The 144179-nt window shown below is 38.5% G+C and overlaps 5 protein-coding genes across 8 annotated transcripts; 2 read left to right on the top strand and 3 right to left on the bottom strand.

The window, feature by feature from the left end:
• Nucleotides 1-552: 552 nt before the first annotated feature.
• Nucleotides 553-6776, bottom strand: LOC115417041 (CD209 antigen-like protein E). Its single transcript, XM_030131014.1, has 6 exons — nucleotides 6639-6776; nucleotides 3553-3639; nucleotides 3159-3395; nucleotides 2909-3072; nucleotides 2720-2826; nucleotides 553-1460 (listed from the first exon to the last, which is right to left on the bottom strand). The coding sequence occupies exons 1-6, from the start codon at nucleotides 6706-6708 to the stop codon at nucleotides 1310-1312; spliced, it is 816 nt and encodes a 271-aa protein (XP_029986874.1). The 5' UTR covers nucleotides 6709-6776; the 3' UTR covers nucleotides 553-1309.
• A 14525-nt stretch (nucleotides 6777-21301) lies between these two features.
• On the top strand, nucleotides 21302-23796 carry LOC115426838 (C-type lectin domain family 4 member K-like). The gene is made up of 6 exons (XM_030145071.1): nucleotides 21302-21463; nucleotides 21937-22026; nucleotides 22629-22721; nucleotides 22841-22983; nucleotides 23068-23165; nucleotides 23373-23796. The coding sequence occupies exons 1-6, from the start codon at nucleotides 21352-21354 to the stop codon at nucleotides 23512-23514; spliced, it is 678 nt and encodes a 225-aa protein (XP_030000931.1). The 5' UTR covers nucleotides 21302-21351; the 3' UTR covers nucleotides 23515-23796.
• Nucleotides 23797-30352: 6556 nt separating this feature from the next.
• Nucleotides 30353-55749, top strand: LOC115424491 (centrosomal protein of 95 kDa). Of its 2 annotated transcripts, none has more exons than XM_030141805.1 (21): nucleotides 30353-30563; nucleotides 31963-32091; nucleotides 32990-33097; nucleotides 33321-33431; nucleotides 34260-34377; nucleotides 35206-35321; nucleotides 36289-36509; nucleotides 37833-37905; nucleotides 38124-38191; nucleotides 38661-38884; nucleotides 38977-39103; nucleotides 39458-39575; nucleotides 40751-40956; nucleotides 41288-41383; nucleotides 42149-42299; nucleotides 49977-50146; nucleotides 51696-51770; nucleotides 53254-53406; nucleotides 53619-53765; nucleotides 53876-53947; nucleotides 54698-55749. In XM_030141805.1, exons 1-21 carry the CDS (start codon nucleotides 30539-30541, stop codon nucleotides 54872-54874), a joined length of 2685 nt encoding a protein of 894 aa, XP_029997665.1. In that variant the 5' UTR covers nucleotides 30353-30538; the 3' UTR covers nucleotides 54875-55749. The 2 variants fall into 2 exon arrangements, with proteins under 2 accessions (XP_029997665.1, XP_029997657.1); XM_030141797.1 differs by having other exon boundaries at nucleotides 34257-34377.
• On the bottom strand, nucleotides 42677-47521 carry LOC115424503 (uncharacterized). 2 transcript variants are annotated; one of them, XM_030141818.1, is made up of 6 exons: nucleotides 47141-47519; nucleotides 46848-47027; nucleotides 45322-45370; nucleotides 45119-45145; nucleotides 44158-44209; nucleotides 42677-43954 (listed from the first exon to the last, which is right to left on the bottom strand). In XM_030141818.1, the coding sequence occupies exons 1-6, from the start codon at nucleotides 47195-47197 to the stop codon at nucleotides 43645-43647; spliced, it is 675 nt and encodes a 224-aa protein (XP_029997678.1). In that variant the 5' UTR covers nucleotides 47198-47519; the 3' UTR covers nucleotides 42677-43644. The 2 variants fall into 2 exon arrangements, with proteins under 2 accessions (XP_029997678.1, XP_029997685.1); XM_030141825.1 differs by lacking the exon at nucleotides 45119-45145 and having other exon boundaries at nucleotides 47141-47521.
• Nucleotides 55750-64476: 8727 nt separating the features above from the next.
• Nucleotides 64477-127831, bottom strand: LOC115426077 (E3 ubiquitin-protein ligase SMURF2-like). 2 transcript variants are annotated; one of them, XM_030144034.1, is made up of 21 exons: nucleotides 127389-127831; nucleotides 103178-103216; nucleotides 101306-101414; nucleotides 95322-95455; nucleotides 91830-91895; nucleotides 91318-91402; nucleotides 90798-90881; nucleotides 89279-89490; nucleotides 87206-87290; nucleotides 85081-85239; nucleotides 83995-84048; nucleotides 76053-76266; nucleotides 73457-73560; nucleotides 73264-73378; nucleotides 72699-72877; nucleotides 71943-72080; nucleotides 71255-71375; nucleotides 70965-71166; nucleotides 69559-69634; nucleotides 67845-67979; nucleotides 64477-66898 (listed from the first exon to the last, which is right to left on the bottom strand). In XM_030144034.1, exons 1-20 carry the CDS (start codon nucleotides 127438-127440, stop codon nucleotides 67880-67882), a joined length of 2328 nt encoding a protein of 775 aa, XP_029999894.1. In that variant the 5' UTR covers nucleotides 127441-127831; the 3' UTR covers nucleotides 64477-66898; nucleotides 67845-67879. The 2 variants fall into 2 exon arrangements, with proteins under 2 accessions (XP_029999894.1, XP_029999886.1); XM_030144026.1 differs by having other exon boundaries at nucleotides 64477-67979.
• Nucleotides 127832-144179: the final 16348 nt, after the last annotated feature.

Raw genomic sequence — 144179 nt, 5'->3', positions numbered from 1 at the left:
TAAAAAAGTAATTTTCGGGGGGGGGGGGGGCGGGGTTTGGACGAAAATTTCAAAAAAATTACACAGGAGTGCTTAGATTATCTTGTTGCATCAGAAAATCAGGGATAATGTGGTATTTGATACTAAGCCCCCCCTCCCCTCCCTCCGTTATATCCTCTGCATTTTTCAGTGAATAGCAAATATTTTACAACATTCAATTTACTTATTATGTAGATGATCATAAAAGTAAATCCAAAACAGAGAAAGTGAAGTAAAACCATAATCATAGTTAAATGGAAAAAACAAGCATCTACAACCACTGTTATTTATGAAACTGCTAAGGTTTTATTGAAGAGTCAATGCTGCAGAAGATGACAGTGTTTTCACATTTACAATAGAGTTTCTGATGGAACAAATGGGTTATAGGTGATTGTTGCTGAAAAGCTGACAAACTGCATATTAGCTGAAGTATTTACACGTATTGGTGGGAATAGTGGTTGAAAAGTTATTGAACATTTGAGATAACTCTTGCAAAAGAGATTTTTAATCTCAATTAATATTTTTTTGTCCTGGCTAAATAAAGGTTAAAAAAAAAAAAAAAGAAAGAAAGAAAGATGAATGAATACTTTTTGTCACCAGTGGCTGCTTCTATGTCTAGGAGGGTTAACCTCTAAATGTCCTCTATCATTTCAGATTTAGAGTTACGGTGGAGTTAAAAGTTCAGGTTACATTTGAGCCGTGTCTAAACTGATGTTTAGATGTGAAATACAGAAATTTGAGGATTTTCTCTTTCAAAAGAAGCCTGCAAATGAGGGTTCCCAGAAAGAGTAAATGTTAAAAGGTTAAACTGAACATGTGAACAGACTGCATTCAGATTTTATCTCACCTCAACTGGACTGGTTTAGCTCTTTTGAAAACGTTTCATCTCATCTGAGAGACTTCTTCAGTTCTTCTTCAGATAACAAACGACGACTGATACATTTTGTCAAAATGTTTCGTCTCTCATCCAAGAGACAAAATGTTTTCAAAAGAGCTAAAGCAGTCCAGTTGAACTGAGAAGAACTACCTCAAAGAACAATGACCTGGGCAAATGAGAACCTACACAGACATCTCACCGCAAGCACTTTGTCAATTTCACACACAGTTTGACATGTAACAAACTACAAAAACATCACAAAAATAGCACCAAGTATCTCAAAAGTAGCAGAGTACAGAATGTGGCACATCATATACTGATATTGAAATTGTTTCCAAACCTTGAGTTTTTTATCATTGGAAATTTTCCATTCCATGAAAAAACATCTTTTGCTTCATTAAATTGTAAATAACATCATTCAGCTTTTTCACACATCCAGCGGCGTGTGCTTTCACAGGGTGCGTCATTCCAGTTGGCGTACACGGGGTTGTGGTGATACATCTCCACACAGTCTTCAACTTTGGTGTTTGGACCTCCATCATCTGGTTGTCCTTCCTGCCAGAATCTGCAGGGTAGTAAGTACAGTGACAGAGTTAAAACATTTCCACAGCTCAAAATTCTGCCTTCAGACCCAAAAAGAGTGAACTAATGCTACAATATGCACATACAATTTCAACTCCAAAAAAAGCTGGGATTTTGTGTAAAATGTAAATAACAGAAGAATGGGAATCTCATAAAACTATATTTTATTCACAGTTTAACCCGTAAAGACCCAGTGTTACTTTTATGGCAGTTCCCAAATGAACGTTTAAATAGATTTCACTTTTCTTAAATGATTTATCACCGTTTATAATATTATTATCCTCTGTATTTTGCGTTTTTTTGTTTGTTTGTTTTTTCAGTGTAATCATGCATTTTCCTGTATTTAATTTACTGATCATGTAGGTCAGGGGTGTCAAACTCATTTTAGCTCAGGGGCCATGTTCAGTTAAATTGGATCTGCAGTGGGCCGGACCAGTAAAATAATAACATAATAATATATAAATAATGTCAACTCCAAACCTTTCTCTATGTTTCAGAGTGAAAAAAGTAAATTTACATTATGAAGAGGTTTGCATCTACAAACTATCCCTTCAAATGATGTGAATCACATGAACAAACTGAAAAAATAAGTGTAATTTTAACAATATTATGCCTCAGTTTGTCATTTACACATGTTCATTATAACTTACAGACCACAGTGGATCTACAAACACACAAATACATTTAACAACAGACAGAATATTATTAAAATTGTACTTACTTCTATTAAGACATTTCAGGTTGTTCATATTTGTTCAGGTTATTCACATTTTTTTATGAAATTATACTTTGTTTTAGTGTAAATACATGAAAATATTTACATTTACAAAGAGAAAAATTTGGAGTTGTCATTATTTATATGTTATTATGATAGTATTTTACTGAATCCCACCCACTTCAGATTGAATTGGTCTAAATGTGGAACCTGAACTCAAAGGATTGTTAATATCTTAGTGTAATTTTTGCATTTCACAAATTCATCCCAAGGGCCGGACTGGACCCTTTGGCAGGCCGGATTTGGCCCCCAGGCCACATGTTTGACACCTGTGATGTAGGTGTTCATTAAAGCACAGATTAAAGTTGAAAGTTATTATATCAGAAACAGAGAAAACACCACTTGTTTATTGAGTACAAATGACACTGACACAGGTGTACCTAATGAAGTGGCCAGTGTGTGTAATTCCTGAGTTAATTCTTCTTAAACATGAATGATTCAATATTTTTCTTTTGCTAGCTCCTTACGGTCTTGTCAGTGCGGAACCATCGACCCATTTGAAATCCCCATCTCTGCCATCCAGACCAATCCAGAACAAAAGCTCATGGTCCCCATCCAGACGGTACAAGGCTCTCTGGTGAGATAATACAGAACGTGAATCAGAATGACAGATCACAGGTGTACTCAAACAGAAACAAAGATTCAACATGCTGCACCTGTTCCTCTGTACTATTGATCACCACCAGGTCCGCGCCTTGTCTTTGACAGTAATTTCTGCTTTCCACCCATGTTTTCATCTCACTGGAGAGGAAGTAACATCTACCACCAATCTCCCTCCAGTCTGTCGGACAACCAGAACTATCCGTGGATGAACACTTATCTGGAAAACAATGGACATGAATATTTCTTATGAATTATCAATCAGGAACATCAGGGTCAGAGGTCATACTCATATATTCTTCTCACCCTTCAGCTCCTTTTGCAGCTTTTTGTTCTGCTCCAGCGCCATACTCAGCTGATTACTGAATATAGTAATTAGGTTTTGAAGTTGGTTTTTCTCTTTGGTCAAGGCGTTGAAACTTTCCTGTAATTTGTTGCAGTGATTTATCGTCTCACCACCAGTTTGCACCTCTGTCAGCTGGTTGTAGTCACTGGTATGAGTTATGTTGCAGTCTGAGTTTGTCCATTCCTTGCCATAATACACTGATAAAAAAAAAAAAAAATAGAACATGCACTACAGTTAATGTAGTTTTGGGCAGCAAATTGTAAAAACGGAAGAAATTGTCTATGCAACTGTGTTCACAAATGTTGCTACACCATGTCATGATATTCAAATCTATGGACAAGAACCGATACCCACATGTGAGACGGAGGGACACATTGAGAACGGCCTGTATGACACACAGCAGACCGAAGCTGAGGAAAAGCACCTGGCCCAGTCTTCTCTCTGAAAAACAACAGGAGGCTAAGTACTTTATAACATATCAAGTCATGTTATGATACTATTGTCCAAAAACTTTATTTTGCATCAAATTTCACAAAAAGACACTCTTGGTCGAACACAGGGTAATGCACAGCAGCACAAAAAAAATGTATAAGGGTCTAAACTAGGCCTGTAACGGTACACAAAATTTTCGGTTCAGTACGTTTTCGGTTTTGAAAGCCACGGTTCAGTTTTTTTCGGTTCGGTACGGTAAGAAAGAAAACCCCTCAAAATGTCTTTAATACATTTATGAATTTTTGAAAAATTTTTCCCCCAATTTTTGGACACAATAGAATATAGAAAAACAGGAATATAATTCTGCTGCTATAAATCAAATAGAAAATAAAACGAATTATTATTAATATTACTAAATGTATTTTAAACATTAGTGTTGCACTTTTCCCTGACATGTTGTTTTGAACAAACAAAAAAAATCTAATCACAGTTATGTCAGTTCACATTCTGCATAAAAATACCAAAAAAATTCCACATGAAGTGCAACATGAACAAGAGGACACACTGGTATTCGCTTTAAATAAACTGAAGAGCAACTTTGACAACAAAAAATTAACCAAAATCATTTATTTTAGGACAGAGAACAAACTGTTAAGGCCACTTTGTGTATGTGTGCGCGCGCGTGCAGGGTGTGATTTGTCGGGGGGATGTTTTTTTTTTGTTTTTTTTTTGGTCGGAGCCGGGGGGGGTCCATAACTCACGTAACTAACGCTGGCGTGAAACGAAACTGAAACTTTATATACTTTCAACATCCAACTCCAGGTTCTATTCCTCTGTTATACAGCGTGTGTGTGTGAGAGAGAGAGAGACAGAGCTAGTGTGTTTTAGAACTACCGTAGTTCATAGGCGGTAAACAACATCCGTCTTATTAACGTCTCTTTCCCCTCGTTGTTGTCTTTCACCGGGACCTGAACTGATCCCAAACGGGACTGTAATGATGGCGGAGGGTCTCCAGTCTCTTCCAGGTTCACATCATATTTGTTGTTGTTGTTGTTGTTGCTGGTTTTTTTTTACCTTATATCAGCAGCTATTTCATATTTCGGGTCAATGTGCGCGTCCTTCAATATGTCTGTGTGGAACTTGCGTGGATTTAAAGTTCCGAATCAAACAACATCTTTCGTTCCTTTTTCTTTTTCTCAACATACTGTGCCGTTTCGGTACAGCTGTGTACCGAACCGAACAGGTGTGTACCGAAACGGTTCGGTTCTGTACGTGTACCGTTACAGGCCTAGTCTAAACACAGTATTTGAAACCTCTCTGACAGGACATTTCAGAGACAATTTGACAGATTAGTGTTGCTAAATGACCCATATTTTTTACTTTTAAATTCATTTTTGCTTCAGTTGGACCACAAGGGATTATCCAAAACAAGGAGCTACTTTATATTGAAATAAATGTTGGAATGGCAATCAATTAAAGTTCGCTCTCTGACGGGACAGTACTGCGTTTTGACCCATAAATGAAATAAACTGTTCCTTTGTGGGCGACATGATGGTGCAGTGGATAGCACTGTCACATCACAGCAAGAAGGTCCTGGGTTCGATTTCAACACCAAGATCTTTCTGTGTGTGGAGTTTGTATGTTCTTCCCATGTTTGCATGGGTTCTCTCTAGGTAGTTCCACCTTTCCAAAGACATGCACTAATAGGTTTATTAGTCGAGCTAAAATTGCCCATAGGTGTGAATGTGAGTGATTGGTTGTTTGTCTCTATATGTCAGCCCTGCGATGAACTGGTGACTCAACCAGGGTGTACCCCACCTTCGCCCATAGCAGTGTTAAAATTTGTCACCCATTTTTTAATTTAGTGTCAAAGTTCCTCATTAGTCTCAGTCATATTTAATCATTCACATATCATTTTTTTGTTAGTCATGTTTTCATTCATTTTCCTCACAAGGGTCACTGGGGTCGTTGGAGCCTATCCCAGCTACTTATGGACATGTCACCAGTTCATCGCAGGGCTGACATATACGTATATATATTCACACATGGGTAATTTAGATTTACGAATTACCCCACAAACTACACACAACGTGCAACACGCAAACTCCACACAGAAAGGTCCCATCGATTGGTGTTGGAATCGAACCAAGGACCTTCTTGCTATAAGGCATGAGGGCTATCCACTGAACATAATGTCTAATTTGCAAGCAGTTTGTATTTGAGAGGTGATAATGAGTTCTCAGAAAATCAAATGTCTTAATGTCTTCTGTTCTCAAAAAGATCATATTGTTCTATTTATGCCGACTTGTAAAATTTAAACCCACATATTGTGATGAAAGTTCTGGATTATCTAATGTCATTGGAGTGAGTTACTTTTCAATATTTTACAAATTTTTCTCCATTCCCATCACTGAGATCATGTAGGAGACTGTCCTTAATAATAGACGGTAGTTCATTTGGGCATTTTCCTAACGAATTAGTTATGATGCCATTTGAAGGAAACAACACTTTCACATGATGGTAAAATGAGGCATGAGAACCTGTAGACTGTGAACATGAACTGAACCTACTAATGACAGATAAGGTCATGACTACAGATGCACAGTTGTCTCTTCCATTTTGAATGCTATTTTTTTTTGTACATTTTCCCACTTTATTACACAGTGATAGTGGTGCAAGAAAGGAAATATGAAGAAACAGAAAAGAACAACGACATACAGACAAAAAACCTCTGCAAGTAACCAAATCCGGAACTTGCTGCTTGGGAAACTAACTAAAAGCAATCATCTATTGGGTCATTTTTCAGGAAGTGGGTATTAAAAACCCACAAATCTAGTTTAATTTATGATCCACAACTTGATTTCTTACTCCATGGTTTTCTTGAAATAAAAAAGAAACAGAGACATACAGGCTTAGATTATTATAGACTAGATTATTGTACCAAATCCCAAAGTAAATGTGTGTTATTGGAGTGTACAAATATATAGTCAGGTGATTCATGGTCTCACCTGTTTGTTGTAAATTTCCACTGGTTTTCTGTTGATTCCTTGGAAAATCATTAACATAGTCCATCTCCATTTCTCTGTGTCCAAAGTCAGGGAAAGAAAACTAGTTTTGTGTTGTTTGTTGTGCGTGTGGTGGTCACGAATGAGGAGAAACAGAAGAGGCTGACAAAACTGTGGAAGGTACCGTGATGATGAAATGAAGTGTATGACGTAGTCTGTGTCGTGTGTGTGACTGAAAACGGAAACAAAACACAGGAAGATTCAAATATGTAAACAGTTCTTCAAATATTACTTTATTACTTACATTTACTTAAACCTTCAGTGTGTATTTGGTGTCGTTAGAGAAAAATTACCTGAAGATCTACCCTGTGACAGGTTTTGACAGTTCATCTGTGTTTTCTAAATAGTAGGAATGTTGAATACGTCAGCTGTGATTATAGATCGCTGTTCATATTCTAATGTGACTCTACTGCTTTACATGGTTGAACTTTTGCGCAGCAGCATATGAAACAGTGTCAGGTCCATCTGTATTTGAGTATAACTGGAATATACAGGTGTGTAATATAGCACAAAATACTTAAAGGAGTGATATTTTGCTTTTTTAAAAGGAATTATGCATTTTAAAACATTTCCCTGTGGTCTACATAAACTGTAAATCCTGTGCTTGGATCTGAATTCTTAATTAATTCAACTCCACAGGTCCATCTTCAACCTTATTTCTGAGTAATGACACTAGAAAGGTTGTTTTGAGCGCTGGCCCTTTATATGCAAATGAGTCACTTCACGCCCCACCCCCTCCAGGTTGCAACAACTGAACATTTTAGGTAATCGGCTCAAAGTTTGGACATATTTTCAGTATGGACTACAACCGCTGCTGCTGACAAACAATTTCGTCATACTCAGAGAAATGTTCATCAGAAGTCTGGACCTTATATGTGCAAATGTTGTGACGTAACTAGTTATAGACGCAACAAATTATTAAGGAATTAAATTCGGTTGTAGAAATTCACTCGATTTTTCCCAATTTAATATAAAAATAACTTTGAAGCGCCTGGAGGGTTCAAATTCAAACATATAGACAGTCAATGCACATTGTTTTGTATCAGACCACATCTACACTTAATCATCCTAAAAATGTGTATATCTGCATGCTTTTCATCTGGTTTCCCTCTTGATGTGATATTATTTGAGGATTTATATATATATGTATATATATATATATATATATATATATATATATATATATATATATATATATATATATATAAATATACTGAACATTATTAACCCTTTAGTCCCTGACGTGTCTGTGGTGAGCATTATTATGTATGATTTTTTTTTTTTTTTTTTTTTAATTTAACCCTTTGCTCAATAGGAAAAATTTCAAAACGTGCTGATAGAATAGGCCTTGTGCTTTCCATAGACATCTGAGCATGCTCCGTACATCCCCTGCTGCCTATATAAGGGAGGGCAAAACACAGAGCAGTGAATGAGACTAACTTGCTGTAAAAATAGATGGTCTGGGCTTTTCTTTTTTTACACTGTTGTCCTTATTGTTTTTGTTTTTACTGTTGTTTACAGTTTTGTCATGATTTTCCTTTATATTTTTTACAGTTTTTTTGGCTGAGTTTTGACCATGTAACTGTGTTTTGGAGTTTAACCAGGTGCCAAAAAGCAGCTGAAATGATTTAGGAACAAGAGAGCCCCAAAACAAAAACTACAGGACCATAATTCAAATACTCGTTGTTCAATGTGTTCCAGTTCATGTTAAACATTCTAGGTTTCCTATTGATGTACATTTCAATGAAACAAGTAGCTTGTTTCATTGAAATACTGTCTCAGGGGTTAAAGGTTTAATAAGTTTAATCCGCTCAAATGAAATAAAAAGAACGCTGACAGCAAGTTTAAACAGAAAAACAACTAATTATAGAAACAGAAACTTAAGGTCAGTTGCAAGTGTAACAACCCTTTTCCTGTTTATATCCTAGTTACATGAAGGTGCTTTCCATATTAAAAAAAAATGTGTGATGGTGTAATGGAAAATGTGTATTACTCCATATGTTAGTACTTTACCTCAGTGTTATGGAACTACTATACCTAGCTAGCTAGCTAGCTAGCTAGCTAGATAGCTAGCTAGATAGATAGATAGATAAGCACCCCCCGCGACCCTGGTAAGGATAAAGCGGGTTCAGAAGAGGAATGAATAAATGAAACAAAACACAAGTCACTTTGGTTCAGTGTTGATGGAAGTAATTATTCATAGAAATCTGATGTTTGGTTTTGAGCAGTGATGGTTTTTGAAACATTTTGAACCAAATGTTTATCTTAACCACTTCCATGCAGCTGCGTCATTTAGGTCAGATCAGTATAGGTCATCACTTAAAACAGACAGTGCTCCATTTCAGATGAAGAGTCTCTGATTAGCACCATGGCACAACATCCACATATCTATATTAATACAAAGAGACCCATGCGTATTCACAACCAAAGCCAGACAAAAGACCATGATTGGGTTTATGAGAATGTGCTGATCCGTACTATGGAGCCAAACATCCCCACAACTGCTGTCACAGGTACGAGTATGCACTCATTATTTATACGATACTTTACATTCACAATTTTGTTACTCCATATGTAGATAATACAGCAGATACACATTATAGAAATTGGTGTGTGAATTATTCTACTGATGCATTCTTACCTACATCTGAGATTGGTTGTTTTTGGGTTTCCTGCAATATGAGTAATAGAACTAGGAAGCCCTTAAACCCTCCAGGGTCTTTGATCATGCCGGTGTGATGAGATTTTCACAGCTCTATAACAAAAGAAAAACATAGTTCACCTGGAGCACACATGATTTTACAGTTTTTTGAACAGCTGACAAGATTAACCCTCCGGTATCCCGTCCAGCAAGGCCCTTACTAAGCACCGAGTGTGCCTTTTTGGCACACTTGTGGAATAATGTGGAAAAAAAAATTCATACAGTTTGTTTTTAATTCTTTTACACTTTTTTCCTATTTCATCAACTTGAGCTGTAAATAAAAATACCAAATACTCAATAATTGTCACATTTTTTAACCCTTTAAATGCCATGTTTGTAATGTAAACAAAGCATTTTTTTCAGATGTAAAAACACACAAAAAAAAATTTTTTTCAATATACTACATAAAACGTGGATCGCATATTATTTGATTTTTGCTGCCTGGCATATGTCAATGATTAACAGCAACATTGGTTAATTTGCATTATTATTTTTGGTGCTAGGTCAAATGTTCAAAAATACTAGCATCTGTCACCAAGTGTGCATAAAATGCACACCTATAAATCCAACTATTAAATATTATACATTGATTTATTTTTCTGCTCTAATTTGATTTTATTTTTGTAAATCAAGGTCAGCCCTAATCATACATATCAAATGGAAGAAATAGTGCGTTTTAGGCACACTTGGGAGACAGATGCTAGTCTGGTAATTTTCTTTTGTTTACAATGTGCAAATTTTAGTCGGTGGCCAGAGTTTTAAAGATCATGCAAAAATGAACAACTTTTGAATTCTAACCTTATTTAAATTGTGAAAAATAATATGAAGTTTTTTTAAAACAAAGTGCAAAGTGTGCCTAAAAGGCACGTCTGGATACCAGAGGGTTAAGAAGAAAAAAAAAAGACCTATGAATATAATATAAATAAATAACAGATTTTTCCTTTATATTTCATGTTTCACTCTTGAATGTTTCCACATGTATTTTCTGCACTTCATTTTTGTATTTTTCTGCTGTTAAAGTCATATCTTATCTTATCTTATCTTATCTTATCTCATTTTACTATATTTCAATTTTATCTTTATATGTTCATATGCAACCTTTTACTTTTCAAGTTCCAAAACTGTTCATTGAGCAAGTTTGTTTTTTACTTTTTTCACAGTCGCTAAGACACATTTTTCCAAAGCTGCACCCCTTTTCTCTAAACTGTAAACACAACACCCAGAATTCAAACTACATTCAAAAATCTGTCACTCTTCTTGCAAAAGCAAACAATTGCCTCAAAACTATTTTACTTGTACTCAAACGCAAACACTACTTTCAGATTACACACAACCAAGCAACATGTAAACACTACAGAGCAGTCATCACACACTACACAGCAAAATGGAAAACACTGCACAGTGCATGCACTACATAATGTAAATACATTTAGCATTTCTGAAAAGACCAAAGAAAGCTGTAAAAGAAAAGCACATTACTGTAAAACACTCAAAGCTCTTACCCATCTTCAAATCAAATTGGCAGTTTCATTCTGCCTCAGCATCATGTCTTTGTGCAGCATCTGTTCAGAGGACTTTCATCCATATCACAGACCAGGCCTTTCCAGGTAATGTGGTCAAAACCCCCTGGTGTTGGATCCAGCCTTAAGAACACTCCACACTTATGTCACCACAGACCATGTCCACTGGTTCAAATGGGTTTTCCCTGGAATACGGGTTCAGTCATAGACAGGCTCAGACTGGGTAATCGGGAGGACCGGGACAATTCCCGGTGGGCCGGTATAATATTTAGGCCACGAGGGCTGGAGTTCACTTTAAATGTATATGTGTATATGTGTATATATATATATATATATATATATATAGATAGATATATATATAGATATATAGATATAGATATACTGTATATATATATATATACATATATATATATATATATATATATATATATATACACAAACACACACACACATATATATTTGTTTATTTATTTATTTATTTATTTATTTTTTGGCGGGGGGTCAGTCATAGCACTGGGTTGATCACGTAAACTGCAACCGCTGTTCCTGGGCCGCCACCCCCTCTAGTAGCAAGCAGATGACACAGACGCACCGTGACCTGGCGTAACATGTCCTTGCATCCGGTTAGTAGCTCTATACTGTAGCTGTGGAGCATATATGATCTGTGCTCTGTAGGCTGTGGATGGTCAGCTGTGTTTGCTGTTTGAAACATGGATAACTAGAAGCACTCAGAGAGCGCAGACCTCCACCAAGGCTGATCAGTGGCCCCCCCTGTGGGCACCCCCACCCCCAATCACCACCAAAATTTAATCATTTCTTCCTTATCCCATTTCCAACAAACCCTGAAAATTTCATCCAAATCTGTCCTTAACTTTTTGAGTTATGTTGCACACTAACGGACAGACAAATAAACAGACAAACAAACAAACAAACCCTGGCAAAAACATAACCTCCTTGGCGGAGGTAATAAAAAGAGCAAGAGTGGTGTGGAGAAGCAAGAATTAAAAAGAGGAAAGCTCTGGAAGCAAACGCAGCCAAATGTGACAAAATCTGCAACTTTTTCACAAAAACGACCTCCGGTTGGAAACAGCTGATGAGGACGATGAACCGGGTAAACCACCTTTCAAGTTAGTTAATTATGGAGTCAGTGAATTGTGTGGCATTGTGGCGTGTAACATAACGTTATGCAATTTAAATAATAGTATGATGCGACGCCACATAACTGGGAAACTTTGTCTTGTAGCTCCTCAGAGTCAGAGAGCAGATCCAGCAGCAGACACCAGCCATGAGCCCACAAGTCCAGAGTGTGCAGGTAGGACTGCTCAGAGAGGGAAGAGGATTAGAAGAAATAGGCTCCAATGAAGAGTATGGTGTAGGCCTGTTCAGTATGAAAGGTGCTCTGAGATGCTCCAGGCTTCAGAACTACATGAATGAAACTGACACCAAGGCTTTGAAAATAGAAGATTTGTGCTGAGAATTCTGACCATTTTTAAACTGTGCTTTTGTGTCAGAAGCAGAGCCAGGAGCCAGTAGTGATGAGGGGATTGTTCCTGTCAGGATGGAAGGAAAAGGTGAGCTGTTGGAACAGACTGTGTGAACAAGCATTAGTTCCAGTGAAACCACTTTCTATGCCCAAACCATAGTACTGACCTATTTTATTTTTTATTATTAACAGTGAGACAGTAAATACACAAAGCCCACAACTGAAAGGCAATAGCATAAAGTAATATTAAATAAGCCTGCATATTTTGCCAATGTAAATATCTTAATTGGTTAAGTAAGTCCAAATGTCTGTAGATATTATTTTTCATTGTGATCCAGGTGCAGGCGAGTCTAGGAAAACTGGAGGAAGTGTGAAAGGGAGAGCAGAGTCTACTGATGACAGAGGAGCAGCTCAGCCCTGAACCACTAGGCACAAATGACACAGATGAAGAGAACATGTAAGGTTAGAATGACATGATTTTAATATTAACCCTTTCATGCACGAATTATGAGAACCTTAATCAAATTTTTTTTCCTGAGTGTTTTTATTCCTCTTTAGGCATGAAAAAAACAATGCAATTGAAAATTTTCTTCTGAAAAATAAATAAATAAAAAATAAATAAAAATAATTTAAAAAATTTAAAAAATACATTATTAATAATAATAATAATAATAATAATAATAATAATAATAATAATAATAATAATAATAATCTTATGAACCTATTTTTCATGAAGTTGCAAAAATGTCCACTCAGCTGGACACCACATGTTTAGTTTTTAACACACAGAAACATGTATTTACTGATAAATTGTGTGAAAACTATGGAGAGGGCTTGTGATTCTGGGAGTTTATGCTCAGGAGAGATCTACATAATGTTACCAATTCAAGTCAGAAAAGATATGTAGTGTCTGAAAACTTTAATAAAGATATGTGTAAAAAAAAAAACAACAAAAAAAACAAAAAAAAAGAACAACAAAATACATGAATATACAAGGGAACAGCTGTAGAAGAGCTGTCCACTGTAGTGACCAGTATGCATGAAAGGGTTAATTGGTCGTGATCTAAAGTGGGCCGGTCTGAGGTATGAAACTCCAGGGCTGAAAATGAGTCTCAGTCCGGCCCTAGTCATAGACCTTCCACTGCCATGCACAGAAACATTCTCCTATTGGGTTCAGGACAGGCCTGTATGGTATAAAGAAGGCCAAACATTTATGAAACTCTGGCTGATACTGAGCCACTACTGTATCTGAACATTGTCCCAAACCATAACATAGACCGAACCCTCTGCCTCTCATGTTGTTTCCATCTGCTGTTGGTGTCCGGTGCACTCTGAACTGGCTTATATTATGTGCAATTGGTTTGAAAATAGTGTGTTCAGTTTTGAGTGGTTGCGTGTACTTTTTGACAACTGTGCTGTATTTGTGTTTAACGTTTGCCTCCTGTTTTCACCATTTACAGCTCATGTGCACCATAGTGGGAAATGTGTGCAGCAGAGTTGTGCAAAAAGTGCACTGCAGGTGTGAAAATTGTGTCAAAGTATGAGGATCAGCTTAAGGCTGTGCCAAAAGTGTGTTTGATTTGAAAACTGCATCTAGGCCATTGAGAATTTGGTTCAGAGAATGAGGTTTAGTGTTTTAGCAACTGAGAACAACTGTACTGTAGCAAATTTAATTATACTATTCAGTGGTGTAGTAGTCCCTGGAGAAGTGGATATACTCTCAAATTTTGCCTTTTTTTTAAAATAGTCCAGAAAAACATCCTGTTTTAGAAACAGTGACATGTACGACTACTCTATAAGGTTTACCCAAAAATCCATCAGTAGTATTTGCTCACTGTTATAAAATGATCGTGATGTGATCAGGGGCAGTTTGTAGGTATTATTGGTCACACAAGCAGCTGCATGAATGCAAATGTATTCAACATGAGGCAAATATAGGATAATGTTAGCCTTTCATAATATTAGCCTTTCATAATGTTAGCCTTTCATAATGTTAGCCTTTCATAATGTTAGCCTTTCATAACGTTAGCCTTTCATAACATTAGCTTACTCACACAGTTTAACTATTGGTGACAACATCTCTTCTCTAAATGTGCAGTCATATGACCAGTAGTTTAAAACAGTGACTCATTCTGAAACCACCTAAAACTTACCCCAGAATTATGTGTTCCATGAAAGTAGGTTCTCTCAATATGTGTCACGCATGCAGTTTATTCTGCCTTTCTCATTCGCATTTCCAATAATCACGCACCTTTCAACAAGACATGCAGTGACCTGTCAATCAACTGGGGTGGCACCGGCACCTGAGGTGTCCAATCAGGTTCCAGAGGTGGACAGTGCTAGTTTGCAATATTTTCCTCTGTATGACCCACCCTACTTTGCCTCTGATTGGCTCATTAATCCTCATGCCTTATGTTAATCAATCTAATCAGTGACGGCAGTGAGTACTGGCCAATTAGAGGCAGAGTAGGGCGGGTCATGGCTTCACCATTCTAGGGGCAAAAACAGGACCAATGGCCCTGTAGTTTATCGGCCAAATTAAAAGCTTTGGGAAATGTATCCAGATGCAATTTATTATCACCCAGTTCTGTGTATTTATTCTATTACAGAAATAGCCCATGTTTTGATCATATTCCAATCAGATCTGTAAAAAAAATTCTAATTCCAACTTGATATCATTGATACTTACTGATTTATTGGATCAATCCACTTCCTATCTCTTATAATGGGAAAATTTTTCGAAGTCGCACCAAATCCAGAATCAGATCTGGATGGAAATAATTTCAATACCTTGTGTTGACATCATCATACAGAAGCTGTATACCAAGTTTGAAGTCAATCAGAACTGTAGTTTGAGAGAAGAAGACGATTGAAATTTTTTCCCCATAAGAGCCCATGTTAAATTTTGTGTAAGTTCCCGATCCAGAAGAAGATCCTGATCAGCATGTGGACATTATGTTTTGGTCATCTCCCCATCAGGGCTGGACCGTAGAAATTTCAACTTGATATCATTTATATTTACTGAGTTATTGCATCGATCCACTTCCTATCTCATATAATGGGGAAATTTTTCAAAGTCGCACCAAATCCAGAATCAGATCCAGATCCAAATAATTTCACTAACTTTTGTTGACATCATCATAAAGAAGCTGTATACCAAGTTTGAAGTCAATTGGAATTGTAGTTTCGGAGAAGAAGACGATTGAAATTTTTGTAACGGATGACAGACGTCGACAGATGACGACAAACGACAATGCCGGACGCCGCATGACGACAATAGCTTACGGCCTATCGGCTGATAAGCTAATGATAAAAAAAAAAAAAAAGAGCAATTTGACTGCAGATACTACTGAATGGTGTGCAAAAGGGGGATTTAGAAGTGGGCATACACAATGCTAATGGAAAAATAAGGAGGTATATCCTGTGGACTACACCACTGATACTAGTGTTTCTTATATAATAGTACGATTTTTTTCTCATTTGATGATTTTTATGTATTTTGGGGTCCAATATGTTAATAAAGTAGGTCAAATTGAAAAAAATAGAGACTGAAAAAAGATACTAAACATGGGTATAGTAAACATTTTTTACATGGTAAATAATGGAAAAAAATCAAAAGTTTTCAAAAACAGCTAAAACTGCCTCTTGTCTTTTCATCAGTGCAGCCATCTCCAAACTGTCCGACATCACTGGTCTCATGATCGTCCTCTGTATCTTTCCTTTAACTCTTGCAGATGCTCTTTTATCAAACATCACTCCTGATACTTTTCTCTCAATCCCACCTCCCCATTGCTCTGAACAGTTGACCCTAAATACTAACATTCTCCACCTTCTTCATCTTGACTCCTTGCATCCTCACTGTTTCTGTTTTCACTGACTCTGCTAATACAAATGGTTTCCTTGTAGCTTCTCGTGGTTCATATTCAAGGGGATCTTCATGCAAAGGAACCGCAATGTTCCTCAGTCTGCTGTGTCTTCTCCTCCTGGTTGCAATCATTGTTCTGGTTTTCCACAGTAAGTAATTTATCAACATGCTGCTGAAACACTAAGAAGGTGATGATTTTATAACATTTTAACCGTATTTTTTTTGTGTGTTTAAAGTAATTATCAAAGGAAACCTGGAGTTGGAAATGGAGAACTTCCTGTTACAGACCAGTTGTTGCAATCTGACTAAACAAAGACACAAGTTTCAGGCCCAGACCAACAATTTTATCAGTGACAGACAGCTAGAAAGCATCTATAACCAGACGACACCCAACAGAAACAGCAGCTACAGACCAAACGACCCGACCGAGGAGAACGATCCGCTGTAAAATGAGTTAAATCAGCGCAATCCACATGTTTTTAGGAAAAGACACAAGACTTTGTTCTAGGTTTGTGCTATCCTGAAGGTTCAATGTTTAAGATTTTGGGAGATTAAGGTGATGTATCTGCAGAAATGGAATAGAATATTTGTAACTATCTTTCTGTTTGTTTTATTGATGTTTTATTTGTAACATGAAATCACGTACCAGTGTTTTTACAGCAACTCAGAACAGACTTCTTCTCCTGAAAACTTTTGTCATACTCTCAGAATTTCGTGAATGTGTTTCAATGTTAACCATGAATTTACGCAATAAACATCTTGATAGCCTGTACCAATACTACCGAGCAACTTTCTGCTTTTTTACATGAAAAAATTGTCTTGAGCAAACAGCAACTTTTTTTTTTTTCAATTTATGTCCTTTGCAGTGGACAGTTTTGTTTTTTGTTTATTTTTTCATAGCTGGGTCTTAGGAGGTTAAAGTCTCCCCAGACACAATCTAATATTTTATACTTTCTCCATTAAAGACTATTACCTTTGCTTTCTCAAAAATGATGTTATGTCTATAGTCATATATTCTGAATGTTTGAATACAGAGAAATGTACATGTTTATTTTTGTGGTCAGAGGGAGGGTAAAGCTACGAACAGAGTGTCAGAGGGTAGAAGTGTCAGAAATGATGACAAGAAGGCAGATCATTTCATCATCATTGCTTTACTTCCTCTTTTTGATTCCAGTGTAAAAATCTAAGTAGAGCCTTAATATAATCTAAATGTGTCTCATGCATTTGTGTGTTCAGTCATATCCTCTGTAACATTTCACATCTCAACCTTATCTGTTGTAATATAAACCTTCTAAATAATAGAGTGGATTCTCAATTCTACTGTAATAATTCATCTTTTCATATGGTTACTGGTTACTTAAAATTATGGCAACAAAGTGTACTGTAATATTACTTAATATGATGTAAAGTTTAAAATATGTGTTTTAGAAAGGTTAAACAAATGTATTTATTGCAACCTAAATATTAAACATAACCTGACCAATTTTTCAGAGCAGAATAAAGTGCGCTAATACATAAAATAAGAGATTAAAAAAAATAAACAATTAACATTAAACAATTAATATAATGATCTCGAATCTAAAATCTCTGTCAATTATACACACCATGAATGGGAATAGTGGATATAAATGAGTGGACATGAATGAATAATAACTGCTGGATAATACAGAGTAGAATAAAGTGTAGATTGACAACAAACTAAAATTACATAAGAAAGATTAAAAAAAAAAAAAAAAAAGTAAAGATAAAGACCAAACAATAAACAAAGAATATAAATCTGAAATCAATTATTTATACAAACTTATATCAGCCAAGTTAGTACTGTAGTGCCTGTATTTATCCACCATAGTGGCAGTTTTTAAAGAAGTGGATCCTGATCATTGAAAACATTTGTGTCGGTGTCTAGTCCGCGGTCATTGAGTCATATATAAAAATAATGACACAGATGTAAGAATCAGATTCCTATTGTGTAAACATACCATGATGCGTCATTCAGGAGTCATAATGGTGAAGTCCTAATGATAATAAAGTATCTGTTGGAATTAATATGTTATGTGCATTTTTAACTGGTGTTTATATGGGAACCACGACTGAAGTATTAAAATCAGCCCTATGGTAGTAAATATTGAACTCTTTAATGCTTTTCCTGTTCACCACTGGGGCCCTGAAATAACACTGAGGATAGCATAAGGGTTTACTCACCAACTGTAAGACTTTCCTTTATCCTGAAAGGTGTTGCTGCTCATACAGCACAGTTAACTCTATGAAAACAGAGCTAAGTTTATTAACTCTACATGAAGGCAGGCAGAGTGGGTAGATGTGACACACTATTTATGGAGGCCCACTCCACTTAGCTTTCGGTTTAGTTTGTCTGGTTTGTACCACAGAGCCTGCACACATACACAGTAATAGGCCTTACAAATGTGAGGACTGTCATCAGTTCTGTCAGCTACTTTACTCATGGTGTTACAACGTAACTGACATTCTCCATGACACACCCCTCATGAGACTGTCCCCATGACAACAAAAAATGAGGCTGTGGGGTTAGCTCTGCCCACATCCCTCTTTAACACCGCAGAAACATAAAAACAACAACCAAATTAACACTTAATCAACTCAACTCTAGAAAATCAACACTACTTGATTTGCTGTGTAATTCTTCCTTCAAACACCTTGGTTTTTTTTTCATATTTTTTCATATCCATAAAACTGTTAATATCCTCTTTAACAATATTTAACCAAGTGGTTCACAACCTTTTTGGCTCATGACCCCATTTTAACATCACAAGTTCCTGGTGACTCCAGACATTCAAAACAGAGACTTTTTTTTTTAGCTAAAATTAATTTGTTTTTAATCATGTAATAGTTTGCTATATTATGCTGCAAATAAATGTTCATTTTAGACAACTTTTAGTCTATATAATGTATATTATTATGGACAGAGGCAGAAAAGCCAGGTGTAGATTACTGCACAAAGTGAGAATTTGATTTTCCTTGGTCAGGATATGTACAGTCAGTCCAGCTTGGATTTATAAGGCTGACAATTAATACTGAACAAACAAGAACTCAAACTATGAATTATGAAAGAGCTGCAGCATCTGAAACCGACCACAATGAACATTTGAAAGATAAACAGTACCACAGTGCTTCAGTTTCAGCTTCAGAGTTTGTCATGTCTGTTATGGATTGGGATTGTCCCTCTCAAATCACTATATATTTTGTATTAGTAAGTTTTTAAAATTATTTTTATCAAATACAAGAAATTTCAGGTGACCCCATCTGAATTCCAGGCAACCCGACATGGGGTCCCGGCCCCAAGGTTGAAAAACACTGGTTTAACCAAAGGTGTGTTCCTCCTTCCAACCAGAAATAGGGAGAAAATGACATTTTCTCTATGGGAGAGGATCTTTGTACACCAGCACAGTGTAAACAAGGACTATGTGTCATAACCTGCAGTAAACCATGCAAATTAGATTCATTTTGTGAATGTACTGTAAAGAATCCTCACAATATCTGTCTATCCCACACATCTTGGAGAATGTTCCATTTGGAAAAAGGTCTAACCAAGGTAAGAAGACCTCAGTACTGTAATAGCAGAAGATCCTCCAGAAAGGCCTGACTCAATGTGTGAGAAGCTCAAGTCAAAGCAACCACATCCTGTTCATCACCAATGAAAAACTGATTTTTTTTTTTGAAGTATTTTAAATGTTTGTTTGTTTGTTTGTTTTTTATTTAAAGATGAATTAATTTACCTAATTAGCTTTAAGCTTATTCTCTGCTTATGTTTTTCTGTTCTATAGTGTCATCGTCACAGTCTGTGTAGTTATCAGACAAGAAGAAATAAATCAATCAATAAATAAAACCTGAGCATACCATAAATCAATTTGAAAAGAAGATGTGGATGAATTAGATATTTTGACGTATATCACAGAAAGTGGTACAGTATATGTCAATATATAGATTATTTACTGTTAATGTGTCTTTTTTCCTATTCTCCATCTGGATAGGACAGACTGATCTGTGACAGAGGGAAAATGGAAGTAGGTGGATGGGAATCTGCCGACCATAAAACATTTATTACCCCACCCCTGAAGGGGAGGCAAAGGGTATTGTTTTTGGTTTGGTTTGGTTTGGTTTGGTTTGTTTGTTTCTTTGTTTGTCAACACTCTTTGACCCAGGATAGAGCTCATTACATTTTAGGAAAAGTAGGTCAAAGTTTACTTTTTTTTTTAAATGAATTTTTAAAATCTTTTTTTCCCCATTTACTTATAATGGGCAGAATTTGAAATGTCTGTAGCAGCAAAACTATTGGGTGAATTCATACCAAATTTGGTTTATAGATTCTTCTTCAAAAAAGCTGCTGATTTCTTTGAAATCTTCCCATTTACTTAAAATGGGCAAAATATGTGTGAGGAACGGGGTTGTTGTGCCTGGCACCACTTGTTTATTTGTTTGTTTGTTTATTTAACCAGGTAACTTGGTTGAGAAGCAGTTCTCATTTCCTGGCCAAGAAGCAACAGCCTGAGACAAATTACACCTAAAAACAATTATTGCAGAACAAAAAACACTAATAAAACAATTAAAAACCTGAAGACTGCTCTCACACATTATGTATATTATATAAAACAAAGAGAGCCATTAGCAATCACAAGCAAGTACACTGATCAGAAACTATAGTTTGTAATTATTTATTTCATTTCAAAGTTCATTTATTTGTTATAATGTTATTATACAGGTAGTTAGGAGTAGGATATCAACACAGCAAAATAAACCTCACAAAACAATATTTCAGATAAAATGTACTTCTTTATCCATGTTTTAAATGAAATCCTTTGGTGATCCAGTAGCCATTTGATTTCAAGTAAATTATCTTATTTGCAATTTATTTTCTGCATAAATAGCCATTGTATTAATCTACAAGAGACAAGTCTTTTTAACCAGTCTGACCATAATGCAACACATCTGAGCAATCCAGGAAGTTGTGTTCTTATATAAGGAAGAGTCATGAAAGCAGATGCTACTTTCAGATCAGTCGAGTGGTCAGAAAACCCTTCAGTAACTTCAACAATCCTCCATTGAGTGACAAAATGGTGAAATTTGATGACAGCGTGGGATATGAAAGCCAGGCATCTGTTTCAGGGAGGCGTGTTTGGATCAACAGATGCTCTGGTGGTGATGCGATTGGAAGAAATCCTACAGGTAAACATTATTTTAAAGTTCATTTTAATATGACAGCCAGGATAATGATTGCATGTAGACGTCTAATTTGTACTATTTTTTAATCTGTTGAATCTCCTCCTCACTTCCTTTTAGTGTGATTATGACACGCTCTGTCAATACATATCACATTTAGAAAAATATTCTGAAAACTGTGAGAAAGTAATAAGAAGAGGTACAGAATGCTGCTTTATGATTCTGTTCCTACTGCTCTGTTTCACTTATACTAATTTTCAAGATTTTATAACAAAAAAAAAAACAGATGTTTGAAAGGCTTTTAAACCCGAGGCTTGAAATTCATAATTACTGTAATACTCAATTTTAGTGAGAAAACACTGATCTAAAGAGATTCTATTTTTCCACAGAATCAGCATAATGGCAGTTTGACACTTTCCAGGATAAGCTTCTCATCTTCTTTAATAAATTGTTTTGTTGTTGTTTGTGTCTGAACTAAGGGATGAAATTCTTGAGGCTTTTCATTGTGAGCTTTGGACTCCTGTGTCTCCTTCAAGCTACTCTTAACATTACCCTGCGCCTTACTCTCAGTGAGTGATCATTCATTTTCTCTGAAATATCATGTGTCCACTAAAATATTATTGTATTTGGGTGGAATACTACAAGAATTTCTTGCACCACCACATGGTCAGTCATTAATGTATTTCAATAAATACAAGATAAATGCACAATGTAAAATAGTTCACGCCCTTAATTCAAGCAGACCCAGTGCTACTTTAGTGGCAGTTCCCAAATAAAATTTCTCTTTATTTAACCTTTCCTAAGTGATTTATCACCATTTATTATAATAGTACCCTCTGGATTTAGCATTTTTTTTCAGTGAAAATCAGGTATTTTCCAATATTTAATTTACGACCATGAAAAGACGATAAATTGCATTTTACACAAATTATTTACATATATTCATAGGATTAGTGGATCAACAGGTATTAAACAGTTTAGATCAGTAGATGGTTTAGGTCGACAGTGGCTGTTTGGGTCTTTATGGGTTAATATGAGTATTTTTATCCATTAGAAAGATAATATATCAGTATTGTTGAAATGAGGCAACTGCTCACATCTTCACTGACTCAAAGAGAAACATCTTTCTCCTTAATGTATGTGCTGATGTCTGACCTCTCTTAACTTACAGTAACAAAAAGGAATCTCACAGACAGCTGTGCAGCTGTGATCAAAAATTTGACTGATGAGAATGAGAAGTTGAAGAGGACACAGGATATTTTTGGTGAGGAAAAAATACAACAAAAGAGCAATTCTTATAAAAAAGCAATCTTTGCTGGGCTGTCCAAATTAGGATAGATTTATAGCAACAATAGTTAAAGACTTTATTCTTGCTTTCAACAGATGAATACATCAAGCAAGGATGGTTTTACTTCAGCAACCATCTCTATTACAAATCTGAAACAAAGAAATCTTGGCAAGAGAGCAGACAAGACTGTCTGCAGAGAGGTGCAGACCTGACGATCATCAGCAGCAGAGAAGAACAGGTATGTGTCTCCACATGACAGAAAATCGACATTCAAATCCATTATAACTGATTATGTTTCACCTTGTTTGCCTCTGAACACAAGGTATTTGTCAGAAACTTTCTGTCTGCGTGGATTGGACTGACTGACAATGAGACGGAAGGGATTTGGAAATGGGTGGATGGGACTCCACTGAACACAAGGTTCACACTTTGATTTATTCAGTAGTATTACAGATATATAATACAGTCAAAATGTGTCTGTCTGGCAGAAGCCACTGTCTATGATTTTTTTTTTTTTTAAATGCTATTTTTTATTCAGGGTAGACTGTGTGTGTTATTATGGTAGCATTCCACCCTGTTATTCTTCACTGACGTTACAATACATGAAACTTCTCCCTCTTATTCCAGCTACTGGCACGATAAGGAGCCCAATAATGCCAATAGCAACGAAAACTGTGGAGAAATAGGGTACCATGGAAAGTTAAACACCTGGAATGATAAGCCGTGTCATAGTGAAAACTATTGGATCTGTGAGAAGATGGTCATGTAATGACTGTATCCAAACACATCAGAGTGGTAAAACTGCAGGGAATGTGTGTTAATCTTGCTCAGTTAATTCATACTATAAATACACTGCATGGATATTCTGAAAAGGTATGAGTTTCACTGAGGATGTGGCTGAAATATTGTTATATAGTTATTCATTAAGATGTATCAGGGCCTATGCATGCTGTATTAGACATACTACAACTGCTAAAATCTATGTAGTTTGACTAAAACTTAGCAAATGGATAAGATAATCTGTTTTATAGTAATTAAAAAAAAAAAAAAAGCTTAAAAATAAGAAATAAAGGAAGTGGATCTCTAAAATGTCTAAAAAAAAATGTTGTTTCAGTAAAAATACTGACTTTCATTATGTTTATGTATATTTTTCATGTGGATGTATGGCTGTGATTTCCATTCAGTGTAACTTCTGCTGCTGCAGCTGTCTTGGACACTGTTGAAAAAAAGAGATTTTTAATCTCGATGAACTTTTTTTCCTGGTTAAATAAAGGTTAGAATAAAAAAAAAATAAATTGTGCAAACAAAATACTAACACCACTGAGCCATGACACTACAGCAGGTTGCTGTTCCCACAGGATTTTTACATTATCACATATTGTGTAACAGTTTTCTATCCTTCTGATAGCATAGCATATTAGCTCATTTCTTGCATGTAGCACACGTGTACAGAGACAGAAATAAATGGTCTGTAGAGAAATCCATGATACAGCGTGTCCATAAAGACTCTCTACAATTTAACAAATGTATTACAAAAGCAAATGAATGAACAAATCTGTGAAAAATATTACAAAATGAAAAGTAAATACTGAAGGTTTTCTTTGCCTCATTTAATACATTTTCTATATGGGCACCATTAGTTGTATGAAGCACATCAATGTGGTACTTCATTTCCTGCCATGTTGGCTGTAGTATAGCCTCATCGATAATGTCAATGGAATCTGTGATCTTTTACTTCAGGTCGTTGATGTCCTGTATCTTTGTTCAATACATAATATTGTTAACATAACCCCACAGACAGAAATCCAGGTTGAATGATATCTGGTGAATGAAATGAACAGGGAATTGGACCGTCCCTTCCAATCCACCAGTCTGGAAATGTGTGATTTCAGAACCCACCAACATGCAGTCCCTGATGTGGTGGTGCACCATCTACCTGGAAAATGATGGTTGGTTGAAGGTCATCCAGTTGTGGTGTCACATATTCAGTTGAAAGGTCAAGGTAAACATTTGCAGGAATTGATCTCTCATTGAAGAACAACGGACTAATTATTTGATCACATGATCTCACAATATGATTAAAAACTTTGAGAACCACTGAGTACATAGAACAAATCTGATGAACATATCTCATCAATTGCTTTTGTATTACATTTTTTAAATTGTATAGAGACTTTGTGGACACCCTGTATTTACAACATGAAGATCTATGTGCATTATATACTTACTATCTGGCAGTTAAAACTTGTAAAAAAATAAATAAATAAATTTTTAAAAAAGTATTTTGTTGACTCAGTATTAATATTATTCATTCTCTTTAACATTTGTGCTTCCTGATTGCAGAGATTACTGAGATCCAAAGAGATAAGAAACCTTTTTAAGTTTAAGATTTAGAATCATTACTATCAAGTTTTTAGATTATTTAACTGGAGAGACAGAGGTGTCAGGAGGGTTGCTTAATAAACACATAAAGTCTATGATGAAATGAGAGTTGTCTGGCAAAGAAAAAAGTGGCAAAGCGGAAATGAAGAGATGGGTGATAATGATAAGCATCTGCAAAAAAGATATGGTCTTTCTGTGTTTGTGCAGAGATATGAAGGAAAGAAGAAGTGACCAGATCAGTGCGGTCATCAGAAAACACTTTATTAACTTTAATCATCCTCCAGTAAGTGGAAAAATGGTGATGACATGAGATGACAAATGTGAATACTGCTTCGGGCTGGAGTGTTTCTATAAAAAGAGACTCATCTGATGAAGACAATGATATGACTGATGCAGAGAGGTCCTCTGGTTTAACACAGGTTATGGTTCAGTTTTAGCTGTAACATATGATTTTGCTTTTTTGTTAAATTCTGACAAACCCTATTTTACTTCTTTTGAAAAATTATTTAGTTTGATTATGAAGATTTTGGTGAGGAGATGTTACTTAGATTTGTGAGCAATATGTGAAAAAATAATATTACAAAAGCACCCTAACCCTAACTCTAACCCATTAAGAAGAGGCAGAGGAAATGAAACAGTGATTGACAGAAAGAAACAAAATAGGCTGAGTTATAAACAGACCTGATGCTCTGTTCTCAGTTTCCCTTCCTGAAAAAAAAACAAAGAAAAAGAATGTCATGGACAGGTTTTTTGCAATATGAGGAACAAAAACTTAACATCATCTACAGCAGAAGACCAGATATACACCAAGTATAGAAATAAACAGACATGACAAACTTGACATCTCGAAAGTAGAAAGTATATATTTTAATTTGTGTCTGAACAAAGGCAGAAAACTCTTAAGCTGTTGTGAAGTTAAGACTCCTGTAATTGTTGTAATGAAACTCACTTTTAACATAATTAATCACAAATTACCTGACAGATATAATGGCTATTTTTCCACTCATCACATACATGACAAATGGGTATTTTAAGACAATGACCCTTGTCCTTTGACACACATTTCCATTCTTTACTGTTGTGTTTGGGACATAGAGGCCATATATGGGTATGTGTGGATATGAAAATTCTGTCTATAAAACAAACACAATGAAATGAGTGTGCAGGTCCAGATGTAGAAACATACAGCATAAAAAGCATCAAAGAAAGAACCGGCTCAAGGTTTTTAATACAATTTTTAAAACAATTTATTTTCGTTTAGACATTCTAGTAGAAATAATAAATCTTTTTTTTTCTGACCCCCTCTCTGTTTTAATAATTATTTACTTTAAAAATTCATGACATTTATGGTAAGCATGCAGAGCAAAAACAACATTATCATATCACCTAGATCCATATCAAGAAGATCTAATTAATTAGTTAATATTGATTAATATCAAACAAACATCGACATTAAGCAGTTGGTGGTGTGGGAAAATTTCGATTTTTATCACAATCTAAAAATACATTAAGATCTTGGGCACTAGAGTTAAATTTCTCTATACTGACACATGGTTTTCTGAATGAAATATTGAATGAAAATTAATAATTGTCCATTATAAACATGCATAAAATTTTACCTGCACAACAAAATACTAAAAAAACCTCACAACTATTACAATAAAATGCCATATGTTCATGCTAAAAATGAGTACACTTAGAGCAGTGGTGTCAAGCATACAGCACATGGGCCAAAACTGACCCGCCAAAGGGTCCAGTCCCACCCATGGAATGAATTTGCAAAAGTGCAAAAACTACGTAGAACACATGGACAGTCAAGGCTGTCAGTGGGTTTAAAATTATTTTGATCATAGAGTTAAATATTTTTCATTGCCAGATGCCTGTTACTAAATGTTTTGTGCCTTTTTTTTTTTTTTTTAGATCCACTGTGATCTGTAAGTTGTAACGCACATGTATAAATGATAAGCTGAGGCATAATATTGTTAAAATTACACTTATCCTTCTTTAGAGATTTCAGTTTGTTCATTGTTGTTCATGTTATCCACATATTTTTATTAAAGGATAATTTGTACATGTAAGTGTTTTCATCACGTAATTTAACTTTTTTGCATTACAACAAGGAGACAAAGTTAGGGTTGTCATTATTTATAGGTTATTATGCTATTATTTTACTGGTCTGGACCACTTTTGGTGATTTGAGTATGTTTTAATGAAGACATACCAGCAACATACCAGCCTATTATTTGGGAGGTAGACTGGCTTTTAGTTTGATAAGTGATGTTGTCTGCAGGATTAAATAGATATTCTCTTCAGATCTGCAAATGTTACTGTAAAACACAAGTGCATTACATTAATACACTCAGTAAACCCTGTAGAATTAACATTTTTCTGCATCTAACCAAATGACAACCCACAGTAGATAAATAAATGCACATTTTATTTCCATCTGCTTTGGATTCTATTGCATTATTGGTTCATTTGCTTTGCGTTAGGAAGTACAAAGCAAATGAGCTTCTAGGTGAATAGAATACTTGACTAAAAAAAGATCTAAATATGTATAGAAATTAACTAGTGATCAATAGGCTACTTTAACATGTTTTTTTTTTCTTTTATGATGGAGAACATGTGCAAAAGTTAACCCATAGGGACCCAGTGTGACTTTTGGGGCAGGTCCCAAATGAATTTTCTTCTCTATTTAACCTTTCTTAAGTGATTTATCACAATTGATTATAATATTGTTGTTACACCCCCCCCAATATAAAGGTGTCCAGGAGAGGGAGGGGTGTCACACACCTCTTCAGTCTCCAAAAGCATACAACGAAAAAAAGTTTAAAATAAAGCCAGTTTATTCACGGCTGCTTTCTTTTAACAAAGTTTTTACAAAAAATGAAACAAAGTATTCCAGGTGAGTGCAGTTGGACAAGGTGGTACCAAAGTAAATCAAAAAACTCAGTAAAACAAAACCACTAACTGGTGACCCCTGCACTACCAAAAGAAACTGGTGGGACAAAAAAAACATCTACCTCCTCACTAGTCCCAAAATAAAAATACAGAGGGTGGCACCAACCAACTAATCTAGTGTATATAACATAAAACAAGACTTAGTGCAGTGTATAGGGTACCCCATCCTAACTAAACCCAACTCAACTCACCAAAGGAGAACACAGGTAGAACACAAAAGCAAAATGGCTCTGACCAAGCATGGCCAGACAAGAGCAGCCCCAGACAGAGAGGCAGGGGTGAATTTATAGGTGCTGTGGCTGATCAGGATTGGTCTGCTCCTCCTTCCTCCACCTGTGCCGGCCCCCTTCAGGTGCAGCCCTGGAGGAGGACCCAGAGTTATGGTCACAACCCGACAACCAGGCCATCCCTGACCTGAAAACAAAAGGGGAGGAGAAACACACACACACCTATCCATATACATGCCCTCAGGCATGTAACAATTGTCCTCTGAATTTTGCATTTTTTTCCATTGAAAATCATCTGTTTTCCTATGTTTAACTGAGTGATTATGAAGATGCTCATAAAAGGCTCAGAGTAAAGTCAAAGGTTATTGTATCAAAACAGGAAAAAACTGAAGAAAGGGTGACTTTTTCAGTAAACTATAGCATTAACTGGACGTAAACCAAGTGTGTCCATCCACTGTCACTGGCCAAATTCCATGGGTTTTACTAGTGAATCAGTGTTGTTGAAGATGTGTTTGAATGTTCACTATGGAGCCTCTGAACGTCCAAATGGGTCATATCAGATGACCATGAAAAGACGACAAACTGCATTTTACCCCAATTATTTATATTGATAAGATAAGTGAATCAACAGTTTAGATCTGTAGATGCTTTTGGTCAACAGTGGATGTTTGGGTCTTTATGGGTTAAATGTGTCTCAGTTACTTTAGTTATTTTTTATTTTGTATAAATAAAGAGCTAATCTAATCTATGTGTCATAAACACTCATTCTAACTTTAGTCCTCAAGACTCAACTGAAGACAATGGTAAGGGTTTGTTTGTTTGTTTGTTTGTTTGTTTGTTTGTTTGTTTGTTTGTTTGTTTGTTTGTTTTAACTAAAATGAGTTTGACACCCCCGAGGAGCAAAACTTGCTTGGTCATGCGCTTTTTGTTTATTATTATTATTATTATTATTATTATTATTATTATTATTATTATCATTAATAATAATAATAATAATAATAATAATAATAATAATAATAATAATAATAATTTTTATTATTTATTTATTTTGGGTCAAGTGCTTCTTATCAACTTGTTCTGTGTTCGTGTTTTGATTTGTCTGTTTGTTTTCATGCCTATACTTTTTATTGCTTCTGCTGTAATGCTTTTAATGTTTTATGTAAAGCGCTTCTTATCGACTGTGTTCTGTGTTTGTGTTTTGATTTTTTTTTTTTTTTTTTTTTGGTTTGTTTGTTTTTTAACTAAAATGAATTTGACTCCCCCGAGGAGCAAAACTTGCTTGGTCAAGTGCTTTTTATTTATTATTATTATTATTATTATTATTATTAGTAGTAGTAGTAGTAGTAGTAGTAGTAGTAGTAGTAGTAGTAGTAGTAGTTTATTTAATTGATTAGTTTAGTTATTTATTTATTTATTTTAGGTCAAGCGCTTCTTATCGACTGTGTTCTGTGTTCCTGTTTTGATTTGTTTGTTTGTTTGTTTTCATGCCTATACTTTTCATTGCTTCTGCTGTAATGCTTTTAATATTTTATGTAAAGCGCTTCTTATCGACTGTGTTCTGTGTTCGTGTTTTGATTTTTTTGTTTTGTTTTGTTTGTTTGTTTGTTTTTTAACTAAAATTAGTTTGACACCCCCGAGGAGCAAAACTTGCTTGGTCAAGCGCTTTTTGTTTATTATTATTATTATTATTATTATTATTATTATTATTATTACTATTATTATTATTATTATTATTATTATTGTTATTATTATTAATTATTTGTTTATTTTTTATTTTTTTATTTATTTTGAGTCAAGCGCTTCTTATCGACTGTGTTCTGTGTTCATGATATGATTTTTTTGTTTGTCTGTTTTTCTCATGCCTATACTTTGTATTGCTTCTGCTGTACTGCTTTTAATGTTTTATGTAAAGCACTTTGAATTGTCTTGTACATGAAATGTGCTATATTAATAAACCTGCCTTGCCTTCTCACATATGACCAGCAGGAGGCAGTGCGCATCTGTAGAAGAGCACTTCCGGAAACAAAGAACAACTGTAACGTCCAATCACGCAAGACTTCAATTTTAAATGAGAACGGACAGTTCCTTCTCCCTGTTACTGAGATCTACATCAGAACTGACCCCAGTACTTGGGTCAGGACTGGAGGTTCGGGTTTTGTAGGACTCTTTCACAGCCAGTCGGTTGATTTTGAGCCCCGGCAGCTTCTCGTTGACAGCTGTTTCATGGGAACCCAGGAGGGAGAGAGAGGTAAGACAGCCGACTCTGAGTGCTCCAGTGCGGGGAAGCTAACGACACGTAACGCTAACTTACAGTGTCGGTTTGACTATAGCTAACAGTGTCTTGCAGGATGTACTTATACTTTAGTGCCTTCACTGAAACTGACAAGACCTCACATAACTATGTAGTAATAGATAAACATGATTTAATTATCAGTTTTCACTGTTTGGTGTTTTTATCTTGTTCCTTGTAGCATACACAGCAAATTAGCAGTGTTAGCTAGCTATTGTACACTGCACTGGTGAAGTTTCTGTAAGTAAGTAATGTTTGAGGAAACTCATGACATTCATGTAATTGTTGTTGTCTTCCCAAATTCATACCGAAGCTACTTTTTCTTTACATACCATATGGTTGTCATTCACACAGTCTGTATTGTAATTTGTGCTGTTTATTGCTGTTTGTCATGGGTAGAAACTGGTCCCCGCTCTCTGACTTAAGTTTGCCGCGGATGATTAAATGACACTGGTCTACAAGTAAAATGCAGCTAGAATAAAAGTATGGACTCTTTACTAAGTATGAGTCATTAATAAAGATAAATTAAGTCAAAATGCTGGAAATTATAGGAATTAATGAGAGAATGGGTTTTACTCGTAAGGAATATTTGTCTCAGAGCTACCAAATCTATTTCAAAACACTGCCTGTACATTACAGCACATTCACTTTACAGGTTACTTCTAATGGAAGATGTTTAAATCTGTTGTGTAAATGTACAGAAACCAATAAACACGTAATAACTCTTAATAATGTACATTGAAAACATCAGCTAACCAGCACCTTTGTCATTTGTTTTCCAAATTATCATATTGAAGTATGTAAGTATAAGTATGTAATTGCTCGTTTATTATGAAGTGTTGCAGATAATGTCTAGCAAAGATCCTAAAATGTCATCCTCTCCTTCAAAATGAATTTAATATATTAACACTTGCCAGACATGACATAATTCTAATTTGCTTCATATTCACTGTACTCTTGTGAAAGGCTGGGCAACATGACAAAAATGTCTTAATGTCAGTCAACATTGATAATTATTCAAATATACACTATGGCAAATCCTTATTTCTCTGAGTTTAAGGCCAATTCTTTGGTCTGGGTGACAGGTGAAAAAAACAGATGGTTATTTAAGGTTTTACACTTGTTTTTTAAACATCAAAATTTGCACAGAAACAATTAAGTAAAACAACAAGTCACTGAAATGATTGTGTTCTAGCAGACAACTTAAACAAAATCAACCTTAAAGAAAAAATGGATACTGTGATAATGATAATTATCACAATATAAAAATATGTTGTGAAAATTACCATTAGGGTTTTACTGCCCAACCCTATTGTTGTGCAAGGTAAACGGTTACTTTTTTTTTTTTTTTTTAAAGATTGGGTCGATGTGGCAAATGATCTCCTCAGCAAGTGTCACGTAAACCTGAGGCTGAGGAAACTGACAGACTGCCATGCAAATGTTTTCATTGCTCTGTATGAGAACATCTTGGGAGAGAAGGTTCCAGGTAAGAAGCTATATATTTGCTAGAAGTCAAAGTGAGGGGACTGCAATGTCTAATTAATATTTAATGTTAACACATAATCTGCAACTTCTATGTTAAAGGTAAACTGTGTAACATTACCCACTTGTGTGACAGGAAAAACAATTAAATAGAGTAAGAAAACATGATATAACTCTGGGTGAAACCCTTAGAGGGTTTACTGTGGAAAGCAAACAGGCAGCAGGCTTGGAGCTGTCTGTGCTTTTCTACAGTAACACACTAACAGTGTGCAAAGAACAGAATGCATCACAGTGACTTAATTTTTATACTGTCCATCCTGCACATGTATGTGGTGTCACAGGCCAGAAATAAAAACACACTGTTCAATGCCCACACACCCTACAATGTCTCAAGCATAGCAAAACAAGAGGAAAGTTGAAAATAAAGGGATAGGTCACAGTCTCTGGTGGTAAATACACCACCACACACTGACGGATATATATATATATATATATATATATATATATATATATATATATATATATATATATATATATATATATATATAAAACAATTTTTTAAGAAAAATGTTGCATATTGTTGTTTTTTTTATTTTATGTATGTCATCAACTGAAGGCGCTGAAATAGCAAATAATTGTATTTAATCTGATCATGAGGCTACAAGTTCTGTGCTTAACACTATTAAGCTGATAAGTTTTACTTAAAAACATGAGGCTGTAAATGAGCTTAGTACGTTAGGAATGCATCCAAGTCCAGTAAATATCCTGTCACACGACAGGTAACGTTTAGTTCCCGCTTACTCTGTTACGGCTGTCCAAACAGCACATAATTGTATTGATGACTGTTTTTGTATGTGGTCTTATTCAAAGAGGATTTTCATATTTACGTAATATGTGTGTAGATTATATTGCAGCACCTTGCAGTCAAGAGGATGACATCCATAATGTCCAGTCTGTGATTGATTCACTGTCCCTGGATTACCTGCAGATCAGCCTCTCGCACATTACAGGTATAGAGAACATTTTTGCTTATTATAGTAATACTGATCAAATCTAATTTTGTTTGCATAGGAGGAAGCAAATCACTCCTTACTGCTTTTATTTACTGTTAGATGTGTAACAGTCATTTGGACTGACTGATGTTCAAAGTGAATAGGGTCAGCTTTTCATAAATCATTACAAATGCAGCAAGTAGCATTAATCATTGTATTGAATGTGGATCTGTGTTTGCAGGAGAAAATGTTGTCAGAGGAGACAAAGAGTCTATCAAAAACCTTGTGGAAATCTTTGATGGTTTGCTGGAATATCTCAATGAAGAGATAAGCGAGGAGTCACAGAATGGTGGTAGGTTGTCTGAAATGTATACACTTCAGAGATAAAGTGCATTATTGCACCATTTATTCTCACATTTTTCAAAACGTTTGGCATTATTTAGTTTTTTGTTGTACATAAACAAGAAATGGGGAAAAAGTAATTAAGAATGTTTATAGTATTATAATTGGTAATAGACTTGGCTTCTATATAATCATTAATACACTGTTCTCATTAAACAGAACAGTGGCCATGTAGTATCAGATGTTCTTAGTTGTCCTGATTGCTTGTGCTACTTCTTCTTTTTACTGAATGACACTAAAGTCTCAGATGAGGTGAGACTGTCTTTCTGCCTGCCTCTCAGCATGGACTGAGCATAAAGTTTTCCAAACCCAGCTGGTGCAGGGCTTGAACACGGAACAATCAGCTGTGCACACTTGGCAGGAGCTGAGCTTGGCTTTGTTTGACTGAATTGTCCTTCAGATCTGTGCCAAACAGTAATTAGTTGTTAATGACTGTGTCAGCACTTACCAATGATGTGAAGTTTGAAAAGGCCCATGAATGTCCTCAATTTGCGTTGGTTTTGAGTACAGGGAAATCTAATGATTTGAGTTCTTTGTACATGAATTGTTCTGTAATTTGAGCTGTTAGGACTCTTTGTTCAAGTCTCACAGTGGTAAGTTGCACTTCTTCAGGTTGTTGGTTGGGTTTAAGGTCACATGAGTTTGTTCCTCTTTTAAATTCCATCGAAGTCATAACTGTGTTGTAATCACATATAGTGTGTTCTGTTGTCTCTTCTATTTCCTCTTGTATGTTGTGTTTAGTCGTGTTAAGTGTTCTGTCTCTTTTTTTTCCCAAAAGAACTGAATGACAGTCTAAATGAGGACCTCCCTGGTGGAGAGAAAGACCCAACACATTGCAATGCAACAGAGCAGAAGGAGGCTAATCTGGATGGAGCCTCTTTGTCTTCCAGTGGAGAGTAAGCGCCTCCTCCTAGACACATCTATATCTGCAACACTAAAGCTCACACACTACATTGTACAGTTTGGCCTCTAGAGTCTTTTTCTCTAAGCAGAAGAGAGCTGGCTGATGATTGTCCAGAAACAGTTTTACATATGATTAGTGTTATATATTGAAATAAACCTACCTGTGTTGTTTTTTTCCAGACACAAGTCGTTTCATTATTATTTAAACTAACTACATTTTACATTCATTCAGCTGCATTATTTTTACCAACCCATCTTTGAAATGAGATATCCTTGTTTGCTCTTTTGATACTTGACAATGGATACCACCGTGGGAGAGAGCTCGCATCAGACTCGAAGTGAGACTGCCTCTACTACCTGCCTCTTGGTTTTTGATAAGTGAATGATGGAGTCAAAGCTTTGTGGGGGAAAAAATAAAAATCAATTATTTTGATGTGCAGCAAAACACTCCATGTAGGGATGTCTGCTGTCCATTACTGACTCTGAGTTTCCCTACTTGACTCTACATCCTGTTGACACAACAACCAGCCAGGTGACTTTAAGCACTACTGTGAATGTTTAAAGATTAAATAATAGAGTAGTGGTAGGTTTATCTGTGCTCTTACAAGTGAAGAAAAAAGTGTCTGTCAATTTTTGAAAGCAGCTGAGACATGTTTTTGCTTTTTAATGCATTTGGTCTTATGTCCACCTGACTTATTTGGATTTCCTTTTCACATTTTCAGTAGAACTATTAGTTTAATTCTGAGTATTTGAAGTCACAGTCAACATTCAGTGTTTTAATAATAAACATAGTAATAAATCACATTCTGCCTTATCATCAGGTCCACCATTCAGTCCAGTAAACATTCCCTCCATTCCTCAAATGCTGAAGAGGTGGGATCAACCAGTGAAATCGGTCTGGGAGTCTCTGCACGCACATTCACAGCCAAACAAGACGGTAAGACACAAACACAGCCCATCTGTACTGTTGTTTCGTAGCCTGTGTTCAGTAAAGGTGTGTCACATGTTCATGTCACATAAATGAAAAGTTTCTCAAATGGCTCATGTTTTTTATGTACAAAACATTTTAAAGGGCAACGTGTTTCATGCAGTGATTAAACATTATTGCAGTTGTCACAGTTACACAGCATTATGGACAGGACGGTTGTGACGCTCTTGTTATATTTGGCAGTAAATGGGTTATTTTTCCCACACATCTTCTAAACTCTTCTGTAGTACTCGCATCCCTATCATACAGAAGCTTTTATCTTTAAAGGTAAACATGGCAGATTTGACCTTTCTACCACTTCTGATATTTTTCTTAAAATAACAAATCGTAACCTGATGCAGAAATAATGGCAACATGACTCTGTTTTTGGAAGTCAACCCTTCTCAGTCAATCAAATTTTATTTATATAGTGCCACAGCATAACAAAAGTTATCTCATGACACTTAAAATTTAGAGCTGGTTGAAACCAAACCCTTAAGCCAGTCTTCTGTAGGTGCTTAACTAATGCTAGTAATGCTATAGTGTCAAACTTTGTACATTGTTTTAATGTATTACTGCCATTGTTTAAAGTTGTCTGTTAACCACCTAATACAGCTTAAACTCTAGAAAAAAATAATAATTGTCTATCCAAAGATTAAATATGCTAATATGTATTGATATTAATATTAATCTGGGATTGGCACTTTACATTCCACTTGTGAACATTTCAACCATCCCTCTAAATCTGTTTAAGTTTTAGACAGTGTAACATCATCACTCAGTAGTTGGTAGACAAGGCATACCAAAACTATTTCAATCATATCACAGTTTTCTCACATTTTCTCTCTTCATTATGTATATTTAAATTATGTAGGTTTTTACTTGTAGCGATAGAGTACTTTCAGTAAGTCCTGTATTTATTTATTTCTTCTTCTAGGACTGGCTCCAGTCTCAGATACGGTCACCACCTCGTGTCCTTTGGAGACTCAAGAGGCTCCACCGACTGAACTACTTCACTCAGCCATCGCTCTGCAGCCTCCCAACCAGAGCAATACTCCTCACAGGACGGACACAGACCCACCCTCACATCCCCATTCCACTGAAGCTGCTGGTCTCAGGCCTGAGTGCACAGAGGAAGCTGGGCCTGTCACTACAGAGGTATCCTTCTGATAGGATAAGGATTAGTCGTCACCGCTTATCAGTATATTTTCCTGGTATTTGCATGCCTTTGGAGGACATGCAAAGTATTTTTCTTACATTTAATGCAAAGAGAAGTACGACTGTAGTGTCAGCATTACATGTAGAAGGCTGTATTTCTCTTACACTGACACTTCCTGTTTTGATCATTCTGACAAGATTGGTTTTGCTGATTAAGCTGAACACATGCAAAAAAAAAGCACAGATAACCTGTTAAGTTAGTTAAGTAGCACAGTGAGTGGCTTTTAGGCAGGTAAACTGAAGTCTGTGTAGTAGCAGTGGATATTAATATATGTGGAATGATATTTGGTCCTGGGTAAGGGAACTGAGTGGTGCTAATCCTGCAAATTCCCTTTTTTCTTACCCAGAAAGTCCTACATGCATACAATTCTTTTATCTCCTCCTGTACAGTATTTGCTTAAATCAGGAGGGGCTGTTTTGACTTGCTGACACTACATAACACTTTGTTGGATTCTTTTCACTTGCAAGTCCTGACCTGCACAAGATCCTGGTGTTGGGTAGATACAAGCACAGACAGTTTAACCTGTGGCCTAATTCTATAACTGCAAAGACACAAAGGCAGCTGAACAGGTTCAGACTTTGACATTTTGGAGTAACTTGTAGGTACCACTGTTGATACTGGACAGCCCTGAAAAACATTGAGACACTGGTCCAAGTTTCCAGACCCCAACTCATTGAAAACCTCTGGAATGGGATCAAGATTGAGACGCATGGTTATTAGCTGTCAAGCTGAACTGCTTGTGTTTTTGTAACAGGAGAGGAATAAAGTATCTCATAAATGAATGCTGTGATTAAAAGGCAGGCTTTTTCCACTAAGTACATATTCTTAGACTCATCTTGGGTTAAAACACTAAAAATGACAACATAAAAATTAATATGAGCTTGTTTTCTTTGCATTGTCCTAGGTCCAAATATCCATTCATTTTTGTGATGTTTTTGATCTTTTTTGAGCAGCAAATAAATACTCTGTCAATACTTTATTTGGTCTGATGCAGAAATATTGTCAGTTGGTTCTAGAATAACATTAAATGTTCATCTTGTACAAACACATCATTAAAAATAGTAATATCACTGACCTCTTTTTAGGAATATGAACAAGTGCTCTATGATGTTTTCTGGTAAGCGTTGTGTCTAGTGGTTACTTTTCTCTCATAGAGGATTTATGGTGCTTCTTATGTTCAGTATTATACAATGCCTGTGTTGTCGATGTTCACAACTTTTGCTCATCCTCCTGGAAACTCTTTTCTCTCTCCTCCCTCACAGACATCTCAGAGAGTACCTGAGACAGTTGCTTCCAATGGGATACAGTCCCCTCCTCTTCTTTGCCAGTCACCTGGTGAGTTCAATGTTTACCTTCACAATATGTCAGGTGGTTTAATTGTTTAATATTTTTTAACTCTGCAGCACAGATCATACCATTCCTAAGAGCAATGTAGCATGTGTGTACACCATGAAACTGAGTATGCTGACTGAATGTTGAGGCTGGCAGGGAGTCTGGTTGCATATTGTACGGCTTGTATTCTCGTATTGAGTCATGTCTTGCTCAATTTCCAGTTGTGAGTGAGAAGTCCTCATCAAGCCAACAAAGGGTGAAGACAGATGTGGAAGGAGAGACACTAGAGGTAAATAGAACAACAAACCACTTCTTGTACCACTATAAGAGCATTACTCAGGGTGTTGGTGCAGGTCTTGAAAGTCTTAAGAAGTATGGAATTTTGAAACACTATTTTCCAGACCTTGAGAAGTCTGGAATTTTGTGTGAAAGTCTTAATGAAGTATGGGGAAAAGTTTACCTCATAGTCGAATTTTAGAGTATGCTGAAAGGCCCATAATCTTGTAAGATAAGAAATACATGAGGGTTAGGGTTAAAGGATAAAGAGCAAGCACCCCGATTACTGTGGAGACATTTTGTTTAGTGTCTATTTGTTGTCTATGATTAAGAAAGAATATCATACATCAGATTATAGATTTAAATACACTTATCCAAATGTTTTTAACTTTTGATTACTTTATCATTTTGTCTGGATTTTTGTCTTATTTTATTTTATTACTTTGTCTTGAACAATTTCTTACAACTCTTTTAAATCACAGCCTACTAACGGGGGTCCAAGGAGGGTTTTATTCCGCACCCAGCCAGATGTCCTGTTCCTGAACCTACAGGATGAGATGGTACCCCCCACCCCTTCTCCTCCAGACACAGAGGAGGATGATGATGATGATGATGAGGAGGAGGAGGAGGAGAAAGCCGAGGAGGATATGAGTTACACACAACGGCAGTATGGAAGGACCAGTGACAGAGATAGAACAGGCCTTGAGTAAGACTATACATTTAAAAACTGTACAACATGCATGCAGAATAGTTCAGTTAATGGTTACATGATAATGGCTATTTTTTTGGGTGTCATAGAAGCAGGATGGACACAGAAGATGTGGACGAACCTCTGTCTTACCGTAGACAGAGGAACAAGCAGGCAGAGGAAGAACTACATCACATTTCTGAGAACCTCTCACATCGACTGGAAGAACTCGATCAGGTCTGTGCTTTTGCATAAGATCATAACACATTGTAGTTACTGTTAAAAATCCAAGAAAAAACATGTTTTTTTGCATGTGTTTCTGTGCCAACACATTAAATACGTATAATTGCTCTGTATTCTCTTAACGCACATCTACATTTAGATGCTTTACATATTTAATAACTGCAGTCTGCCTTTTTTTGTAAAACACAAAAATCCAGTGTTAACGGAGTTATTTTTAGAAAATCATTGCTGTTGAGACTTTTCAACATTAGAATTTGTGTTGCATTTGTGCGGTGACTTGATGTACTAGTTGTTTTTGTGTTTTATGCCTGTATTGCTTTTAAATGTGTTTTGGTGTTACCCCTGTAGATGCTCAAACGGGTCCTAGGTGAAACTGGTGAGTCCAGTGAGGTCAGAGAAGAAGATAAACGATCCCACCACAGTGACAGCGTCATGGAGTGTCGCAGGAATTCCAGACAGCACACAGGTACAAACACGTGATGCCAATTACACTTATCTGTTTTACGAGTTTTTCACCATGTAACTACATGGTTAGACCAAAAAGTATTTCCATTTAAAATATGTCCCAAGTTTTACTGTAGTGTCTTGATCTACCAGACAACCATTAAGTTCTGACTTAATGAACATCACCTTGCAGACATTTATAGACACCAATAGCACACAATATTTACTATTTTTAGTTGATAAAGGTTAAATGAGTCTTTGAATTATTGCACAAAGTCCAACATCCAGTAGAGGAATTTAAGTTGCCTTTGATTCCAGTAATGTCACAGTATATCCAATGGTGAAGAGGAACCATTTATCAGCATTAAACACATAAATAACATATGGTGCCAGGCATAACAAACCTCACCCCTTGCATGTATTTTGCCCATTATAAGTAAATGGGAAGATTTTTTAAAAAATCATAAATTTGAACTTTGACCTACCTTTCCCAAAATGTTATGACATCTATTCTGGGTCACTGGCAATCTGTAAACCCAAGTTGGTATGAATTGAACCAATAGTTTTGCTGCTGAAGTGTTAATAAACCAAGAAACAAACAAACCGAACCAAAAACAATATTCTTTGCCTTCCCTTCGAGGGGCGGGGCAAAAACTGCTTTTCTCTTTGCCTTTTAAGTTTTGTAAACAAAATGCACACAGCAGATCTGACATAAATACCACAGGGCATCTACAGGTCTTTTAAATGTACGCTCTTAAATTAAATGTTAAATGAAACTACACCCATATTTTTACTTCATACATCCAGGAAAAATGTAAATCAACCAAACTCACTGTAATAATTGTATTCCTACACAAAACTTCCCTCTGCATAGAGACACTTGACTGAATAAGAGCTAAGTGGTTGCAGAGGACAAGGATGCAGCTGTAGACAATGTGATACAACAAAATAACCTTTAATGACAATAAAGATTAAGTGCCTCAACACAATATTTAAGAGTGTCAGTCAAACCTACACAAAAATGTGATGAAAATATTCCACTTGTTGGTGTCACCTATCTGGTTTTATACAGAGGAATGGAGATGGCAGTCACAGTTATGCAAAATAGTGTTACGCTCAAATAATTATATTAAGTTGATTATGTAGTAATCGTGACAGACTCAACTATCCAAGATTTGTGCTACGACATATTTTCAGGAGACCCAGCTCCCGAGTCCACCCACCGCACGCGCTCCCTGTCCCCGTCCCCTCCACGGGTCCGCTGCTGTCTGCAAGGGGAGGTGAAGGACACCATACTGGACTCCATGAACCTGGATGATAGGCGACAGACCAACCTCACAGTTTCTGATACTACACGGCGAGGAGAGCTGCCCCACAGACTGTCACATCGAAAACATGACAAGGTATTAATGAAGTCACTGTTTTCCCGGGAGTTCTCCTTTTGAATTTACTGTTAATATACTGATGAGTTTGAAATTGTGGTTGAAGTGTGTTTCATGGTTACATTTTAATCATCTGAGGCAAAACAATGTCACCGAAGGTTTATCTTCAATGACAAGGTTACAATTTTCCAATAACAGTTGTTTTCTCATCTACAAACTGACTATTTCTTGTACAAATAGAGCTGTCAATCTTATCTAACTCCTTGAAAGAAAATGACAGAGCATTATTAGTATTGCACTGAAATTACTGTAAAATGTGTTTTTTCACAGTGTGTAATTGTCCTTTTTTCAGCATCTGGTAAATAATGCCTATCAGGTGGAGCTAGACCGGTATGAAGACAAACGACGGGCAGATCTGCAAAGGGAACGCCTCCGAGCCCTGGAAGCTGTAAGTGATATAGCAGTTTTAGATTTAATACTACTTCATATCCATATATCAGACACTGGAACTTACTGTGTATATTGATGATTCAGTCCTATTTCTGTATGAGCACTGTTGCATTTCATTTTTTTTAATATGTTGTGGTTGACACATAGGGCTACATTTTTCATATTGGTGTCAAAGAGGTCGGGCGTGTCCCCCAATGTCAATTTCAAAGTCAAAATATAAAATAAAAGGTTATCCAACTCAAAAGTACCCAAATGTACAATGAATGAATGCTAGATTTAGATTCCTTATGGTCTCCTCCCCTTTACAGAAATACCTCACTTTTTAAAATTGGACCAGTGGTTGCTGAGTTACAGCAATTTGATATTACGTTGCCACAGTCTTTTTCGCAAAAAAGTGAAAAAATGAAATTGCCATATCTTGAAAAACTGTCAATGTCAACTGTCAAAGTTAAAATTTAAAATTTTGGCTTTTCTGGCTATGAATTACCCATATACCAAATTTCATTAAAAAAAAAAAAAAAAAATTGGAGGGGGTGAAGTTTAAAAATGCCATTTTATTGGGTGATCTGAGACGGACTGACCCTAATTCTAGTTGTTGTGGTGGTTTTGGAGCAATCAAACAAGCAACAACCTAACTGCAGGAATGCTCTCAGTAATTCCTTCAGCTTGGTGGAAGACATGCAAGCTCTAAAAGTGGATTACTAAGAGCTTTGAGTGTTTTGGAAGTAAGCCTCAATTAACCCAACTGTCTGTGTGTTTATAGGAGCGAGAGTACAGAGAGGCCATCCTAAGAGATGCTTCCAAAATCCACAGGCTGTCCCCAGCGAAATCAAAGACCCAGCACAGGTCACAACGCAATACAACACCAACACCAGGACGCAGGCGCCAGGACCCTCCCAGGAAAGCCCCATCAAGTATGTCAACTTATACATGTACCTCATGGCTCTTACAGTCAAAAACAGACCGTGATTTAGTACTGGCTGATGTAGTGGTACCCTTGTTTTCCTTTAGAGTACTGAATTTTTCATTTATCATCATACTACAGGGCATCTGAAAAACTGCCCTTAGACTATGATTATACTTAAACATGCAGCAAATTAACATTTTTCACTGATAAATGCACTATTGAGCACAGATTCCTATTACTGGTGCATACCCCTGCTATGAACACATATACATTTATAATACCATCAATTTCTCACAATTTACTGTTTTTGAGACTACAAAGTACACAGTACAATCGCCCTCTGCTACGGATGTGTTACTATTTATTCCTGCTTTTATGTTTACGTTTTAGCTTTTCAAACAGCAGCAAGAACAGAGGCCTTATTTTATTCACTGACTCACATGACTTCCTAGATCTACTTGCCAAACAGAAAATTTACCTGGGTGGAGATGCATTCAGTGCACCTAAAATATGCCTTGTTTTGTGTGGGAAAAACATAAGCAGTAACAGATTGATGACATTTAAGTGTGTACCTCTTAAAATCTGAGATCTATGATAATATGGCCACTAACAGTCTAGATAGGAAAGCATATATTTTTTTTTATTTTCCTTTTTTAATCAGAGGCCTACATCTATCATAACATGTATATAAAATGAATCCCTGTTAATATTTATTTAGTGTATGAATCCTCCAGATTTCAGGCATTAAATTATACAGTGGTGAAAAAAGTTTTTGGACACCCCATGTATTTGTGATAAATTGCATTAAGATTCACTCTCATTAAACCCTGCCAACTATTGTTCCATTCTCCAAACCCACATGCTCCCTTCTGCACATGCCCTGTTCCATCGAGGTCAAAACTGGATGCTTCAGCAAAATAATGAAACGCATACAGGACATGACCCGTTGAAACTTGACGATTTAGTTTTGATATTTCTTCTTGTTAACAATAAACAAAAGAAATAATTTGCATTTGTTTGTGTCTGTCTGATACAGCCACACCTTTAGAAACACAGATTTTTCCACAAATTTCAAGATATTTGATAGTGTAAAAAAAAAAAAAAAAAAACTTTTTTAAACTACTGTATATTGTGACCAATAATAATCAATATGGAACAAAAATATCATGATCATCTCCAAGCTCTAATAAGTTCAACTGCTCTGTTACTGTTAATTTAATGTTACTTTCGGCTGAAGCTAAAACCTACAGCGATAATTATTCACCACATAGGCACATCTAAACTGGCATTCATGTGAACATTCAGTTTCATGTGAACTATTCATACCTCAGATGTTTCGGACTCTGGCTTCTTCAGGTCTGTAACTTTGTTGTTGGACACCGAGATTGACATTTCAGAACACCAGTCTGGGACCAGTGTTTGGATTTACATGGACCCTGTTCCTGTCTTGGACAAAGTGCACGTCTTTTCTGAGTGTTCATATTTATAGCCTCTGGCTGACTAGCCCACTTGCGTCGATAATCGCAGAAGTAACAGCTCTGGTAGACTATGAAATAAGGCCCGCGGGTGTATTTGTTACAGCGACACTGTTTGCTGCACAATGGGCAGGTCTTCATCAGCTGCAGGATGGCTTCCTCATCTACAATGTACTGTGGAGCTGATCTGTAATCAGGCAGAAACACCACATGAGGTTTTGTATGGAGTTAGCTGTGGGTGAAAACATTCTCAAGCTGCATCAATGAAGACATTGTTACAGAGCTGAAACTGTGAAGTTAAAGATTCAGTGACGACATACAAAACAAAGGTATAAAGCTCTGAATTATAGTAGAGTTTTCTAAGCTACGAACATGATTAAAGTTACTTACTCGTCTGTGGTTTCAGTGCACACCTCTGCATGGAGTAGATTTACTTGAACACCTGCAATTTATTAACAAATAATTATTTTATAGTTGTAAATGCATGAAGTCAGTCAAGAGAGGTCAAGTTATAAATATTTGCAAACAAAGGTAAAATAAGAATGTCTTAGTGGATTTTTATGTTTGATATTAGAGCTGTAACAATATGCAAATTTCATATCACGATTATTGTGAAGAAAAATTATAATGTTTATCATTTTTATCACTTTATTGTTGAAATGTGCTCAAAATGTTCAAAAAGTACTTAAACACACACTGAAATAATTTAACCAAGACAGACTTTTTTCCTGCATTTTCTGCATACAGATTGACCATCTTCAATTAGTTTCCACCTCAGCATCCTTTAAAAATCCAAAATACGTCCAGACTTCTGACTTTGTCCTTTTAGTGGAGGGACAAGTCTCTGGAGTGCTGTCTGTGCAGGTGCCTTCCACCATGTTTTCAGAGGCCAAACATTGCAAATTGTGCATGCATGCTTGGAGTGCTGCTGCTTCTCCAGGAAATGAGCAGTATCACTGAGAGTTTTTCAAAGTGCTGTAATTAAACATGGATTTGATGATAATTAGAATTTGAAACTGTAATACTAACTGTCAGGAATTTTACCGCGGTTCATCATTATACTGGTAATCGTTACATTCCCGTTTGATATAAGGCACATCTGTTCTGTGATGCACCTAGGGCTGGGTGTCACCAAAAAAATGCTGACACCACAAAAATACTGAACCATAGCTTTGATACCAGTCCCTTAATAATACTTTTTCCAATACATACCGTTAACCTTTCAGTATTTTTATACAAACACATTGGCTAAATAAAAACTGCTTTATCATAGTACAGTTTAATAAATTTGGTAGCAAAAGATGACATGGGTATTGGTACTGAGCCCCAGATGTGCATGAAGGATAAATACCTCTGTCTACTCCACCAGCTTTTATGTCTGTCAACAAAACAGCATAAAACAAACGTGTTACTGGTTGTATCATCAGTGATAATCCACCCATGACATGTATCTTTACACTTTGCTATAAGACACGAGTGTGACTCCCATGAGGCCTTTAAGTCAAAACACATACAACTTTACACTTAACAGACAGAAACGAGTCACTGACTAACCTGATGTTGTGTGATCGCATGACGGGCTGTCATTTTGTGCACAATTGTCCTGTTGGGAGGTGAAACAAACAGGTATCAATACTTTATAGCAGGGGTATTCAAATCCAGTCGTCAAGGGTCGATATCCTGCAAATTTTAGATATCTCCCTCTTCCAGCACACCTGGAAGCTGTTACATCGTTATCAGGCTTCTGCAGAGCAAGATGATGAGCTGATCATTAACTGAACCAGGTGTGCTGAAAGAGGGAAATATCTAAAATATGCAGGATGCCAGCCCTCAAGGACCAGATTTGACTACCCCTGCTTTATGGGCTCTATGCACAGCCCCACTACTTCCTGAATTTAAGGTAGCTCCTTTCTTTCCTGTCTTTCATTATTAGACACACTGATTAATTCAGGTGTGTCTGACCACAGTAGTCACAACAAGAAGTAGCAGACACACCTGGATTAATCAGTGTGTCCAATAATGGAAGACGGGAGATAAAGGAACTGCCTTAAGTTCAGGAAGTACTGGGGCTGTGCATAGAGCCCACTAATCTATACCATGGGTGTCAAACTTATTTTAGTTCAGGGGCCACATACAGCGCAGTATGATCTCAAGTAAATAATAGAATAACCTATAAAAAGATGTGAACTCTACTTTTTTTGCTCTGAAACATGGAGAAAAGTTTAAGTTAAATTATGAAAATGTTTACTTCTACAAACTACCCTGAAAAATGGGAATATCATGTAAAACCTGAAATTTCTTAAGAGAAATAAGTGCAGTTTTAACAATATTCTATCTCATTTACACATGTGCATTACAACTTACAGATCACTGCGGATCTACAAAGACACAAACCATTTAGTAAAAGGAATAATGTTATTTAGATGTCACTTATTTTTCCTAAGACATTTCATTATTTGTCGAGGTTATTCACATTTTTTGTCAAAGGTTAGTTTGTAAATGTAAACATTTTCATGTAATTTTCCTTTTTTTTTTTTAACACTAAAACAAAGAGCTGTCATTATTTATAGGTTAAAGTAGTATTTTACTGGTCCGACCTACTTGAGATTGAAGTGGGTTGCACGTGGACCCGAACTAAAATCATTTTGATACCTTGACTGTTAATATCTCAGTGTCATTTTTGCATTTCACAAATTCATCCCATGGGCCAGATTGGACCCTTTGGTGGGCATGTTTTGACGCCCCTGATCCATGCACTAGTCTGTACTCTCTATACTCACAGCTCCTGAAATCCAGATGTAAAGCATGATAGAACATTAGAAACTGGTGGTTGTGTATCATGAGTGGGCTTAGTCAGAGGACACCAGTGCCCAACAACCCAGTCTCCTGCTTGACTGAATGTCTCAATTTTCCAAAGATAAAGTGGGGAAAAAACAGACCAGAAGGACCTGATGACATTTTGTCTGAGATGTAAACTTTTGGGGACAATAAATAATAAATAGTAAGAATTACTTGGTGAAAAAGTTGAAATAGTTGTCCATCTTTGTTGCCAGTGAACATGGTGGATCATTTTACTGTACCTCTGCTTCAGGCTCAGCAGCAGCAGAAGCCAGGTGATGTCCAGAGGCTGCTGGTGTTATCCTGGTCAGGACAATCCTCACTTCTAATTTGAGTTTATCTACTGGGCTCTTCTCTGCTCCTGAAAACATGTGCTGGGCTTCAGGTTCAGGTCTTTTGTTGATTTGTGCACATGGTGACGCCTGTGAAAACAATATTGCTTATAAATCAGAATGACGATGCGGCATAATGTAATGGTAGAAATAGGACCGAAACAGAAGAGTTTGTAAAAGTGTGTGTTTTTGTGCCATCTTACCTGTGTGTGTGAAGCTGCGTCTAAATAATCCTCCTCTGAATGCGGAGTGTTGTCCATTTCCACTCAAAGTAGATACCATCAGGCAGGGGAACACGGTCACATTAATGCGAGGAGTCGGACTTCCATATGTGGGAACGCTCAGGGTCAAACAGTGTGTTTTCAGTGTGTTAAAATGAGTAAAGTTAGATATTTTTGTTGGTCGAATCTCACCGCAGCGTTTCCAACATACGTGCTTGACATACGCGGAGTAATACATTGTGTGCGCGGAGGGATCTGGAACATCTGCCGCTGAGAGAATCACGCGCCAAAGGGAAGAGGTATTTGGAAGCGAACCGTTAAAATAATATGATGATTATAGCGGTTGTTTTGGACATGAGTTTTTATTATTTCGGTAAACTAAATGTAGCTGCTCCCCGTGTCGGAGCAGTACATGGTGGTGTAGCCATCTGTGTAAATCGGGCAAAGTGCACCGACCGCCGGCTACTGCAGGTACTACACCGACTATAAATTAGTGCAGTGGTTCCCAACCTTTTTTTGGCTCGCGACCCCATTTAATCACAAATTTCTTACAACCCCAGACATTTAAAACATCTTCTTGTTTTTTTCTGCTAAAATTAATTAGTTTTTGAGTATATAATAGTTTGCTATACTATGTTGCAAATAAACGTTAATTTTAGATGACATTTAGTCTATATAATGTATATTATTATGGATGGAGGCAGAAAAACCAGGTGTAGATTACTGCACAAAGGTAGAATTTTATTTTCCTTGGTCAGGATATGTACAGTCAGTCCAGCTTGGATTTACAAGACTGACAATTAATACTGAACAAAAAACAACTCAAACTATGAATTATGAAAGAGCTGCAGCATCTGAAACCGACCACAATGAACATTTGAAAGATAAACAGAACCACAGTGCTTCAGTTTCAGCTTCAGTTTGTCATGTCTCTTATGGATTGTGATTGTCTCTCTCGACTCACCATATATTTTTTATTAGTAAGTTGTTTTTTTTTTATTATTTTTATCAATTACTAGAAATTTCAGACAACCCCACATTGGGTCCCGACCCCAAGGTTGAAATACACTGAACTAGTACCTCATACGTCCCCATCTAAACACTTGACAATGACGGGAAAAAAACACAAAATATCCAATCTTGCATTAACCCAGTGTTTTTCAGCCTTGGGGTCAGGACCCCATGTGGGGTCGCCTGAAATTTCTAGTAATTGATTAAAAAAAAACAACCTACAAATACAAAATATATGATGAGTTGAGAGAGACAATCACAATCCATAAAAGACATGACAAACTGTGAAGCTGAGACTGAAGCACTGTGGTACTGTTTATCTTTCAAATGTTCACTGTGGTTGGTTTCAGACGCTGCAGCGCTTTCATAATTCATACGTAGTTTGAGTTCTTGTTTCTTTAGTATTAATTGTCAGCCTTGTAAATCCAAGCTGGACTGATTGTACATATCCTGACCAAGGAAAATAAAATTCTCACTTTGTGCAGTAATCTACACCTGGCTTTTCTGCCTCTGTCCATAATAATATACATTATATAGACTAAATGTTGTCCAAAATTAACATTTATTTGCAACATACTATAGCAAACTATTACATGATCAAACACAAATTAATTTTTTGCAAAAAAAACAAAATTCTGTTTTGAATGTCTGGGGTCGCCAGAATTTTGTGATGTTAAAATGGGGTCACAAGCACAAAAAGGTTGGGAACCACTGGGTTAACCCCTTTAATTGTGTGCTCTCAATCTGAGGACAACATTTAGTCCAATTTATTCTCAAGTATAAAAGTTCATATCAAGTTCAATGAAGAATAAACCTCATTTGCAGATTCAATCAGCTCAGTTTGTAACTGTTCCCAAATGTTTCAGACACTGTCTCTTATGTTTGTGGGCTGTGACCATGTCCTGTTGTAGGAACCAGTAGTAATGATTGTCCTGTTTGGGTTGGAGCCCCTTAGTACCTGGTTTCCATTTCACAAATATTCAGATGAAATTGTCCACTATGTTCATCACTTTTCACCTAGAATCAAGGTGCTAGAGGAGGAAGTGAATTTTGGGTGATGATCTGCAGTACATTCATCCATATATTTTTTTTTTTACATTTCCTCAACTAGTTGATGATCATGTGGGGCTTGATGTTTGCCCAGAAAAACTGTGCACCACTTGTATCAATGACTTCTTCAATCTGGGCTCTAAAGAAAATTCCAGCCAGTCCAGTTCGGTTTGTCTTGCACCAATCTTTTCTTTTATATATTGAAAGCCATAAGAATTTTGATCATTTAGAATTTATGAAACTAAAATACTGGTGCCACATGATACTAATTGCTACATATTGTGTTCTGCACAGCTCAAAATCCTGACACGCAGGAGGAATTGTGAATTTTATTTATCTCCTGGTAGCAAAATCGTCAGTGACCAGTGTAATGTGAATTTACTCTTCAAGGTTGGGGGTCTCCATTGCAAGTTTTGGGAAGGCAGGTTTAGGATGAACATGAATGTTCTTCAGATCACATTGTCATCATGAACATACAGATGACGGACTTGTTTTTACATAATTACAGGAGGTTGTAAAATCTGAAAACCTCATTAGTTTAAAAAACAATTGCAGGAAATGCAGTTTTATATTAAGTCTGTTTTAAGTGCTGTAATTGCTCATTTACATCATAGTTATGTCAAAGAGTTTTAAGCTTGTGCTGAGACTTAAGTGCTTTTTAAAACAGTTTTTCACAAAGAGCCTTTAATAAAACACGTCTGCAGTGAAATGTTTCTGACGTGTTCTTTATTTGATTGCGTCTCCTCTTTGTCTCCAGTGAAAGTGAAGGAGAATGAGCTGCTCCCGGTGCTGCTGGAGGAGCTTCCTCATCTTCATATCACTCCACATGCACTGGGTCAGATGTGGGAGCAGCAGATGCAGCAGGTGGACAGACTCCACGCCCTCTCAGCCTCTCACAGCAAGCGTCGCAGCAAACTCTGCAGCGAGGTAGGACGGCAGTGAATAAGAGACACAAACAGACATCACACTTCAAAGGCGATGGACGAATATGTTCACTCCTGACCGTTAATCTTCTTGATCAGGGGCGTCAAACACGGGGGCCAAAAAACGGCCCGCAGAAGGGTCCAGTTTGGCCCTTGGTATGAATTTGTCAAATACAAAAATTATACTGAAGATATCAACAGTCAAGGTGTCAAAATCAGTTTTGTTTAGTTAGTTCACTTGCGGACCAATATGATCTTAAGTGTTCAGTAAAATACTACCATAACATCACCTTCAAGTCAAATCATCTCCTCATGGTGCCGGCCACCTCTGATTTAACTGATCGTGTAATTGTTTTCTGTAACAAATTTTCCATGTCAAGACTGTTACTTAGACCAGTTTTTTTGTGTCGCCTGAAAAATCTGAAAAAATGACTCGGGTGATGATAATAAGGTGATGATGATAACCCATAAATAATGACAACTCCAAATTTTTTTTTTTTTTTTTTGTGTGTGTGTAAAAAAGTACATGAAAATGTTTACATCTACAAAAAAATGTGAATAACCAGAACAAATATGCAACAACATGAAATGTCTGAAGAGAATATTCAGTAACTAAATTTTTTGTGCCTTCGTAGATCTGTAAGTTTTAATGCACATGTGTAAATGATAAGCGAAGACATAATATTAATCCATGAAGACCAAGTGCTACTTTTGTGGCAGCTCCCAAATTAATTTTTCTTCATTTTTAATCTTTAAATAATATATCTCCATTTATTGTTATGTTATCCTCTGTATTTTGTGTTTTTCTCAGTGAAAATCAAATATTTACCTATATTTAATTTACTGATCATGAAGATGTTCATAAAAGCTCAGATTAAATTTGAGTGTTTTCATATCGGAAACAGAAAACCGAAGAAAAGGTGACTTTTTCAGCAGAGATATAAATAACTGAATGTAAAAACAAGTGATTTTCATCAAGTCATTTTATTTTATTGCTTGTTTTTCACAATATGTATTATTTGTCGAGCTTTTTTATACATTTTTGTTCATTTTATTTATTATTTAAATATCTCCATCCACTGTCATTGATCCAATTCCATGGGTTTTACTGGTGAATGTTGTAGAAGATGACAGAGTTTTAATGTTCACTACGGAGCCTCTGAACGTCCAAATGGGTCATATCTGATGACCATGAAAAGATGACAAACTGTATTTTACAGCAATTATTTGCATGTATTGACAGAATCAGTGGATCAACAGGTATTAAACAGTTTAGATCAGTAGATGGTTTTGGCTGGGGGTGGATGTTTGGGTCTTTATGGGTTAAAATTACCCTAATTTTTCTTAAGAAATTTCAGGTTCATGTTATTCACATTTTTAACACATACTTTGTCAATGTAAACATATACCTAATGTAATTGTACTTTTCCACTCTAAAACATAGACATTACGTACAGGTTACTATGTTATTGTTTTACTGGTCTGGGCTGTTTTGGACCATATTGGGCTGAATGTGGCCCCTAAACTAAATGACGTTGACACCCCTGTTGTAGATGGAGGAGGCCCAGAGGAGACACGACCTGCTGGCGGAGATCGTCAGGAAAGAACATGACCACAGCAGACGACTGGTGAGCATCAACACACACACAACAAAACGATTCCTTCACTTGTGGTCGTTGCATCATGATGAATATTCAGAGTGGCTGCATTTTCTCCCGAGTGCCTAATAATAAAAATACAGCCTAATAATGAAAATACAGCCTAATAATAAAAATACAGCCTAATAATGAAAATACAGCCTAATAATAAAAATACAGCCTAATGATGAAAATACAGCCTAATAATAAAAATACAGCCTAATAATGAAAATACAGCCTAATAATAAAAATACAGCCTAATAATAAAAATACAGCCTAATAATGAAAATACAGCCTAATAATAAAAATACAGCCTAATGATGAAAATACAGCCTAATAATAAAAATACAGCCTAATAATGAAAATACAGCCTAATAATAAAAATACAGCCTAATAATGAAAATACAGCCTAATAATAAAAATATAGCCTAATAATGAAAATACAGCCTAATAATAAAAATACAGCCTAATAATGAAAATACAGCCTAATAATAAAAATATAGCCTAATAATGAAAATACAGCCTAATAATAAAAATACAGCCTAATAATAAAAAGACAGCCTAATAATAAAAATACAGCCTAATAATGAAAATACGGCCTAATAATAAAAATACAGCCAAATAATGAAAATACAGCCTAATAATAAAAATACAGTCTAATGATGAAAATACAGCCTAATAATAAAAATACAGCCTAATGATGAAAATACAGCCAAATAATGAAAATACAGCCTAATAATAAAAATACAGCCTAATAATGGAAAATACGGCCTAATAATGAAAATACAGCCTAATAATGAAAATATAGCCTAATAATAAAAATACAGCCTAATAATGAAAATACAGCCTAATAATGAAAATACGGCGTAATAATGGAAAATATGGCCTAATAATGAAAATACAGCCTAATAATGAAAATACAGCCAAATATTGAAAATACAGCCTAATAATAAAAATACAGCCTAATAATGAAAATACAGCCTAATAATAAAAATACAGCCTAATAATGAAAATACAGCCTAATAATAAAAATACAGCCTAATAATGAAAAGACAGCCTAATAATAAAAATACAGCCTAATAATGAAAATACAGCCTAATAATAAAAATACAGCCTAATAATGAAAAGACAGCCTAATAATAAAAATACAGCCTAATAATGAAAATACGGCCTAATAATAAAAATACAGCCAAATAATGAAAATACAGCCTGATAATAAAAATACAGCCTAATGATGAAAATACAGCCTAATAGTGAAAATACAGCCTAATAATGAAAATACAGCCTAATAATAAAAATACAGCCTAATAATAAAAAATACAGCCTAATGATAAAAATACGGCCTAATAATAAAAAATACAGCCTAATGATAAAAACACGGCTCATCTTTCACTAATACTATTTAATATTAGTGAAAGCTGAGCTGTATTTTGTCAGATGAAGCTGATCCGGTGCCTAAATGTTTACCTTCCAGAGGGACTTTAAAGAGCGCATTCAGCAGCAGAAGTCCACCCAGAGCAGACTGAGAGAACGGAGGCAGCAGATCGCTCGTGCCAAGAAGTACCACAACGACTACCACGTCCAGCACCGAGCGCGTCTGATGAGGGCTCGCACCAAGGAGGAGAGGGTGAGACCTGACGCTCACCCTCAGCTTTCACTACTTCTTCTTCTTCCCATCAACAGAAATAAACCGATCTTGAATTTCGCTTCAGTCATGTCGTATTTTCAGATTCTTGTCACAAACATCTGTTCATCTGTGTCTAGGTATTGTCATAAGTTTTGCCTTTTATTGTTTTTTTTTTAAATTTTATTTGTGTGGTTTGTTTTGTTTTGTTCTAGATGTTTCGGCAGCTGTTCGAGGAGGGTTTGGAGCTCCAAAAGGTTCGATTGAGGGAGCAGAGAGCTTATGCCAGGGAGCAGCGACTGGAACACCAGAAACGACACCAGGACCAGATCAAGTCCATGGAGAACTACTACAAAGACCAAGTAGGACACACACACACACACACACACACACATGTACATATCAGTCAAATGGTGTAAAATTCTGACTGATGATGAATAAATAATGAACTATACAATACCTTTTCTCTCAGTTTTCACTACTGGCTGAAAAACTTGCACAAGAGCGACAAGAGATCCAAGTTCGGAAAAAAGCTCAAGAAAAGGTAAATCTTTTCTGATTTTTCTGTGGATCATGTGGCTATTGCTCTGAAATGTTTCTTCAGTTAAAGGCTCCCTGGACAGTAGTGGAAAAAAGTTGTCAGACACCCTTAAAATTTTACACACAATCTCAAATATTATCATGAAATATTTGTGTTTAAAGTCTTTTTGTGTGTGTGTGTGTGTGTGTGTGTGTGTGTGTGTCAAAAGTTGTGGCTGCATCAGACAGACAAACAAATACAAATGATTGTTTTCTGTTTAAGACTCTTTGTCATATAGACATGCACCACACACTGAAATTAACCTTAACACACCACAGACTAGGAGCAGTGGGCTTGCTACATCAAGCACCTGGAGGGTTAAGAGTCTTGCTCAAGGGCACATCAGCCAACAACTTTTCCTGCCTGTCCGGGGAATCGACTAGTGACCCTTCGGTTACAAGCCGACTCTCCAGCCATCTAGGCCATGGCTGTTTATTGTTATGAAAAAAAATAACACAACTAAATCCTTGACAGTTTCAACATGTCATGTCCTGGATGTGTTTCATTATTTTGCTGAAACATCCAATTTTGACCTTGATGGAGCAGAGCATGTGCAGAAGGGAGCATGTGGGTTTGGTTAATGGAACAATACTAGGATGAGTTCAATGACTTCATATAGATTTTTAATTAAATGTGTCACAAATACATGGCGTGAACACAAACGTTTTTTCCACCAGTGGATATTTTTATACATCGTTTGCTTTTTATTTGCAGGCTCTGCTGAAGATGAAGCGGGAGCTGCGTTCCAGGATGGAGCGTGAAATTGGTGAACTGCAGAAGATCATCATCCAGAACGATGAGGATGATTACTTTCAGGATCTGGAAGTCCAGAGGTTGCGCAATCGGGTCCGGATGGCGTCCTTCAAGTACAACACTAGCTATCTGCACTGATGGGAGCAGGAGAGGGCTGTTTGAAGCCTCTACTTTAGTCAAGACTGTCCTCTTATGGGAGGGGCGGGCTGAGGTTTGTGCCATTCACAACTAAAGGTACCACATGGACACGGCTCAACAGAACCCACTCCTCAGGCACCTTCCTTCAGAGATTTGCACAGAAGAAGAAATTCACAATATTAGAACTTAAACAAACCCAGATGCAATACAGGCCTGCTGTTGTGTGAAGTCTACGGAGGAGCGGACTGTGTAATGACACACACACACCAATGAACTGAACACACTCCTACAATATGTAGCTATTAGCTAAGGTAGCTAACTCTTCCTCTCACTTCTGCTGCTATACCTGAACTTATGGACACCTTGGACCGAGTCCCTGTCTTTCCTGGGTTTTACTACTTGATAACTAAGAATGTTTTAAAGTGGCACCCACACTGTGCAGTCGTCGTGTTAAGTTACTGTAGCAAGAAACTAGTAAACACGTTTTCCTTTGCCAAACAGGGACCTCCGATGCAAAGTCTGAATGTCACACACTGACGAGATTTTATAACTTCCTTCATTTTTTCCTTTTCTGTTTGATGTCTTCCATTAATGTCTGAACCATGCCATTGATTATTTATTTTTTAACTTTGTCTTGTCTTTTGATTTTAACCAACCTGGTGTTGTTTTGTGATCACCAGAGGCGAAGATAATCAGCCTTAACTCCATTGTGATTGTTTTTTTAATCTTAGACATGGCAGTTTTGGACCAAATGACCAACAGATGCAATATTTAAAAGAAAAACAACTGACTTTCAATTTGTGCATCAAAATGAACAAATGAATTTCTTGTCATGTATTAAATGTCTGCCCTCGGTGACTAATGTGTCAGTTAAAGCTTGTGTGGTGTGTTCAGTGTTTTGGTCTTTTATTAAAGTCTGCTCTTTGTAAGTATTATCAGGGTGCTTTGCACAGGTCTTGAAAGTCTTAAAAAGTATGGAATTTTGAAACACAGTTTTCCAGACCTTAAAAGTCTGGAATTTTGTGTGAAAGTCTTAATAAAGTATAGAAAAAAGTTTATCTCATAGTTAAATTTTAGAGTATGCTCAAAGGCACATAATCTTGTAAGATAAGAAATACATAAGGGAAACAAAAAAACCTATGATTTCACAAACCGGTTGGTAACAGAATGACTCTAGTGAAACTGTCTGTGTGATATCCATGCACTCTTGTGATTTTCATATGTTTTGAAAATGTTGATAAAACATAATTTATTTGGAATCATTCATTCATACATTTATTAAAATGAACTTTTCTACTACAAACTAAAGGTACACAAGTATAAAAGTACAGAAAGTCAAGGTGTTGGGGGGGGGGGGGGGGGTAGCAGTTTGAATAGAAGTCTGGAATTTTCGTTTGAATAAAGAGCAAACACCCTGTATTATAAGTGACAAGACTTTTAGAAAATCCTGCAAACACTGAACTGTAGGATGAGGGAAGTCAAATTGAGGTTCTCCACACAGTCGAGAAATGTATGAGCTGAAAATAGGGATGTAACGATATGAAAATTTAATATCGTGGTTATCATTATTATTGCAGTATTGTTGAAATTGTGCTCAAAAAGTTCAAAAAGTACTAATACACACACTGAAATAATTTAACCAAGTTGTATTTTGAAAAAAACAACAACAACAAAACAACCAAATAAAATAATTGGCACAATGTATTTCTGTTGCAGAAACATTCAAATATTAATCCTTAGGAGTCTGAGTCTATTTTGTCAGTTTTTCAGTCCTTTTGATTTTGCCTTCATATACTATATAAACAAATGTTTACTATACCCATGTTTGGTATCTTTTTTTTCAGCACAACTTCATCTATCTCATCTGTCTATTATTTTTTCACTTTAACCTACTATAAAAACATGAAAGGCCAGAAAACAAAAAAATATATAAAATCTGATTTGAAAAATGTATATAATTTATTGCATAAATAACACAAAGATGCTTAACGAACCTTTTCAAAGACTTTAAAAGTGAATATTGGTTCCAAATATTAGGTATATAAAATATAAATTGTAATAATAAATAAAAACTACACTCAAATATTTGACATAAAACCAGATCTTTACATAGGCTTTTTCTCCGGAAAAGTGTGGTAATCAAACACGGTTATCATGATAATTAGAATTTAAACGGTAATACTAACCATCTGCAATTTTACCGCGGTTTATTGTTATACCAGTAATCGTTACATCCCTAGCTGAAAACATGACAGAACATGATTTCATACACATCTGTGGGACATGAGGCTTCTATAAACATACAGATTCAACAGTAATTCTAATTTCAATGATGAGCATGTTTTTATTCGGTTGTCTTCAGCGCTTTTCGGGTAAATGCTTCCCTGGCAACAGCTTCCAAAATGTGACAGGTGAGTATTTTTCAGATCTCAACAGTATTTCAACAACACACATGAATACCACATCTGCCGTGACCGTTTCACTGAAGTTTTTGGTAAAACTCAGATAATATCCACTACAGTCAAACTCATTTCAGTTGAGGGCCCACATACAGCCCAATATGATCACAAGTGGATCACAAGGTTCTAATAGTTTTGGAAATTTCATTATAGTTTAGTTTTATTTAGTTTTGACTATTTTTCTCTAATTCAGTTAGTTTTAATTAGTTTTTAGAGCAGGTTCGCTAGTTTTTAGTAGTTTTCATTTTCTTCTAAATGCTTAGTTTTAGTTTAGTTTTTTCATATCTTTTATCTTTCTCTCCGTCATATCCTTCCTACTATATAATGGATGTTTCGGCCCCGCCCCGTGTCCCATCGATGTTGCAGCATGGGTGGGCGTATGGGTACAATGCTGCTGTTGCACCATGGGAGGGCGCTAATGGCACTACTAGTACAATGCTGCAAGTTCAAATAAATCCCAGACAGGACTCTGCTGTTTTCTCCCAACTTTAGTCTCCATGTTTCCAGGTAGAATGTGGACCAGAGGACGACTGGAAACCACAAGTGTCGTATGGTACCGTTAGCTAAAATTGCTAGAGCAAAATAAATCAATTTCGAATCAATCTGACATTGACAAAGACGAGAACGAAGGGAATTTTATCCATAATTTTTATTTGTTTTAGTTAGTTTTGTAAACACGCAATACAGTTTCAGTTAGTTACTGTTTTGTCTTTTAATTATAGTTTTTATTTATTTCAGTTAACGAAAATGTTTTTACAATTCTAGTTTTCGTCATTTTGTTAGTTTTCGTTAACGATAATTACCTTGGTGGATCAGACCAGTAAAATAATAACCTCTAAATGATGTCAACTCCAACTTTTTCTGTAGTGGAAAAAAGTGGAATTACATAATGAAAATATGAACCATCATGCACAACAGGGGCATAAAACTCATTTTAGTTCAGGAGCCATGTCCAGCCCACTATGATCTGAAGTGGACCGGACCAGAAAAATAATCTATACATGATGTCATCTCCAAACCTCAGTCTTTTTTTTTTTTTTTTAAACTTTATCATTTGTCCATAACAACACTGACATCATTAAGGCATTTCTTACACAATTTGTGACACCCCCCCCATCAAACTTTTGTTTTTGAGTGAAAAAATTAACATTACATGAAGAAAATGTTTGTGTGACCGGCTGGGGGTATTGGTAAACTCCACACACGTTTTCACTTATGTTTTCTACATTAGTGTCTCAGACTTAGTAAATTTTCACAGCTTTTATTCTGAAGGCATTTTACCCAGAGATCAGTGTAATCCAAAGGCGGGGGGGTGTTAGGGTGTCTCAAAAATCACTTTTCTCTTCAGATCACAATGTTATTTAAACCAGTTAATTGCCAACATAATAATAGCCCCCCCAAAAAAATTTCAGCAAAATCCGTCAACGTTTGACACCCCCCCACCACAAAGTATGAAGGGCCCATCAAAAAAACGCTCATTTTAACCCAGAAAATCACATATGATGAGGTTTTCAGTGTCCACAAATTGCTTTTTCTGGCATTTTACAGCATCCCTGTAATATCAACTCCATAGGTTAAGCAGTCCCTCCAGGATTTCGCGGAATTTTTTTTTTGATTGTTGTGGCCTAAAATGCCTGATTTTGCGGCAGCTTTTCCAAAAAATTGCGGTGAAAGTTGTGGTGATTCGAGGCTTCTTTTATTAAAGTCATAGGAACATGGGCATTTGCAAATTACCTAGAACAGTTTTTTTTTTCACTTTTTAGCCTTAACAAGCACCAGGAAGCCATGATTTTAAACAAAACAGGTTTTTTCATTCATTCATTTATTTGTTTTGAGCAGCCATGAGAGTGCAGCGTCACAGAACGCCAGCCAATGAGAGCGCAGCGTCACGGAACGCAAGCCAATGAGAGCAGAGCGTCACACAACGTCAGCCAATGAGAGCGCAGCATCACAGAACGTCAGCCAATGAGAGCGCAGCATCACAGAACGCCAGCCAATCAGAGTGGAGCGTCACGGAACGCAAGCCAATGAGAACACAGCGTCACAGAACGCAAGCCAATGAGAACGCAAGCCAATGAGAACGCAGCGTCACAGAACGCAAGCCAATGAGAGTGCAGCGTCACATTACGCCAGCCAATGAGAGTGCAGCGTCACAAAACGTCAGCCATTGAGAGTGCAGCGTCACGGAATGTCAGCCAATGAGAGCGCAGCGTCACAGTACGCCAGCCAATGAGAGCGCAGCGTCACAGAACATCAACCAATTAGAGCGGAACGGTAGAGACCTGCACGGGGTCGGTTACCCGCGGATACCCGACGGGTAACCCGCAAAAACATGTGGGGGGGGGCGCGCGGGTAAAAAGAAATGAGAAGAATTTTCGAGGGTATGGGCACAGATAAAACTAGAAGCACTCGGAGAGCGCAGACCTCCGCCAAGGCTGATCAGTGCCCCCCCCCCCCCCCCCCGTGGACCCCCCACCCCCGATCACCACCAAAATTTAATCATTTCTTCCTTATCCCATTTCCAACAAACCCTGAAAATTTCATCCAAATCTGTCCATAACTTTTTGAGTTATGTTGCACACTAACGGACAAACAAACAAACAAACAAAAAAACAAACAAACCCTGGCAAAAACATAACCTCCTTGGCGGAGGTAATAAAATGAAATGCGGGCGGGTAGTGGACAAGGAAATGAAAAAATAAAAGAAAATTCATGGATAAAAATAATTTGAAGGACATTTAATGATGATAGTCATCTAATCTGGTTTGTTTTGTTTTGAAGTGAGCTCCACCTCTATTTACATCCGGCCAATGACGTCATTGAGCAGCGCAGACAGGTAGCCTGTACTCACTGGTGGTGAAAAGTACAAACACGGAAAAGGTGGCGACAAAAAGGATGAAAAAAAGACGAAGATAGCCAATGGCGGGTATAGAATTGTGGACAATGCATCCTCAAAGACAAAGTCGGACGTTTGGGAGAGATTTGGTGTGGTTACAGATGGTGACAACAACATCGTCAGTGGTTTTGCTACTTGTAAAAAGTGTTAAAAGCTGTTAGCTTTGGATAGCCGCAAGCTAGGCACATCCTGTGAGAAAGCACATGGACAGCTGCAGAGGCACAGGCTCTGTGTCTGCTGACACATATTTTAACCAAAACACAACACTAAAAACACCAAGATGGGAGGACAAGGAGACAATTACAAAATTAGCGGTCAACTTTGTCTGTCGGGACATTAGACCGTTTGACAGTGTCTGTGGGGATGGGTTTCAAGCTCAAGGCTTGGCTGGCATTGGCGCCAGGGCTGGTCCTGTTGATGCTCAGCAGCTTCTGCCTGATCCGACAACTACATCACACAGAATCACTAAAAACGCCGAGGAGGTACGAGAAAGCATCATTCCAGAGCTGAAGATACAACTGACTGAGAGCAACGGGGCAGTTACTTTGGACATGTGGACAGACGATTACCGAAAAACGGGTTATCTTTGTGTGACTTTACATTATTTAAACAGCAAGTGGGAGCTGACTGAGCCAGTGCTTTGCACTTCAGAATGGGACAGCACAGTAAGGAAAACGGCGGATAACCTTAGGCCAGCCATCATACAAGCACTGCGGAAACACGGCCTTGACGAATTCTTCTCCAAACTCGTCTATGTGACAGATCGGGGCACCGTCACCAGGCTGACATTCTGAACACAGTGCTCCATACCACACTCGGAAAACCTGCTGAAGATGATGTCTTTGATGAAGAAGTATCTACTGAGTAGATAACGAGTGATTTAGCCGACTCGATAAGAGATTCTACTCTTATCGAGTCGGCTAAATCACTCGTTACTTACTTCAAGCAGACAAACCTTCAAAATCGTCTGAAAAAAACACTGAAAGCATCCGTGCAGACTCGCTGGAACTCACTCCACACTTTGCTGGACTCCATCAGCGGTCAGGACGAAGAGGTCCAGGCTCTTCTCACAGAGCGGAGAAGAAAACCACTTGAGTAACATGAGCACAGAAACTCTGAGTGACATGGTTGTATTTCTGTCACGATTTAAGGAGGCTACTAAAGCCTTGGAGGCGTCCAAAACTCCGACCATCCACCTGGCTGGTGTCTGACTAGACCGACTTAAACCCCACCTGCAACCATCCACCTCTGACAGTCTGACTGTCACCACTGAAGGAAAAATGCCTCCAAGTCCTGACTGACACATCTGAACTGCATATCCTGCACAAGCTCGCAATGTTCTTGCATCCCAAACTGAAAAGCCTCCAGTGTCCTCCAGACCACACTGCCGTGGTGGGGGTCCACAGTGAAGCGCTGCGTCTTGTCAAAGGTGAGCTGTTCCCTTATGCCAGAGTTTTGCGCTTTTAAATTAATTAAACGCTTTAATTGCGGCTTTAACCATGACATCTGCTTCTACTGTCATTCGCCTGACTTTTTTCTTAAAACAATAGTAATCTTATGTTTATTTTATTTATTTTTTAAAGAGCTTAAGGAGAAACGTGGAAGCCCTCTTATCAGCCCACCGCCGGAGAAGAGACGCTGTTTGGCCGGTGAGGATGGAGCCGACCTGGAGGACATCAGCCCCTGGATGAGACTGCAGCCTACACTGACATAAACCACCCAAAGAACAACCCTCTGATGTCTGAATCTGGTGGAAGGAGGATGTTCTGTGACGCTGCACTCTGATTGGTTGATGTTCTGTGACGCTGCGCTCTGATTGGCTGGCGTTCTGTGACGCTGCGCTCTGATTGGCTGATGTTCTGTGACGCTGCGCTCTCATTGGCTGGCATTCTGTGACGTTGCACTCTGATTGGCTGATGTTCTGTGACGCTGCGCTCTCATTGGCTGGCGTTCTGTGACGCTGCGCTCTCATTGGCTGGCGTTTTGTGACGCTGCGCTCTGATTGGCTGGCGTTCTGTGACACTGCACTCTCATTGGCTGGCGTTCTGTGACGCTGCGGTCTAATTGGTTGGCATTCTGTGACGCTGCGCTCTGATTGGTTGATGTTCTGTGACGCTGCGCTCTGATTGGCTGGCGTTCTGTGACACTGCGCTCTGATTGGTTGATGTTCTGTGATGCTGCGCTCTCATTGGCTGGCATTCTGTGACGCTGCGCTCTGATTGGCTGGCGTTCTGTGATGCTGCGGTCTGATTGGCTGGCGTTGTGTGACGCTGTGCTCTGATTGGTTGATGTTCTGTGATGGTGCGCTCTGATTGGCTGGCGTTCTGTGACACTGCGCTCTGATTGGTTGATGTTCTGTGACGCTGCGCTCTCATTGGCTGGCATTCTGTGACGCTGTGCTCTGATTGGTTGATGTTCTGTGATGCTGCGCTCTGATTGGCTGGCGTTCTGTGACGCTGCGCTCTGATTGGTTGACGTTCTGTGACGCTGCGCTCTCATTGGCTGGCGTTCTGTGACGCTGCGCTCTGATTGGTTGATGTTCTGTGATGCTGTGCTCTGATTGGCTGGCGTTCTGTGACGCTGCGCTCTCATTGGCTGGCGTTCTGTGACGCTGCACTCTGATTGGTTGATGTTCTGTGACGCTGCGCTCTGATTGGCTGGCGTTCTGTGACGCTGCGCTCTCATTGGCTGGTGTTCTGTGACGCTGCGCTCTCATTGGTTGATGTTCTGTGACGCTCCGCTCTCACTGGCTGCTCAAAACAAATAAATAAATGAATGAAAAAAAGTCTGTTTTATTTAAAATCATGACTTCCTGGTGCTCTTTAAGGCTAAAAACCCAGAAAAAGACTGTTCTAGGTAACTTGTAAATGCCCATGTTCCTGTGAGTTTCATAAAAGAAGCCTCAAATCATCGCAACTTTCACCACAATTTTTGGAAAAGCTGCCGCAAAATCAGACATTTCAGGCCACAACAATAAAAAAAAATCCCACGAAATCCTGGAGGGACTGAGTTTTATACATGTACATTTCACAATTTATTCAGATAGTACTTGCTCTACAGTTTCTCTTCTATTTCATTTTTTGAGAAACTCTGGTAGCTTGATTCTGTGGGAACCAGACACTAAGATAATGTTCCCTCTGTGGGCTCCATCCACGGCTGCACTCTCATATTCACACCTATGGACAATTTAGATGAACCAAGTCACCTATCAGTGCATGTGTTTGGATGGTGGCAGGAAGCCGGAGTACTGTACTGGTTTAAATAACACTGTGATCTGAAGAGAAAAGTGATGTTTGAGACTCCCTGGGTGGGGGGGGTTAAAGGTTGACTTTGCTTAAAAGAAGAATTCTACACTCAACTCATCCAGGTAAAATGAAATCAAATGCATAGGAGAAGGATGAAAACTGTAATCTGAAAAGTAACTAAAGCTAATATAGCAGGGGTGTCACACTCATTTTAGTTCAGGGACCACATTCAGCCTGATTTGATCTCCAGTGGGCCGGACCAGTAAAAAAAATTACAGTGAAAAAAGTAAAATTATATTATGATCAGGTTTACATCCACAAAATTTCCTTAAAAATTTGAATAACATCAACAACTTGAATTGTCTTAAGAAAAACAAGTACAATTTTAACAATATTCTGCCTCAGTTTATCATTTACACATGAGCATTACAATCGCAAAGATTTAGTAACAGGCAGAATATTGGTCAAATTGCATTTATTTTTCTTAAGACATTGCTGTTTGTTCATATTTATTCAGGTTATTCACATTTTTTGTAAAAGGATAGTTTGGTAATGTAAACATTTTCATGTAATTTTACTTTTTTCACTAAAAGATAAAATCTGCAGTTGTCATTATGATCCTATTTTACTGGTCTGACCCAGTTGAGATCTAATTAGTCTGTATGTGGAACCTGAATTAAAATGATTTTTACACTGATTGTAAATTTCTTCAGTGTAATTTCTGCATTTCACCAATTCATCCTATGGGCCGGGTTTGGCCCCCGGGCCGCATGTTTGACACCTGTGTAATATAGTAAAAGTACATTTAACTGTGACGCAGTGAAGTACAGAATTACACATAAATATTCAAAGTAGTACTTAATATTTGTTTGTGTACCTAAGTTGAAGTATTGTACTTAAATCATACACAACTTATTCCACCAGAGTTTCTTGCGTACAAACCTGATCCTTTTTTTAAATTTGCAGCTGGTATAAGAAGAAAAACCACAGTGACACATGAGGTTCTATAAAACATAATGCTGTGCGGTCCAAACAGCATAGTTTTATTGCTCAGCTTTCTGCAGGGGTACAAGAAGTTTATGACTCTGCTTCTTTATTGTCCTTACGTACAGGTGTCAGTTACAAGCTCACAGAGCAGCTGATGTGAAAAACTATGAACACATGAACTGTAATAATAAATACAAAAACAGGTAGAAATAAAACACGGTGCGCTTTAAAAAAAAAAAAAAAAATCTAAGACTTTTTTCTGTTTTCCTGTATTCAATCAAAAGTCATTCACACACAGACACACAGAACTTTGCACATAAACCTGTAAATGCATATTTTATGTGTTGGGAAGGACTTACATGGTTTGTGACCGATCAAACCATCAAATGAAACTAGACGCCACGAGTGATGAGATTACAGCCTGCATTCGACGCCGTCTTATCTTCTATTTGATCATAGCCGACTACATTTTCCATCAGACAGGACTAAAAATCACGTCACTACAGGCTTTAATGGTGAAAAATGTTTTGTTTTTATTTTTTTTTTTGTTTTGTTTTTTTTTTAAGCCGTCGCTAATGTCCGGGGGTTTCTGATTTCCCCTCGTCTGGAAGCACCGGAGAACCACCCAGAGAACAACAAAGAGCAGAAGCAGACTGTGGACAAACATATATGGATGTGTGTGCATATTAAGAATGTGTCTGGTTTATATATGTATCTACACTTAAAAAAAAAGAAAAAAAGAATCAGTCAGTCCATTAACTATTTGGTAAATAGAAGAGAGTGTCTGATTATGACTTGGAGCCCAAGTACATATGCATAATGTGTGCCAAAAAAAAGACAAAAAAAAAAACATCTTTATACATTTCATTTCTGCCTTGAATAAAATCAAATACATTTTTCTTTAACTGTACACTTTAACTGTAAGACGACTCTGCTTTGTCTCATGAACACAAAAGGAAAACATTAAATGAGTATCAGCATCATGGTTGCAAATAAACACAGGCAGTCCATATATTAATTAAAAAAAAAATTTTTTTTTTAATTTTTAAAAAAAGGACATTTATAGGATTTTTCCCCCTAAATTTGAGAGTTTATTACAAGTGATAACTGTGAATAAATAGGTTTTTATCTTCTACAGATGAGGGTTACGGTGCTCATTAATGCTGCAGGGGTTTTTCATTTGGTTGAACGTTTTCATTGCATTGTGTGCGATATTTGTGGCTCCAACAGCAGTCGGTCCGTTTCTTCACATGTACATAAAGGCCGAAAGATATTTATGGATTTGTGGGAATAATAAAGGTTTGTTCCTGGATGATGAGGTGGAAAGTGGCCTGAATCGAGATCGCTGCTTCCTCTAGTGATTGAAAATGCTGTTTATTTGTTGTAATATATTAATTGTGAAGATTTATCCTGCGAATTGAAGAAATGATGCATAATAACATCTTTGCAATTGCAGTTTTTGTTACTGTTGCACTGACAAGGAAAAATGCATGTCTTCATGTGGCAAAAACAAAAAAAAATAATAAATAAATAAACCACCAAACAGAACTACACCTCCACCGACAACTTGCTAATCGACTGTGCATGAAATCATTTTCGTTTGCAACCAGATCTGCAAAAACGTGTGCTCTTATGAGGGAAGAAAATCATGTTTACACCCTAGACATACTTTTTTAGGATTTCCCACTAAAACCAGTTTAAACCCTCATCACATAACAGCCCAATTGTTCAAAAAAAAACCTACCAAAAAACAACAAAACCAAAAAGGACAACTTCACCTGAGAATGCAAAGAGGTCTTTGACAGACACCAACATGCTTGCATTTGAACTGAAACAGAAAGATCAAGCAACAATATACAAAATAGCTATGTATTTGTACATATATACTCAAAATTACAGGTGTATATATACTTTTTTTTTACTCTGTATATTACTAATGTAGTTGTATAGCAAATGAAACGTGATATACTCAATCTAACATGAAGAAAGCACTCATCACTGCTCAGTTTTTAAAGTGCTCTAAAGTGACACGAAAGAAGAAAATACTTGTTTAAACCGATGCTGTGACTGAAAAAACAAACAAAAAAAACCAACGCCTGCCTTGAGTAGCTCCCCCCCCCCCCCCCCCCCAAAAAAAAATCAAGCCTGGTCTTATGTATATTTGGACATCGTTCTTCTGCATCTGATCTGACAGGAACGGTGTTGGGTTTGGATAAAAATGCACACACGCACGCACGCACGCACGCACGCACACACACGAGTAAAAACTGCGCTGAAGACACTAAGTGTGAGAAAAGGAAGACGAACCAGCCAGGCTTCAATGGTGAGGTTCAAACAGCTCTGCAGCATCGAATACAGGAGATTGTGCTCGTTGAGACGCAGGGTCAGTCATCTACAAGCTGTGTTTGCATACACACACACACACACACACACACTCCTTTACACGAGCTGTGGCCACACAGTGCAGCGTATTCAGGACAATACCTTCTTTATCACCAGAGTCGGTCGCTCATCTTTAAAAGAAAAAATAAATAGGGAGAAAAAAAAAAAAAAAACACCACAAGCTCGCCACAAAACATCAGACCTACGACGAGTCATTCTGCGAGTTCCATTTCAAAATGATACAGCATCCGCTTTTACAGGTACAAAATGACTGCTGGTATGAAAACGATATTCTACTCTAAGGACTCACAGAAATGACTGACTTTTTTTTTTCCTAAAATTAACCATTTTGGAATGAAACCCTCCAGATATCAAAGCGGTAACACTGAGGTAGGATGAATTTGTGGCGCTCCAACAAGATGAAGCTCACCAACTCTGCAGCCGTCAGGGTTGGAAGGTGTGTTTGCTGAGGTTCAAATGGCTACTAAGGGCAAGACGTGGCTACCTGCAGAACAAACGCATGTGTTTCAGATTCAGTAGCATGACGAGGATCGATTCAGCTTCGACTGCAAAACTAAATAGTGACGTGTGTCAAAGATGCTTAGGGATGAATTTAGATTTTTTTTTTTTTTAAAAAGGTGTTGAGTTGTGTCTAAGATGACCAGACTGAGCCAGTCGTTTCCACCGAGGGACTTTTTCTGACAAAAACTGCCCACTTAAATAACGATGATACAGACCTAAATGACTACAAGAACGCTGCAGCTCTGCATTTCAGTGTTAGTCACAAGAACTGCACCAAAAGAATAAAAAAAAAAAAAACTATACAATAATAAGACAGCGGGTTGACTGTAGCAGCTGTTCACACACATATCGATAATGGAAGAATGTGGAGAGCACTGAGGAGGAAGACTGCAGGATGGTCCAGGAGGCTCCAACTGAGCCCGTCTGCACTGACAGTGATCGTCCGAGTCCTGCACAGTTACACATGCGCACCCACCCACACACACACACACACACACACCGTCCACCAAATCCCTCACTCCACCGCGAAGCCGCAGGTCTCCTCGATCGCTGTCAGCAGCTTGTCATATAGCTTGTCGTAGCTCTCGTAGGGTGGAATGTCGATCCGATTAAAGCTAGAGGAAAAAAAAAACCAAAAAGACAGAATAAATACTAATAATGTGGCTGGACTTGCCTAATGGATGTGGTTCCAACATTAGCATGTATCCAGAATACAGGGCAGTTGTTCAAGCTGATGTAATATTAAACTATAAAGCCACCGTTCCATTTCAGCATATTGTCATTCAAGGGGTCTGAAAGGAAACAAGACTTCTGCACCTACACTTTCACTGGGTTTTCATGCTAAAAAAATAGAAAATCTACCCCTTTCTAATTTCTATAATCACAGGTGTTTTTTGACAAGTAGTGTATTAAACTGACAGCTGGAGTTAAACCCCGGGCCATTTGTTTCCCGTTGGAATCATTTCACTGTAACAAAAACAATAGATTAGTCGATAGCTAAGCTTCATTCAAATCCTCCTGAGACTCAGGAAAGTAAAAGTTTGGCTTTTTTTTTTGTTACATTAAATAATTACCTTGATTGGAAAAAGCATAATGCAACGTGTTTTTCAGACACATTCATTTATTATTTTTACCCTCCGCCCTTGCCACAGGGTATTGTTATCAGTGTGTCTTCCGTCCGTATGTGCAAAAACTTTGGTGTGGACTGAAGGCCGAGGGTTTTCAAGTGCGGACATGTTATGTTTTTTTATGGAATGCCCTTTGCAGTGGACAGTATTTTTCCACAGTAAAGCTGTGAAAGTTTTGTTCCCTCGACAGGACAAAAATGCATTGCTGGGTCTCATGAGGATATCAATCCAAAACAAAGCTCACAATCATCACTTCATAATGTGACCTCTGTTTTCGCTCTTCTTTGTGTTGTTCAGTGAGATTTAATGACAGAGAAATAATACCTGTACTGTTGGAGCTGCTTAGCCTTAGCTTAGCAAAGTTTGTCATGTTGGTCTGTTGTTTTACAAAAGTATTCATGTCATGCGCTGGTCTCTGACTGTTCAACTGATTTAAATGTTCGCTCATCTAAGTGTTTGTTTTTTGAATTTTCTTGTTTTCCAGATGTCGGATCTGTTGAGCTTTTAGCTGACGTTCATCGGGTTACATGGATGTATAGGTTGCTACAGCCCCCCCACCCCCACCCCCACCCCCCTACCCCCCCACAAGAAGACAGAGCTCCAGGGAGAACAAGCATATTTTCAAATTCTGGCGTTTTCATCCCTCAATTTCAGCTCCTGCATCTTTAAAATATGATGCAGAGGTGAAATATACAAAGTAAACAAACGCCACATTAAATAAACTGTGAATAACACACATAACCTATACTACTACACTTCAGGTTGATTTTAAATCCAAGTCAGTAGTGAACTGTGTTCAGCTGCTGGTGAGTGTGTAGGTATCTGGCTTTTAACATAAAACACACATAAAATGTATTTGTAGAGTTAAAATTAAATGAACATGTAAAAGTCATTTTCAAATGAGAGCTCCTTGCTGTTTTTAGTCATGTTTGAGCTGAACGCTGATACTTGGTTGGTGTCTCTGCAGTGACTTTGGCTAAATGTGACCTTATCTGTGTAAAATGTCTTTTTGTCTACATGCTTGTGTGTGAAATCATTTGTGTGTCCAGGTGCACATAACACACACCAGGTATGGGCTTTGGGTAGATTGTTGGTGTTGGCATCAATCTGATGGATGGTGAAGAGTCTGGGCCCTGCAGCACCTGCAATCAAAACACAAAGACGGTCAGTATAAGATTACTCACTGCTAAACTACTTGTGCTTTTTAGCCGACTAACTTCTCCCACTTACAATGCGAGCTCTGTGTCTTAGTAGTACAACTAAACATGCTTCCAAAATTGCTGTTTTCTTTGTGCTTTCTTGGCCTCTAACAACACATTCCACACATAATAGTAGTCATATCCCTCCTATGAACTACAATATTTTAACTCTAACAATCGAATCAGTCTTACCCGTATGAACACACAAGCCCTTTTATTTTAAAACATGGAAAGAAAACAGTAGTCTGCTAAAATTTCCTTAGGGCCATGAGTGGCCATTTTTGTCAAAAAAAAAAAAGTTGCAAGAAATGCATAGAACTGTGTTGAAATAATGCTAATACATTTGTGCACAGACTACTGATATTATTTGACAGTGGAAGCTAGATTTTTAGAAATACTGAATTTTGAATAGCACGTGTATGTGAAAACTTTTGCTGGTGGACAGACGTGACATTACCCATGATGATCTGGTCAGTACCAGTACTTCATTAGTAATAAACTTATATACTTACTATTGCTAATTCTCCTCTTATTCATAAATGTTAGTATTGTGGATCTAAAACAATAACAGCTGACACAAAAACACAAAATGTGGCAGTGGACGGATGTGACATGGTTGTTACAGATCCCATCATACTGATGCTCGGCAGCCATGTCACCATTTCCACAAATGATCCCTGTGCAAAAACTAGCATCATAATTATTTACTGTATAGTTTATCATCATACTAAAGAGTAAATAACAATATAGAATTGTTATTTCTTTGTAAAAATGCTTATTATTAGAAAACTGTTGATTTAAAAAGTGACGTGTGACATTCTTAATGTATGTATTGGCGTAACATAAGCAGGATGGATCAGCACCATACTCCATATTGCAACCTGTAAAAATAAAACATGTGATATGTAGGATATAATCTGGGAAGAAAAACTGGGGAATCTAAAAGAATAGAATATTTGTTTTTCAGGTTAATTTAGTTAAAATATAACTTGGCCATTTGTGACATGAAAATATAGCATTAATTGTGATGAAATTGGACATTTTTGAGCTGAAAACATAGTTTATATGACCATCAACATGTTGCAACAGAACTGAAATCCTGTAAATTTGCATAACTTGCATTTACCAACACAAAGTTCCTTTTGGAATTGACATATTGATTTCTTATGCACAAAGACATAAATAAGACCTCTAAGCAAATTTTAGCCGTGGTATGTTTGACAGTTTCTGCCCGTCAGTACTGAGACCTAAACACAGTGAGTCATTGAAGGACCTTGTAAAGCTTTGAAGCCTTGCAGTGGGACTCTGGATGACCCGGTCACAAACTGCAGCAGCCGGGCCCTCCTCTCCTCATCAAACGACTCCACAGCTTTCCAAAACCACTTGACGATGTTGCTGTCGGGGGTGCAGTGCTTCAGACGGGTGTTGGACTTCCAGTCAGAGATGTCGATCTTTCCCAGTCCACACACAATCAGCTGAAAGTACAGACCAAACATCGAAGTCAATGTGCGACATTCCTCTGTGAAGATGTACCAGGGTTGCTTTCAACTGAGCACGTCGTACCTCCAGTTCCTTCTCGTCGAAGGCTTTGAGCAGGTGCTGTGGGATAACCTCGTTGAAGCCTTTCTGCAGGGCCAAAAACTGAGCCTCGATGCCATGCAGGAAACGCCAGTTCACATATAATCTGGAAGGAAACAGAGGTGCACAGAAAACGCAATCAGAGGGAGTTTGCTGTTATTTTACTAGTCTTGGTCCAGGTAATACCTAAGATTTTACCTGGGATTCAAAAAGGGATTTCCATCTCTAATCAAACACTACAACCTCATCATTTTGACTGTATTTAAAGCTCAAATCACAGGTAATTAAAGCTGCCAAAAAAAAAAAAAAAAAAAAAAAAAGAACTATAGCCCTTTTTTTGGGATTTTGAAAAACCTCCAGTGAAATTACTCAGTTAAAAAAACTTTCCTTCAATCCTAAACTTTCACTGTAAAAAGTCCCTAGTTGGGGGGGTAGGACTTTTCAGATTCCCTGGAATTCTTGAGGGACTGTGGGATTTTTTTTTCAAATAAATTTCCAGGAACTTTGAGGCACCACAACGATTACCATGAATCATTTTAAACAGGTAAATAACTTCCTGGTAATAAAAATTCCTGGGAATGTTGTTAGAAAAGGGGCAAGGATGGACATCTGCAGGTTCGACTTGTTTACTTGTGTTGTTGTCCTATCCCTGTGTGTGGGTCCCTGTCCATACCTGACATACTCCTTCTTGGTGTCCTCTGAAACTGGGAGGCTCTTGCCGTTGGGTTTGAGCTCGTGTTGAATGATTTCTCCGTATGCGTTGTGCTCTACGCAGAATGTGTGGTCCAGGACGCCTGTGATGTCGTTGTCCCTGAGCAGGAGGAGGACAGGATCGAGAGAGAGGTTGCATTTTACTAAAACATTAATTAGCACTCACTGTTAGAAAATAGGGGTCTATTTATTTCATTGCTCTATCAAAGATTTCACTTCAAAGTTTCAAAGCTTAGCCTTATGTTTTACTGAGATTATCTGGGAACTTATATAATTACTTGATTTCTCTTAACACCATCTCTATAACCTTCACACAGTCAATAATGAATTTGCAGTAATAGCTAAATAACAGGAATAACAGAGGATGAAATTATTATAGGAAACATTTACATTTTTATGGTCACATAAAGACAAGGTACATGTGTAAAAACAACATATCTGCACTAAAGATGCAAGAAATGGACAAAACCAGAAAACATGTTTCAGTTTTTCTGGCAGCAGAGGGCACCACAATCACTGAAATGACTAACTTCAGTGTATGTGCACACTCTTATTTTTTGTTTTTGACATGCTTTATTTCCACAGCCCACCTGCAACAACTTTGTTGACAAACTCTCATTGTTCATTTGTTAGGGTTGTTCTGCAACTGTACAGTCCCCAAGCCAGTGTAAAGTTACATGTACAGTAAGAAATTCATTTGGAGGAATAAAAGTCTTACAGGATCCAGACGAGGCTGTTGTGGAGATCAGGGTCAACGGACTCCATATCATCCAGTGTGATCGGTTTTCCTAGCAGCTGTTTGTAAAAGGGCAGCGTGAAGCCTCCGTCAATGTAGTGGCCGTGGAAAACTGCCATACCCATGATACGACCCACAAAGTGGAAATACGACAGGTGCTCCTGCAGATCAGATCAAACAGGACTATTAGAATGACAGCATTTATACACATGATCTTTGTTTTTTAAGCAAATGCATTAGTTCTGACTGTAATAACAACACTAAAACCTTAGGATTAATACTCAGGCAAATTCTCATCTTGTTTTTTTTTTTTTTTTAAAGACAATACAAGACAGTTACATTTTGGAAAAACCTGATTCAGTGCGTTAACATTCCAAATTTATGCAACTTCTTAAAGTATTCTCAAATACATCAGTTAATCGGTTAGTTGCCATTTCTTAATTGCATGTTCATTTTATATGACATCACAGGGCTGTTTTTGTCTTTTCAGATTTCTGCCTGGATGCATAAGTGATAAGTTGTGCGTATAAAACTAATTAATTCCCACCGGGTTGACAGCAGAGTCAGGGTTAATCTGCAAAGTGTAGATGTCATCTCTGGAGTACTGGAACAGGCCGTAGTATGGGTTCAGCATCTCGTGGGACAGCAGGTATAGCCATTCCCTAAATATGAGCACAAGAACTGTTAAAAATGTACTTCGTGAAACTGAAAACCACAGAAAAATACATTTTATCCATTACCTTGCTACCCCGCCATAATCCAGTCCTTCCTCTCCTCTGAACTTGATCATCAGTCTTTTCCAGAGGTCTTTCGGGCGCATCTTCATCACCTGTCGATACGACTCCTACGATGTAACACATACCATGAATTAATGTTTCTCAGGGTACGAACAAGAAAAACAGGTGTTAATATCAAAGAGCGAACATCAACCCTTGACAACATGACTGAACTGGTTCCATGGAAACATATGAGGGGGCTTCAAAACGTTTGCGGAACAAGAACATAGCTTTGACATGGTTTAAATCGCATGGTCCTCAGTTTTACACAGATGGACTTAAAAGGCCTGCAGAAGTGTATTGACCTAAATGGAGCATATGTTGAAAAATAAACATAACTTAAACCGTTTTTTTTCCTAACTGTCCTTTTTCCACAAACTTTTTGAAGCCCCCTCATATTACTAACTAGTTTTGCTGGTTTGTTTATACACAGTGTGTGAAGAACCTCAAACCAAAGATTGTTTTTGGATACCACGTATGTATGTAGTTCCAGTAAAAAGCAAGGCAAACCTATTTGTGTAACACATTTCAGACACATAACTCATGGTGCTTCACATAAGGCATTAAAACATGGGCATAAAAACATTAAAACAAGAGGAACAGACAACAGAGTCAACGTTAACAGGTCTGAGAACTCATACTGCACATTCAAGCACTGTATGAACTCCTATTGATGTGCAAACTGTAGGTTTAGTCTTAAAACAAATAATATTTAATGATCTAAAGTGAAGTCTTAAAATGAAGTACTGATAAATAAAGATAAATAATATGAATAGTTCATTTTGATGGATTCTGCCCTCTTTCCTTTCATATGCCTTTCTACCCTGATGTGTTTTTTTTTCTTTTTACACAGCAAAAGATGGCATTAGGTGCTAGTAAAACACAGATATTTGAAAAGGCTTATTTGGACTTGTTAGTACTACAGTCGCGGTTTTGAGACTGGAGTTGTGGAGTCTTGAGTCTGCAGATGAAGTGTGTTCGACCACACAGCTCGGCTGCAGGCAACAGCTGAGACAGAGCTCAGGAATGTTTCCAGCTCTTCAACATACTGGCAAGAATCGAAAGTGAACAAAACGCTGAAAACGACCTCTGCATTAATAAGGAGTACATACTGAGGCTATACTTCAGGACAACAGCAGATAGGAAATCCCACTAGAATCACCATTAGTATTTGCGCACTAACACGCACACGTTGCCAGGAGTAAACTACAGCACTGGTTCCTGTTTAAAACCTCAAGCGGATCTACTGGGCTGCTTTTCACACTTCACTTTCCCCTTCCACAGCTGTCACGTCAAAGGGAGATGAAGTCATATTTTTCATTGCTCAACTTGTAGTTATGAAGTTATGTCTGGCCCTGAATACTTGCCACTGCTGCCTTCGCTCCTTTCCTCACCCTCTCCTTCCCACCCTCCCCATCTCTTTAGCTGCTGAAATCATCCAGAAAGAATGCCTTGCCTTGGTAGAACAAATGAATAAGAGAGCAAGAAGAAGAAGAGACGGAGGAGGAGAGAAAAAGAAAAAGAGAAGCAGTTTTTGTGGCGCAATGAAGGCAGTTCTTGTCTGCTTTTCTTTGGAAATTATACAGGGTTTCTGAGTACTGGGGTCTGTGCTGCCTCGGGCCATTTTCTGGTGCACATCGTAAACGCGGTGAAAAAATGCCAGTAAAATGCAGAGATCTGTGTTTCTGAGCATTCTGTTATTGTTGTTGTGGATATTTGGAGAATACATGTCAACATGTGATCATTTGCACCCCAGCTGATGAATTTTACCAAGATATGGTCGATGCACATCACACAAGTTCTGCATTGTAAACAATACATTGTGTTTACAGTTCGACAAGGTTTCAGCAGGTTCCATTATGAGTGCAGTTCTAGACATATTTTACCTCAGTCCTCGCAAAAAAAGTATATAGTTCATGAAGGAAAACCAGAGTTTTGTAATAATGGTGATGCTCATGTCAGTATAGATCATTGGCTTTATGCTTTCCAGACTTTCCATGAAAGTCTACAACATTTATACAGTAGGTGGGTGGTTGTGTTCAGGTAAATTCTGCCCAAACAGTATATATTAGTAGTTACTGGTTCAATGCTGTTCTGTTACAAATGTGTGTGTGTGTGTGTGTGTGTGTGTGTGTGTGTGTGTGTGTGTGTATATATAAACAGACAGAAAAGAAAGACTGACAGTAATGCAACTTTATAAAAGTCACATTAATAATACAATAAACCTTTAAGAACTCTCACAATAGAATTTAAGTCATTTTAGACAGTTCAGATTTTGTTTTGAAAGCAATGTTTTATGATGTAATGTTAAAGCCTATTTTGTGACAACCAAGCAAACCCCATATAAATCAAAGCTTCCAAAAGTTGTTAGGTCAGCATACTCCAGACAGTAGAAAGGGCCTAAAACCTGAATGACCTGAGAAAAAAGACTCAAGGACACACCACTAAAATGCCAGAATTTATAAATTACAATACTATTTCAAGTGCATTTTTATCATGCTGTTTGTGCAGTTTATTGTTAAACACTGATTTGTTATTCAGATGTAAACTTCTGTTTTACCTCAAAGATTTCTTCACGGCAGACCTCGATGCGACAGTGGCCGGCCTGGGGTTGTTGCTGTGACAGCTCCTGCCGCAGAATCTTCAGCTTCTGCACCAGGTCCCTCTTGTACTTGGGCACCGTCAGGCACTCGGCCTCTTCAGGCAGCTGAGCGGGGGACAGAGGCTGCTGAGGACCTCCGGGACCGACCTGCTCCTTCAGCTGACTCGGGTGACTGGACAGATAAAGGTGGATTGGAGGAGAAGGGGAGTGGAAGAAGTCAGTAGGAGATCAACAAGGTATGAAAGGGCAGAAGAGAAAAGACTTAACAGATGCATCATGTTGGGATGATTCATCATTGGTTCAATGGCAGAAGTGTATGGTTAGCCCTGGGCTGTTCTTTCCAAAGGGCAATTACCTTTTGGTGCATTACAACTGATATTTTTGTGCAGTGCTTTGACAACAGTGGATGTAATACAGACACACAAAGACAGAAGAAAAAGGGAAATGTCCTGCAGGGAATTCCCCATCCTGTACATCTCAAATATCTTCTAACCACTGAACTGGAGAGTTTTGTTATGAGTTCTGATATTTTCACTCTAGATTGCAAACTCCTTAGAAAGCAGGACTAAACAGAGCCTTACACAAGAAGCCAATCTGATCTAAACCTGTGGACAAGCTGGGCCTTTGACCAGACTTTTGGTAAACACCACCACCAGGAAAGACGGGGGGGTGGTGGTGGGGGGTGTGTGTGTAAGGCCTGAGTAAGCAGACTCAAAGCAAAAGAAAGAGAAAAGGGAAAAAATACACAAAGCAGAGCGGTGTAAGAGTTGCCGGTGCCACTGGGCAGTACATTTGGACAGATAAGTCAATGTTTTGCATCCATTACACAGCTGTGTTTCTTCGATTTCAACTCTTGTCCATCCCTAAGACATATTTACATCCCGACAGCCAAGCCTGATCTCTGGTAAGTACCCCTGCCCACCACAAACCACAGCTGGAACTTCCATCATACAACCATGAGAGCTGCCATCTTCCCTTATACTTTGAGGTGGAGGGGGCAATAAAACTCAACATTTCTGCAAACTTCCTGTTTTGTTTTTGTCAACGTGAGGCTGAAGATACTGCAAATGAGATGATAAATGTAGATTCCAGCCATCCCTCTGAGTTGAGATTTGCCTTGTTTTGCAGGATTGTGCTTTTTAGAAATGTGTTCATTCTTATTTATTTGACAGGGATCGGATTAGGATTGCAGCTGTGTACTATTTCAAGGTATAAAAATAAAAAATCTTACAGTGTCTGACGGGTATGTGCACTTGTAAGTTATTTATCTATTTTATCAATTCTAAAGTCAGGTTACTCTGTTAAATGTAATAATAATGAGAATAATGAGGAGAATAAAGTTCTATAACAACAACAATAATAGTAATAATAATAAAAATTACCACATTATTATTATTATTAAGTATAAACAAAATACAACCGATGCAGTGTATATAGAAGCTTAACTTGCAGATATTTTACACACCTTGTCCCTGGTACTTTTGAGAAGGAATACTAATAAGTCATAGAGGTTAAAATAATATTAAGTAAATATCACAAACACCAGACAAGCAAGCACACACTATAACACAGAATAACAAACCTGAAAATAAGATTAGACTGATGTAAACTTACAATCGCAAACAAAAAAAGAACAATAATTCCAACGCTCTATCAAAGTGTTGACACTTTTGTCTTTCTTTAAGGAATGAGAATCGTAATGAGAAATGTAACTCGCGGGAGGTTACTCTATAAAATACAATCTTTGCGAAGGTGAGCCACGGTCAGTATTCCCACTCTGGCCCGCTGCAGCCCTCAGTGTGGTGTTAGTGGTGGGATGCCTGGGTGGGCCTTGTAAAAACATAATCCATCCCTGCCTTCGACAGGACAGCGGCCCTCATTTTCCTGTGGGGAGACGCTGACTTAGCAGAGGGCCCCTTAAAAGAAGCCACTGTCCTCCGGTGGGAGTGGAGCATCGAGGCTGGTGTTGGCCAAACAAAGGCGGCACACCAAGAGGTCTGAATCGGTATAAAAAGGGAAGAAAGGCCTTCTAGCATAGCAGCACACAGCCACCCACTTATTCCGACACTCCTTGCACACTTGGGTTGTCTGGTTCAGAGGGTTGAAAAAGGCCTCATCTATTTGGGCTTTCCAAACTAAACGGGTGCAGTGTTTCACCAGTCTATCCCTGTATAATCAAGTCGGCTGCTATTTATTTTATTGGCAGGCGCTGGGGCTCCTAGCATGTCAAAGAAAGGGTAAGACTGGAGCAAAGCAGTCCTGAAAACCACTTTAGGAAGGAGGAAGGGAAGAAAAGATGGCCTTAAAACAAAATGGAATGAGTTGCTTTTGGCTGGAATGCTCAAGAACCATATAATAAAGCGTAATTTCAGCGCATTTTTTTTTCTTCTGAGGGCACAGCGTAATTAAAAATATGCTTCGACATAGTTCATCGTCTCTGGTTTCCAAATGGGACGAGCGCTGCAAATTTGATGGCAAATATAGAAAATACAAACACAGCAAAGCTGAAAATGTACCGAGCCAAAAGAGAAATGGTTCCTATTCCTGTGACAGCTTGGGAGAAATATGACAATTTGGGTGAAATATAAACTTTTAAACTCAATGTAAGAGCCAGAGGATTTTATTATTGTTATTCCTAGGTAGAAGGAGCAGGGGAAAAGGAGCCGGAGAACTGAAGGAATGAACGTTTGTAAAGGCTTGGATCACCTGCACCTGAACCTGAACCTGCAGAGTCATGAAAGGGCTTTATCGGCTGTGTGTGTGTGTGTGTGTGTTCAGAGAGCAAGTCCATGTGTGCCCGCAAGAGAAAGTACTGCTTTTCCATGGCAGCTTGCACAGGTGGGCTATAATGAGTGCTGAGTAGGTGTAGTGGTGTTAAAGCCACACAAGCCACCCTCTCTGCCCCCCACCCATCCCAGAGAATCAAAGGGCCCTTTATGTGTCCATCTGCTCCAAGTATCAGCTGGTGCCCTCCTCTTTACACTTACTGCCTAAAAAGCAGGAGAGGACAGAGAGATCGGCCAAACAACCACCAATGCCAACTCCACAGAACATTAAAAGTGTGAGCATGTGTGCAAAAAAGTATTTACGGGGGGAAACTGCCTATAGTGATCACATCTGTCCAGGTCAAGAAGGATTAAGAAAAGAGGACGATTATTGCAACTAAGGCTACAATCAGACAGCAGGTCTTAATACACAATCTGATTTTTTTGTGTGCTCATTCATATTACATATTAAATGCGACTTCTATCAGTTTTGAGTATGAACTGAATGCAACCCTGAAGTGACCCACATGTGCAAAAGAGGTCCTAATGTAATATGTGACCACGAAGGCATGCACAGTGTCTGCGGAAGTGACGCTCCTGGGACGCACAATTGTGACGTTTGTCGCATTTCAATGACGTAAAGGTCGGATAAATGTGACCTGGCCGTTCAGACTGAAGTCGCATTGCAAAATATCAGATAATATACCAAATATCAGATAATAGACCACATACGAAAGTGGCCTGGGTCAGATTTGAAAAAAATTGATTTGTGCTGTTCAAACTGTCTTTAACAGATCGGATACAGGTCACATATGGGCAAAAAAAAGTTGGATTTGGGCCACATTTGCCTGCAGTCTGAACACAGCCTTAAAGCAGAAACTAATCTAATTACTAATATCTATCTAACTACAATTGATTTGTTAAATGTTTTCTCAATCATCTATAAAATGGCAGAGAATGTCAAGATGATGTTACTGTCATACAGGAGTAAACAAATCAGTTAATACTCACTGTAAGGAAGCTAGAGGCAGAGAATTACTCAAAACAAATGAACTGGTTATCAGTTGATGACTAATCAACTGATAAAATGTTACAGCTCTATTTTAAGTGACCCTGAATTTGCCCTTCAGTTCCAATGCTTAGGTTAGCAGTGATGAGGATTGCAGTGAATAGATGAAGTGTTTTGGGGGGATATTTTGATACCTGTTATATTGGCACATGTATGTTGTGTGAAGAAATGCCCCATAACTAAAACTCTTGACTTCGACATGGGATAGCCCCCCCCCCCCCCCATTAGCTGCTCATCATTGTACTAAAACAAAGATAGGACTTGAACGCAGCATCAGCCGACTGTTACCTCAGCAGCCTCCTCCTGCAGTTTCTCAACCTCAGTGTTCTCTCTATTTTTAAATCCTTCAATCCAGTCAATGGAAACTTCTAAACTGTTCAGAATTGCTGCCAACTTTTCTCCCATTTTGCTCACCATGGGCTCAAGGAGGCATTACATGACCGGGCATTATCAATCCGCTCGACGAATGCAGCTTCAACCACGGGTGTTTTCTCCATGCACAATCATTTTCTATCCTTTTCCATTGACAGAAAACTTCACCAGCCTCAGCGTAAGCAGACTTCTTGATTGCCGTGAGCACATTATTTAAACAGCTTTTGTACAGGAATGATTCAGCTGTGCTTTGCATGTAACTGCAAACACATACCACTTGCTAAGTTCCTACATGTGCACATTTGCACCTGTTCCCTCGATACAGGAAGTACAGAAAACCAGCAGCAGTCAGACAGCGGTGATGTTACTGTCTACAGCCTAAAATATGTTGTTTCTGAAGACACTCAATAATACCACTGTGCAAACTGTTACAATCACAGAACACTCTGCTATGCTTGCTGCTTTCATTGGATTGGCATGCATAATTATCCAAGAAACAAATGCAGATGTTGCAGACAACTCTGTATACAAACGTAAACTATGATACTCATAAACAGAGCTGACTGTTAAAAAAAAAAAAATCTAATTTTTAAATCGACCATCTATGGCCCTATCAGCCCTGAAATAATACCATATGTGAGGTAGAAAGGTAAAGAGAATGTTAAATATTGCAGAGACTAAGGTTGTATAGACATATATAGGTATTGGTGATATATTGCAATTGCATATATGTTCATTCTTCACAGGTTAAACATACTACACACCCACAATTTACCAAATATAATCATCACGTCTTAAAACATCAATGCAAATGTTGATATAAATGTCATGAAGATTTATAAGTTGGTTGGGAAAATACCTACTGATGCCCACTAAACCTAAATTCAGTGCCAACTAAAAATACTTTAAGCAAACACTGATGTAATCTTTTAGACATATACTGCGTGCTGCAGTGAGGGAGGAAGTTAAGTACGTGAGAGACAGTGCGGCAGACCACAGTAATGTAGCTGTGTCTGACTCTCTGACAATTCAGTGCCTTCATCAGTCTGAGATCGACAGCATCAGACACGCTGAAACCATAATGTGTCCTGCTAGATCAGATGATGGAAATTCAGACTTTAGACTTGTATTTCAAGCACAAAAGGGCCTGAAAGTTCGCTTACTGTATAAAAAATGAAATTAAAAGCAATACATTTGATGGAGACAAAGACAGAAATGCTTCAACTGAACTGGGAAAAAAAGCTTAAACAGTAGAATGAAGTGACAATATTATGTTGACAAATCACTACAGAGCTTAGATAAAACTCCAAAGCCCTGACAGTCATCCTGTGTGACCACCCGGCATCAGTTTCCTGAAATAGAAACAAACTTTCATTATTTTATGTTTTACTTGCCAGCACTCTTTTCTATCATCAAGGCTGACAGCTCAGCTTGCAGTGAGTTTTTATTTTAAGTCAACAAATTGCTTTTTTTCAGTCTGTCTCCTGGTTTAATCAAAGCAAGTCTCTTCCCTGTAGCTGTAGCTGACCACCTTCGTTTTATTCTTTGCCAACTGCTGCATTTAATCTGTTTTGTGTGTGTCTGCAGGAACAACAACATTAAAGAGAGGAAGATGCACCCAAACAATAATGAAAATATCTTCCGGGGATACAATGGAAACAAAGAAAGAGACGAGCAACTGCTGCTCTTTTCTTTTCTTCTTTCATGACAAAATGTACTTTCTCTGCAGCATGCATACTTTGCTTTACAACTGCTTTCCACAGAAATAAAAAAAGAAACTGTCCAACTACACAAAGGTCTAAAGAATAAACAAAGATGGAAGTTTAAAAAAAAAAAAAAAAAAAAAACTTGCACTGCAACATAAGGCAGCAAACTAGCGTTGACATGCAACAGCCGACAACCACTACCTTCCTTCTCTCCAAACTGAGACAATGTCAATGCGATGTTTTATTTCATCAAGGTCAAGGTATGTGTACGTGCATTTGTGTGTGAGAATCTGTGCAGATGTTGGGTGAAATATTCCTAAATCCTGGCGTTTATAAAAGTCAGATGTTCTGACACTGAGCCAGCAGAGAGGCTGATAACTTTAACAGTTTTTGGAGCACAGCAGTAGGCGGAGAGCAGCAGAGGAGAGAGAAGGACGGAGGAGACGAGAGGAGGGGGGAGGTGTAGTGATGAGAGGATAAAAAGAAACGAACAAGGACAGTAGGATAGAGGAGAGATAAAACGTCACATAAGGCAGACTGAAGCTGTAACTTGGCACGCTCATGCAGACTAGTTCTACTGGTTTCTCTTTTTAACCTGAAACACTGCACGACCTGATAATGAGTTTTGAGAAAGGTTAGCACGCAGCAATGAAAAATGTCAGATTCCCAAACACTGCACATGTGTAGTCGGACTGTTGTCTCTCCATGTGGAGACAACTTAGGGTGTTTAGCACTCAGTATCTGCACAGTAAATGATTCAACATTATGTCTGTGCTATTGGGCCCATTTAGACACCCAATAAAACTGTTCTTGAGTCAAAGTGGAGAAGATGCTGCTCAGTTTGAAGAAACAGCTGCATTAAATCAGTCTACTCTAAAAACTGCTTTAAAAGAAGTACGGTTTTTAAATACATAAATATGCAAATACATAAGTCCTATTTAAATATAATACCCTGAGAGACACTTATGTACAATCATGCCCACTGGGTGTTAGGGACTCCAAATGTGGGAAGATCTTCTTTTATTGTATGCATTCAGAAACATTGAGCGCTCACCTTTGAATTTCTATGTTTATATTTGGCAATGTACAAAAAGCACATCTCAGCCTTATGAAGCTTGTTCTAATTAAGTTTTTATTAATCAGCACACACCATAAAAAGCAGAACCAGCAATCAAACCTTGTTAATTTTGACCTTTTCAGGGTTTTAAAACTTTGTCTGGACTCTCTCAAATCTCTCCTAATAAGGAGTCAGACGTGCTGCTAATGATGCTGCCTGGATAACATAGCTGAGCTTTAACTCACATCCAGAGGCAGTTCTGACACATATGGATACTATTTGACCAAATGACCATTTCTAGGGGTCCATTTCTGTTATTGCAAGAACGTCTGACTAAGAATTTGTACTAAAAACTGAAGAAAAAAACAAAACAGTGGCTACGAGAACGGGTGCTAAGCTAACAGCTGCTGTGCTACCACATGTTTGGTATTATTTTCCAGAGGTCGGCTTCACCAGGTCTCTGTACAGGCTTAGCAGCCTACGAGCTGAGCCTTAGTGGAGGCAGACTGCTGACAGAAAGCACAAACATACTGAAAGATGGACTGACAGCCCTCCCCCCGCTCCCCTCCCAAATGGGACAGTCAGTGTGTGTTAAACTTGAATAACATCCACACTAAGGAAGGTTACTCAAAATGCACACACAGGGCGGCTATTCCCCTGTGGAGAAGTATCACAGTCAGCATTTTCACTCGTGATAGTGCATCAGTATGTATGTGGGTGAAGCTTTGATTGACTAGCTGCTGAAACAGCTCTACATGACAGCTGGGGTGACTGTATGAAAATGTTTCCACCTGCGTAGTGGTTGACTTATTCACGTCATGTGTGTATGTCATAAAAAAATGTGCAAGTCTATGTATGCACATTTTCTGCATTGAAGTTCAAGCATGCACACATCTGACTGGAATCATGTCTGTGAGTGTATGTGGGTTACCTGAGGTTAGTGTTTTGGCTGTCCATGGCCACGCGGGATCCATTTGGACTTGGGCTGCTCGAGAAAACAGGAGGAGATGGAGAGAAAAAAAGAGGGAGAAATAGACAAAGAGAAGTGAAAAGGACATAAAAGAGTGAAGGATTGGAGCACAGAAAACAACAGGGGACAGGAAGAAAAAAAAAAGAGATATAGGACAGATAATGCAAAAGGAAGTGCAAAAGTATAAAAAGATGCAACATAGGACGACATAAAGGGAGAAGCACGAAAACAAGGACGACAGCAGAGGAAATAAGCGCAAGGGTCAGCCGTAAGAAACAACAACGTGATCCAAGGTACATGGACAAATACAAAGGCAGGAAATGAATTAAAAGACAAGAGTCAGTGAGAATTAAAGATAAAGGAAGATGGGAAAAGGCCATTGGCAAGAATATGAGACAGAGTAGGAAAGAGGACAAGGAAAATGGAACAAAAATTGAAGGTGTGATGACAGATGCAATAGCCAACAGTGATCATCTTACAGCAGACATTTTCACTACTAGTTCTGGATTCATGATTTAAGGCAGATTTGTCATTTCTTCACTTAGGTATTCCAGCATAATCTGAGTTAAAAAATACATCAGCTGTAAGTTCTAGAAACGGCTGTTGGATTCCTGTTAAATCTTGTCCATAACATATAAAAATGCATAAAATGGGAAAGCATGCACAACTGAACCACTGCCGGATTCTGGTCTTTTCCTTCCTTTCTTTTTTCAAGTACTTTGCCTTTATTCAAAGCTTGTTGGTATACATTAAGTCCAACGTTTTGTTTGAGATTATAGCAAGGTATCTGGGGCCTAATATTAACCAGTTAAAAAAAAACAACAAATCTGCTCTTAAGTCTTCTTTTACTGCTACTCTACTCTTTTACTACTTTTCTTTGTCTGTCTGTCCTCACTAGCCTCCATCATAAATGAAAGAGAATGAGTTGAAAGACATAAGTGGAAAATTCTCAATTTTAACAGTCGTTGAAAACACATATCTAACACTCCAAGTAGATGAACATCCTGCCCTGGGGTTTAAAATGACTCAAATGAATGATATGCTTACTTGAGTACAAGATGCAGGTTAGCAGACAATCGTGGGTCTGTGAATTGCGTTGTCCGATTGTTGTGGTCTACAAAGTAGACACGGCCTGTGGCGGTATTTCTGATCTCCCAGCCTGGCGGCAGGGGGCCCAGCTCCTCACAGTTCACATTACTCAGGTCCCTGAACGAAAGAATACAAACTTGAGTAACAATGATACTTCATTCTACACAACACCACTGGCTTTGCATTATACCATCACACTGAGTCCTTTTACTGCTCGAGGACTAGAGTACACCAGTGTGTAATTCAGTGGGCACCAGAGAGGGGCAAAGAGTGGAAGAATCCTTTACCCAATATGTTATTAATTAACACTAAAACCAATGTAAGAGCCTTGTCATTTTAATGGCTACACATTTCTACCACTGTACATAGCTTGGAGAACTGCTTTTCATTTAATATTCTTGCTTTTCTTCTAATTAGTAGTGGATAGAATACAGGAAATCAATTACCTAAGTCATGTGCAACAGCCCCCAGTCAGATATAAAAGGTGTTGTTAATTAATTAATTAATTTATATATATATATATATATATATATATATATATATATATATATATATATATATATGTGGCTGCAACCCCATATGCACCATGTTAACTGTGCTGCTACTGGTCTTAGTCAGGATGTACTCGTAAGACAGATAAAGGTTAAATAAAAATAAAGTAACATTCTTACAAGAGCAGGTGATATCTGTTTTTTAAAGTTAATGACAGCATTAATTGGCTCATTGTGTCATGAATCAATAAACCTTTACCTTTATGAAGGATAACTTAGTCATCCACCATCCATGGTGTATGTAATTATCCATCGGTTACAGTGGAAACTAACCAATCACAACAAAGAACCATGGGAAAAACATATTCAAGGGCCAAAACATCATGACTACTTCCTCCCTGACAAGGTACTTGCTCTAATTTCTTGATTTTTGTTCTGTCTTGTACACTGACATCCTTATCAGAGGAAACCTAAGCCCTGATCTGGGACATAGCCTAAGGAGGATGTGTTCTGTGTGTGTGTGTGTGTGTGTGTGTGTGTGTGTGTGTGTGTGTACGTGCTTTGTCCTTGTGTGAAGTGAGGACACATCACTCAGGGACAAAGAACATGCCTCACTGCACTCATCACAAAATACTGGGTCATTTTAGCAACTCTGTCCAAAATGACCAAACCCAGAAGTTGCTGCTGCAAGTTGGATGTTGGACACATGTGCTTCATCACTGAGCGGCAGCTACACTAAGACATGGCCAAAAATGTAACGCAATAGCAGTGCTTGCAATCTCTGGTGAATTGACTAGTGGGCTATTGAGAGTTGGTGAAACAATATGATTGAATGCAGAACCGCTGGCCTGTGGTGCATTCAGCTCAACATCTGTCCAAACATTTACTTCCAACTCCACGTCGGACTCAGGGGTCATTTGTTTGGCTGATCCCAAACTGAGCCCGAAATTTGACTAATAAGATGTTTTTGAACATAACCATCCAAACCAGTCAGGTCCAGTTTGGCCATGTCGGTTTTGGTAATATATGTCAAGATTTATATTAAGATTTAAGCATACCCTGTATACTTGCGAGGTGTATATGATAAACCTACACAATGACATATTCTGAAAATACCATGAAACTCATGTCTAAGTATTGTGTTTTACGATCACACACCCCATATTATAAGGTGACAATTGATTTACAGTGATTCCTTCCATTTCTTCTGACCCGATAGCAGACACGGTTTCATTGCTTGTCTCTGTGTTTGTTGCTGCTGCAACTGTGTAAAATTCTGATTCCCTCAATGCACTTCGCGACAAAATTTCCAAAAAGGCCTGAGTGACGTATCAGTATGGTATGTAAACAAATGGACCGCTTGTGATGGAGTCATCTTCGAAGTTGTTCACCATGAGGGAAGTAATTCAGGTGTGTAAGCACGGAAAGACTAATGGATTAGTGATGATTAGGCTATCACTGGGGTTTTACAAATTTTAAGAAAAATTTGTGATGAAAGTCATATGCTGCTTTAATATTTACCACATATCAGAAAAGGCTACCCTGAGAACATAAAAAAAATCTGGACAAAATGAGTGTATAACAACGTTTACCTGGGCACCCGGGGGTCATGCCACGTGCTGACTCCAGTTTGTGTGTGGAGGAAGTAGACCTGACCTTGCTGAGTTGTTCTTTGCTCTAAAAAAACCCACAAAAAATAAAGAGGACAAGAAGAAAATAGGTTAAAAATGTGTTTCCTGAAGAGGTGAAAACACAGCTGACACATTAGTGAAATTGATGATGGTACTGTTGCTCTGTGGGCTAGTCCTGGTGGGTACAAACATGGATAGTGAGTTTGTTTGTTTTGGAATAAAGGAAAGGCTATTTATAATTGATGTGACAGGCAAACTGTAGGAACACTGTTGACCCAAGAGTTTCTCAAGGTGTACGCCAAAGTAATCAATTAGTTCCTCTCCAGTCTCCAGGGCGATCCCAAGATGATGAGGGAAATAAAATGTGAAGGAAATTCATCAAAGGCTTCCACAAGTGTTTTTCCTTGAAAAAGGGTTAGTCGATACATCTTATTCGCCCTGTTTTCTCTAAATGGTTGGTGTACGCTATGAAAGTCACCCACTATTAATCTCTAAAACCAAAGGAAATGGAAAGGAAAATGCTGTGTCATGAGCCAAAACCACTAATATAATATACTGTAAACAAATTAAGGATCTGAGGACACCAAGACAAAAAACAAAATGGGCAGAGTGGATCTGATTTGCAATCCGTCACAGGCTTATTGGATCATCCACCTCATAGATGACTGGAGAATGTGTGTGTGAATGCTGTGCTGCTTGTGCTTATATTCACCCACCAATCCATCACTATGCCCCCACCCCGATTTCCTACTGGCATAACTCATTTCCTATTCACCTCTCCCTCTCTTTTTCCCCTTACACATTCCCTGTCTCTTTCTCTCTCACGCTCCGTCACCACGCCCAGCCGTGGTTCAGAGGGTTCAGCTGAGGAAGAAAGCCCACAAGCTGTTGGGCATCAGTGACTCACTTTGTCCAACCTCGGCCAGCCTCAGTGGACGCAGCAGGACATTTCAAAGGGGGCATAGGTCCAACAGTGCCATTTGAAAGCCCTGACATCCAGCGCCACCCTTAAAATAATAATTTATTTTACAGTCTTTTGCAGGGTGCACTGTGGTTAACTGTAAAAAGTAAAGCTTTTAAAAAACAAAAAGGTCAGAGTCATTAGTGTAGCTTTTGCAGTATTTTCCAACTAATTTGCATTTCCCAACATGGTTGATTGCCCTCAAGGTAAGTAAATCAATTACAGTCATGAAAGAAGACTAATAATCTAAAAAAACATTCTCAGGGCTGAACGAATGAAAGGGATTTCTTGGTAATTCCTACTTTCCTTTACTGTGGGAATATTACATCTGCACAGTCAAAACATTGTAAAACTGGGAAATCTTTGATTATGATAATGTTGTGCCAGTCACATCATTAAGAAATGGTGCTGTAAAGGATGGAGTAGGAGTGGCTATACTGTGTTTGGAGAAAGAGATACCGTGAAATAGCGGTGTTTGGTACACACTTAGATTTTCAGCACTTCTGTTTTATTGTTGATGCTGCCTTTTCCCCCTAGTGGGACGATAAAGATAACGCTGAACTTCAAGGTAGTAGAAAAAAGGGTGACTGAGTCCAAGGACAGAGCAGACAAACGGAAAGAGAATCAGAGATGACACTTTAACTCCATTTCTAAATATACCAGACCAAGGTCAATCAACACAGAAATAATATCGTATCCTGAATGTTCAAAATCACATTAAAAAAAGATTCACTATACACACACAGTAAATCAGAAGACTTCCCTACATACTAAAACTACACCTTATACAAACTTTGAAAAGTATCTGATGTAGCTTTATTGCTTTTATATTGATCTAGATCTAGTATACTTTTCATTTCAAGAGACTACATATATATTATATCCTTGGTATCTACAGTATAATAATTATAGTGTAAACATCTGTAGAACTGGCTCTCACACTTAATTTGACTCTAATTTTATTTAGTTTCCAGTCTTTTCAACATGTACATGTTGGATCTCACATGCAACCCCTGGGCTCAGAGAAAGTGTTTACAGTATATTTGTGTGTGTGACACTTGTATATCTCTCACCGTAGCCCTCAGGCAGGTCAGGTGGTGTATGGAGGTGTGTTCGACTCATGTAATTGCGGTGCCGTTGAGATCGAACCCGCCTCTCCTGGATCCGGTGTTCACCTGGTGGGCCGCTGGCCTCAGCCCCATTAACAGGTGTCATCACTGGCGTGTTTTCATCCACCACACAGCTCAGAGGACGCCCTGATGGGCTGGAGTACTCTGATGCTGGCCTGAAAGAGAGTATGATCATGAGTAATTTTCATCTTGGCTTCAATGCAATTTTATTTATTAAATATTGCACAAATAAAATATTTGTAATCATCACTGAGAAACTGAAAAGGGTGGAACTAAAATTAATATATGAACAGAAATTTACCTACATCAATAAAATAAAGGCAAAAATAGGAAAAAAAAAATCCATGTGCAACTCACTGGCAGTGTATTAAGACCACATTACATTGTCTGTAGCAAATCTATTTCTTTTTGTTATATCTAGACATACAGCAAAAATCCAACAGCTTATGTCATCAGTCTGTCAGAGGAAAATGTATTTCATGATTATGGTTAGGATTAGAGTGGTATGAAGGATTATGAGCTGCATAGAAGCCAACAGTAAACTCTCAAGGGTGTATGCGTTATTTAAGTTGCTACTTAAGAACTGTGAACAAACAGACTGGCTTACACCTTCTTTAAGTGCGTGTGTAACATGTCTGACCACAGTGTGGGTGTCGTGTGTTTGTCAGTGCACAACCTAGCTCCTCCCCCACTCCACACCCCACACTATCATCCCCACTCCCATTTCCTATTTTGTTGCTGTCAGTTAAATCTCCCAACTCTCCCTTGTTTTGTCTTCATATTCTCACGTTTATCTTCTCAGTCTTTCCTTACCTCAACCTCGTTCTAAAACATGTTCATGAGCAGGATTACATTTTTGTCATCTGGGAGCAGTGACAGGAAAAATGATCAGACACTCAGGACTCCTTCACCTCCTCATCTTCCAACTTAATATCAACGTTCCTACCTGTGTCTATGTCTAACCTCTTAAACTTTCCTCACAATTTCCTGTGCGCCTAACCTCATTCTGTTCTGTAGAGATGTGTAAGAGTGGGTGAGATGGTGCCACTTATTTGCCTACTCCTCTAATGGCTCTGCTGATATGGTCTGAGTAGGAAGGCGACAGTTGTTCCTGTAGCAGCCAGGGCCAAGTAAAACCTGACTGGCTGACTGCTTGACTTGTTTGTTTAGTGTTTGTGTATGTGTGATTGTGCATGTGTGTACCAAGTGTTGTGGTTTGGTGGTGTAAGGGGAGGCCTAAGGAAATTAAAAGTAATTCACTCATTAGCAACAGATTATTACTGTGTTGAGAGTGGGACTAGGCTGAGCAGAAGTTTTTTCTTTTTTTTTTTTTAAACACATGAATTTTTTTTTTTTTTTTTTACACACAGGCCCAAAGGTTGTACATTACATCTGTACACCTGTAATGCTCAAGGCAGGAAGTATACGGTTAAAAATAAATGAAAAAAGTCTGCAAACACACCTGGTTGGTCTCTCCCATTGTGTCGTACGTGTGATGTGGTTCAGGTATTGTATGCGCCCAGAGGCGGTCCTCCTCTCTTCCCAACTGTTTCAATTAAAAAAACATTTTTAAAGGGCATGGAATTGCAGCATTTGATAATAAAAATACCAGAAAAATAAAGAACACTTCTATGCCCTTTTCTCAAATTAAAGATAATCTGCTTTAATACCATTGCAAACACTGTATCCTTCTTGTAATATGACAAAGGTAATTACATTTTTAAAGAGCACTCAGTGGGCAAAAAGCTAAGCTTGTCATGTGAAATACAAGGTGGGTTTGTTCTAAAGGTATTATAAATAGACAAACCCACACTAATACTAGCAAACGGACCCCCAAACAATGGGGTATTCCTTCAAGATGCATTCTGTGTCTTTGGCTTTTCCAAAATAGTTCTAGAGATATATGGGAGAGTTCAAGCTAAAGCAAAGTACTGAGTAGACCTAAAGAAAAGTCCGTTTTGGTTAATCTGCAACATACTGACCCATCAGGTAAGTCATTGTCAAACAGACGACTGCAGTCCACCACTGGCCCTCCAGTCCCGATGCGATCCCTGGACTGAAGACTCACTACAAAGTTAAAGACAAAGAAAATGGAATTTAAACTTTCCCAAGAAATATAATCTACCACTTTCAATTTCATTTTCTCCGTTTGTGTTACAGAATGCATCATGATGTTCATTGATTCATAACCACCTGTAGATGACTCAATATTTACATTGATAAAATCAAGATGACAAGTAACTAGTGACTTTGAATTACAACAAGTACACAGAAATAACACACACAGTATCTTCAGCCTATTGATTGGTTTGTGTTTTTAGATTTTCACAAAAGTACTGTAGTCAAAATACAAGAGATCTGTCCACAACACTTTTTTCTATAAATACAAAAACATGTTAATGCTTACAGAGACACAAAAAACATTAAAAAATGTGCACATAATAGCTATTGCTTGACTTGTTTTAGTATGAAAATAAAGCCATTTTTTTCTTACCTACTATCTGTCCCCTCACAGTATCATTGTCATTTGGGCCCAACTTATTCAGGTCCAGTCTCTGATCTGCAGGGAAAAACATAAAACAAACCACTCAATAATCTTTAATATTTTACTCGTGTTACCAGGCATCCAGTCCAAAAACATCAGTATGCATTATATCTGAAATGATGAAAACCTCCAGAGAGTGTTACTGTTTACTTCAACTGGTAATAACTTCAAATAACTGTGTCTGTGTGATGCAGATGGAGACACAACTGAATTTTAGAAATAGTTCAATCAAATCGACTTATTTAGACTTCAAGCTGTGTTGTGGTATCTGTTACAGCCAAAAACACTTTGTCACAGTTACATTTCCACTTAAATACTCTTTTTCATAAAATATATACAAGTGAAAAATAATTCTGAAGTTTTAAGGACACTTCTTAATACAGTAAACACAAACACGGTAAAGAAATCAGCTTACTGCAGAAAGAAGCTACAGTTATGTAAATGGATGTGCACGGATTGTATGCTCAGCAAACGATACCGCTGCCAGACACAGACAGCATGTGAACTCTGAACAAGATCCAGACACAGATACTCTCAGCGATCCTTCTCTATGTCGTTCTCTCCCTTATTCTCCTTCTCTCATACACAAACACACATGTTAATCCACAGGGAGGTTTGTGCATGACCAGTCCAGCTGATCAGTGGAGGAATGTTATCCTATGGCAACTATTAAACATGCAAGTGCGTGCATGCGGTGTAAAGACACTGGAAGTTCAGTAGATGCTCTGGCTAATTTAAATGTGAAAAACCAAAAAGATACCCAGAGATAATCCAGAATGTGAGTGTGGGGAGAAGAAGAGAAATATGCAGACTGAAAGATACAGAATGAAAGTGAATGAGAGTCAGGCAGATAAAGAGGTGCCGTGGTTCTTAAAGCAAAAATCAGACTGGATTTGTCATTTGTTTGGTTTGCTTATGCGATTTTGCATGTGTATAAATAAGTGTGTATGGACTAAGCAATTCTTAACTATCTTATGGCTGGTCTGCAGACATTTATGTGTGTGTCTGCTTGTGTGTGTATGCATCTGTTCCGGATACATGTCTAGACTAAACAGGCATAGTCTAAGCCTTACATGGCTGGAATAGTAAGCAGATTTCTATCTTAAATAAGAGAAGAGACACAGAACATTAAAGACCTTTAACCACAAAGCCTTGCTACAGCACTCAGTTCAGCAAAGCCATAAAATTTGTGTGCTACAATAAACTAACTACACCGGTGTGTGGATTATGTTCAGCCAAATGTGTAGATGTGAGAGCAGCAGCGTGTTCATGCATTGGTTTGTTTAACTTATGCGCATCTCTGCATATGTCTATATGCACATATAAAATCAGCAAACAATAGAGGAATTGCAAATCAATAACACTGTAAATATAACCAACAATTTCATCAACGATCAACTATGATACTTGATTTATGAAGTATATGCTGGATGCACACATAGAAAGAGACAATTATAAAACCATACAGCAGGGTTCAAAGGGAGGCAGACAAAGATATGAAGTCAGAAAAGTCATTTTGAAACACTGGTGGTGTCTGCATCTGCGACTGAGGGTTCAGAAGTGGGTCTTAGAGGTTTGTGTCTGTGATGCTACAGGAAGCTGAGCTCAGAATACTGCCACAACATCTTCTAGTAAACTAGAAAATCACCCTTCCCCAAATTCACAATGGTGTGTATGTGTGTTGTGGGAGTAAAAAAGCTTTAAGCCAGTTTGTATTTGCGTTGGATGAAAGAGTGAGCTAAGACTTCTAGGAATCAAATCTATTCCAGTAAAGACTGTGTGTGTGTTTGTACCTTATTATGTCTGTGTGTGTGTGCATCTGACTAAGACCACAGACTGGGCACTGTTCAAGTAAGAACAAAAGGATAATGTGAGGACTGGTGTCTTGTCATAGATCATGTCTCCCTGTCCACTTCCTGTGGCTGTGATAAAGTATAATTTCTGCCATGTTGGCTGTACAGTAAGTGGCTGGTCTGGAGCCTAACTGGAGCCTATGGCGTCTGTTTCTGGAAGTTGCGGGTAAATCTGAGGGCATGTCCTCTGGCGCTGCAGGGTAGAGTATGGCACCAGGCTTCAGTGGCTGTCAGGGTCCCTTTTGTGGCAACATTGAAGTTGTTGTGGTTTTTGTTGGAATATGCCTTTATGAGCAAAAATGCTATTTAGGAGTGAACATAAAGGTCACAAGAACCTATTTTGAACTCTTATGAGAAGTATTTTGCTTGACAATTTGGAACTGGAGTAAGAAGCTACTGAATTACATCCATGATATCATCCAACTAGGAGTCTGGTTTAAAAAAAAAAAACAAAAAAAAAACAACATGGTCCAAAAAATGAAAATTACATTAGGACAATTTCTCAAGTGGTTGTGGGGTAAAACTCATAGAACGGATGAATGGAAATATAAAAAAGCAGAATAAGAGAGGGAAAAATGTGACTGAGAGCGTTAGTTCTGGTACATATCTGACTGTATGTATTTAAGACAGGTCAGGAAGATGGATTGAAGGAAAGGAGGATAATAGATGGAAAGAATGTTAATTGGATAGTATGGTCTGGAGTTAAGTGTATACTGTATGTGTCAGTATCAACTGACTGGTACTGCCAGCAAGGCAGACACTGCTAACAAGCGGCTCCACAGAAAAGACGTTGGAAATCAAAGGGCACAATATAGAGCCAGCAGTCATGCAGATGGGAAATTACTCATTTAAAACTGTGCGTGCAAAATCTTCAATGTTACCAACACTGGCTAGAATCTACTTTCTGTTCAGCTGAGGATTATTCAGAAGAAATATGACACAAATATCTCAAAACAGCATCCTCCTTCTCCTCCTTCTTTTTGCATCTTGCTCCAAACAGGGACAATAAGTTTACCAGCAGGACTGAGCTTCCAGAGAAAACATTATTTGTTTCTCTGACAGAAACATTTAATATGGACAATACATCAAGATTAGCTGCACTGCTGTAGAAAGAAATGTGGCTATTGATTTAGTCCCAGGTGCCAAAAGCAGCCACACCAGGCGGTGTTTATGATATGTTTTGTGTAAAGAAGTTGCTTGTGTATTGTGGTCGTAAATCTTACTGCAATGAATGGCTGGCATAGGAGTAGCAGGAGACCACTAGGGATAAAACAGCTGTGTATGTGTAGAAACAGACTACTGAGCTTCCAGATAAAACCCAGATATAGAAAGACAGTTACCTTGTATACTGTGTTCTTGATACTGTATGTGTGCATACATGAGTGACAATAGTACTGCTTCTCTTAATGGATAACAAAGTGGTCTTCTGCAGAAATACAGAAAATGAAGGATGTAATATATTAAAATGCACTGACAACTGCTGTGTATTCAAACTGCTGATGGATAAAATTGAAGCAAGTGAAGATTCACCCTCTAGTCTTGGTGAGACACAGAGATCACGCTTATATACATAAAAACAGGTACTTACAGCCAGTGTCTTTGAGTCTATTAATGGCATTAGACAGGAGGCGAACACATCCTAGGAAACCCGCTCCTTGTTTTTTGTGGATCTTCTTGTGGTTCCATACACTGATGGTGATGGAGTCGGCCTTTCCAATGTATCTGACAGGGTTAGGAGAGAGGGAGTGGAACAGAGCAGATCTTTACAATCCAGACAAAAATGCATGGTTTTATTAAGATTTCCAAGACATAAATACATTCTGTGTAGAAAAGACAAAAAATATCAAAACACAACTTTGCATGTGACTTCTCCCTTTAAGAAACAGAACAATGCAGACTGTGCTTGTGGTGTAGACTATGTGACTGTGTCGAGAGGCCATTTAGCTGAATTTAAAGTGACTCGTGTGTATGTGCTTGGTTGTGTTTGTGCAGATTTAGCACAGCTGAGGCCAGTCTAGTCGTGGTTGAAGAACAGAGGAAGTCCCTGCGATGTGCTCTACCACTGTCTGAGACTCAGACAGCTCTCACAGTAAACACACAGACATAGTGAAACATGCAAATGCACAATCACAAATCAGTGACAAATACACACACATAATTACAGCCTAGCAGCCCACTCTAAGCCCAAGCTCCATATTATGTTGTATATCACTGACGAGGAGAGGGGCTTCCCTTCTACGCATGCAGAAATTTAAATTAAGCCAAGTCACAGAAGCTGTTGCATGGAAATTACGAACAACGCTTGTGGCTAGTGGATTTTTTAGCATGCTGCATGATCCAGTTTCTACTTTCCATCTGAAAATCTGAACAGGATGTAACAGAGGTTGTTCGCATCTTGGCAACACAGCATTTTCTTTCTGTAGATGGTGATGTGTCCAAACCTCAGTTTGGTTTAGAAAGAAAGCCAACAGCTGATGATGTTGTGAGACACATCAAAACCTGTTGTGTTTCAGTTTCATACAAGTCACAAAACCCAGACATTTACTTATTTTTAAACATTTTTTCACGTGTCTTTTAGGTCTGGTAAGTATGCATTTTGTCTTGAATTTTATATAAGTCTATGATTCACGTTAATCAATTGTTTTGTAAAATATAGAGCACATGCATTAGGTACAGTGTTTAAAAAGATGAACATCAGAAATGTCAATTTAGATCCAAATATTAACTTTTTAGCTTTGTGGTTTTCAGACTGACATCTATCACTAAATAATTTAAAAAAAAACAAACAACTTTTTAAGCATCTGCAGACATTGTAGTACTTGTGACTGATGGAGATGCTGTGTCATGTTGTGTAAAGCACCATCTTGGAGAGACAACAACAACAAAAAAAGAGAACTGAAATAGCAAACAAGACAATTACTGTGCGTCTGAGGTCAAGGGAACAGGTAGAACACAATGTTCTGTCCTCATTTACAATAACCAAGCCAAAAACACTATTGGGAAGCCTTGTCCTCTCACTTAACATTCTGGTGAGGAGACTGTTTCAACATGGTTTACAGTTAATACTAAAATGACTGTTAAATATTGTTACAAGGTGCTGAAATAATCCAATAACAAAGATGATACTGGTGAAAGTCACATATGAACTGATAATGTGATTGTAATGTGCGTAATCATAAGATTGTTCCACTAAATCTATTTTTCAAACATGAACAGAAAACTAATATGACAAAAATGACACACACATTCACATGCATATTTCATTAGGTGGTTACAATAACAAAAAAATGTAAGTGAGCAGTCCAAATTTTCCAAACAACAGCAGTCAAGGGGGAAAATTCCAGCTTGACTTTCCAGGATACACAAAATCCAGATCTGCAGGACTTCTTACCAAGGAATGAACATACATTATATTCTGAAATCAAAGATAAGGTTTCTTTCTACCTTGAATATATTTCATATTAACTTTGGACAGCCTTCAGTTGTGCATAAATCAAGATGTAGATTCTACAGCTCTGGCTCGTGCATATCAACTATCTCAATCTGATTTATGTAATTGGAGTTGAGGCCAAAGCATTCTCCATGGCTTCCCTCAAAACCCACATTACACTGAACTAAGTGCCATTTTTAATTCTTTGCTTCTACCTTTAGAAACATAGAAAATATGTGGCTACTCTCAGCAGACAAAAGCAGAAAAATGGTTACCCAAGTTAAGCTACTACCACTTATGAGCACAGAGGTTCAGATGTGACTGTACTTTAAGTGGATTTGTGTGCCCTTCTGACCTGGAACAAGGTCTAGTAGATTGTGGACCGTGCAAGTGCAGCACTAATATACAGTACAGAGAAAAGAGTTCATGTTAGTAATAAACACAAATTACACTCCATAACTACAGCAGGATAAGAAGATATACTGAGAATGCTGAAAATTGGAGGCTGAAAATGAGGAGTAAGCTTGCTAAAACCAGATACATCTTACTGAGGTCATGGATGTGAGACATAATGTAAGGCCACACATTATGCTGCCAATATTTGGCTTGGTGTTATTACTACTGATACAGGACATGAGTATAAATCATACAACATCTATTACAATTTAAAGAATAGTTACAGATGTGCTTGAAATTGACCACAACAACATAACGTGTCTCACTGTGATGCTAGGGCCTCCACAGGACAGCTTCAGACAGTCTTGGTATTGAGTATACACGTCCGTGAATGCTACAGGTGGGTCAAACACTATTCTTCCAAAACATATTCCCTCATTTGGTGTTTGTTTTGATGATGATGATGATGATGATGGAGAATGCAAATTAGTCCAAAGTCTCCTAGGGGTCTTCAACTGGCTTGAGATCTGATGACTGATGGTAATAGCATATTATCAGTGTTGGCACCTACGCTACACAACTCATTTTATTGTAACTTGATTACTTTTATAAATACACATAAACCAACACTAATAATATTGTTATATTTCCAGCATTAAAATTCTAATCCAATGATGAGGCCAAATTTCTTTGTGTGTTTGGCTGCTATGTTCTCCATGCAGCTTCTAATAAGAATATATTCAGATGTGAATACCTTCGTACTAACACTTTGATAAGTCACTTAAATTGGAGTTTGCCTTAGTTACTGTGAATGAGTATAATTACATTTGCTGTCAATTTAATGCATTAACTCCATTCAGTGACTCCTCACACTCTGTTTATGGGGATATCTTGATCCTGGAAGAGACCATTCCCATCAGATGTCTTTTAACGCATCATCCATCTGTAATCATAGTGGCACACTTATTGTCAGTTACACAGGGCAACATGCACCATGGCAGTATCAGTATCTTTTGGGAATGGATCCCATCTTCTAAGCCTAGAGGCTGGAAATGGGGGTGTGGTGAGCTTTCACACAGCTAAGCCCACACTCCCATCTGCCTTCTGTGGCATGCTAGCCATTTCCTGAACTAGCGGAAAAGGCCGGGGTCGCTGGCGGGGAACACACTCCTCAAAAGAGGGAGGAGATACAGAGGGGGGAATATAATTATGTAAAAGTGGGAGGGAATCTGGGGTTACAGTTCACGGGGAAAAGGAAACATTAAGAAACAGGTGAGTGCATTGGAGGAAAAAAAAAAAGTATGGACCCAGAAGGCCAGATGTAGTTATTCTTCTACGAGAGAAAGAGGCACAGAGTCATATGCACACAAAAATGTGAAAAATGTAGTCCACAGCTGGACTCCATTATAATGTCCTTTTTTTTAAAGTCAAATTCTTATTTAGTCTATCTGCAGGGTTGAAGACGGTGCCACAGTCTTCCTCCTCCTCACAAAACTCCATATTCTTTTAGTGCTATTATTGAACACACTCTTGAAGCTTGTGTCCAACTCTTGTTGCTCACAATCTTTCACTTTATGGTTCCATTTTTCCTTTCTACCTCAAATTTATGACCCTTTCCTATTAGGTGTTCATTACAACAGCGTTCTGCCCCTGTTTTGCGTACATCTTTCACCATTACATGAGCTTGGCTGCCAGTGGGTCCTTTGGGTCCTTTAGGGTCATCCCTGCTTGCAATGGCCAGAATTCAGGAAAGAGATCAATGACAGTACACAGCTGCATTGAAATCGTGTTGAATCTTTGTGTAGACTAAAGCTTCTGAGACTGACGTGTATGTTTTAACTTAAGAAGGCAGCGTGGCCACAAAATATGAGAAGCTTTTATGTCCTTCATCCTTTTTGGTGAATTTGTTGTATTATTCATAGATTTAATTTTGAATATCAATGATTAGCTTTGATATTTCTGAGACTAAATGAAAATGATTGGAATACTTCCGCATTCTAGGATTAAGTAACAGATTCATGAGGACTGATATGTCGTTCCGTATGAAAGAGATAATTAAAATGCAGTAGCACTCAAACCATATATTAACCTATGTAACACCAAACAAGAATCATATAAACACTTAATGGTGATTAATTGAGTGAGGCCTGCAGTCATAAATGTGAAAGTCACTACCATACAAGTTGCTCTGGCTCACGTGTTAAAAAAAAAAAAAAACTTAAAAGGTTGATAGATGGGTGTTGCTGCACACAGACAAAAGACAGCCAAATATATTCCCGAAACACTTGTCATAGCTTTTCATGCAGATACACTCTCAAGGGAAGAAGAACAGTAGTCTGCATTTATACGACAGAATTATTTCTCTTGTTTGTGTTTCATATGGTGTGTGACCTTGTATGAAATCAGTGATCATAAATGAGGCATAAAAAAGTGTATATAGTTGATACATATACCGTAGATGAACAGCTAAAAAGGCACTTTTTACTATTCAAGTTGCATAATAATTAAGACAAACCGCATTTTTCATTCATTCATTTTCTGAACCCGCTTCATCCTCACTAGGGTCACTTGGAGCCTATCCGAGCTACTTACAGGTGAAGGCGGGGTACACCCTGGACATTTCACCAGTTCATTGCAGGGCTGACATATAGAGATAAACAATCACTCTCACATTCACACCTATGGGCAATTTAGATTAACCAATTAACCTATCAGTGCATGTCTTTGGATTGTGGGAAGAAGCTGGAGTACCCGGAGAGAACCCATGCAGACACGGGGAGAACATGCAAACTCCACACAGAAAGGTCCCACCCCCATCGACTGGTGTTGTAATTGAACCCAGGATCTTCTTGCTGTGAGGCACAAGTGCTAACCACTGCACCACCGTGTTGCCCCAAACTGCATTCTATATAGAAAATAAAGAATTTGGGCAAAGTACCAAAGAATACATGTAAACAGCTGAAAAGCTGAGTCTGAATTAGGGATGCAACAGTACAAGTTATCCACAGTTCGGTACATACTGCGGTTCTTGAGTCACGGTTCACGGTACTGTACCGTTCGGATGCAGAGGCCAGCGGTGTGCCAAAACGTAACTGGGAGCTGATGGAGAGCCTTAAGGCTCATTTTTATGTTCGCTTTACATATGTAAATAGGTACGTTCGTTTCTAATGTCATGCGTCACTGCCTTCATACTTCCATGCGTCCTGTATGTTGGAATGAGCCTTTCTCAATCAATCCACCAGAGGGTGCCACTCTTAATTACCATACTGGCCAAATACCATGAAGAAGAGTAAAGTTTTTTGAGAAGAAGAAAGTCAATAATAACAAACATGGCAACAACAGACAAGGTTTTACTAATGTGGATACTAATGTTAATATTGAGAAGGGTAGTTGGAAGTAGAAGGGCTGTGCTCTGCGTCCAGCTCGAGCTGGGCTCCATCGGCTCCTGCTCCGGTCCTGCTCTAAACGGGCTCTGTGTCCAGTTCCAATCAATGACAATAGAATTCCGTGAGTCAGTCGCCCTACAAAGCTCTAATATAAACATGAGTTGTCCGGAAATGTCTTTTGAATATGACACATGAGCTGTACCACAGTACATGCTTGTACCAAACCATGAGGGACATACCAAATGGTATAACTGTACAATGTGTGCCGTTGCACCCCTAGTCTGAATACATGTATGTTTACATCTGACCTGAACTTCATTTAATATATTACATTGCTTGGAAACACTTGTGTTGACTTACAGATCATAATGCTGATTCCACTTGGGGTCCAGCGTATTTCTCACAGTATCTGTAGAGTGGCATTGTCCTGAGCCATCCACCACCACTTTAGCAAAAGGATCTGGCAACCCTGTTAAATAAACAAAGCAAAAGAATCACTTTTCATCAATTTGATATATGTGACATGACCAACCCCTGTTTGACTCATTTAGACATAGACAGACTTTATTTGTCATTACAGATTTACATCAAAAGTGAATTTTGATTAATGTAGCTTGATAATTTATGTGACTCAATCCATTACTAAATTGTTGTCAGTTATGCTTCACACTAAAATGTTACCAAGTATTTTTAAGGAAGAAATGAAAGTTAATGAAATTGCAAGTTTAGTTCATGGTGAATTAATCTGCTTGCTTATTTATTTATTTATTTATTTGCTGAACACCACATTTACATCTCTTATAGAAACAGCTTTTGATAAAAGCCGAGTTACCATGTTATTATTACTCAAGCGGGCTGAGGCAAAGGTCATAAAAATGGGTCAGATGAAGCAGAGTGACTGTTTTCATTTAATAGGCAATGAGAGGGAAACTCTCTGCCTGTGTGAGGCAGGTGTCATCTTTGGCTTTCTTTTTCCACTTTGCGTTTCAGTTTGATTTGAGACAATGGAAGCAAGAGTCCTGTCCAATCTCTGATAATTTAAGCAGACAAAGGTGCCTCAAATGTTCAGAGAGTTTCCCAACTTTTAATATGTATTTTAGGAAAACAAACACACGGCACATGCAGCAGCACATACTGTACATGCACATACAGTATCTATGTCACTATACATGTGTGTTGTGCATGTCTGAGCATTCCTCTGGGCACCGATACTTCACGCAAGTCAAACCTGTTTCGTTACCCACATACTTCCTTTGTGATTGTTTATGTCTGAGTGTGTGTATGCATGAGATCTGTGACTTCCAGGTTAATGGAGGACAAACCCAACTAGCTCAACACCTTCCTCTTATTGTATTTCAGTGGTTTTACCGTAACACTGTAACAAGCAATTACCATAATAATGATTGTAGAATTCTATTTTTTGTTGGAGGAAGAGTCTCTAAATTAACTTCTCATATTTAAACACACATTTACTAAACACAAATGATTAAAATAAAAGAAAAACAATTGTCATGATACTAGGTCCATTAGTCACTTGACCAAAAAATACAATAGCTGAAAGTCAATAACACAGGTGTAACATTTGTAAATATAGATATGTTAGTGTCAAATGAGCAAATGAATACATTTTTGCATTAGTAATGAGTGTGGAAGGCAACAGCTGTGGAAGGATGAAACTATAAATGGAGGACAGAACTGTGACAGATTTCATATTGGTTTCACAATTATTACATCTGCACCAATGAAGAGGTTTAGGTTTCTGGGTAGGAAATAACGTATCTCCACCTGCATGGCACAGACTAAAACAATGCCTTGTATCTTCATTACCTAAGAAGACATTGATGAAAATGTCCTTCATATTGAAAATGCCATTAAAATAAAAAATGGTAGGATCTTCCTCTAAAAGCTAAATAATAATTCATGTATGTGCGAACCATTTGAGATTGGCCACAGGATGCTCTAAATGAAGTGTCATTTTTATCAAGCTGAATCAAAAGCATTTTTAATCAAGTCAAGTGCTTGCATACCAGTGGATCCAACACCTTCTACTAGAAGTAACATTAGTGGTGGGTCCCTGTGCGTGCCAGGTCTCTTAGCCTGTATCACAGCTCCTAAGGGACTTGAGCACAGCTTCAAAAGCCAGCAAGCTGCCACTGCTGACAAAGCCTATTCTACCGCACAAGAGAGAGAATAGGACATAAATAGCAACACGTAAAAATAGGATTTACTTACGGAAGAAGTCTTTCTTTGCCAGGTTCTTTGCACACAAGACTGGGGGAGAAGAAGAGAAGAGCGATATTAATGACAGACAAAAATAGATACACACAAATTAAACAAAGTAAATAGGTTAAATGTTGCACAAACACAGACATCACTGAATATCCAAAAAACATCAACAAGTGATGGTTTGCATGTTCTTTTGTAAGTAAGTACAAAATGAGGAGCACTACAAAGTGTCTGATATAGCACAAATGATGCCTTTATTTTGAAAATAGAGCACCAAGGATATAGCCTTCATCCTACATCAGCTTGTTATGCAGCTTGTAAGCGCATTTCTTGTCTTTATTTAACTTTCACCTGAACACACATACAATTTCTCAGGACAAAACAGTAACAGATCTGCATCACTTACATTTTTAGAAAATGTCCAATGACCTAAAAAGTTGCATTATTTATAAATTTCTGTCTTCCTGATGAAACTTGACACACTCTTGGGTAATTACTGCTGCCCTTTGCCTACATACAGGTTTGTCCAGCCTCACTGTCCCATTACATGCCATGAAACCAGTTTTAAGAGTTTCTCCTAAAATATTGATTAGACAAGCACTTCTTCCAGTAGAAATCAAGTCCCAGCAGAGTTGCATCGCTGACATACAACTGCTCTTGACAGAGACAGTAAAACTAGGAGAGCGAGTCTATGTTTGCCTCTTTTCCTGGGGTACTCCCATTTTTTAAACCCCTTCTTAAGTGCTTCTGTTTGAGTATTTGAAAGCTTTGTATAGATACAGCTTGGTTAACTTGAAAATTACAGAGTGAGACAAAGCAGCTAAGTGTCAGATATTTAAATCAGTAGTAACATACACGATGACTGATTTAACTACAAGAGAAAAAAGGTAAAGCAGTAAGAGTACATTGAAGAGTTAAATTAGCATCATGGACACCCAGCCCCCCCAGTGATTTTACAACAAAACCCATCAGGGAAAATAGAAAACCCTGTCATAACTGACACCAAAGTGTCATTTATTGCTTAAAACACCAAGCCTATATACAAACAAAGTTGCTTTTATGGTGTATGGCTATAATTTATATAATGTGATTACTGCATATTTTTTTGCCATTTTGTTTAAATAAAATTAAAATCTCTCCTAAAAAACAACCCCACAAATATTACTAAAACTGGTTTGTGAGAAATAAATGAGCAAATGAGTCCTGATGAAAATATTCAGTGGCAAATATACACTTGAGGCCTTTGGACAGCAGGTCTACATTTCAAAACCATCATCTGAAAAACAATCATCCCTGTACACCAAGTCTGATGCATCAATTCAATTACGTGCAAAAATCCACAGGGACTGACAGATGTGGAAAAATATGCAGAAAATCAGACCTGACCTGAAAACTTTAAAGATGGACAAAGGTTTCTGAGTCCATGTGTAAAAATGATTGACAATTCAGGAGGTTCAATTTATTTTTTAACCCGTGACAGTTATTAAAAAAAAACAAAAACCTGGTGTGCAAAAGCACTGGCTTTTAAGCAGATTAAAAGCTCTACACCGAACCTGTGCTACAGTTAAGACACTATGCACATACATTATACAACAAAATGTGTCATAGTCTGTGAAGAGAAACAAGCACTACTTCCAAAAAGGCATATGAAACCAACCTAACATTACACACATTGAATCCAGAGACCTTGACAGCCACCAAAATGACACAGTCAAATGAATCAGACAGAATCACAACATGGGAAGAGGCGATCACAACACAAACCAAATTACACTGACTCGGCCAACTGCACGAACCATAACCATCAGCTTGTCAGGGGAAATTACACTGCCAAAGCCGACAGTATGGGCTCAGGCCAAATTGGAAGCAGCCAGGAGAGCCTCCTGTGAGACAAAATGGACACCATGTTGTCAGCAGACAGGAAAAAAAACAGGAGAAAACAGGAGAGGCAGATGCCTAAACTCTTGGCAGAATACAGAGAATCTAACACACACAAAATCAGGGACCAACATTTAAGATAATGCTGTTCTTAAAAAGATATAAAGTAACTCTTTTTTTGTAGACTCCAAACCCCTAATATTTGTGTCCATTTTCTAAGGATATATAAAGTGGGAGATATCCCTCTATACAATTATGGAGCACTGTTTATATTTGATTATAAAGGGTGTTTCAGATGTCTCAATCCAAATGACCAAATTAGTGCAATGTTTTGACAGTGGGATTAAATGTCTGTGAGTTAGAATATGTTTCAGTCCTCAGAACTATTACACATTCCCAGACAGAGGTAATGTAACTATAAGGGTAAAGTACATGTACTGAGACTCTGTTAGTGAACTATGCTCATCAAGATTAAGGGATTAACCTGTACACTGCTCTACTGTCTCAGCCACATTCACCACCAAGAAAAGCCATTCTTATTGTTGTCAATGTCCTCTGACTAACTATGCTGCTACACTGTGCACACTGCAGTAACCGGTGATAATAAATAGGTTTACGGGAGACGTAAATTTGACACTGAACCAATGACAGCTGAGGAGGATGACAATTTCAGAGTTTAAAAACATCACCAAGTTTTTTAAAGCATATGAAGCCCAAGAAAATCTTAAACATCAGCTACATTTGAAGGTCCATCCTTGACTGATTTTGAAGTGACTGCTAAAATAGCCTCTTTTATATCGAGAAGATAAGCCACCAGTTGCTAAAGTTACCAAGAGAATGTCTAAAGAGCAAAATGCAAGTCAAGAATTTTTGGATGTGTCACCGTACAATCTGAGAAAACAACTTCCTCAGAGGGAGTCACTAAGCTTCACTCAGTATGTTTGCATGCACAGATTAGTCTAGCTACAACCATGCCCTTAATAATTAAACTGTTGTCTTCATCCCATGCAACAGAGTGTAATTGATTTATTGCTGAAATCATGTTACCTCCGCTATGACAGATGGCAATATGCACACTTTTAGCTTGTTAACCTACACCATCACAGACCACAACAATAGTCAGTATCAAGCTAGCAAGTCATCAACCCAGAGCTGAACTGGCATGACAATGGACAACACCACAAACTTGTACACAGGCTACTTTTTGTCAGCTCTACTTTTTGAGCAGATGAGATACATGCTGTTTGACTCCCAGGCATGTGCAGAACACCTGGGCCTGTTCCAGTCCAACTGGTCTGTATACATCCAGGAGTAGTGTGTTAGTCCGACTATTAAAACTTTGACTGCAGTCTAGCCAACATGTTTACATGCACTTTTAAAGTCCAGTTTTAATCAGACTAGGGCAATAATTCGGTGTTTTAAGTATCATGTAAACCAACTAACTGTTAACCCTACTAAATGTACTAACTGAGCACAAACAAAAAGAATTAACACATTTTAGAACGCAAAGTAAATGAATCTGTTACAATGGTCTCTGATGCCACCTTAATAACTTGAATTGGATGGTGAAGGCAAAAACACTGTGTTTCATATATATTGATATGAACTTTGTATATTATGAAACAGCTCTTTTAACACACTGAGGTTCATGACACTCAGAGATTTCAATATCATTTCACAATGGCCCTATAAGGATTACGATAAACATGCCCAAATAGGATTATAACCACATCTGCTCTTATGTACACTCAAACTGCAGTGATTGCAGCATCAATGAGGATTCAATCTCATCTCAGCACTCTGTGGGACCCAGTAGTGTTGAATAGCTGCTGCATGAGCAGGTAGGCCATGGGGTAACCCATGGCTGGTAGAGGCCTGGACTCATTCAGATCCTGACACAAATAGCAAGGCCTACTTGGAATCAGTAAACAACCAGAAAGACCTGGTTTTCTATGCACAGATGATCGTCTTGACCAAGAACTGGTGTTTTGACAGAAACGGAATGCAAAGCAGTGCTCTATAGGCATATAAGCACAGGCCTAGACTATACACATTCAATGATTGCACACCTGCGGGGTCTCTCTCAAATATTCTGGCAGATACAGACTGCCCATTTCATTACTGAGCTTACACTGACCACAGTAAAAAAGAGCTACAGCATCTCCTTGTGAAGTAGACACTAGGGGTGCAATGGTACATGTCGTACCAGTCGGTATCCCCTCACGGTTCAGTACGAGCATGTACCGCAGGCTCATTTGCCATTTTCAAATGACATTTCTGGACAACTCGTGTTTATATTAGAGCTTTGCAGGATGACTGACTTACAGAATTCTACTGTCATTGGTTGGAACTGGATGCAGTGAGACCCTGCCCGAGCCGGAAGCGGCAGACCCCACCCCAAGCCTTACACGGCGGACCCCAACCCAAGCACAACACGGCAAGCCCGGCCCTTCTGCTTCCAACTACCCTTCTCAGTATTAACAGTAGTATCCATATTAGTAAAACCTCCTCTGCCATAGCCATGTTTGTTATTGACTTCCTTCTTCTAAAAAAACTTTACTGTTCTTCATGGTATTTGATTATTGATTATAAGTGCTTGATATAATGCAACGCAAATCATATAATCTAAAATTAATCATTATATTAAAAAAATACTGGCCATTTGTTATTTGAAAAGCAAAACTAGTCTCATCCTCTGCTAAGCTGTGATGGTATTTAAATGATTAAAAGGGGTTAACTCCAGTCCATTGTTTATGAGGAGTTGAAACAGCTGCTGTTGTGTGACCATTTGTAGGTGAGCCACCCCATTCCACAGTCTGAAACAAGCTGGCTGTAAATCAACAACAGTCACACCAAACAAGTGAAATACAGAGATAATGCCTTTACCACTGTCTGCTAGCTGGGGGATGCTTAGACAGACAGTGGCCTATCATTGACCCAGACAATATGAGGTTGAACATAGCTTCCCATCCCCAGGGGAACTGATAACATGCCTTTCAAACTAACACCTTCATTTAGCTCACAAAGCATCAGTTGAAGACCACACAAAAGAAAAGAGGGGAAATAGGCAAAAAGTACACTAAGCAAAAATGTTTTTGATGCTTATCCAGAAAATATTTGGTTAACTATTGTCAGTTTAACAATTTTCTTCCATGCTGAAGGCCTCTGAGTGAAATTTTTAGCTGAATAAATCATTAAACAATTTCTGCGATTACATAGAATAAATTATATGTTGCATTGACACAATAAATGACACAGTGTCACTGGTGCAACACAGTTCTTTACATAAATCACTGCACAATAATGCCCAATAACTGTATTATGGATGACAAAAACCAAGTACATAAATATTTATTAGCAGACCTGCAGCGTGCCTCGGACCATAAAGGATGGCAGTTAGAGGGGTGGCCGTTTTGTAACGTCTCTGTCTGTGTGAATACAAAGCTCAGGCTGAAGGTTGGAATTAGTTCTGGTCAAAAGGTGAGAGGTCGCAAACAGACGGGTAGGGGGAAGGGGGCTCCCTACTTGTTTTCTCAAGGGAGTCTCCAAGTCACCATTTGTGGCAGCTCTTTACACATTGCTCTGTCCAGAGGGAAAAGAGGCAACAGAGCGGGATGAGACAGATGTTCAAATGGTTGAACCTCGCCTGGGTGCTCACTTTGATAACTAAACCGCAGATGGATGGATCAAGTGATTATCTTTGATATTGCTCTTGTACAAATGAAAATGCACCTGTTTGAGTCATGTACAAGCACATTCATTCAGTCTAAATAAAAGAACAGACTCCAATTAATCTCCATTAATAAATATACTGGATTAATAATAAAACTTACATATTTAATTATTCATGATGCCAGTTGAAAGGGCAACCAGATAAGAAATGTGTTTCAAAGGAGGAGAAAGTCTGAAAATTGCTAAACTGTGTTCATAAAGAAAACCAGCCATGACAAAGGACATGAGCTGCATTCAAGTTCAGAAAAGTGTATAATTTGCACTCTACAGTTCACTGAGCTAGCATGCCTGTAGCCCCTTGCACTCATTGCACATATCACAAAGCTGGTCTGCTCTGCCTAGATCGAAGGGTTTGTGGTCAGTAACTCCAGTGGACGATGGCGTGATTGCGATGCCCATTGCCAACTCTGTGGTCAAGTGCATCCATTTTGTGGTCCATTTGTTCAATTAATTCTCTGGAAGCGTAACAAGGACAGCACAGTCAACCCACCCTGCATTAGCTTCCAGTCACAACCTTTGTATGCTCACACTGTATGTAGAACACTGCAATTGTCCTTGGATCTTTTATATCCTCCTCGGTTTGAGTCTGCAGCATGCAAATATTTTAGGAGAGGAAGAAATTATAGCAGTTGTCAGGAAAGTCTATAATGCACAGGAGCACCTATTAAAGAGTCTGCAATGTATGACCCAATTTCCATGAATTCATGTGTCCAGTGGGTGCATTAGTTAAATTCAAGCGGTGATTCTTCATATGGAAACAACACAAGTGATACCAAATAGTACCCTGCGTGGTTGAGAAATGTTTAGTGCTAAAGTGTTAATTTGACTTATGGGGCATTAACCACATTTGGAAGCTCAAGCCAAGGCAGGGGTAACTTAAAGTGCAACAATTTTCAGTAAAGAAATTCCTACCTCCAGTTGTCTTTGATTAAAAAAATGCCAGAGTAAGAATCAATCAATAGGCTCAGTATATGTTTTTATTTTTCATTTTGTATTACTTTATTGCTCTACTAATAAGGATTTTAGCACAGACAGAAATCTTCAACGTCAGCCATGCGGGTTTTAATAGATGACTCACTGACCTGTCTCTTTCCCCAGGTCCAAGGCGCACATTGTCTATTGAAAGAGTAGTTTTTCCTGACATACTGCTCTACTTTGGTTCTGGTTAATGGGCAGCATTAACAGAGCTAAAGAATGCTGTCACGCAATGTTTTGTGGAATTGTTACTTACAATACTGAGGTAACTAGCATAACTTACCTGCATTGCCTAACATTATCATAATATTACTACTGTATAATAAATCACTATTAAACAAGTATGATTCTACTGCCCAGACAAAGTCTCAAAACTAAATTAGTTCAAATATATTTTTGAACATCTATTCTTTAAAGTCAATAGCAGGCAGAAGTGTTCAGTGGAATGACAGTTATGGTTACCAATGTGAGCTCAAGACCAAAAATAAAAGCTAATGGAGCTCAGTAAAATGTTATCCAACCACAGTAATGGAAAAGTAAAATGTAGGACATCCTCAGAGATGATCTTTAACAGTCTGTAGTGTGGTGTCAGGTGTGATCATTAACTAGAACACTTTAAACCTCTAGATAATACAATGCAGTCACATCAATACAACCCCACCCTGTCAAACTGGAAAGTGTAGGATGACAGTAGGGGATGCAGTTGTCTCCTAACAAAATGAGATCAAACATACTTTTGTCCTAAGGCACAACTGCTTCCTTGAAGCCTGAACTGACCTCAAAACTTGATCCATACCTACAAGCATGCAATTGCAATATCAATGTCTGAAGCTGTAAGTAAGTTAGGGACAGTTTTTTTTTTTTCAACAAAATACCAACATAGGGTGAAGAACAAAAATACAGAGGGTAAAAAGGGGAAAGCCATGCTTTAAAGGAACATCCCTCCGTCTCCAAAATCTAGGTCACCAAATAAGACAGTGTGTGTATGGCCCAAAGCCAGAACTGATTCCTCTGTTACCTTCACACATAAACACTACCTGATGCCAGCTGACGTAGGCTGCGAATACTGACACAAGCTGCTGAATTTTCAAATTTCTTCCTTTTAGGAGCATAACTCGGAAACACACAGCATGCATTTTTTTCCACTATGCGGTTTCTTGGTCAAATAACAGTCAAATAACAATCAAATGTAGTAGCGGTTTTTACTCACATTACATTAAGTCAAGTATATTTACATAATGGTGTTTCATTCAAATGACAAAGTTGAAAGTTATGTCATTTCTTAGCAAGAACAAAGAGAATATATGCTATTGATTTCTATATCTATCGGTCCATCCATATTGATAGATCTATCAGCACATCACTACGGATTCCTAAGTAGGTAGAAAGAAAGACACTGACCGACACAGAACTCTTTCCAATATTAAGTTCAGAAAAACCTCGAAAACTTGCAGTGAAAATACATCCTGTGAGTCATTAGCGACTGTCATTTAGATTTAAAAGGGAAGGCCCACATCCTTCGCCTTTGCCCCTGTTATGACTCTTGCTACAGCCCCATGCTGTCTCATTCACAGCATTGTTCAACAGTTTAACAAAACACTTCCTCTTCCCCTCCTCACGCCTCCCTGGCGGGCCCACTTACTCCAGAACACAAAAAAGTACATCTTGGCATAATGTCAAGCACATATACTCAAAGGGTACGTGACTATTTTTTATGTAACTGCAGCAGGTACATGCTGCACAAAATAATAATGGTGTGGAATTACTTCACATTTATGACTCTCCAGACCAGGACAATGTTGCCAAACTGGCGATCTAATCTACACTGCACTTCCTCTGCAAAGCAATTACTCGATTTCCCAACCTCTCCTGCTTAGCCTTTCCCCAGCCCAGTGAATGCTCGGGATGCCAATTATGTCATTCATTTGAAAGGCCAGCAGTCTTCAGCTGACACTCCCGCTCCTCCTCCGCCGCTCTGATCCCTGAGGAGACGCCAGCAATCTGGAGTCAGGAATCTAGAGTGGAACGTAGTCACTACACAGTAGAGGAGGGTTGGGCTGGAGAAGGGTGAGAAGGTAAAGTAAAAATCTGTGGAGGCATGAACCCACAATGGAAAGAAGAAGGAATGTAAGGAGGGGAGGGGAGAGATCTAAAGTCACAAATCTGTGGCATGTAGACAGTAGAGGAGGAGAAAGGGAGAGCAATATAGGAAAGCAAGGGGGGGGGGGGGCATTCATTTGGACTTGGGGATTTTGACAATGATGGCATTCTGACAATGGTGAAAGCACTGAGGGAGGAGTAGCAGGGATGGCGGAGAGAGATAAGAAGAGAAGACAGACGGGAGAAAAGGATGGATATGACGAGTGACTAAAACAGATTACAATAAAGTCAACTATTTTCAAAAAGACTATTAATTTATCTTGATCTTCAATTTATGGAACAGAACAGAGGCAGCATTTGTAATAGAAGTAACCATGACAAATACTGGATATAAAGCAGGGATTAAGCAATAAAAAAAATGAAGCAGGAGGGAAGAATCGAGTCACATTCAGCGAGAGACTGACTCACTAAATACACACTACACTTGGATACAGATAGTCGACGCTAATTTGTGACAATGGAAAGTCACTTGCGTGACTCATTAAATACACACAGCTGGAAGATCCTATAGCTGAACTTATTTTATCTGCAGGAGCTCACATTAATAAAAGCTGGTGATCATCTTCATCTGTACAGTTTCATTATTTCACTAAACTGTGTACAACTTACACAGATGGAGCTCAGAGGGGATTCCCTGTATTAATGTTTGACTAATAGCTTAATTTACAAGTATATACTGTAAATGTATGACAGTTCATGTACATTAAAAAAAAAAAAGGGTTTTGATTACTGTGGCATTTAAATAAAGAATAGCACTGTGATTATACTATATTAGTAGATACTAATTCACCTTTAAGTGCTACAAACCCCAACTTCTGTGTTATTCCACATAAATATGATGCATATCAGCACAGTGCAACCTAAAACCAAGATATACACTTATTTGCCTGTGTATAGTTCTTCTACTACAGATGTCAGATGCAATTTATTGTCTGTGAATGAATATTTTCCCCAACCAACACATAAAGCAGGAAAGATAGAGCCAAAGGAACATGATGATGAACACGATGAAGTGAAGTTTAGGGTGGGGATCGAGAGAGCCGTAAAAGAGGAGGGATGTAGTGATGGGAGTGGGGGGAGAGATGAATAAAACAGACAAAGAAGGTTTAAAAATATGACAGGAAAAAGTCAAGGAGGAAAAGTAGGAAGGGCAAAAAAAGAGGGGAAGCTTACACACAAATGTACATGCATGCAGACACGGCCATGTAATTTTACAGTTTAAAGAGGCAAACGTTAGGCCATTCAATAGTAGTCACATGAAGCTCAAATTAATTAAATTCTAACCCACATACTCTGAAATGGTCCACAGCTACAAATTAGGGTAGTGGGATGTCCCTTCAGTGACTAGTGTAACCACTTTGGTGACGTACCACAAAGACCACAAAAATATCCATGCAAGGAGAGTTTAGTCTTGCTTACATTAAAACAAAATGATGTAAAATGGAATACAAATTATTTAGCATATAATGGTAAAAAACTGTCCAACCGATAATGAACAAATGTAAGTAGTTACTGCTGTGTCTAATGACTGTATGTCGCTATTGAGCTTGCAACCTATTTACCATCTGCCACAGCCTCCGTCACTTAAAGAAGCATACTATAAATGATAACTGTAGATAGCACTGCACAATTCACATCAATACTCTATATATACAAACGATTGAGCCCAAGGCCCCAGAACAAGCTAAACTGCATGTGGATTAATGCCCGACAGAATGGTGAGAGATGCAGCTACCATGAAACACAGCATATGTACCATGCTCCCTATCAACCTGGGTTGCTTCTGAGAAAGATATATGAACATGAAATTTCTACAAACCAAAGAGGTAACACATACATTACACTGGCCTAATTTATGTTAGTTTGTTTAATTTCAGCTCAGTCTGTGAGACTATACTATATTTTGCTGCATTATACAGCCATGATAGGGTCTCTGCTAATGGAATAGCTTTACCCTTGACATGCACAAGCTGTAGCTAGGGAGCAAATACTCATCCTGGCTATTAATATAATATAATATAATATAATATAATCATCATCATCATCATCATTATCATTATTATTATTATTATTATTAACAACAACAACAACAATAATAATAATAATAATAATAATAATAACAACATATTTATTACTTTATGTTATACAGATAGGAAAAGAGAGGCTTTGGCTTGCATTAGGCCAACAAAGTTGTACAAAAATTAAAAAAATTCTAAATCAACATTAAATGGGTCATATTTTGCTAAACCCACTTTTATTAGTCTTTGGTGCATTTATTTGTGTATTTGGGGACCCTAACAGTTCATAAAGTTTGAATTTGAACCCTCCAGGTGCTGCAAAGCTATCTTTATATTCATTCCAGCAAAAATCGAATGGATCTCTACAATCCGTTTCAATTCCTTCTCAATTTGTTACATTTTATAGCTACTTACGACGGCCGTTCAATTAGTTCATGGCCTCACCCAGAACAGAACAACACAGACTGATAATTTATATTTTATTTTTCAACATAATCTCCATTTACAGCAATGCACTTGGTCCATCGATGTTCAAGCATCACTATCCCATCACGAAAGAATGTAACATCCTGTATTATAACAACCAGTATTTCTGGGTGAGGCCATGAACTTATTGAACAGCCCTCGTATGTCACGACATTTGCTCATATAAGGTCAAGACTACCAATGAACATTTCTCCGAGTACGCCATAATTATTTGTCAGCAGCAGCGGTCGTAGTCCATACTGAAAATATGTCCAAACTTCATTTAAAGGGCCAGCACTCACCACGACTTTTCTCATGTCATTACTCAAAAATAGGGTTGAAGATGGGCCTGTGGAGTTTAATTAATGAAGAATTCAGACCCAAGCATAGCATTTACAGTTTATGTAGACCACAGGGAAATGTTTTAAAATGCATAATCCCATTTAAAAAAGCAAAATATCACTCCTTTAAGCTAACCAGTTTGACTTCTGAGCTTTAGTCACCCCCTCAATCTTAGGCACTTTTACTTACTCTAGAATTGTGGTAATATTCTTCAATTTAACAGAGAAAACAAACTTAAAATCGTCCAAAAGGCACCACGTAAACTGACCACTCGTTTGCCTTTGACTTGAGGTTCAGACGGCTTTAAGTGCAAAAACATGGTCAACAGGTTATGTATATTAGGCAATGGAAGATCCATCTTCTCAGTCTTTTTTTAATGAGAATATCCTGCTGTTATAGTGTTTATGTAAAAGTGGGATGTGGGATGTTGTAGCACACCGGCGCCATTCGACCACTTGATCCTCATCTGCACAATAAAAAAAAAAAAAAAAAAAAAAAAAAACTTCATTACTAATGTCCCCCAACTGTCTCTCTCCCACACTGAAACTGGAAACACAGACTGTGTCAGTGTGCGTCAGTATGTGTTTGTGTGTCTACACAGTTAAAATGCTGAGTGGTCTACCAGACACACACACACACACACACACGCAGAGTTCTGGGCAGTCTAACCACAGAAACAGTAGCTGGAGAACACTGGGAGAGAGGGCAGTGAGATCCTTCAAGTCTGACCTGCCTTCCCTCTACTTGGTAAATACCCAACCACCAAGGATTTTTATTCACAGGCAAACACTTGTTAATATTTACAACTCTGTGCTGCCAGTGATGATAGATCTATGTGTCTTTTATGTCACATTTTTCATTTTCTGGTGTATTTATATCAACAAATTAGGGCTGAACAATGAATCAAAATACTATGAAAATCACATTATGGCCAAGTATGCAAAAATAGCCTGTGTCTGTCCTTCCAATTGGTCCATTCCAATTCATTGTGATCACTGTCTCTGTTTAACACAAATTTCCTGTTAAGCTGATAGAATACTATGATGTTGCCTGAAAAAAACAGCAGATCGTAGTTAGCCGCATGCATAAATACCACTACGGTAGCAGTGTGACCATTAGCTTAGCTTCTTTGTGTATAAATACGACTGCACAGAAAGCCAACATTGGGTTTAATTTTGAGGTTTAATTCTTGTACTCTGACATGTCATATCCTGAAATTCTGTACATTTTATCATCACCCAGTCTGCATACTTATAAGTCTGGGGACATCTCAAGGTTTGTAGGATCTGTTAAATCTGGGAAATATGATTTGTTAGCCAGGTAATCCATGTAACACCACAATGCTTCAAATATAATTGCCATATATTTTACTGTAGTTCTTTGAATTTGTATGGAACAGGGGTTCCCAAAGTGGTGGTCGCAACCGGAGTTGATTTTCAGAAACCTCTTGAAGTGATCCCTGAAGTAATTACAAAAGATAACAGAGCATTATTGTTGCACTACCAATTTGAAAGGAGGACATTTGATGTATGACTTTCAAAAAACAAAGGAAGAGCTTTTACACTGAAAGAGCAGAGGTTTCAACACTAGTACATGAACAATAACTTATCAGCGACAAACAGGTAGGCCTACAGGTTTGACTAATTGTGTCACATTAATAAAAATAAGCATAAAAAGGCCGATAAACATTGAAAAACAGACACATTAACCAAAATAAACATTAACACAACACCCCCCTTGAACCCTTACACATAAAATAGAATACAATGAGTAAAATGTCCAGTACCCACAATGTAATGTGTAGGGTTGTAACGATGCCATGGTGTTACGATTAATCGCGATTTTAAATGTCACGGTTAATTAATTGTTAAGGCTGCCAAAAACGTCTCATTAAGTACAGTAGATTAAGAGCAGAACCAAAGACATGCCAATAAGCTCTTCCTGCATGGAACGAAAGCATCGTTACACAACCACTACATTCAACATTCCACGAATAAAAATGACAAAGAAAGAACAAGCTGACCGTTTGTCTCAGGGCACGGACGTATTTCTGATTTGTCTTGACCGTAAATATATTTTCAATGCGGGCTCACTTTCATTTCCATAGAGTTTGCGTTTGCTACTGTCATCTATGCAGCTTCAGGCTACCATTGCACAACACATTCACAACAATCTGGCTGCATAGCTTTTGTAGTGTAAGGCCATTCTTCTCCAGCAGTTCAGACTGTCATACAAGCTTTGGGAGGGTTAACTTGTGAACTGATACAGTAAACGCGCTCTTTTTGATCACAAGGCAAACTGCATAAAATAATGTGATGCGCCTGTAGAGCAGGGCTGATTTTAGGGGGGGAGGCAAGAGGGGGCAATGCCCCTAAAACAAACATCCAGCCCCCTCAAATGAAAGTTAGCAAAGTTTCAGGAGACTGGAAAAAGGTAAATGAGCTTCACAACAGTGGGAGACATAGAGGAATTAGTAACGCGTTAAGTTTCACTTTCACTTTTCAAAGGGACATACTGTTATTTGGTCTGCGTGTACGCATTGTGAGGTACGTGTGGCATGGACCGCGCCCCCACGTACAAACCCCCCGCAAAACAACTGTAGTGATCATGAAACTGCGATTATTTCTCTGACAATAATAATACTACCAAAATCTCAAATCAATAGACTACATCTCTAGCAATGTGGAAAATATGCCACAGTATCATTGTGCGAGTCCTGTGCACACATTTTTTTTATGTTTCAGTCACTTTCAGGGACAGTGAGGGTTGCCAGTCTTTGGCACTGTTATTTTGGGGGTAATGAGTTTTAAAGCTTAGAATCCCCTGATTTAGAACAAGCATTAACTAACTTCTGTGTGCAGATAGTGGTTATTTGAGGACATGCAAACAGCCAACTATGTGTTCCCTGAGACACATTTTAATAAATATATTTACTAGAACTAATGTTTTTCTTGTACTGGGCATTCCTAGAAAAACTTCATTTGCACCTTGGGCCACATTACATTTCCTACTGTACTGTGATGAGGAACAGGGACAGGAAGAGTGTGTGTGTGTGTGTGTGTGTGTGTGTGTGTGTGTGTGTGTGTGTGTGTGTGTGCGTGTGCATGTGCGTGTCACAATTTGAGAACAGATAAAGAAAAAAATACAGCAAACTGGAGCCACACCGGCAGAGCTGTCTGTCAGCTGTCTGGAGTAGATCCGGGGGTGAGTGAGGGAGGAAGGAAGAGAGAGAAATGACAGCGAGATGAGGGACATCCTGTTCAAGCAGAAAAGAGTAAAATCATGAAGAGAAAAATCCAGGATACATGATGAGTTGCTGCAGTGGGGAGGTACTGTTCAGGGAGAGAAGGTGAAAGTGATAGGCAGAATGGAATATAGTAAAAAAAAAAAAAAAAACAACTTAGACTAAAAAAACATCTATAAACCAATTACTTGCTTTACCATGTTTCAAATAAAGTTTTTATAACTCAGGTTTTTGCCTTCCCTGATAATTCTCAGAGGTTGCCAAAGTGCACCAGCAATAACAAAAGAAAAAGGTGAGACTTCTCCTCCATAGTCTGCAGAAAAATCCTCCTGAAGCACTTGGAAAGTTTAATGTATTCTGCATATTGAAGCCCACCTCCTCTACAGTTCAGATGCTGTTATGCAATACTGAGGTGTTCAGTCTTTCCATTTTCCTGCTGAGAAGAATGATGATGCCACAAAGTTCAAAAGTAATACAAAAAGCAGATATGATTGACTGAAACAACGGAGACTAAGAAAAAACTCTTAACAGTTATCTAAAAAAGCCAACGGTATTGTCTGTAATGTGGTGCAGAGAACATAAACCTACTTTAACATAAAAAATATTTTACAGACACTTTTTACTTATTTGGTTGACACAAGTTGTAAGCGCAGAACACTTACGATGAGTTATGAGAAAAGTAACTACCTCTGAGATTTCATTACTGAGTCACAACGTCCTCATATATGAACTTCTTCATAAATACAGTGATAAAACACACAGACAGTTCCTGGAAAAACCAAGACAGCATACATTTGTCATTCTTAATAGTGCTGTTTCTGAACTAATCATTAGTCTGATCAGATATCAAGCAGCATCCATCTTTAGTTAATAGAGGTTTGACAAGATGCACACAGCTAATGTTTCTCCAGATTACTGTTCCTTTTTTCTTCTTTATTGTGGCTGTGTTAAATATGCTAAAAATATTGACCTTAAAATAAATGTATTAACGAAACAACACGGTATAATTCAGCACAAGAATCCAGGGGGTCCCCCACACTAGAAATATGAGCTCAGAGGAGAAACTGACTCCTTGTTCACTTTTCATTTGCATCATAGTTTTACATCCCCATGTGTCAGTTATCAGTAATGTCAAACTCCAAAACAAAGACATAAACCATGGACAACCTGAAAATGAGAGGGGCAAAGGGTGGTCATTAGTAAATCCTTGTCATCAGGTGCTGTACCAATAAAATATCTTGTGATACAATAAACATCCAGGTATTGCAAAAGAAGAACAAAAAAATACTGGAAAAAGTGATACTCATAGTGACCAAACAAGTCTCAGCTATTTTCTTTACTGCTGTTAGTAATAGTGCTTTCAACAGCGTTGAACTGAAAACCAACAAACCATCATGAAGCTCAGACATGTGTCAAACACTTGCTGTTATCCAGAGGTTTGAGGCAAAACCACCTTACATCACAGGGATAACTAACCAGACTGCCATCCCTGTAACTGCAAAGCTGCTGAACAAAATTCCATTAATAATAGTCAGCAAAATAATGAATAATAATAGCAACTAGACAATCAGAGATTGAAACCATCCTACTTAAATCATTTTCATATGGATTATTTTCAAAAAGGATTGAGATATCATATAGATCTGCCTTTTGTCAGATTTTCAAGTCAAAATGTGCTGCAGTGTTGCCACATTGCAATTCCATCACAGGGGGAATGAGAACCAGAGCAGTTAACTAAGTGTCATGGCAGGATTGGTTTCAGCTACTCAGTTTTAACAATCACAGCGAATTGGATTTTGTTGGATATTACAATATGTTCCAACTAAGAACAGCCTCCTCTCACTGACCATCCACATTCCCCAATGATTACTGTAGTCTGACAAGTGTGTCACACTCCGACACTTGGTAGTAAAGTAATCCAGATGAAGAGGTCTTAACTTCAGATTATACAGAAAGAGGATCAGACTGCCAGTGTAAACATTCAGTTTCTGAAAGACTTGCATCGAATAGTTCAGTTGAAGAGGTGAATCCTCCTGAGAATCGTTCAAGTCTGGCTACAAATTAAATGAAATGTGCCACATAATTTTCCCTGGACAAATACAGCTGGGTCAGATCAAGCAGTGACACATTTCCTGTTCAATAAGCTCTGTGTTAAAAACTAAATAACTTATTTCCATGTTTAATACATGTATGAATAGGTCTCCATAAGTTCTTTCACATGACACATGTTACAATTTACAGAAACAAAATGTTGGGGTAAAAATACTTAAATTACTGCTAAGTGACACAGGGACTCAAAATTGACTTCTTTTTTTTTCCACTCTACGCAAATGTACAAAGCATGCTGTTCCCATAAGAAATTGATACTAAATGAAACACAGGGCTTTAGCTATGATGTTAAAGTACAATTGTGATCAATATTGGCTAAAAATGTTTAAATGGTAAGTTGTTATGAACAAAAATATCTTGTGACACGGGGACAGCAGTTTGTCACTTTGCTGAAACTAAAATACTACAAATATGCTAATAAACATTTATTTAACAAACATATTACAACTGAAGTAATAGCCAATAGCAGAGCACATTTTACAAAAAACTTGATTGCACATAACCTTTCTACATTATTTTACTGTTGAATAATTAGTTCCTACAGATTCACAAACTTAAAATATCACTTATACAAGCAAGAAAAAAACATTCTTATTAAAGTTAATAGTGCATTTACATATGTTAGTCCTTTTTTGACAATGACGTTCACTTTTGCTTGATCTGGCCCTGCTGTAACAGCTGCTTCATGGGGTGAATACAAATGTTTCCATATGATGACAAATGCCAGTGAGACTACAGAGTGTGTGTGTGTGCGTGTGTGTGTCTGTGTGTTCATATGACATATTGTGCACAAGTACAGCAGACTAAACAGACCTGGAGGAAGTTTGGATGTAGTGCTCTGAACTGCACAGCAAAACTGTACCACGACACAAAAACCCCGAGGTTACGTCAAGCAACCATGTAGAAACACAAAGTGTCACACTTGTGTACAAGTACTAGCCTACATCTCATCTGACAGGGACTAATCCATAGTATAGCACTGAACAAGCTGGTTTAGCATCTTTATGCTACACTCCCACTTTTGCCTCTGGTCATAGCCATTAAAATGTTTCCTGGTAGTCTCATTTTGGAATTAAACTACCTATGTAGCCTTCCTAAACTAAAAAAAAAAAAAACACATTATTATACCATTCCCTGAAATAGAAACATGCATTTTTGCAAACATTTGGACCATGCCATTGCAAAATTTTAACTTGTTTTTATTATTTTACCATTTACTTATTTCTGAACATATATCTAAATTAAGCCCACATTTTCCTAAACATTTGTGACACTACAATATCCTCATTAATTACCTCAACTAGACTGCAAAATTGTTTCTCATTATATTATAACAATGACAATAAACTTCTATTCTATTATATTGCCATCTAAGTGAACCCTGCAGAGCTTTGTAATTAATGAAAAATGTTTTCACACTGTAGCATAACTTATCTGTCTCAATCAGACTCAGTGCACATCTGAGTGCAGAAGCCGGTCAAGCAGCTCATTGTGTAATTCTTCACTGTCTGAAGTCGCTGTTTCATCAGTCAAGATTTTTTTCAGCAGTAACGAATGACACAAACCTTGCAAGTTTAATGTTTGGTTTTAGTCTGTTTTAAGTGTTGTTAATGACAACATATTTATGACCCCACTGAAGAGCTAATTATATGCTAAATAAAGATCAATCATGATCTAAATGGACTCTATGCACAGTCCCACTACTTCCTGAACTTCAGGTGGGTCCTTTATTTCCTGTCTTTCATTATTGGGCACACTGATTAATCCAAGTGTGCCTAATTAATCAGTAGTCACAACAAGAAGTAACAGACACACCTGAATTAATCAGTGTGTCCAGTAATGAAAGACAGGAAATAAAGGACCCACCTGAAGTTCAGGAAGTTGTGCGGCTGTGCATAGAGTCCATTGTGAGACTGCCAAGATCTAACTTCAGTATTGACAAATTCTGTATGGCGGAAACGTATGCACATTTACAAACTTCCTCCCCTCTAATCTCTACTACTGCAAGTTCAGAAACCTGTGACAGACAGGCTCAAAAAACAAGGAGCCAGGTCCTAGAGGAATTGTCTGATCCCAGAAAGAATAAAGCCAGAGGTAAGCAGTATGGAAAATGCATGTACACTTGAAGACATTGCAGATGTATGCTGTAACAGCACAAGTATTAGGCTAAACATCTGACTTCCAACGGCAATGTACTGAAAAACAAAGTGACCTATAGAGACTAGGGATGTAACAATTACCGGTATAATGATAAACTGTTGTAAAATTCCAGATGGTTAGTATTACCATTTCAAATTCTAATTATCATTAAAACTTTGTTTAATTACCACACATTGAAAAACTCAAGGTGATACTGGTTATTTCCTGGAGAAGCAGCAGCACTCCAAGCGCATGTGCAGTGTGCAATGTTTGGCCTCTGAAAACATGGTGGAAGGCATGTCCATAGACAGTGCTCCAGAGACTTGTCCTCCCACTAAAAGGACAAAGTTGGAAATCTGGACTCATTTTGGATTTTTAAAAGATGCTAAGGGAAAACTAATTGAAGATGACCTGTCTGCAGAAAATGCAGGAAAAAAGCCTCCGCGAAGGGGGGCAACACTTCAAATTTGATGAGCCATCTCCATGACCACCACCCCCCAACTATACAAAAGTATTCTTGGTTCTTATCTACAATTTGCACCACGTGCAGCTCCCTCTTTAGACTATAAGGTGCCATCTTTAATGCACATTTGTATGTTTGATGTTTACATGTTAATAGTTTAATGTTTCTGCCAACAGAAAGTACATTGTGTGTGTTATTTTATTTGCCATTTTTTTTTGTTTCTAAATAAAATTTGGTTAAATTATTTCAGTGTGTGTATAAGTGCTTTTTGAACATTTTGAGCACATCTAAACAATATGTGATAAAAATGACAACTATTATAACTTTGGTCACAATAACCGTGAAATGAAATTTTCATATCGTTACATCTCTAATAGAGGTGGTATACTGTTCAACGTAATGGCAGAGAGGTATGCAAGATATACAAGGTATAACAACAGGTTTAGTTATCAGAGGCTTGTGAGCACATGGCTCATTCCTCCTGCGATGAGTTTTCAATATTACGTTTGCAGGTCACCTAGCCTACTTTTACCTCACCTGAAGCCCTTTGTCTTATTTTGTGGAACTGCACCAGCTAATAATCATCAAAACAGCTAATATTTAAAGGGTGGACATTTTTTTTAAAAAGGCTTAAAAACTATCATTTCCCTTTATTTTTGCAATAACATGGTTGCATTTTGAGAAAATTTTAAAACAAAACCCCAGAATCATGGTGGCTATTTCTGCAGACATTAGCTGATTATGGTCACCATTGCTGGTTAAAACACCACTCCCTGCTCTGGTATTACTTGTTACTAAATTAGAAAATTAAGCTAGTGGCAGGGATACATAAACCAGAGAGTAACACAACTAACACGTCACTGTGTGACTCACATCCATTGTGTACTGATGAATCATTCACTAGCCTCTAGTCCACATTTCAACTGTCAAAACTCTTTATTGTTTAAAAAAAACAGAGTTGAAATCTAACAGCTTAGACGCAACATAACAAATTACAACAGCCATACATCCACAGTCCAACTCTCCACAGCAGCTCACAATCTGCTGATTAAACCTGACTATCACTACACAATCAGCTCTCAATCACATCACATGGAGCAGCCAGCAAAACTGGAAAATATATGAACATTTCCAGCTTAAATGATTTCAGGTGAGGATGAAAAAAATCTACCATTTTGAGGACACAAAAATGGAGCACAAATTAGCCAACACATGTATTTTCCAAGAGCTGACATTGAATGCTTCAACAGAGGTCCTTGTTTGCCTGAAAAGATTCTCTGCACCAGTACTAATGCTGGATCTTCTATGAGGGCTGGATCTTTATCTTAATCACCAGCTTCCTGGCTTTTCTACCCATTTAAGACACACACACACACATCACAGCTCGAATTTCCCAAATTGTTAGGATGAGGGGGTATACAAATACACACAACAGATGACAGTGGATGAAAAGTGTTTGTGTGGGTTCCCTTGCTTGTCTGAGTGTCAAGCACTCACACAGAACAGGAAGAATCCTGAGATGATTTTTCCCGTCGTTCCCTGCTGCTGCGTGCCAACTGGAGGCTAATGGAGGAAATGGATCACGTAGACAGGCTCCCTCCCTCACAGCAAAGGCACTGACAGCATACTGCAGACCAGGAGCCATATTTGAAAGGGGATGCGAGATGGACTCATCCTCTGGTATGTCTCATGTCATTTACAAGAGAACGCATTCAGTGCAGCAAATTCAGGACACAAACTTTTACAAATAATTTAGCACCTGAAATTTAAGATTGCTTTTTTCAGCAAACTTGGCAGCCAGCTTTGTGTGGAAACATGACATGCTACCTACCACTACACTCACACTACATTCTCTTTTTAAAATGAATTTAAGCATCAAACAGCAGCCGTCCCAGATAAATGCTGTGACACGAGGGGAAGCTTTAAAAAGGTAAGTACCAATAAGCTGTGATTAGAACGCAGTGTAAGCGGACTAAACTGGGGATGAATCTGAATAAGCCCCCCTTCACAAATTCCAATCTACTGTCATGATGAGAGGACACCAGTGAAGGTGGCTATTAAAAAAAAAACAAAAAAAACTCAAGAATAAAGCCAGCCACATTCCACAATCACAGCCAGAAAAAACCCTAAGTTCAGGACAGAGTCAGATCAAGTAAGCAGTAGTAAAGTGCAGACATGAGGCTGAAAAAGCAAAAAGAAACATATAGGAAAAGCCACTGCATGGGTAACTTGTCCCAGCTGCAGACAGAAATGTTATTGATGAACACTTTGAGATTAGCCATAGTCAGAGTTGTGTTTCCACAATAATTTGCACAATATAAAGGTGGCTTGTTAGAGACTCCAACACAACACTACACCACTGCAGGTGGGCTATTACATATTATATTACTGTATGTTACACAACTAAAGCTCACTATTTTTATCTATTCACAAAGACAAAACATGAGGGGGGTTTTTCAAGAAATGACAACTCTTAGTTTCATTTCAATTACGTCAATCGCTACAGTGACATATATCTTGGTTATGTGGTATGGTTATGTGACTCCAAGTTGACAAAAAATGTTTCCATCGCAATTTGCTGCTTTATTCACCCATGTCAAATGACACTTTATATGCATACTTCATGAACTTTTCAATATTTGACAGGTTTTCTTGCGTTGCCATTTGATGCTTTTAGTTCACAATTTCAAAAAGCTAGTTAATGGAAACATGGAAAGACCTACAGTACTATCCATCCATTCTAGGTATGTATCCATTTAATAAGAAATGTTGTGTTTTTGGTACCAAATGCCTGCCAGGTAGAAAAAATGAATAGTATTGTAAAAAGTCCCCAGCCAGCATGAAAACTTCCGAGACTGTCCCCAAAGTAGACTCGTAGTGGTCAGTGTGTCTTTTCTAAAATAGTCTCCTCAATTTGCAGCACTGAAGACATAAAGATAAAACCTGAACTTACAAGAAAAAAAACATAAGTAAAGCATAAAAATAGTTTTGAATCCCCAAACATCTTTAAATGCAAGCTTTTGCTTAAGCCAACCCCCTTCTCTCTGACAGAGAAAAAACAAACAGACTATGAGAGAGACCACAGAGCAGACAGGGTAAAACTGGCTGCAGCTGGTATGCAATGTTAGGTCTAAATGCACACGGTCTCAGACACATAAATCAAGTGTGGCCACAACTAAACACACATGTAAAGTTTGCAATGAATGCACAACCATAAATGTAGACTTAGAATCAGTGATCCTGGTGTGTGAGTAGAAGTTTTTGAGCTCCAATGCCTTATGAACCCTTATTGAATCCCTCTCCTCAAAAACACTGTCGTCCTTATCCTTTCTATCTGGTGAAGGACAGACAGAAAGGATGTGTCTATGATCAGGAAAGACTCACATTTCCTCTCTGAGATTTTACATTCCTAGGATTCCTTCTGAAGACCACTGCAGCCCATTTAAAACCATTCCCCATATGCTGAGGAGAAAGGAAAAAAAAGTCCCAATGCAGGCGAGCTGAGGAGAATCAGCTAGGTCTCAGAAATCTGAGAGTATATTTCATTACAATATTGATGTATGTCTCTGAATTAATTACACAGTTTTTCTATGTAAATTAACTTCTGCTTGCATGTTGCAGACTGTGCTACAAGAAGCCGTTTGACTACACAATGCTGCCTGATGGAGCACCTGTCATTTTATTATAGAGTATTAATCACATGTTGGAAAACACTATTGACTCTTACAAAAATCATAGAATACAGATAATAACTGAATAATATCACATCAGAGTGGTGAAATATTGTAATCTGTTTCCTCTTTGCATATAGTCGACTATACATATCAACAGATTTGTCAATTAATGCAACTACCAAATGCAGAGAATGGGGATAAAAGGTTGAAAAATGGTTACTACATAAAGTATTTTAAAAATGTAAAAATGCCATCATCCTTTAAGACCACAGTTAATGATTGTCGTGTTAATAAAAAAAAAAAAAAAAATTCAAATAAAGAGATGTATTGTATTGACAAACATATAATTGATCATTTTTATTCTGCTTGGTGATCCACCATTCTCTATAAATGATCATAGATGAAGGTATTAATAAAGATAGTAAAACTGATAATACTACAATGACACTGCCGTTTCTTTATGGTCGATAATAAGCAAAACAAACCCAAAAAAGCGGAGTACGTCCTTTTTTAATTCAAAAAATGTCATAGTTACATGACTCTAGCTATAGGACAAAGTCCCTCTAATAAACGTTTTCGTGTATTTTAATTAGAGACACCAAAAGGGGGTACAAAAAGAGAAATCTACCACACTGAAAGATGACAGAGGCAGGTATACACTAGCACAGATTCATCGACACTTACATGAACATTTTTTGGGGATATACCTACTGGAGACGATGCTAAAACGAACCAGAGCTGACCTCGGGCAGGTCTCCCACACTACATTAACAATGATGTTATCAAAGCTAACGTTGGAGCAAGGCTACTCTACAGCACACTAGACGAGGAGTCAACAAAGAATTAAAGCTAAGGCATAACGAAAAACTTCAGGAAGCCTTAAAAAGGTCAACGTCGTATACGAAAGCTTCATTAGTATTCAGCTGTACAAACACACAGCGTTGGTTAGCTTGGTTAGCTAGCAGGCTAACTTGCTAACGCTTCCAAGCGGCGCAGGAGGGGGTTTAAATTCGCTTACCTGTCAACCGCAGCTTTACTGGGCCATTTCTCCTAACTCCTTGGTTAGACATTCCCTTTCGTATTCCAGCTTGATGAAAATTCACAAAAAGTGTCTAATTCATGTGTGGCCGCCTGAGTTCTTTAAAATGGTATCTCCCAAAACAATCCTGCTGCTGTTAGCTTCGGGTTAGCTCGTAGTATCACCATAGCAAATCACGCTGACTGTTTGCAACGAAATGGTGTCATGATCACATCGCCGGAATACCGCTCCGTCGTGAGCCGCGTGTTAATAAAATAATGACAATGTCCACATGCCTAAAATGCTCTTCCACCAGGAGCCACGGATAATGATAATATCAAGTAATCGGTTTGCCCTCCATCCGGACAGACATCCACTGTGTCCGTGCTGCTTTACACTGAAGTTGGTCGTGATACTGTATAGACTGGGGGCTACCGCAGACAGGCAGCAGGCACACAAAATAAAATAGAACATCCGGTGTGTCTTCAAAATAAAAGCACTGAACATACAGCGAAAAGGAAAGCTGAATTTTTTTTGGGGGGTGGGGGGTGGGGGGCGGGGGGGTTCTCACAGTTATATGTATGCCATGCATTTTTGTCCACTGTAGGGGAAAACAGTTTGACAGTTTTACTTATTAAAAAAAAAAAAAAAAAAAAAAAAAAAAAAAAAACACTGTCCACCACAAAGGGAATTCCATTAAAAAAAAAAAATCTGAAAAAACATTTGCATTATGCTGTTTCCAATCAAGACAGTTATTTAATGTAAAGAATGCAAGGCAAGGCAAATTTATTTGTATAGCACCATTCCAATGGGGGAATTCAAAGTGTTTTACAAAGGCATAAAAAAACACATAAAATCACATAGGACAATAGCTGATTAAAACATTGAACAGAAAGAAAGTGCAGAAAAGATGCCCCACTCTGGCGGAAACCACCGCCCCTGAGGTAAAACCCAATCCGTTGTTCCCCCAGCACAAATTGTGCAGCCCTGGCAGCTGCCTGTTTGCATCTTTAAACCTGGTATATCACACACTTTTTAACCTGAAAGAAATAAATCAAAATAAGACTAAGAGAGAGTTAAAACAAAAGCTCAAAACAGTCTTGATTAAAATTAAGAATTTAATGTTAAATCAATCAAAAGAGTTAAAATTGTGAGAGTCACTGCAGGTATTAGAACTGAAAAAAAAATACACTAATTAAAGGCAGCTGTAAACAAATGAGTCTATAACTTTGATTTAAAAGAACTGAGTTTCAGCAGACCTGCAGTTTTCTGGTAGTTTGTTCCAGATGTGTGGAGCATAAAAACTAAAGGTTCTTCTCCCTGTTTGGTTCTGATTCTGGGGACAGAGAGCAAACCTGTGCCAGAGGACCTGAGGTCCCTGATGTATTTGGGCCCTGAACCATTCAGAGCTTTATAAACTAACAACAGTATTTTAAAGTCTATCTGCTGAGAAAGTAAATCACATTGTCACAATCATTTCATGAGAAGGAAAAAATAAATAAAAAAATGTGTAAATGGTGATAGATCACTTAGGAAAATGTAGATGTAGATAGATAAAAATACATTTGGATGTCACCACAAAAAATAATCATAGATTTTATATAAAGAATTATCGTCATTATTAGAATTATTTATTAGACAAGTTACAGTTTAATTTTGAAGATAAAATTGTATTTCCTGTCCTTATTCTCAGAAACTTGATCATGGGATTTGACAGTCTAGTTCTTTAATTCTGTTAGTGTGCTTCTAATTTAAACCCACACAATATCCAATAAGATTTAAAAAAGCATAATCATGTAGGTGTAGGAGGGTAAACACTGAGACTTATCACAATCTTTAAATCTTAAATAGCAAGTCTTCAAACATGAGATCATGTAAAGGCAAAACTGGCCTATACCTATGTCACCAACAGCTGTATAAAAATCTTATAATTTTATAATTACCTCCCAAAGACACAAATGAGCCCCATTAAATTAGAAAGATCTTCTTGAATGTACAATACAGAAAGCCTCTACTAAGGGCAGTCTCCCAACCTGGTCAGGTACAATATTTGGCTTTTACGATCAGAAATGATCAGTTAATAGATTTTTTAAGTAAACTGCCTTACAGTACATGTCATTCATAGAATTGTTGACAATGTACCTAAGACACAACTGGCCTGTTAACACCATGCAGACTCCCAACAACTACAGAATCAGCACAGCGTCATCTAGTGGTGACATGGATCTCCATCTACTCCACAGCCCCTCATTCATGCCTATGCACGCATCCACGCATATGTTCTGCCTCCAAATATGACACAGTTAAAAAAAAAAAGTTTCAGAAAAATTTATCTTAAAATTTTTAAACTAATACAGCTGATTTGATAGTAATATACAAGGATGACATGCTAAAAAATAAAAAATAAAACAAATTTTAAAATGTGAAAAAATATGGACATGGTACAAATTCTTTTTGTTACAAAGGCTAAAGCGTTAAAACTAGTTTGTTGTTGGTTGTCAGGGATCTGGAAGGCATAGATGTCTGTAGTGGCCTCAGGAATCACACACTCTTCTTGACCCTGAAAGACAAGAAGGAAAAACACATTAGAGGATTAATCAAGTTTTAGCATGTGTTTGGAATACATTCATGGACTTGAATTATCAAAACTGTACAGTGTTGTTGCAAGGTGAATCACATTAGAGGCCACAAAGGTAATAAAATATTTGAATTTGAAAGTTTATTGTCAGCGATTCAAGAGCAAAAAGCAAATAATCAGTCAACGTCTACAATAGCTTCAAAAGTGTAAGTATTCTATCTGGACAGAACACTACTGTAAGATGCACCGCACACCATAATAACTGTTTTTCAACAGTATGCAGAAAAGCAAGAGGAACAATCACACAGGTAGCTTTCACCATCCTACTGGCAGTGATTTGATCTGTGAATGACTCATATCTGTCAACGTTATCTTACTGCCTCTGCCAGCTTAAATTCTTTGCATGTTAATATGCATTGATTTTTGAATGGAGCGGTTAGAAATATCAGAACTGTCCAACTCAGCAACAATTACAATTATTCTTCACAAGTCAATTGAAAAAATATTGTTATATAAAAACAGTCAAAAGAGGATTAACACAATTCACTTTATTATCCAGAGTTTAGGATCTTAGGGTTATCAAAAGAGCGCAGTTGCTTAAATCAGTTTGTGTTCTTCTAAAAATCCATCTAAATGTTTTCAACACTGGCCCCATCTGTTTTCATGTAAGCCAGTCACTGAATAACTCACATCTCTGGGAACTGGACCGATATATTATCAAATTTTGCACAACGTTTCGTGAGGCTAACCTGCCTGGGTTCCATACCGGCGATGTTTACCTCTCCATGTGGCAAAAAGCTACATAAAATCTATAAATCATCTTATCTGATTTTAGAGTAGTTTCCAATTCAAGTCAATTCTGTTATATCCTCCTGAGACCCAGGAAAGTGCAAGTTTTGGCTTTTTTACATTAAATAATTGCCTTTATTGGAAATGCACAACGCAACAGTTTTTTTCAGATGCATTTTTAAAATTTTTGTGGAATGTCTTCTGCAGTGGACAGTGTTTTGTTTTTTTTCTTTCTTCTTTCAATAAAGCTGTGAAACTCTTGTCCCCTACAGAGGACAAAAATGCATTGCTGGGTCTCAGGAGGAGATAAAAGAAGCCAAGGACGGTTTCTGTTTCATTTTGGCATTCTCACCTGTCTGAGTATGTCCACCAGGATGGGAAACAAGCATGCATTGATACCCTCCTGGATGTGTCTGGCCTTGCCAGAAGTGATGTTGGATGCTGTCCAGGCTGCTTCTCTTTGGATGTTGGGGTTTGGGTGGTGGGAGAGGGTGAGGGTGAGGGAATAAGGCCAGAGCACCTGCATTCAACACACACTGGATCTGCTGATGTGTCCTGGTTACAGTGTTACCCAAAGACCACAGGCTCAGAATCAGAGAGGTAAAACAAGAGAGATGATTGTTATGACGATATTGTAATTAATGATGTCTAGCAGCAATTGAATAATATTCACAGCATGCTGAAAATAGAACTTTATGGTAAAACTGAATGAATTCTGTTGATATTGAAAAAGAATGAAAATGGAAAAATTCAGGAAGACTAACCAGACTGATATCTTGAGTTCAGAGACACATGTTGTACACATCATAGATTACATTCACTCCTTATCATATTCAAGGGCAAAGTTTTGAATAATGTAGAACACAGGTGTCAAACATGCGGCCCGGGGGCCAAATCTGGTCCCCCAAAGGCTCCATTCCAGCCCGTGGGATGAAAGTGCAAAAATGAACCTGAACAGTCAAGGTTGTCACAATCGTTTTGGTTCAGGTTCCACATACAGACCAATGTGATCTACAGTAAAAACAACAACACAATAACCCATAATTAATGAGAACTACAAATTATCTTTGTGAAAATTATGTGGAAAAAATTTAAGTGAAAAAAAAAAAAAACATTACACTGAAAATATTTACATTTACAAAACTATTCTTGCACAATAAAATGCAAATAAACACATAAATAAAAACAAAGATGAACAACCCGAAATGTTCAATTTTAACAATATTCTGCCTGTTACTAAATGTTTTGTGCATTTATGGATCCACTGTGATCTGTAGTTGTGATGATAATAATAAGAGATGTAATATTGTAGAAATTGTTCAAATTTTAGTTCCAAAATTGTAACAATATTCTGCCTGTTATCAAATGTTTATGTAACATTGTGTGCAATGTACATGTATAAATAATAAGTCGAGGCATAATTTTGTTAAAATTGCACTAATTTTTCAAATGAAATTTCAGTTTTTTCAGGTTATTCACATCTTTTTTTGTAAAATGTAAATATTTTCTGTTAGAACCAGTGACACAAGACTTGGACCCAAATGCACAACCAACAGACAGGAATAAAGTTAAAGAGTGTTTATTAAACACGGACAAAATTAACAGTTCACAAAAAGGTTTCGTTAAGGAGTCTTCGCAGGTCAGACTGTGTGAATTCGTCACGGCGTCCGAGACCAGCAAGGGAAACTCTCTGCCCGGGTCGGGAGCACACGAGGGTAACCCGACTAGGAGGAAACAGAGGAGAGTCAGGGGACAGACCAGGTCATACACAGAGGATCCAGAAAACAGGCAACGGTACATGGGGATAAAGCAAAGCACTAACCGTGAGTCCAGGCAAAAGTCGAAAACCAGTGAGGCAGAATCAGGCAGAGGTACAGACAGGGATCAGGCAGGCTCAGAAGACGAGGAACAAACCGGGTCAGGAACGAACAGACAGGCAGACGAACAGGTACAGAGAATCGCTGGTAAGTATACACAACACAAGGAAGGAATACGAACTGGCACAGGACAGGGGAAAACACAGGGCTTATATACACAGAAGGGAGGGAAGACAATGAGACACAGGTGGAACAAATCAGGGCGGAGACAGGTAATCAACACAGGTGAAACAATCAGGGAGAGGAAGCAAAGACACCAGACATGACACAAGAGGAGGATTAACAAAATAAAACAGGAAATGACACACAAGACAGACAAAACATACAAGAGTCCAAGTACTGATATGACAATTTTCATAGTTTGTTTGGTTTTTTGGGGTTTTTTTTTTGTACTAAAACAAAAAGAGAAACTTGGATTTGTCATTATTTATAGGTTATTAAGTCATTATTTTACTGGTCTGGCCAGCTTGAGCTCAAATTGGGCTCAATATGACCTCTGTACCAAAATGAGTTTGACACCTCTGATGCAGAACATATTAAAAAATCACAGGTTTGACTATATCAAAGAAATCTGTAGTACTATGTTAGAATATTTCTGTTATTCCTATTTCAAGTATGATAAAAAAAAAAAAAATAGTACCTTGAGGCAGATGTTGATGCTTAATAAACTTTAATATGCTGCCAGGTATGAATAGTTCTGAGTGTAACTGTATTTATATTCTTAACGGGCTCTGAAAAGCAACATTGAAAGCAGGGCTAAAGAAGAAAAACTTACAGTAACTAGAAGCACTCGGAGAGCGCAGACCTCCGCCATGGCTGATCAGTGCCCCCCCCCCCCCCCCCCCGTGGGCCCCCCCACGCCAAGGAGGTTATGTTTTTGCCAGGGTTTGTTTGTCTGTCTGTTTGTTTGTCTGTCTGTCCGTTAGTGAGCAACATAACTCAAAAAGTTATGGACAGATTTTGATGAAATTTTCTGGTCTGCGCACCCCCCCCGCGCCCCCCCCCCCCCCCCCCCCCCGTGGGCCCCCCCACCCCCGATCACCACCAAAATTTAATCATTTCTTCCTTATCCCATTTCCAACAAACCCTGAAAATTTCATCCAAATCTGTCCATAACTTTTTGAGTTATGTTGCACACTAACGGACAGACAAACAAACAAACAGACAAACAAACCCTGGCAAAAACATAACCTCCTTGGCGGAGGTAAACATGGATTGGTCATGGGATGTTAACAGGGGCAGTGGTGGCTGGAGACCACCATTTTGATCACAAGGTCCCTACATGTACACTGAAGAAAAATATGAACGTAACACTTTTGTTTTTGCTCCCATTTTTCATGAACAGAATTCAAACATCGAATTCTTTTTCAATCTACACAAAAGGCCTGTTTCTCTCAAATATTGTCCACAAATCTGTCTAAATCTGTGTTAGTGACCACTTCTTAGCCTTTTATTGTGGCCAGCCTAAGGCACACCTCTGCAATAATCATTCGGTCTAATCAGCATTTTGATATGCCACACCTGTAAGCCAGATGGATCATCTCAGCAAAGGAAGTGTTCACTGACACAGATTTAGACTTATTTGTGAAAAGTATTTGAGAGAAATAGGCCTTTTGTGTACATAGAAAAAGTTTTAGATCTTTGACTTCAGCTCATGAAAAACGGGAGCAAAAACTAAAGTGTTGCATTCATATTTTTGGACAGTGTATTTTGATCCATCACATACATTTAAGGAAAAAAGAACATTTTTATCCATCAGTGCAAATGAAAAGCTGCAACAAACATGGATTGTTTCCATTAAAAAAAGTTTTATTTGGTGATGCAGTTGACAAAAACTTTATAATTATAACCCTTTGCATTTTATAGAAATCCAAGCTTTCAAAGATGAAATACAAAATTTTAAAAATCCTAAAATAAATGATAAGCTCTATTGCAACATCATCACCAAACAGCAGTTATGTCTCTGTGTGGTTTTCAAAATAAATGAACAAACAATTAATAATAATGTTATCAATAGGTAGACGCCTATTGTTCAAAAGGAAAAAAAAAAAAAAGATGTTAATTCAGTTACAGAAAAGTACCTTCAGATAGACAGCTGGAAAAGATGGAGCATTAATTACAATTAAGAGAGACAAAGAGGACAACAACAAGAGATCACAGAATGCTTTTAAATGAATTACAACATGAGCTTTTCAAGTGAAATGTATTACCTGGCTACATGTGTTGCCTGCAGCTGATATTCTATATTCTAGCATTTTACACCTCTGACCATCTCCTTCATAGTCCAGAGGTGAGGAGGCTATGGATACAGAAAAAAAGAAGGATATTAACAAACCTGTCAAACCAGGGTCAAGCAGCAGCTAAAAACATCCACTGAACAAGTCTGGAATATGATGGGAAACTGCTGGGTACTATTTCCAAATTTAAATACTTCATTTATTATGGAAAAAAGAGACTAGAAATACCTCTTTAATAATCTGGGAAAATAAAAATAACAATCTTAGACCACCAGGGGCCTGTTTCACAAAACTAGGATAAGGGATTAAGCCGGGATATGCTGGCTATCCTGGCTCAACTTATCCATGATCCGGTTTCACAAAAGCAGGATAGGGGAAAGCAGGATATGTTTTGATTTTAAGTTACCATGGAGATTTAGTCTGTGGAGCTAGCCTGGTCCAGACCAGGCTAAATTCCAGGATTTATTTAATCTCATCCCTTATCTCAGTCAACAGTCACCACAAATGGAAACCAATAGTTCTTCCACTGCCCACTACACAATGGAATCACATTAACTAGACCCACTGTCAGTATATAAATATTTGTGATTATTAATTGCAATTATTTTACATAAATCAATCATTAGATCAGTTCAGTTCAATTGTGTTTATTCAGACATTTCAAACATTAGACATTTATGCAGATACAATGTTTAAAAACTAAAGAGTCTGTGAAGGAGTAGGTTGAAGCCTAAGATCATTCTGCTCCCCATTCATATCACCAAACAAAATGAAATAAAATAGATACCAATGCCTTTAGCTTAGTAACAATAGAAACAACAAAAAACTAAACAATTCGATAGTTTGAATGGAAAAATGAACATTCACATTCTTCATATATTTTAATGACATTTCTTTTAAACATAGTTTTAAACATAAATAGTGTTGTACAGTCTTTGAACTCAGGATTGAACTTGTTCCAAACATTTCCTCCAACACACAGACTGAATGTCTTCATATTTGTTCTAACAGAAGGTTTATTGAACACATGACTTCCTCTGAAAATAGAAATAATTTCCCATATTTCAATCAAGCTCTGAATATGAACAGGCAACAGATTATTTTAACATAAATTGGGTTGTTTTAAAGTGGACTAAGTCACTAAACTTTAAAATTTTTAATTTGATCATAAACTGATGTGTGTGTTCCCTATAGGACACTGTATTGATCAGTGGTATTGGCCTTTTCTGAATAATGTTGATTGGATTTGTATTAGTTCTGTCAGTATTCCCCCACACCTCCATGCACTACAACATCTTCACTTCTTTTGTACAGTTATTCCAAAGAATTTGATTACATTGACCCTTTCAGTCTGTGTATTATTTATACTTAGGTAACTGACAGTTTCCCATAGACTATGTATGTCATATAAATATAAATACACAAAGAGTAACACGATGTTCCTTTATTGAATAAGGATCAATCAAAGCAAGTAAAACCATCAGCTCCTTTAAAACTGAAGTCACACAGTGACAGTACAAGATAGAAAGAACAGAACCAAAGCATATGATAGAACAGAAGAATAAATACACATTCAAAGGTAGAATACAGCCCACATGTCTGTACACTGAAAGAAATACACGTCTATACACTGAAAGAAATATACATGTCTGTACACTGAAAGAAATGCAAGACAAATCCATATATAACAAATGAACAGACAAATGAATGGATGCAATAGCCTCCCTGCAACACAGTACACAGTACATACACAGTATACATACAGTATACATACAGTATATACACAGTATGTAACACAAACATCAAAACAGGCCAAATCAATTTAAATTGAAAAAAAAAACAAAAACAAAAACAAAAAAACCTCACAAATTCCTCTGCCCCTGCAGGACATATTTACCTTAAATCATGCAGGTGAATTAAAATAATTGAACACATATTGGTCCCTGGCCAGCTGCCCACTGCGGTCATCAGGGAGGATGGCAGGATTGTCCCAGTCCATGTGTGATGCACTTTTTTTTTTTTTGGGGGGGGGCTCCCCCCCCGCCCCTCTTCCTCAGGCCACATTGTGGAGGACAGTACAGGCCACAGTGATGTCACATGACCTCAAAGGGTTGACCCTTAAGTGGTGAAGACAGTGAAAGCGTTCCTTCAGGAGGTCAAAGGTCATTTGGATCCTGGTCCTTGTCCTGGCATGGGCATGACTGTAGGCCTGCTGTGGTTCCTGGGGGTCTGTGTATGGTGTCAGGAGAAAAGGATGGTAGGTAGACCCCCTGTCCCAGACACACACCAGACAATTCACCTGTTAACACAAAACCTCAGCATCACAACCTCAGAAATACAGTGACATTCTGGACACAGATATGATGTAAAAAGTGGTTGTTAATAGAGGCTGTGTGGCTCACCTTGTGATCGGCACTGACAGATTCCAGAGGTCCAATAGACTCAGGAGTCATGGACCAAGCCAGAGCCAGAACCAGACCACTGAGACACAAAACTTATGAGACAGTCAGCATGGACCATCTGAAATGATAAGATGAAGAATATCAAACCAAACAATGAACCCATAAAGGCCCAGCACTGTAATGCCTTCAGCACAGACCCAGAACCCAAATGCAGAACGCAGAGACGGATGTAAAAGTTTACAGGGTTTATTGAATACAATTAGTACGATAATGATAAGAACAGGATCTTGAGGACAGCGGGCAAGGAAGTCCTCGTCTGAACCGTCCACCGGGTTTCGAACACGAACCCACGGTTCGGCACCGGGTTTACTGCCGGAACGCCGACTAGGGGAAAGCAGAGGGAGGTCAGGGACGGAAACAGGTCATGCACAGGAAGGCAATCAGACAGGCGACAGGACATAGGGAAAGGCAAAACTCACGTACCGAATAATCAGGCGAAGGCGTCAAAAAACCAGGAAGGCAGATAGAGGCTGACAACAACCGACAGGGAGCAGGCAAAAGACAGGTAAAACGGATGACAAAAAACAGGTCGAACACGGTAAGGCAAACGAACAAACAGGATCAGAACGCTGGTAAGTTATCTACAAGAGAGAACAAACTGGCGTCTGATCAGGGGAAAAGGCAGGGTATAAATACACAAAAGGGAGGGAAGACAACGAGACACAGGTGGAACAAATTAGGGCGGAGTCAGGAAATCAGGGTAAGGGTGAACACCAAACAGGAAGGGAAGTAAAGACAGCAGACAAGATACATGAGGAAAACTTAACAAAATAAAACAGGAAATGACAGACAAACATAGAAGACAGACAACCCCAGACTAACGTCCGGTAACCGGCTTCACAGTACCCCCCCCTCTAGGGACGGCACCAGACGGACCAGGGGCATCAGGATGACGTCTATGGAAGTCCCGAATCAGGTCTGGGTCCAAGATGAAGGAGGCCGGCACCCAGGATCGTTCCTCAGGTCCATACCCCTCCCAGTCCACGAGGTATTGAAAACCTCTCCCACGGCGACGAGCTGCCATAAGGCGACGGACAGAGTAGGCCGGGTCTCCATCGATGAGGCGGGGGGGCGGCGGCGGTTGGGCGGGTGGAACCAAACGGCTCTCCTTGGCCGGCTTCACTTGGCTCACATGAAAGGTAGGGTGAATTCTCATAGACCTTGGTAGTTTCAAACGAACAGAGACAGGATTAATCACTTTAGAAATAGGGAAAGGACCAACGAACCTGGGTGCCAGCTTGCGGCTCTCCACTCTCAGGGGGAGGTGCTTCGTGGATAACCACACCCGCTGGTCAGGATGGTAGACTGGAGCTGGAGTCCTATGGCGATCAGCAGCCGACTTGTACCGTGCAGAAGCCTTTAACAGGGCCTGCCTGGCCCGGAACCACGTCCTCTTACATCTCCGGATAAGCGCCAGCGCCGAAGGGACACTAACCTCCTTTTCCAAGGATGGGAACAGAGGTGGTTGATAGCCGTACACCACATGAAACGGGGAAAGCCCAGACGAAGCACAAGGTAGAGAGTTGTGAGCATACTCCACCCACAACAGCTGACGACACCAAGAGGCGGGGTTCTGCGAAGCCAACACCCGAAGCCCCACCTCCAACACCTGGTTCAAACGCTCCGTCTGTCCATTAGTCTGTGGGTGGAAACCAGAGGAGAGACTGACAGAGGCCCCAATCAGGGAGCAGAAGGCACGCCAAAATCTAGCAGTAAACTGCGGACCTCTGTCCGAGACAATGTCTTTAGGAAAACCATGTAACCGACACACATGTTTCAACAGCGCCTCTGCAGTCTCTTTCGCAGAAGGCAACTTAGGCATAGGGATGAAGTGAACCATCTTAGAAAACCTATCCACCACAGTCAATACAGCAGTGTTACCGTCAGAAGAGGGAAGGCCAGTCACAAAATCCAGGGCAATATCCGACCAGGGCCTCCTAGGGGTCGGAAGCGGACGCAACAGTCCGGACGGAGATCTGCTTGACGCCTTACAGGAGGCGCAAACGGGACAGGCAGCCACATACTCCGTCACGTCCTTTTCCATTCCTCTCCACCAAAACCGCTGTTTAATGATGAACAGGGTCCTCCTCACCCCGGGGTGACAGGCCATCTTGGTGGTATGGGCCCAACTAATCACCTGGGAACGAAGGTTATGGGGAACAAACAGCCGGTCTGGCGGAACACCATCCGGGACAGCATAATTAACCAGTCCATTAGCAACAGCTCTTTCAATGTCCCACAGAAAAGCCCCCACAAAACATGAGCCTGGTAAAATGGTTTCAGGGACATCAACAGAGTTATCGGGGTGAAAAACCCTAGACAGAGCATCCGGTTTGCCATTCTTAGATCCGGGACGGTAGGACAGGGTGAAGTTGAAACGAGTAAAGAATAGGGCCCATCTAGCCTGACGGGAATTGAGACGTTTAGCTGACCTTAGGTATTCGAGGTTCTTGTGGTCGGTCCAAATCAGGAACGGAACCTCCGTCCCCTCCAACCAGTGTCGCCACTCCTCCAAGGCCACCTTGATGGCTAACAGTTCCCGATTGCCGATGTCATAGTTCCTCTCTGCCTGAGAGAGTCTTCTGGACAGAAAGGCGCATGGGTGGAGCTTATTGTCCTTCAGAGAACGCTGGGAGATTACCGCCCCCAGTCCCAGATCAGATGCATCGACCTCCACCACGAACTGCAGGGACGGGTCCGGCACAGACAGGATGGGAGCCGAGGAGAAGGCTCCTTTAAGGGCGTTAAAAGCCCTGTCCGCCTCCACGCTCCATCTAAACACAGACTTGGGAGAAGTGAGACTATGCAGGGGGGCAGCCACTCTGCTGAACCCCCGGATAAACTTTCTGTAGAAGTTAGCAAACCCTAAAAATCGCTGAACTTCCTTCCGAGACGAAGGCGTGGGCCAGTCCTTGACAGCACTAACCTTCTCAGGGTCCATTTGAACCCTTCCCTCGGAGACGATGAAACCCAGGAACGAAACAGTCGAACGGTGAAACTCACACTTCTCCGCTTTGACAAACAGCTGATTCTCGAGGAGCCTCTGTAGGACCTGACGAACGTGCTGCACATGAGACTCTTCGTCTGGAGAGAAAATTAGAATGTCGTCCAGATACACAAAAACAAAAACGTTCAACATGTCTCTGAGCACGTCATTCACCAGAGCTTGAAACACAGCAGGGGCATTAGTAAGGCCAAAAGGCATTACGAGATACTCGTAGTGGCCGCTAGGGGTGTTAAAGGCTGTCTTCCACTCATCCCCCTCTCTAATCCTCACCAAATGATAGGCATTACGGAGATCCAATTTAGTGAACATCTTAGCCCCATGTAGCAGTTCAAAAGCAGAAGACATTAGTGGTAAAGGATATCTGTTACGCACAGTGATGTCATTTAATCCTCGATAATCAATACATGGTCTGAGTGACTTATCTTTCTTGTCGACAAAAAAGAAACCAGCCCCCGCAGGGGACGAGGAGGGTCTAATAAGGCCGGCCGCCAGCGACTCGTCTATATACTTCCTCATAGCCGTAGTTTCAGGTCCCGATAGGGAATACAATCTCCCCTTAGGGGGAGAAGTGCCAGGGCGCAGTTCAATGGCACAGTCATACGGCCGATGTGGAGGAAGGGACGTGGCCTTAGATTTACTAAAAACCTCCTTAAGGTCATGGTAACAAGGAGGGACCTTCTCTAAGGCTGGAAACTCCTCTTCACTATTCTTAGGGAGGTAGACCGGTGCCACAGCAATCTGTGGAGTCTCAGATACAGTCACAACAGAATTCACACTTAAACAATGGGTCTCACATCCCTTACCCCAAGACTGGACCTCCCCCGTGATCCAGTCAATATGAGGGTCATGTAGTTGAAGCCAGGGAAACCCCAAAATGAGAGGCTGTGAATCAGACTTATACACATGAAAACTAAGATTCTCTGTGTGCCCATCCGGAAACTGTATGTTGACAGGTTGGGTGCGATGAGTCACACGACAGATAACATGGTCATCCAGGGCCCGGGCCTCCAACGGACGCTGTACTGGGACCAGTTCCAGGTTCAGTCTCTTGGCCAGGCTACTGTCCATTAAATTCGCGTCTGACCCGGAATCGATCAGAACGGGAAGCTGCAGAGACACAGAATCAGAACAGAGAAGAACCAGTGGAAACTGACGAGATGAAGAGGATAAACATACAGTCCTGCTTAACAGGGGCCCCTCACCTGACTTGCCCTCAGGCTTAGTAGGGCAGCTGGCGACCCTGTGGCCCTCCTTACCACAGTATAAACAGAGACCCTCGGTAAGGCGTCGTCGTCGTTCTTCCGAGGATAAATGGGTACGCCCCAGCTGCATGGGTTCCTCCTTAGGCGGTCTACCAGTCTCTTTTACCGGGAAATGAAAAGTCTCTCGAGCGACCACAGTACCAGACGAAGCGGATGGGTGATTCTCAGATCCTTCTGCCCGCCAAACTGCCTCCTGGTCAGCGACCCGGATCGCCTCGGCGATGACGTCATCCAGAGAATGGAGCTGTTGACGGAGCGCCATCTCTCGGCCCACTACGCGGCATAAGCCGCCTAGGAAGGCAGCAATCAAGGCCTGATTGTTCCAGCCCGATTCTACCGCTAGGGACCGAAAATCACTAACATACTGCCTGATAGGCCTGTCTCCCTGTCTCAGCCTCAATAGCTCGTGACTGGCTAGTTGGTTTCTAACTGGGTGATCATAAACCCTTTTTAGCTCAGCCACCAAACCGGAAAACGACTGAACGGCCGGGGAGCCTTGTTCAAATAGAGCATTAAAGTAGCTCAGGGGAGGACCTTCCAACAGACTAGCAACGTAAGCAATCTTGACAGAGTCTTTAGAAAATCGAGTAGGTTGAGAGTCAAAAATGAGTTGAAGCTGAGTGAAAAAATTACGACAAGTGTCAGGGTTACCTGCGTACTTAGAGGGAGGAGGGATGTTAGGCTCATCCGTACCTCTCGTCGGGGAATTGGTAACCCTGGATTCGCCTGAGGCGGCCGCGGCCGCAGCCTGGGTACTGGTGAGCAGCGAGACCTGAGTAGTCAGCTGATTCATCTTATCCAGCAGGGTATGGAGGGCTTGATCATGTCCCCCTAGTCTCTGTCCCTGGGACTGTATTGCTTCCCGGACCTGATTAAGTTCTGCTGGGTTCATTTTCTGGCCAGTTTGTACTGTAATGCCTTCAGCACAGACCCAGAACCCAAATGCAGAACGCAGAGACGGATGTAAAAGTTTACAGGGTTTATTGAATACAATTAGTACGATAATGATAAGAACAGGATCTTGAGGACAGCGGGCAAGGAAGTCCTCGTCTGAACCGTCCACCGGGTTTCGAACACGAACCCACGGTTCGGCACCGGGTTTACTGCCGGAACGCCGACTAGGGGAAAGCAGAGGGAGGTCAGGGACGGAAACAGGTCATGCACAGGAAGGCAATCAGACAGGCGACAGGACATAGGGAAAGGCAAAACTCACGTACCGAATAATCAGGCGAAGGCGTCAAAAAACCAGGAAGGCAGATAGAGGCTGACAACAACCGACAGGGAGCAGGCAAAAGACAGGTAAAACGGATGACAAAAAACAGGTCGAACACGGTAAGGCAAACGAACAAACAGGATCAGAACGCTGGTAAGTTATCTACAAGAGAGAACAAACTGGCGTCTGATCAGGGGAAAAGGCAGGGTATAAATACACAAAAGGGAGGGAAGACAACGAGACACAGGTGGAACAAATTAGGGCGGAGTCAGGAAATCAGGGTAAGGGTGAACACCAAACAGGAAGGGAAGTAAAGACAGCAGACAAGATACATGAGGAAAACTTAACAAAATAAAACAGGAAATGACAGACAAACATAGAAGACAGACAACCCCAGACTAACGTCCGGTAACCGGCTTCACAAGCACTACTTTAATGTCAGTTCACAAATGAATTTTCTCTATATCTAACCTTTCTTAAGTGATTTATCTCCATTTGTTATAATATTATCTTCTGTAGTTTGTATTTTATCAGTATAAATCAGATATCTTCCTATATTTAATTCACTGATCATGTAGATGTTCATTAACGCTCAGATTAAAGTTGATGGTTATTATATCAGAAACAGATCAAACTGAATAAACAGTGTCTTTTTCAGTCCAATCTGCCATTAACTGAACATAAACCCACACTGTCATTGATCCAACTCCATGGGTTTTACTGGGAATCAGTGTTGTAGAAGATGACGGTGTTTCCATGGTAACTACGGAGCCTCTGAACATCCAAATATGGTCATATCTGATGACCATGAGACGATGAAGAACTGTATTTTACACCAATTATTGACATGGATTAATAGGACAAGTGTATCAACAGGAATTAAACAGTTTAGATCAGTAGATGGTTTTGGTTGGTGATGGAAGTTTGGGTCTTTATGGGTTAATTAACAATATCATAAAGTCATGAATCATGATAAGATAACTTTATTTATCCCAAAGGTAAATTCTCTGAAGCTCATCTATTTATCAGAGTTATTCAGTCTGATGCAGTTACATTTACACAATTTCACTCACATCTACAGTCAGTTTCACTTACAATTTCACAACTCCGTTTTCACAGATGTTCATGAACTCTTTGGGTTGTAATTGTGATGGTTTCAGTGGAACAGTCAGTGTGTGTTTGTGCTCTACTTACTCATTCAGGTGGTCTGCAGTCCTTTACCGCTGTCTCTGGTTGTTTTTGTAACTGTGGTGGTGTTGTCTTTCTTTTTCATTCGCTCCTTTACTTCCTCGTTAGCCAAAATGAGGAGTTTTGCGTCCGACGGGGGAAAGTCCGCTGCTCTGGTTGCCATGGTGAATCGGTGAAT

Source organism: Sphaeramia orbicularis, chromosome 1, assembly GCF_902148855.1.
Source record: "Sphaeramia orbicularis chromosome 1, fSphaOr1.1, whole genome shotgun sequence".
Lineage (NCBI taxonomy): Eukaryota > Metazoa > Chordata > Actinopteri > Kurtiformes > Apogonidae > Sphaeramia > Sphaeramia orbicularis.
Note: the sequence above shows the minus strand (reverse complement) of the source record. Positions and strands in the feature narration are given on the sequence as shown.

Coding starts and splice junctions, on each gene's coding strand:
- LOC115426838 (XM_030145071.1), top strand. CDS start 21,352: ATGGTGAAATTTGATGACAGCGTGGGATATGAAAGCCAGGCATCTGTT. Junction 22,027..22,628: donor TACCCTGCGCCTTACTCTCA/GTGAGTGATCAT, acceptor CTTAACTTACAG/TAACAAAAAGGAATCTCACA. Junction 22,722..22,840: donor GAGGACACAGGATATTTTTG/GTGAGGAAAAAA, acceptor TGCTTTCAACAG/ATGAATACATCAAGCAAGGA.
- LOC115424503 (XM_030141818.1), bottom strand. CDS start 47,197: ATGGACAACACTCCGCATTCAGAGGAGGATTATTTAGACGCAGCTTCA. Junction 45,371..46,847: donor CTGCTGAGCCTGAAGCAGAG/GTACAGTAAAAT, acceptor ACCTCCCAACAG/GACAATTGTGCACAAAATGA. Junction 44,210..45,118: donor AGCTGGTGGAGTAGACAGAG/GTATTTATCCTT, acceptor AATAAATTGCAG/GTGTTCAAGTAAATCTACTC.
- LOC115417041 (XM_030131014.1), bottom strand. CDS start 6,708: ATGGAGATGGACTATGTTAATGATTTTCCAAGGAATCAACAGAAAACC. Junction 3,640..6,638: donor TGGAAATTTACAACAAACAG/GTGAGACCATGA, acceptor GTTGTTTTTCAG/AGAGAAGACTGGGCCAGGTG. Junction 3,073..3,158: donor GCTGCAAAAGGAGCTGAAGG/GTGAGAAGAATA, acceptor ATTGTTTTCCAG/ATAAGTGTTCATCCACGGAT.
- LOC115424491 (XM_030141797.1), top strand. CDS start 30,539: ATGGGAACCCAGGAGGGAGAGAGAG. Junction 35,322..36,288: donor ATTCACAGCCAAACAAGACG/GTAAGACACAAA, acceptor TTCTTCTTCTAG/GACTGGCTCCAGTCTCAGAT. Junction 37,906..38,123: donor TCTTCTTTGCCAGTCACCTG/GTGAGTTCAATG, acceptor CTCAATTTCCAG/TTGTGAGTGAGAAGTCCTCA.
- LOC115426077 (XM_030144026.1), bottom strand. CDS start 127,440: ATGTCTAACCAAGGAGTTAGGAGAAATGGCCCAGTAAAGCTGCGGTTG. Junction 95,456..101,305: donor TGGAATCAGCATTATGATCT/GTAAGTCAACAC, acceptor TAACCCTGTCAG/ATACATTGGAAAGGCCGACT. Junction 90,882..91,317: donor GACAATGACTTACCTGATGG/GTCAGTATGTTG, acceptor TAATTGAAACAG/TTGGGAAGAGAGGAGGACCG.